Here is a 136,470-nt window from a genome sequence, read left to right as displayed (position 1 = left end):
TCCCCCAGGGAACGAGAGGCAGCAGATCCTCGTTCACTCATGACACCGTTCCAAACTTGTCAGAAGTGGTCACAAAGAGGCCCAGACCCCGACCTCGCCCGCAGCTTGGAGGGTCGCCAGTCTGTGACCAACCACTTTGGTCCTGGCCGGCCTCCATGTTGGGCCTCATGAACGCTTTATACAATGTTCCACCTCAGACCTGTAAAGTCCCTGTGCCTGGCACATAGCTGGAGCCCCATAACTCCTGGTGTGTCCCCAAACCTGCTCCCTCGGGGTTTGCTCAGGCACTCCTCAGAGAGCCCCTGTCCCTAACCACCCTCTTTAAAATAGAAGTCCCTCCCTCATGCTAACCATCCCATAAGTATGTATTTATATGTTTACAAAAACATTTTACAGCAGCCTCAGCCAGGTGTGGTGGCACAGGCCTGTAATCCCAGCATTCTGGGAGCCTGAAGCTGGAAGATCACAAGTTCGATCCTAGCCTGGGTAACTTAGCCATTTAGCAAGACCCTGTCTCAAAATTTTAAAAGAGGGTTGGGGTGGAGCTCAGTGCAAAGGCCCTGTGTTCAATCCTCAGTACCACCAAAGCAAAACAAGAACACCCCCTCCTCCCTGGACAGCACTCCCTGCCACACCCCCCTCCCCCCGGCTGCCTAGTTTGCTCTGCACCAATAGCAGACATACTCCATATTTTATTTATATGATCTCCTCTGTGTCTGCTCCATGAGGTCATCGATTTTTCCTGTTTGTCCCATATTGTATTCCCACAATGTAAATGGGTGCCTGGCACAAAATTAGCATTCAATAAATATTTGTTGAGTGAATAAAAACAGTGAGCGATGGAATGAACAAACTGCTACAGACACCTAGCAATGACGGCTTTACAGATGCTGCTCAACAAGCAGTGGGGTGCTATCCCAGCTAACTCCTCTCAGTTGAGAATATCGTTGAATCAAAATATGCATCTAAACCAGGTGTAGTGGTCCACACCTCTAATCCTAGCCCTTGGGAGGCTGAGGCAGGAGGATCACCTGGCAAATTCAAGGCCAGCCTACATACCAAGACCCTTGTCTCAAAAAAACCAAAAAGAAAATACATCTGATATCCCTGATCTACTGAACATCACACCTTAGCCTCAGCTACCTTAAATATGCTCAGGACACTTACACTGGGCTACAATTAGACAACCATCTATGACAAAGCCATTTTACTATTTTTCACATAAGTTTCTGCATACTGAAGTGGAAGTGAAAGGGCAGAATGGCTGTGCCCGTAGGCTTTCACACCATCAAAACAATAAACGAAGTGGAAGTTGTAAGTCAGGGGCCATCCATATTCCCGAATCACCTGCCTTGGCCTGTATCCTGCCAACCTGCCCCATCGGTTGTTGGTTTCCACTTGATTCATTCTTCACCCCAAGCCCGGTGCCTGACTGGGCTTCCTCCAGCCTTGGCCCTGCCCCTGTGTAGCTTTGTCCACCAATGTACTTCCCCTCAGATGACTGTCAAAATCCTCCCCACCCTCAGCGGCAGGCTCAAATGCCTCTTCCTTGGGCTGCCTGATCCACCATCCGGAAGTCAGTGTCCTGCCTCATGAGAATCTGTAACTCTTCCGCCCTCTCACAGCCTTTGCTGTACAAAATCTTTGCACTTGCACCATGTCTAGATGAAGGGAAGGGAGTACAAAAGGGCCAGCAGGAACTCATTCCTCTCTTGTGTCTGATGTGGTAGACGGTCAATAGATAGTCAAGAGCCCTTAGTGAGGTCAGTTAGGCTGGTTCTGAGAACTTGAGATATGTGCAGATCCTCATTTCCCACTGCCTGCACCTCTGCCCAGCTGCAGCAGGTGCCCCCTGTTCCCTGGGCATGTCCAGGTTCTCCTGAGGCTGTGGACAGTGCCTGGCCCACGCAAGCCCACCACTTCCCCTTCTGCATGTCTCTGTGTGTCTTCCTTCTGTCCTAGGAACTCTCGAGCCTACTTGGAAATACAGCCCAAAGATAGGGAGGGTGGGGGAGGGGGGACGCCATGCTCCAGGGCCTGGGCCCCAGACAATCAGGATGGAGCTTTTGGAAAAGTACTCAACATCCCTGGCTTTGAAAGGGACAATGAGAACATATGTTCCGCCTGGTCTCCCAGAAGGTCCCTCCTGGGATCCAGTCTCTATTATCCCCAATGGAAACTTGCTTCTGGTCTTTGTCCCTCCCTAGCTTATTCCCCATACTTCCTTATTTGTGCTTTCTGGCATTGCTGTCCCAAACACAGGTACTCAAGTCCTGCTTGAGAGGGAGCTATCATCACTGGGTGCTCCTGAAGAAATGGCCATTGGTCTGACAAAGTCCTAAATGTACCCCATTGTGACACACCTTCCCTGGGGTCCAGCAGCACCAGCTCTCTGGTACCAGATATGGGAATGGTGGGGGACAGAGGAGGGGAGAGGAGGGGAAGATCCCTGGGGAATGTGCTTCGACAAAGAACTGGAAGCAAGTACACATGGAGGTTGCCCTAGGTTTGCCTCTGTCCGTTCCAAAATTGTCCCCAAGGAAATGGTTGCAGTGACACAGCACTTAAAACAGGCCCAGTCTCCCTCTCAGATGTGATAGAACACGCAGACATTGACGAAGATGAACCCTACATACCATGCTATGGAGCCACAAAGGACTCACTGGCCTGTGGCTTGCTTTTCTTCATGCTGTACAAGCTCATCAGAGAAGCCATCACGTGTGTACCAAAGCCTATTCCCTCTTCCCACCCAGCCTGAACTAGGTGACACCCTTGGCCTCCTTTGCCCTGGGGTGATCACGACTGCACCCAACTTGTGGGGAGCTAGCAGAACTCGAGTCCACAGATTCCAGGCCTGGCATGGAAACCTCCCCTGGGTGGCCCTCCATGTCTCCACTGCTTGGAAACAAAGGGCTCCATAGCCCTGGCATGGGACATGGCAGAAGGAAAGGTAGCAACAGCTCAAGGCCCCTCTTCACCGCACAGATTTACTGTGAGGACTAACCTTTATTGGGTTAAACTACTGAAATTCCTTGGCTTGTTATAACACCTGATGTTGCACCAACCAATTCAAAAATTGGTGGCCAGGAGTAGAGTACGCTGTGACAAAAACCTACAACACCATGGCCCTCGCCTAGGAGTTGGGTAGTAACTGGTGAGGAAAATAATGTAGGAAACTGGCGAGAAGAAGTGGCAAGACATGTGGTCAACTTTAATAGCAGATATAGCATGCCCAGCAAGACTGTATTTCTAGGCAGAGATTGGAAAGAGTCAGAATAATAACTAGTAATCGCACTGATATAAGTTAAAATAATAAATATCATTTTCTCTTATCAAAAGGAAAAAATGTAGTGGAACAAAATATAGAGTATCATGAGGGAATTCACCTATAGACACTGGCATTGCTGGAGGGAATATAAATTAGCACAAAGACTCTAGAGCTCCCATGGTTTTCTTGTTTTTGGTACCGGGGATCGAACTCAGGTCCTTGCGCTTGCACAGCAGGCAGCAAAACCACTGAGCTAAATCCCTGGTTTTCTAAAGCAAGGGAATCTGCTCTGTATGTGGTTTTGACACAACATTTCTTCCCTTAAGAATTTTTACACAGAAATAATCAAGACTATGAGAAAACTTTAGGTAGAAAGAGGGCTATCACAGAGCGAACTTTGTAAGAACTTGAGAATAAACAAAATCTCACTATAGATTACTATGCCATCATCACTCAAAATTATGTCATCGAGGGATAGTTAGTGGCCAGAAAAATGTTGCTATGGACTGCACGTTAGTGTACCAATCAAATTCATATGCTAGAACCCTAATCTCCAATCTGATGGTTTGGGGAGGTAATTAGGTCATGAGGATGATGTCACCATAAATGAGATTAGTGCTCTTGTGAGGAGATGTGGGAGCCAGCCATGGTGGGATTCACTTCTAATCTTAGCACTCTGGGAGGCTGAGGCAGGAGGATTGAAGGTTTCAACCCAGCCTGGACAACTTTGCAATTTAGCAAGACTATGTCTCAAAGTTCTTTTTAAATTTTTTTTGAAGAGTTGAAGATGTAGCTCAGCATAAAGGCTCTGGGTTCAATCTCCAGTACCACAAAGAAGGGTGGGGATTATCCCTCTGTACACCATGTGTGAATATGGCAAAGCAGAAAGAAGGCCCCTTGTCAGGAGCTAAATCTGCTGATGCCTTGATCTTTGACTGGCAGGACAGTGAGAAATAAATCACTGTTGGTTAAACCACCGAGATTACAGTGTTTTATTATAACAGCCAGAGCTAAGAACCTGGATCTGAGATGTGGGGACCGCTACAGAAAATTCCTAAAAATCAGGACTGGCTTTGGAACTGAGTGATGGGGCCGAGGCTGGATGGAGTTTGTTTTGTTTTAGGTTTTGTTTGCTTGCTTTTTTCCATTCCTGGGCATCAAGCCCAGGGCCTCTGCCCTGAGCTACATCCCAGCTCTTTCTGTTATATTTTATTTTGACACAGAGTCTGGCTAAATTGCTCAGTTGCCCAGACTGGGATCAAACTTTCGAACCTCCCAGAGTGCTGGGATTACAGAAGGGCACCGCCCTACCAAACTGGAGGGGTGGTGAAGTGCATTCCAGAAGCCGGCACTCTCGGGATGGGATTGTTAAGGGCAATTCTCCAGAGGGCTTAGGAAGAAATGGAGAGAAAAAGGAAGCCTCGCTCTTGGCAGACAATACAAAAAGAATCACGAACAGAACGGTGGCAGAAACATGGACAATGCAGGCCATTGTGATGATGGCTCTGGTGGAAATAAGGACTATGTTTAGGAAACTGGAGTTATGAAGCAGCAAGGAACTTGGCTCATGTCCTAGTGCTTTGAGGAAGGTAGAACTTTGTGGAAGGGATAGAATTGATCCTCAGCTGAGGAGGTATCTAAGCAGAATGTCGAGGGGATGTCTTGGTTCCTGTTGATTAATAATAGTAAAATTCAAGAAGACAGAAACTAACTGAAGAAAGAATTGTTGAATGAAACAGAATCAGAATGTAAAGATTTGGAGTTTTCCGCACATCTGTATTTCAAAAGCTGCTGATGGATGTTTGGAAGAGCACGCCAAGCACGGTGTGGACTGACCACTGGTGGGGAGATGGAGGAGAACCACCAGCCCAAGCAACCACCCCCAGCAGAAACAATACCAGTTCTAACTGGAGGGGACAGAGGCAGGCTAGTGTGAAGGAAGCTTGCTGGACTCCTTGGATTTACAAAATGATACCATAGGCAGCTGCAAATATTCATTATTCATCCAGATGAGGGAAGAACAACCCCAAAGGCACCTCAAAGATCATCAGGGCTCTGATTTCAAGAAGGTGGGGACCATCATCTCAGTTTCCGCAAGCCCAATGGCCTCTACCACAGCCATGAGTGTGAATCCCCTGGATGCATGGGGACACCTGGCTGAACTCTGGAGGAGTGAGGGCTACAGGTAGAGCTTCTGGGGAAAGACCACCACCCCAGTGGGTCTGGAAGGCAGGACTCTGCCTCAGTGCATCCAGAAGGAGCAGCCTCCACCCCATTCTAGAAGGTGGGGCAGAGAGCCAAATTCTTGAGCCTTAAGATCCCCCAAATTGGCCCTGTTAGATTTTGTACTTCTGGACCCCAAAACCCCTTTTCCTTCCTCTGTCCTACATCTCCTTCCTTTTGGAGTGGCAATGTCTGTCCCTACCTTGTATTTTAGAAGCACACAATTTGTTTGGTTTCACAGGTTTGCAACTGGAGAGGAAATTTGCCAGGAATGAATCATAACCCCAAGCCTCAGCCATATCTGATTTAGAGGATATCTAGATAAGACTTCAGGTGTCACACAATAGACTGATGGAATGAAGAAAGAATTCTGTGGCTGTTGGGATAGAATGGCTGTATTTTGTATTCAAGGAGGACCCGAATGGAGGGAGGGGGTTGGAGTGTTTGTGTCTCACCAAATCTGTACGTTAAAGACAAAATTCCCAATCCAGTGGTTTCTGAAGGTAGAGTCACTGAAAGGTGAGTAGTTCCTGAGGGTGGAGCCCCATGAATGGGATCAGTGTCCCTGAAAGAAGACCCCCATCTTCCACCAAGAAGGTGGCAATCTACAAACCAAGAAGCTGGCTCACACTGGGAACTCAATCATCTGGAACCTTGATTGTGAACTTTCAGCCTCGGGAGTTGTGAGAAATGAACGTCTGATCTGGCGTTATTTATCTCTGTTTATCAATCTCCATTTCAATAGCCAAATTCAGGGAAAACGTTTCCCTAAAGGTTAGCTTGTTATCGCTGGGTTTAGAATTAAGCTTATTAATATTATCTTATTTAATCCTCTCCCAAACTCCGTGGATTAAGATCTGTTTTCCTCCTCTTTTGCTGCTGAGGAAACCAAAGCTCAGAGATGTTTAGAAATTTGCTCAAATCACACAGCAAGTAAGGAACAGAGCTCAATTCAAATTGTTAGCCTTAAAATCTGTACTTTGCTTTGATTAAAGACATCAGAATAAGTTTTTAACAATGCTAATTATATTCAACATAAAAGACACTATGGATAATCCTTGACTTTTGACAGCATTACGGCTGTATAAAACCATTGCAGGTCAAAAATATTGTAAGTTGAAAATGCATTTAATACACTAACCTGCTTGGCAACGCTGTACACTGTAGAATGCCAGTTGTTTACCCGGGTAATTGCTTGGCTGCCTGTGAGCTGTGGCTTGCTGTGGTGCTGGGCACCATGGGAGAGCAGCACACTTTGGGTCGATAGCCTAGCGAAAGATTAAAGTTCAAAGTATAGTTTCTACTGATTGTGTCTCATTCTCATATCATCGAAAAGTTGGAAAATTGCAAATTGAAGCCTTGTGACTCCGGGACTGTCTGTACTTTATTTGAAATGAGATCCTTCCTGCTTTTCTAAGACTAAAATAACCATTCTTTAGTGAAAAGATTGATATTGTCAATGCCAGGTGCTTGACAGGCAGGGAGGAAGCCAGGAGGGTCAGCAAGGGATGCTCCTGCCTCTGCTCTTGGACAGGTCAGAAGGGGCTGAGAATGGGAGAATGGCCTTGGGGTACCCAGAATAGTATCCCCAGAACACAGCGCGAGCAAGTAAATACGGTAACTTCCAAAAGTAATAAAGCCATAATTCCCTGTGTGTTAAGTGTGAACCAAACATAATGGAAGCCTTCCAAAGCTTCAGTATGGACATGGAGGAAAAAAGAGAAATTTCCAGCAGAGAACGTCACAAACACAAGATGATCAAGGTCAACATCAACAGAGAGAAAGGAAATGAATCGTAAATCACAAGCCCTTGATACGGTGGGATAGAAATGGCACTTTCTTCTGTGGTCTTTCTCCCCCAAATCACAGCCCCGGTATATTTGTGAGAAAAGTGTCGCACAAATCCTCAGAACTGCCAGGGTCACCGAAACATTGTCAAAGCCAAGATGAGCTTCAATAAATCTTTCCTCCTTGCAATTGTCTGTCTTAATTTTTTTAACAGCAATGTTTCTCAAAGATGAATTCTCAGGACTGCAGCCCCTTCATTGGTAAGTATTTACTGAGCACTTGCTATATGCCAGCCACTGGGTTAGATGCTGAGGATACAGCAGTAGACAAAATAGACTCCACCCCTGCTTTTGAATTTCCTAGGGCTGTTGTCATAGCATTAAGTGACGCATGACTATACTGCAAACTGGGCTGGGCGACTTCAAACAGAAATGTATCATCTTACAGTTACAGAGGCCACAAAGTCCACAACAAGGCCTGGAAGCGTCCACTGGGCTTTCTCTGAAAGCTGTAGGGAACCTTTCCTTCCCTCTCATAATATCTGGTGGCAACTCCTTGGGGTGAAGCTACCTAATCCCAATCTCTGCCTTTATTATCACACGGTGTCCTCCTTGTGTGTCTGTGTGTATGGCCATCTTATAAGGACACCAGGCATATTGGGTTAGGGGCCACTCTGCCCCAGGATGGCCTCCACTTGGCTAAAGTTATCTGCCACACCCTATTTCCAAATAAGATCATACTTGGAGGTACTGGGGCTAGGACTTTAGCACATCCTTTTGGGGGAGGGTGCATTTCAATCCACAGCACTGTTCTTATGGCACTTGTTGCCTAGGAAGACACCATAGATTGAAGGCATCATCACATAATGAAAGATGAAAATACCATTTGTAGTAAACGCTGTGATGATGACAAGAATGTAAGGAATTGGAACTGGACCTGAGTTCAGGCTGGAGGAGCAGTCAGGAGAACCGTCTGAGCAGGTGAAGTATGAAGCTGAGACCCTCCTGGCAGGGAGACTGATACACAGGGACCCCCCTGGGCTGAGGAGAAATTTGACATAGAAGACCCTTCACAGAAGGCAGGTGGGGAGAACCTGAGAAAGAGCAGAGTCTCTCTTATGTCACATCAGTAACCTGAATGTCCCCAAACATTGTGTGAGTAGAAAACCCGGTTACTCCCACAGGGGTCTGTCAAAGAAGGAAGGCTGTGAATTATTATCAGGGTCTCTCATTTTTAAAAATTAGTGTATACTTGCAATATATCATAGTTAACATTTATTTGGGGGGGTTAAATGTATATTTTAAAATTTAATTGTGTGTGTGTGTGTGTTTCTGGGCGTGGAACCCAAGGCAAGCCCTCTACCACTGAGCTACACCTCCTAGTATTTAACTTATTGTGTTTAATCTCTTCAGGGACCCTGTCAGGGGAGCCAAGTTTCACTTATATTCTTGCTACTTTGGGATCTGGCAGGGGCTGCCAGTTGTGGCATCTGACAAGGAACATGTGATGGAATCACTTCCGGCTTGGAATGTTGTAGACCATTTACATGGTTTCTGGATTAGTAACATGATTCGTTTGAGCATCTCATTTCAGTAAGTGGCTGGTGGGATCCTGGTGAGTTTTCAGCAAGATGCTGTTCAGTGACCAGACCTCTGAAAGTAGGCTTTTGCATCCACCTACTCCCTCCCAAAACAGAGTCCCAAACTCAGCTCTTCTAAAGGGATTTGAGACTTCCTAAAGCAGCAGACAAAGACTTGAGTGTTCACTTCCGGGTCGAGTTCAGATTACCTCCGACAGCAGTGGGCCACTGTTTGAGGCACTCATTTCCAGCCAGATGTGGGAAGGGGGTGGCTTGTGTGATAGGAAGTGACCCTCCCTCTTCAGGGACAATGTGTCCCACCCCATGCCAGATATCAGTATACCATAGCTCAGCCTCCCAACTTCACCCACTGGCCTCCATTTCCCATGTCATTTGAGGTCAAAGAGATCCAAGCCAACAAAGGTGACTCTGCAGTCCCACAGGAAGCTGAAGCTGTGAGAAGGAGGATGTGCCACCCATGCGGTCCCCGAGGAGCTCTGTGGATAGGGACAGGGCCACTTCCGGGCCAGCATCCAGGTCTGCGGCCGAGGACCAGGTGGTGTTGGCGTTGGCCACCTACCCCTTCCCCATCACATTTTCCAGGAAGAGGTGGTTCGGGATGGGTGGTAGGTGGGGACACTGTCAGCGTGAATGTTGGTTTTTTTGAGCAGAGGCCAATGTATTGTGTTTCAGGGGGGCTGGCAGACTGCCTCTACCAAGGGATGCACACAACAGGATGGCCACCCCAGCCTGCAGCGGATCTGTTGGAACTTTGCAAGGTGGATGGGCAAGGCGGGGTTCTCCTGAGACTCAAGCCTTCTCATTTTCTCCTTCACATTTTGAAGCAAATGATGCGCAAGGACTGATTAGTGAGCCTGATGAGGTAGAAGGGTGCTTTGATTACTATTCTTGCCAGTAATTTCCAGAGGATAGAAGTCAACAGAGTTCATTTCTTTCTGCTGTCCAGGACTCACATTGAGTTCTTCAAGAGGGCATTAATAATGTTGATAAACTTGCAACCAAGGGAACTGAGCAGGGTTGAGTTCCTTACAATTAATTAATCTACTTATTAATTTATTTATACTACCACATGTTTGCTATAAACAATGATTACATAGGGAACTGGTACATATGCATATTGCCTCTTGATTCTTTTTATTTTCTCTTCTCCCCTCACCCACCCATCTCCTCTTTCCCACACCCCTTCCCCATCTCCATAAAGTCTGCCTCCCTTTTCCTATCATGTCTCTTTTATTTTTCTCTTTAAATTATTTATGTTTTGGGTTTCTCATATGAGAGACTATTCCATATTGAAGCCTGTGTGCCTGATTTATTTCACTTAGCATTATGGTCTCAAGACCCATCCATTCTCCTGCAAATGATTCAAATTTATCCTTCCTTATGGATGACTAGCTCTCCACTGTGTGTAAATACCACATTTTCTCTGTCCATTCATCTGCTGATGGGCACATAGGTCAGTTCCTCAATTTAGTGGTTGTGAATTGTGCTGCTATAAACATGAGTGTGCATGAATCACTGTGATATGATGCCTTGACTTCTTTGGGGAAGATACTCAGCAGAGGTTTCCCTTCCTATTTACACAAGAGCTCCCCACTGTGTTACGACTTCTTCCTCCCATCAGCCCAAGAAAACCCAGGAGAACAAAAGTGCGAGGAAATGTCAAAATCCGGAATGGCTGAACTCTGAGCAGCTCTGTGAAGTGTTTTGCAGAATCGGGTCGCTGCAGCTCACAGGTCTTCTTCTTGAGGAGCCAGGTTGCTGTGAGTTGACTGAGCTCACCCCCTTCATGCTACCACAGATCACAGCTCGTTTCCGTTTGGAAAGTTCTATGCTTGGTTCACCCAGAGTAAATTGTAGAGGCCTCTACTGCCACCAGCAGGGTAGCAGCAAACAGAATCAGGCCCAAGGCCATTTGTTAAAAATTTGGGGCTGGTGGTATTTGAAGCTGCACACTCATTTGGGAGACTGAGTGTTCCACAGAGTCAGGGCCCTGGGAGAGATGGGTCATTCCCTGAACACACAACATAGGCAAAGTCTGGAGTTCCATCAGTTGGAATTTCAGAGATTCCTTTATGGAAATGCCAGACTTAGCCAATAAAACTTTGACATTCCATTCGATGGGAATTTCAAATAAAAGATGATAGTATAATGATATCTCAAATACTGCATGGGATGTAATTATGCTCAGATAATATTTGTTCTTTGCACACTGTTGGTGAGAGTGTAAATTAGTACAGCCATTAGAATTTGCTTCAAAAATTTTAAAACTAAAACAACCATATCACTGTACTTTGAAACTGTCCTCTCCAAAATTCATGTTGCAACTCAGTCCCCATTGTGGTGGTATGAAGAAGCAGAACGTGATTAAGTTATCAGAGTTCCACCCTCATGAATGGGATTAGGGTCCTCAGAAAAGGGCTTGAGGGGGTGAGTCTGGTCTCTTCCCTTCTTATGTAACACAGCAACAAGGCATCATCTTTTCATGTACTGCATAAGATTTACATTCCTTGTATGGAGTTGGTACACATACACAGCACATCATTTTTTTCATGCCCTTCTCCTCCCATCCCTCTCCCTTCCTCCATTTCTTGATCTCCTTCCCATTTGAGAAAGATCTCTCTTCCTACTTCCTGTTATCTTTTATTTTGGCTCTTTATTTATATTCTGGATTTCTCATGTAAGAGAAATCATGTATTATGTAAACTTGTGTATCTGATTTATTTCACTTAACATTGTGATCTCAAGGTGTATCCATTTTCCTACAAATGACTCAAGCTTATCTTTCTTTATGGCAAAGTAATACTCAATTGAGTGTAAATACTACATTTTCTTTATTCATTCATCTGTTGATGGACATTATAGGCTGCTTCCAAGATTTAACTATTATGAATAGTGCTCCTATAAAATGAGTATGGATGTATCACTGTAATATGATGTCTTTAACTCTTTGAGGAAGATTCCTAGAAGGGGAATAAGATACTGATTTCCAAAGTGGTTATACAAATTTACATTCCCACTGACTATTCTGGCTTATAACTAGATGTCCCCCCAAAGCCTCATGTGGTCATAGGTGGGGCTTCTCAGAGTGGCTGGATCTAAAATGGTGTGATACTGGGATTAAGTGTGTGATGCTGGGATTAAGGGTGTGTGATTACTAAATTAGTCCACTGATGGGTTTGGAGTCGTTCTGGGAGTGGGTAATGGGAAGGCCCTCCCTGGGTGTGAGTGCCAAAGGCAGGTAGCCTGGATAGACATATAAGGGACAGAATGAGTGCTGTTGTGGACACTTGCTGCTTCTTCACTACTTCGCTGCTTTGCAGCCTTCTGCCTGCCATGAACTGTTTCTCCTCCGCAATGCCCTTCTGCCAGGCCACCTGGCCTTGGAGCCAGACAGCTATGAACTGAAACCTCTACAAACTTTCCTCCTTTAACTTTGGGTGTCAGGTATTATGTCTCAGTAACAAGAAAAGTAACCAAGACACCAACAATGTAGAAAGGTTCTTTTTTTGTCACATCCCCACTGGGATTTGTTATCATTTGATTTCTTGATAGTTGGGGTAAAATGGAATCTCAGTATTGTTTTAATGTGTGTTACTCTAATGGCCAGTGATGTTGAACATTTATTCATGTATTTATTGGCCATTTGTGCTTCTTCTCTGAAGTGGCTATTCATTTCACTTGCACATTTTTTTGACTGGGTCTTTTACTGGGGAGGCTAATATTTTTTAGTTTTTTATATATTCTAGATATTAGTCCTCTGTCTGAGGAATAGCTGGTAAAGCTTTTTCCCATTCTGTAGGGTTTTTTTCACTCTATTGGTCATTTCTTTTGCTGCAGGTCACCATCCTGAAGGCCAACACCAGCCCTCACTAGAGACCAAGTGCTAGCATCTTAGACTTCCAGACTTCCAGTCTCCAGAATAAGAAAATTAATTTTTATTCTTTATAAATTATCCAGTCTCAGATATTTTATTATAGCAGCAGAAATGGACTAAGACATATGTTATTCAACAATCCCCCTGCTAGATAGAATATATATATATATATATATATATATATATATATATATATATATATGTTGACAAGACCTCTGCCTTTCCATATTCCATGTTTCATGTTCCATGTTCATGGCTGCACTACTCACAATAACAAAGATATGGCAACAAACAATGTGTCCATCAGCAGATGAATGGATAAAGAACATGTGGAAATACACAGCATTAAAAAAAGGAGATCCAATTATTTGTGACATCCAGATAAACCTGGAAGAAATTATATTAAGTAAAACAAGTCAGTCACAAAAAGATAAATACAGCATGATCTCATTTATATGTGGAATCAAAAAAAAAAGTCAAACTCATCAAAGCAGAGAGTAGGTGAGTTGTTACCAGGGGCTGGATGTGGGAAGATGTTGGTTGAAAGATACAAAATGTCAGTTAGACAGAAAGGGTAAGTTTCAGAGATTGATTATAGAGATGGTGACGATAGTTAATCACACAGTGCTATGTGCTTGAAAATCACTGAGAGTAGATTTTAGATGATCTCACCTCAAAAACGGCCAATCTGTGAGTAATGCATTTATTATGTTACCTAGCTTGACTTAGCCATTCCACATTTGTTTCAAGACATGATATTACACCATAAACATTCATATATATAATTTCTGTCAACTTAAAACAATTTTTCAAAGTATTTGCTCTTTATCTGAAATTCAAATCCTATATTTTCTTTGACAACCTTACTCCAGGTGCAGGTGCTTCCAGAACCTTCTACAGAAAGCAGAAAGGAAAGGAACCCTCCCTGAGTGCCTTCTCTGTCCACAATCAGCCTTGCAACACTTCTAGGTGCTGCCTGTAAAACAGCATAGTTAGCATATGGGATGAGCTGCACCTTCCATGCTGAGAACCTGAGTGACCAGTTGTCACCTACCTAGCCAAAAGGAAGCTCTTCAAAAAGAAATGCTGCTGTTCTGTGATAATTAAACCTTCACACCCTTTTAGCTCAATGGCAACCTAATGCCTTACTGAGAAGAAGCCGCCTCAGGCCCCACTTTCTAACCAGAGAGCTTCTCTCTTCTTTCCTGCCCTGGGTCCCAGTCCCGGACCTGGCCTTGTGAAGGGCAGATGTGAGCAGCAACCCCCGGGGGCACTTCCTCATTCCTCCCCCAAGATTATTTCCCTGAACCTGTTTGCCTGAGATCTAGGCCAGCGTTTGTTAGAAAAAGCATTTTAGGGCTGGGGATTTAGCTCAGTGGTTCCAGCACCTGCCTTGCAAGTGCAAGGTTCTAAGTTTGATCCCCGCTACCAAAAAAAAAAAAAAAAGAAAGAAAGAAAAAACATTTTACCTTTTGCATTGTGGTGAAATTCACATCACACAAAACCCATCATCTTTAAACATACAATTTGGTGGCATTTAGTACAGTCACAAGATGGTGACTACTGCCACCTCTCTTCAGTTCCACGACATTTTCATCATCCCTAAAGAAAACCCCACAGCCATCAGCTGGGGAGTCCCCCAGGAGTCGCTCTGGTGTCCTGAAGTGTGGAAAGCTCGCCTCACCTGGTGGGGCTGCAGTGAGGGGACCAGGGAAGTGGAGGCCGCACTTGATGTTTGGTCCACGCACAGGGCTGGCTTGCAAGCCTGGATGCACGTATGTCACTGATTTGGAAAACTAAAGACACTGCTCTTGAAGGGTCCAGAGAGATGGATGTGTGCGTGCAGGGTACCCTGTCCACAGAAGAGGAGACACTCTGGGGCAGGGCTTCCAGGGACAGCATGGGAGGTGCCAGTCTGTGCACGCAACTGGCAAGGGGCTATCGGACCATGGACGGTGGTGTGTGGGGTGTCAGCCTCACAGAGCACAGTCTTGGGGAGTCAGGTAAGAGAAGAGGCATCAAACCCTACCCAGTTGGCCTTGAGTTTCGGGGTTCAAAGTGAGCAAATGAATCACTTGGGGAGGTGCTCATCTCTCCCCTTGGCTACTAAAGCACCTTGAGGTTTCCTCCCTTCCTTCACTCCCTTCCTTCCACTCCCTCCTCTCCAGAGGGGCCAGGCCTCCTCATTGTATTTAAGATCTGGTGCAGTGGCCCTTTTGGAGACCACAGCTAATTCCTGCAGTGACTGGCTGGCCACAGCCTTATTTATTATCCTGGTGGCTCCAGCTTCCTGTCTTTGCCGGCTGCTGACAGGGCTCTCCAGCTCACCTCAAAGCCAGAAGCTCCTCAGCTTGGATGGAGCTTGCAGGCAGACCCCCCCTTGTTCAAGGTTTGGGTGTCAGCTGTGGATAAAACTCCTTTTTGCAAAGAATGCATGAGAAGGAGCAAAGCGAGAAGATCTGGGGAGGGACACTTGGAGCTGCTGGGGGGTGGCACAGAGCTGTCACTGAGCAGGCGTATCCTGAGCACTAGCTGGCACCAGGTCCTGGAGAGGAAGATGGGAGTGGTACCGGCTGACCCTTAGGGGCTGTGCCCTTACATTAACTCAGCAAAGTAATGACAGCCCTGATGTTGATGGGAAAATCAGCCTCCCCTACCACCTGCCTAGGGCAGTATCATCCACAACGGGCTTTGGCCTGGGTCTAGGACTTACCTGCCACCCCAGCCATCAAGAGGAGCTGAACTCTCCCCCATAAGCAATCATCACAGGACATAAAGCATTTGTGGTAGCAAGAGCAGAGAAATGGAGAAGCAAATATCTCTATTCCTCTGCTCACCCTGTGCCCACCCCACTTCAGTACTGGGAGACTGATTAGCTGATCTGGTAAACAATTCGGGTAAGTCCAAAAGTAGGAACCAGCTGCGCAGGAAGTAAATGGAAATTCACCTTCGCCTGCCCCTCAGCAGTGGGTGCCCAGATGGCGAAAAGCAGAAGAGGGCAAAGGCCCTTGCCTGGCAAGAGGGGAGCAGAGGGGATTTGCCCCTACTGTCTCTTTTTTAAAACCTGTTTTGTATTAGTCCATGTTTGCAGTACATAATGATTACATTCCGTGTGTGCGGTTGGTACATGGACGCAACACATCTTAGTTCCCCTTTTCCTCCCCTTCACCTCCGTCCCCCTCTGCTCCCTCCACTTCTTGATCCCCTTCCCATTTGAGGAAAGATCTATCTCCCCACTTCCTATTAGTTATTATTTATTTTCCTCTTTATTTATAATTTGGGTTTCTCATATAAGAGAAAACAAGCAACATTTAAGCTTGTGTGTCTGATTTATTTCACTTAAAATTATGGTCTCAAGGTGCCTCCATCTTCCTACAAATGTCTCAAGTTTATCTTTCTTCATAGCAGAGTAGTATTCCCTTGTGTATAAAAATCACATTTTCCTTATCTGTTTATCCACTGATGGACATATGGGCTGCTTCCAAGATTACGAATTGTGCTGCTATAAACATGTGTATGCACGTATCACTGTAATATGATGTCTTTAACTCTTTCTGGAAGATACTTAGAAGAGAATATCTGGGTTAAATGGAATTTCTAGTCTTGTTTTTTTGAGGAATCTCCGTACTCACTTCCACAGCAGTTGTACTAGTTTGCATTCTCTCCAAAAATGTAGAAGGCTTCCTTTTCACCACATCCTCGCCAACATTTGTTATTTGATTTCTCTATGATGGCTATGGTTTCTGATGGAATCTCAGTGTTGTTTTAATTTGTATTTCTCTAATGGCCAGTGATATTGATCATTTCTTCATGGCCATTTGTACTTCTTCTGTGAAGGGTCTATTTATTTCATTTTCCCATTTTTTGACTGGGTCTTTTATTCTGGGGGGAGGTCTAATTTTCTTTAGTTCTCTGTATGTTCTAGATATCAGTCCTCTGTCTGAAGAATAGCAGGCAAAATTTCTTTTCCCATTTTGTAGGTTTTCTTTTTTATTGTTGGTTGATCATTGACAAAGGGGCCAAAAACATACACTGGAAGAAAGATTGCCTCTTTGATAAACAATGCTGGGAAAACTTGCTATCCACATGCAGGAGATTGAATCTAGACTCATATCTCACCATTTAGTTCACTAATATTAAAGTGGATCAATGATCTAAATATTAAAACAGATACACTTCACCTGCTGGAAGATACAACGGGTAAAACTCTTGAAGTCATAGACACAGGCAAGGGCTTTCTGAACAGAACCCCACTTGGACAAGAAATAGAACCAAGAATCAACAAACAAAACCACACCAAATTGAAATGCTTCTGCACTGTAAGAGAAACTGCCACTACTTTCAGGCCAAAGGCTTGCTTTCATCTCAAGATGGTCTACGGAGTTTAGCGGCCTCACAATCCTGTTAGTGTAAGCTCAGTGGCTTTGGGGAGTAACCAGGGAGAGTGATGGGGTAGGGCTAAGGGTGAGGCTTTGGCAGAGGCAGTGGAGGTGGAAGTAATTCATTGAAGACACTGGACTTTGGTGTCCTCTAATCTGAGATGGCCTTCTATGGTCACACAGGTGGTACAGCACCAAACGCTAGGGGGAGCCATTGACATGGAAATGCATTCCCTGGATTCCACACCCTTCTGACCTCCTGGCAGATCACAGCCCACGCTGATTTCTATCACAATCCAGTTCATGGCTTCCTGGAAACTGAGCCTCAGAGTCACCTTCATTCCACCTGCACCGTGTGATCATTCTAGTCTTTAAGCAGGAAGCCTCACGGGGACCAGCAGCTGACCAGGAGAACCTCATTCCTGCAAAGGGAACCGAGATAAGGCTATCATGGGGTGGAAAAGGGAGGAAAACTTCTAAATGGCCTATAAGATATGGAAAATTTATTATCTTAGTTAATAAGTCCTGATGTAGGGTAGATAGAAAGTTAGTCAATTCAGTGGTTCAATAATTTCGATAAAGATTTGAGTTCTTTACAAACTTCTATGACATTTTAATTTAATGGGACATTTGACCCTCTGGCCACCTCCCCTCATGGTCACAAGGTGACAGCTATTGTGCCAGACATTCCACACAAAGCCCACAACATTCTTTGGATGAACAACCCTTTCCATTGTATGTGTGCATGTGCCTGTGTTTTGTCACAGAAAAATAAATGCTTTCCCAGAAGGACCCCCATATAACTGTACAGTTTAAATTCCTAAAACAAAAAGACTAAACACTGATCTTCAAACAAGAAGGTTATTTTCTTCACATGTTCTGTCCAACATACATAAGTCTTTCTGTCTTGTTGCTCTGCCATTCCCTGGAATCATGTACTTGGTTGATATTGGATTACCAGTACCACCTCCCAGTTCACAAAAAGGGGACAATACACGGGGAAAAAACAATTGCCTTTTTAAAAAACAGGCTCTAGAAATTGGACTCATACTTTGTTTTCACATTTCATTGGCCAAAGCCTGGTCATGTGTCCACACCCGGCAAAGAAGGCTAAGAATCAAAATCTGCAATGAAAGCCAGCAAATGAACAGGGGAGGAAATTAGCATTCTATTCCACACCCCCTGAGGGATTTCTGCTCATGTCTCTTTGGCCAGAGTTACTTAACATTACCAGGGTTAACCATTAACTCCATGAGCAATGAGACCGCCATGATTGACTTAGACCAGGATTCTCAACCTCGACTCACTGATACTTTGGACCAGATAATCCTGTGTTGTGGGGGACTGTCCTGTGCACCATGGAATATTTAGCAACATCTCAGGACTCTACGCAACACTCTCTCCTGTTGTGACCACAAATATCTCCAGACATTGCCAAACCACCTTCAGTTAAGAGTCACAACCTTAGGTCAACCAAGATCCTATCTTCTTTGAAACTGACTTGAAAAGTATGGACATGACCCCAGGGGTATTCTTACAGGACTGATAGGGCAATGGCAGCAGGACAGGCAACCAACAATGTCAGCTACAAACAACAGAACAAACATCAAATAATAAATTATCAAATGAAGGCCCTGTCCAATCATGTTTAGTTAGTTAATTTATTCGACATAACTGTTTCAATGTTTAAACTTGTCCACTTGACTGGCTTGGGAGTCACCTAGGGGATTAGTGCAGCACTCTTCTGGGTGCATTTGGGTGCGTCATGGAGGTCTGGCCTTAGGGTTTATATATGGTCCCTGGCCCTGTCCTCTCTGGCACTGTTTCCCTGCTCTGCTTCTTGGTCACCATGAACTAAGCAGCTTTGCCCCACCATCCCCTTCTGCCGTGATGCTTCCTTGGAGCCAGCCCACCATGGACTGAATCCCTGAAACCATGAGCCAAATAAACCTTCCTGCTTGTAAGTTCCAGAAGTCAAGTATTTTGTCTCAACAATAGGAAAGGTGACTAATACACATTAAAAATGTGCCTGGTGCCTAAGTGTCCTAGGCACTGGAAATGTAGTAGCAAAAAAGCAAAATATAAAATTCCCACCCTTTATGGATCGCAAATTTTGCTTGGGGCTCACTAACCATTGAGAGTCAACAGTGCAGAAGGCAGAAGGCAGTAGTGAAACACAGGCATCAGAATTAAACACTCCTGGGACCAAAGTCTGGTTTTTCCACTTTTTAGATACATGACCCCAAGCAAGTGACTTTTAACTCTTTTCTTTTTCTTGACTATGAGATGAAGATAATGAAAACACTCATCTCTCAGGGTTATTCTGTTCTTCCAGAGCCCTCCAGTTGGCTCTCTAGTGGGGTGGAAGGAGGTTTGGAAGGCCACTGTCTACAGAGTATGGGGCCTGGCTCATGTCTGGAGTTGGTTTTTCAGGACCTGAGTCACATAGTGGGCGTTCAATAAGATATTTGCCAAATGAAGAAATGACAAATGCTTCTATATAGTGAGAACAAAATTCTAATGTGCAGAAATGGTTTGTAAACTACAAAGTCCTGTGCAAATGTCAATGAAGTCAGGAACATTGAAGATAGATTATCCTCATGAATGTAATTGATTTTTGGGTAAATTGATACTATCAAGGATTTTTCAAGTGTTTGGAAGCCATTAGGTTTCTTAAGTAGTTTGTTTACTTTTTTTTTTTTAGCAAACTTTTCCCCCCATTGACTGGAAAAATAAACTTGAGACCAACTTATATTCAAAGCCATTAAGGTGTTTTGTTTTATTTTGTTTTGTTTCTGGTACTGGGGATCAAACTTGGGACCTTGTGCTTGTGAGACAGGTGCCGGAACCACTGAGCTAAATCCCTGGCCCAACTCATACTGAAATCATGGCAAATAAGGATGATATCCAAATGGACTCATATGGTTTAAAAATTTTTTTAAGTTATTCTGTTAAGTTCATTAACTTTATCTATAAAAATAGATTTAAATTTGCTTACAACTTCTTTTGGCTGAAAAGGCAGAAACTGAAAGTAATGACAATCTAACAAATTCTAAACACTATTGAACTGAGCAAAATTGGTTGTTCTTCCAATTTACTTCAATTATTTTATCCTAATTATTTTTCTTTTACAGAATCAAGCTGTTTCCATTTAGATAACCACTAGAGTTCAAATGCAAATGTATTTAATATGGATCAAGGGACAATTGAAAAGTTTGAGAGAAAACAGAGACCTGGATTACTGTCACACTCTAGGGGAGGACTTCAGTGATGGTATCACATGCCTCATTTCTGTACGAGGTTTCATTTAAACCTGGAAAAACTAAAAGGTACGGTGTTTGTTGAATGCCTGAGGGCAGAGAGGGAAAAAGCAAAGGTAAACTTTACCGAGAACTAAAGTTGACAGGAAATTGTAAGGTGAGATTTGGCTTGAAAATATAAACTGATTTATCAAGAAGAAAACTATGAAAAGATCAAAGTATTCACTCTCCGTTGCACATTCTGCCATATGACTCAGTGTATGGGATTAAGATAACCAGTACTATATGAAATCTAGAGGAACTTTAAATTTTCCCCTTGCTACTTTGCCTGAAATGTGTGGGTAACTGCCCCACAGTGAATGGAAGGCTCCACTTATAGCTTTGGCCAATTAGCTAGACTCTTGCATGCATGGGTAACTCCATTTCTATTTATACCATATGATCTAATTACATATGTTTTTTCCATTAAAAAGGACTGTGGAAATAAAAAGCATAAATCATAATCATTGAAAGCATTTTTGTGTACTCAAACCAAAGTCAAAGCTAAATCAAGAGTAAAAAGCACAGAAACCAGTGGGTATATTTCAGTTCCTTCGTCATTAAGACAAGTGTTAACACAGTCAGGCATCTGCATCAGGGATTCAACCATCTGTGGGCTCAAAATATTCAGGAAAAACATTGCATCTGTACTGAACAAGTACAGGCCTTTTTCTTACTGTTATTCCTTGAACAATACAGTAGAGCAACTATTTTCATAGCATTTATACTGCATTAGGTATTAGAATGTGATCTAAAGATGACTTAAAGTATACAGGAGATACACATAGATAATATGCAAATACCGTGCCATTTTACATAAGGGATTTGGGCATAAGCAGTTCAGGTATGGGGAGGACCTAGAACCAGTCTCCTCACTGGGGCCCCACATTGGTGAACAACCATATTATCTGGGTTGACCTCAGAGGGTGAGTGAGGAACCACTGTGAATCTTTACGTCGGGACAGAAGTCTTGTCCTGCACATTAAAAGACACACTTGGGATGGGGTCTGTCCAAGCCACAGCCATTCTAGGCAACAGCTTCTGTGGGCGCCTCTTCCCCAACCCCAGCTCTCAGGGACACTGGCAACACTGTCTCTCCCTCCTTTCGCCTGCCCTTCAGGCCGCAGAGTGGTACTGGCTTCCTGCTGTGGGTTCTGTGGTGCTTTCTCCTCCTTATTTTGCACCCAGAAGGCTGCCCAGCCTCTGTAAAACACAGTCCCATTAAACTTCCACCAGGCAAACCCTAATGTATGTTATTTGTTTCCCACAGGGCCCAGCACGCACCCTGTACTATTTCCTCCCACTTCTCCAACAAATTGCCACAAACTTGGGTTTTAAAAATCTACAAGTTTATTGTTTTACAGCTCTGGAGCACAGAAGTTCAACATGATTTTAATTGGGCTGCAGTTAAGGTAAGGGCAGAATTTACTGGGGAGAATCCACTGCCTTTTCCAGCTTCTAGAGGCTTTGTGCGCTCCTTGGCTCATGGCCCCGGCCTCCGTCTCTAAAGCCAGAGATGTCCCAATGCCTTCATCTCTCCTTATAAGCCTCCTTCAGATGAGATAATCCAAGATAATCTCTTCATCTCAACATCCTCAACTTCAGCACATCCACAGATTCCAAGTAAATTGCAGGAATTAGGAAGCACATCTCTGCAAGGCCAAGGAGGACATTTTTTAAAAAATTCTTTTTTTGGTACATTGTAGGTATACAACACAATTACATTTCTCATTGGGAACTGTACCTTTACATAATGCATCTTGGTTCTTATTTTTTCCCCATTCCTAGCCCTCCCTTCACCCCCTCCACCCTTCCCTATTTACAAAGACTTTATTTCCATTTTTTCCATTTCTCATCATTTTTCCTTTCCCTTCTTTCCTTTCCCCTGCCCCTCCCTCTACCCCTACCCCTTTGGACCTTTTCTTCCTATTTTGCATTATCGATTATTCATCCTAATCATTGGTACATTTTAGGTATACAATATAATGACATTCATCATTGGAAATTTGCACCTTTACATAGTCTCTCTTGGTTCTTATTTTTCACCCTTGCCCAGCCTTCCCTTCAACCCCTCCATTCCTCCCTATTTACAAAGATTTTGTTCCTATTTTTCCATTTTCTCATATTAATCCCATTCCCTTCTATCCTTTCCCGTAGCCCTCCCACTTCCTCCCTTTGCCCCTTTTCTTCCTATTTCACATTACCTATTATACATTTTAGTCCTTATTTACACTTTCAGTTTCTCACACCAGAGAAACTATTCGGTATTCCACATGTGTGTCCTATTTATTTCACTTAAGAGTATGGCCTCAATGTGCATCCACTTAGCTATAAATGTCTCTAATTTCTCATTTTTTATGGCTGAGTAGTACTCCATTTTATTAAAAAACCACATTTTCTTTATCCAGTCTCCAGTTGATGGGCATTTGGGCTGTTTCCAAGTTTTAGCTATCACAAACTGGGATGCTATGAACATGGGTGCACATATATCACTGTGGTATGATTCTTTTAATTCTTTGGGGAAGATCCCCAGCAGTGGAACAGCGGGGTCAAATGGGACTTCCAGTCCTAGTTCTTTGAGGTATCTCCATACTGATTTCCACAGTGGTTGCACCAGTCTACACTCCCACCAGCAGTGGAGCAGGGGTCCTCTTTCCCCACAGCCCCGCCAGCATTTGGTATTGGTTCATTTCATGATAGCAGCCATTCTTTCTGGAGTGAGATGGAATCTCAGTGTTGTTTTCATTTGCATCTCTCGAATGACCAGTGATGTTGAACATTTTTTCATGTATTTATTTGCTATTTCTACTTCTTTGTCTGAGAAATGTCTGTTCATTTCAGATGCCCACTTTTGGATTGGGTCTTTAAATTTGGGAGGTCTGATCTTTTTAAGTTCTTTATAGATTCGAGATAGTAGACCTTTGTCTGAGGAAGAGCAGGTGAAGATTTTTTTCCCACATTGTGGGTTGTCTCTTCACCCTGCTGGTGGTTTCTCTTGCTGTGCAGAAGCTTTTTAATAAGAAGAGATCCCACTTGTTGATTGTTTGTGCTAGTTCACAGGCAACTGAGGTTTTGTTCATAAAATGTTTTCCTACACTGATGTCTTCAAGGGTTCTACCTAACCTCTGTTCCAACTGGTTCAGAGTTTCTATTTTAATATTTAGATCTTTAATCCATTTTGATTTTAGTTGAGTGCATGGTGAGAGATATAGGTCTAGTTTTAATCTTTGGCAAGTTGAAGCCCAATTTTTCCAGCACCATTTATTAAAGAGGCTATTTTTCCTCCAGTGAGGATGTTTGGCTCCTTTGTCGAAGATGAGATGGCTGAGTGTGTCTGACATTGTTTCTGCATCTTCGAATCTGTTCCACTGGTCCTGAAGTCTGTTTCTTTGTCAGTACCATGCTGTTTTTATCACAGTAGCTTTGTAGTAGAGTTGCAGGTTGGGGATTGTGATACCCCCTGCCATGTCTCTGTTACCTAGAATTGCTTTTGCTGTTCTGGGTCTCTTCTTGTTCCAAATGAATTTTTGGATTGTTTTCTCAAGGTCTATGAAGTATGCTGCTAGGATCTCAATTGGAATTGCATTAAATCTATATAGCAGTTTTGGAAGTATGGCCATTTTCACTATATTAATCCTTCCTACCCAGGAGCAGGGGATGTCTGTCCATTTTCTGATATCACCTTCAATCTCTCTTTTCAGAGTGCCATAGTTTTCAGAGAAGAGGTCTTTGATTTCTTTTGTTAGGATGATTCCTAGGTATTTCAGTTTTTTGGATGCTATTGTGAAAGGAATTATTTGCCCTATTTCTCTCTCAGTGAGTCTGTCACTGGTGTAAAGGAAAGCTATTGATTTTTGTGTGTTGACCTTGTAACCAGCTACTTGACTGAATTTGGTTATTAAGTCTAGAAGACTTTTGGTGGAGTTCTTGGGGTCTTCTATATAGAGTATCATGTCATCTGCAAATAATGACAATTTGACTTCTTCATTTCCTATCTTTATTCCTTTTATTTCTTTCTCTTGTCTAATTGCCGTGGCTAATGTTTCCAGAACTATATTGAACAAGAGTGGTGATAGTGGACATCCTTGTCTTGATCCTGATTTTAGTGTGAAGGATTTCAGTTTTTGACCATTTAGTATGATATTGACTGTTGGTTTTTCATAGATGGCTTTTATCAGTTTGAGGTAGAGACCATCTATTCCAATTTTATGTAGGGTTTTTTATCATAAATGCATGTTGGATTTTGTCAAATGCTTTTTCTGCATCTATGGAGATAATCATATGGTTTTTGTCCTTGGCTCTGTTGATATAGTGTATTACATTGATTGATTTTCGTATATTGAACCATCCCTGCATCCCTGGGATGAATCCCACTTGATCGGGTGTATGATCTTCTTGATGATCTTCTGCATTCTATTTGCCAGTATCTTATTAAGGATTTTTGCATCTATTTTCATTAGTGAGATTGGCCTATAGTTCTCTTTTTGGTTGGGTCTTTCTCTGCTTTGGAGATCAAGGCAATGCTTGCTTCCAGGAATGAATTTGGGAGTATTGCTTCCCTTTCAATTTCATTGAAGAGTTTAAACAGTAGTGGCAGCAGTTCCTCTCTAAATGTCTTGTAGAATTTAGCAGTGAAGCCATCAGGGTCCAGGCTTTTCTTAGTTGATAAGTTTTTAATTACATTTTCAGTTTCACTGGTTGATATTGAATTGTTCAGAATTTTTAGGTCTTATTCGTTTAACTTCGGTAATTCATCTGTATCTAGGAATCTGTCCATTTCTTCTGTGTTGTCCATCTTATTGGCATATAGGTTCTGGAAGTAGGTATTGATGATTCTCTGGATTTCTGCTGGGTCCATTGTAATTTCACCCTTTTTATTCCTAATTGCATGGATTTGGGCCTTTTCTTTCCTTTTTCTGATAAGGTTGCCTAAGGGTTTGTCAATTTTGTTGATTCTTTCGAAAAACCAACTCTTGGCTTCATTGATTTTTTTTTGTATCATTCTCTTAGTCTCCATTGCACTGATTTCTCCTCTGATCTTTATAATTTCCTCCCTTGTATGAACTCTGGGGTTGTCCTGTTCTTCTTTTTCTAGAAGCTTGAGGTACAGCATCCGGTTGTTTAATTGGGCTCCTTCTGTTTTCCTAATATGCGTATTCACTGCTATGAATTTCCCTTGTAAGACTGTTTTCATTATGTCCCATAGATTCTGCTATGTTGTATTGTCATTGTCATTTAATTGAAGGAACTGTCTGATTTCTTCTTTAATTTCCTCTGTGACCCATTGGTTATTCAGAAGTGTGTTGTTCAATTTCCACATGTTTATGAAATTTTTCCAGTTTGTTTTGCTATGGGTCTCCAATTTCATCGCACTATGGTCTGATAATATACAGGGGATAACTACATTTCCTTCGCACTTACTTAAACAAGTTCTATGTGTGAGTATGTGGTCTATTTTTGAGAATGACCCATGTGCAGCTGAGAAGAATGTGTATTCTGATTTTGTGGGGTGGAAGACTCTGTAAATATCTGTTAAGTTCATTTGTTCAAGAGTTCGATTGAGTTCTAGTATTTCATTACTTATTTTTAGTCTAGTTGATCTATCTATTTGTGACAGTGGCGTGTTGAGGTCCCCCACTACAATTGTATTAGTGCATATATGACTTTTCATGTCCGTTAGTATTTGTTTTATATAGTTGGGTGCACTAGTGTTTGGAGCATAGATATTTATGATTGTCATCTCTTCCTCTTGGATTGTTCCCTTTACAAGGATGTAGTGTCCTTCTTCATCTCTCTTAATCAGTGTTGGTTTGAAATCTACTTGATCTGCAAAGAGGATAGCTACTCCTGGTTTTTTTGGGTTCCTGTCGCATGGAGTATTGTTTTCCACCCTTTAACTTTCAGTCTATGAGTTTCCTTTTGAATTAAGTGTGTTTCTTGTATGCAGCATATTGTTGGATTTTGCTTCTTGACCCATTCTGCCAGTCTATTTTTTTTGATTGGTGAATTGAGACCATTAACGTTGGTGGTTATAACTGAAACGTATTGACTTGTCATTCCCATGACTTTTTCTTTTTGTTCGGTTCTTCCCCTTTACATTTAATTTCTTGTCATGCCGGATGGGTTCATTATGCTTTGCTTCCTGGGGTTGTGATCCTCAATGTCTGTTCCTAGGATATTGTGTAAAATTCTTTGGAGTGCTGGTTTGGTATTCACGAAGTTCCTAAGGTGCTCTTTGGCATGAAAGTATCTTATTTCTCCATCCATTTTGAAAGATAGTTTTGCAGGGTATATCAATCTGGAGGCTGTTTTCTTTTAGGGCTTGGAATATGTCACTCCAAGCTCTTCTTGCCTTGATGGTTTGTGTTGAGAAGTCTGCTGTGATTCTGATGGGCTTTCCTTTGTACGTGATTTGTTTCTTTTCTCTAACTGCTTGTAGAACTTTGTTCTTCTGTTGAGTTTCTGGAATCTTAACAATTATATGCCTATGTGTAGATTTTTTTGATCAAGATTATTTGGTGTCCTATATGGCTCACTTATCTGTATGTCAAGCTCTTTTCCCCTGCTTGGGAAGTTTTCTGCCATTATTTCTGTGAAGAGGTTTTTTTATGTCATCTCCACTCTCTCCTGCTTCTTCATTGACTCCAATCAGTCTTATGTTATTCATCTTTGGATCATCTAGCAGCTGCTGGATTGATTTCTCATGTTCCCTTATAATTTTGAAGCAATTTTTCTTTTCCTGGTCACTAATTGCAATCTTATCTTCTATATCTGAAATTCTGTCCTCACATTGGCTCATTCTGCTGTGTAGACTTTCAATGGAGTTTTTCATGTCCTGGAAATCTATTTGCATCTGTTTTATGGATTCCATTTGTTTCCTATGTTGGGATTCCATCATGTTCCTCAGCTCCTCTCTAGATTTATTAATCATGTCTTGCACTAGGAGCACAATTTCTCCTGTTATCTGAGAAATTATTTCTGATTTCATTTTTTCCAGATCCCCTTTTGTTGCCAGTTCAATGAGTCCAAGTGGTTGAGTATCAGAATGTTCCATCTCATTTCCCTTTGGGGTTGCTGTAGGTGATCTGGAAGTCTGGTTTTGAGACTTATTTACGTGTTTTCTCATTTTGACTGGGGGAGGGGGCTGTTGGCGCCTGCACAGATTGCCTCCTCTGAGCTGGGAGAGGTGGGACTGGGGCAGGGAGCAGTGCTAGGGATGGTGACCCAAAAGCCCTTTCCTATGGGCTGGGAGCAGCGGGAGGGATGATGGCCGGGAAGCCCCTTCCTCTGGACCAGGAGCAGTGGGATGGTGGCTCAGAAGCCCCTACCTCTGGGCCGGGAGCGGCGGGACTCAGTACCGTGGTCTGGTGGTCCGGTGTCCTCTGCATCTTTGTAAGGAGGACATTAATCTGCCGACCATCCCGTCCATCAAGACAAAGCAGCCTTCTGTTTTCCTTCCCAGTGCCCTGTTCCCTTAAATGGAAACTCTCTTAATTTCCACCACCACATCCCGTCACATTTTACCTGTTTCCCATGTCCCACATTCTCTCAGCTCTCACCAGTCAGACAGGTTGATGAGTCCCAAGCACTCCATGGGTCAGAATGGTTTTCTGTGCTACTTCTCTTACACTGTATTTACTTTTAACCAGATCCCTAGTGCCCCAAAGCAGGAAATGCTAATGAGGCTTTCTCGTAGTCAGTGAGGAAACTGTGGGACAGATGTCTTAGAGTCCGTCTCCCTCTCCTTCAGTGCCCAGTATGTGGTGTTTTCTTTTCTAGAGGTTACAAACTTTTTGAGGAACAAGACATTGTCATTGTACAGTTAGTGGTTAGGAGCTTGGACTCCAGATTCAAATCCTGCCTGGTTTAACTCCTTTGACTGCCATTTATTTAGCTGTGTGATCTTGGGCATGCTACTTAACTTCTCCATATTAAAATAAAAGTTAAGACATCCTAAAGTATAGTGATTCAATGAGAATAGAAGTATATTTCTTGTGCACATAATCTAAAGATAAATTTGCAGCCAGCACAATGTGGCTTTGGCCTTGAGCTCAACCAGCAAGCTCATTTAGATGTGTCATTGCTGTTCTCCCTCACTTGTGGTCTTTGCCCTCACCGTCCAACCTGGCTCACTACTGCCCCATTCCCATCCTAGCACGCGGTCAAGGAAAAGATCTGGAAGGCACCATTTCCTGTTAAGGCTGGAACCTTGAAATTGTAGGCATCATTTCTACTCTCATCCAATTGGCCAGAATTTGGTCACATGACCATATCAAACTGCAAGGGAAGCTGGGAAATGTATACTATGTTTAGGCAGCCAGCCACCTCCCCAACTAAAACCCTGGAGCTTCTGTTTCCTAGAGAATGGAAGAGAAAGTGGAAATTAGGGAACAATTAGGAATCTCTGCTTAGTTGTCTCATCTAGAAAATGAGAATGTCATTTTGATGACTGAATGTAATACATAGTGAGGGCTGAGAACTGTGTGTGAGTGTTTGATAATTAGCTTATGATGCTGTACTGTATACCACCCCTCCTCCTTGGGTCCTGATGTCTTTCCCAAGGTAAAGGTAGGCCACGAAAGATCCATGCGCCTTGGAGGCTGACTCCAATGAATGCTGACTGGCTCATGTGGGCCGACCAGGTGGTTTAAAGGTGCAAAGTCAGAGGAAGCCATCTGGCAGCCGTGGAGGGGGCTGACCCACCCAAGTGAACAAATGTGTGGTGTGATGAATGGAATATCTTTATGAACATGGGGCAGGTTTAACCTGAAGAGGAGAACAAGGATGGAGAGAAGGCAAAGGGTGACAGAGAGGAAGAAAGGAAGACCATGGAGGAAAATGAAGGGACAAGCATCATCGTGTGGATTAGGAAAAGACCTCCCATCCTCAAGACAGGTCACTGCAATCTACCTCAAAAGTGTCAACTAGACATGCAAGTCTATACTGACTGTGGTATCAGTGGAGGCCCCTGGAGTTGTTCAGTTGACAATAGCCCTAGTCCTGGAAAAGTCGTACAGAGATCGAGAGATTGACAGGGCAGCATTATTAGGGACTAAGTGAGAAAAGTCACATTGTTAGGAAGTGTGAAGGATTAGGGATTAGAAGTAGGGTGAACGTTATGGACTAATTGTAGCCCTTCCTGATTCATAAAGTGAAACCTCAACCCTAAAGTTGATTACAGTTGGAGACAGGGACTTCTTGAGGTCGTGAAGGCTAAAGAGGTCATAAGTCACGTCCTAATTTGCTGGGATTGGCACCCTCATCAGAAGATGAAGAAGCCGGGCGTGGTTCTGGGTGCCTGTAACCCTAGCACTCTGGAAGGCTGAGGCAGGAGAATCACAAATTTGAGCTCATCCTGGGCAACCTAGCAGCTTAGAGAAACCCTGTCTCAAAATAAAAATGGAAAGGGCTAAGAATGCAGCTCAGTGGGGAAGGACCTGGGTTCAGTCTCCCGTAGGACAGAGAGACACAGAGAGAGAGAGGAGCGAGGGAGAGAACACAGACATCTCCCCCCCAGCACAGCACAGAGTCCTGTGAGGGCACAATAAAAATGTGGCCGCCTACAGCCATGTGGAGAGTCCTGGCCAGAAACTAACCCCAACAGCACCTTGATCATGAACTTTCGGCCCTCAGAACTTGGAGAAAATAACTATCTGTTGTTCAAGCCAACTACTCTGTGGTGTTTAGCTAAGCCAGCACCAGCTAAGTGATTCGTATTAAGTGGGAAAAAGAGAAAATGTCCATCACAGGAGAGAAGGCAGAGAGGAGAGAGGCCCTTTTCTTCCAGGCCAGAATGAGGCCCAGTTTGTTTCTTGACACCAAGCATCTGTGATGAGGGAGTTTCCAGGAATCTGAGACAGGCCAGTGTTTTGGTTGTCCTTATAAGTGAGGCTCTACTGCCACCTGGTGGCAATACAAATTCCTTCCTTCCTTCCTTCCTTCCTTCCTTCCTTCCTTCCTTCCTTCCTTCCTTCCTTCATCATTCATTCACTCAGGAACAGCTCCTGAGTGCATGCTGTGGGAAGTACGGTGCTAGGTAATGAAAACAGAGTCCATGGGCATCAGTTCGCCCTGATGCTGTGCTGAGCTCTGTCCCACATGCTTTTCATACAGAAATGACCTAAGCTTCATTCCACCTTCTGGGAGGAGGAGAAAACTGAGATTCTGAGAAGTTAAATAACTTGCCCACAAGTGGGCAGCTGCCCGGAGAAATTCAGATCTTAACCCAGGGGACATGGTTCCAAAACTCTTTGCAAACCCATTCTTTACCCCCGAGGATCTTGGTTTTCTTTTTACTAAAAGGTAAAAACCATTTTAAAGGAGCAGTGTGAAAAACTAGTGGTGTAAGTTGCCAGCAGATCATTTTTTTCATTATGGATTATTTTTAATTCGCCATTAAGAATTTTTCCCTTCTACTAAAAGAGACCATATTCTGAGCTGGGGATTTAGCTCAGTGGTTCTGCTACCTGCCTCGCAAGCACAAGATCCTGAGTTTGATCTCCGGTACCAAAAAAAAAAAAAAAAGAATCCACCATATTCTGCTGACCCACATCCAGCGGGTTAGGGTGCTGCAGCAGACAGAGAGGGTCTTGGAAAATAGAAAGACTATGTCTTGCAGAGGGGGGGGGGATAAATAGAAGACAGAAAAGGATATGAAATAGAGAAAGAAACTACAGAGCCATATTGTCCAATATAGTAGCCACTAAGCACTACTTAAATTTACTTTTAACAATTAAAACTAGAAATTCCATTTGACCCAGCTATTCCTTTTCTAGGTACCTTCCCAAAAGTTTAAGACATCATATTACAGTGATCCATGCACAGCCATGTTTACAGCAGCATAACTCATAATAGCTAGATCTTGGAAGCAGCCTGTATGTCCATCCACAGATGAATGGATGAAGAAAATGTGATATTTACACAAATGAAATACTATTCTGCCATAAAGAAAGATAAACTTGAGTTGTTTGCAAAAAAATGAGTGTACTTTGAGACCATAGTGTTAAGTGAAATAAGTCAGACATACACATTTAAATATTGTGTGGGTTTTTCTTTATTTCCTTATTTCTTTTTTTCTATTTTTTTCCCATTAAGTTTATTGGTACATTTTAGGTATAAAATACAGTTACATTCATCATTGGGATCTTGTACCTTTACACGAGTATCTTGGTTCTTATTTTTTCCCTTGCCCTGCCCTCCCTTCACCCCCTCCACCCTTCCCTATTTGCAAAGACTTTGTTTCCATTTTTTTCCTTTTCTCATATTTTTCTTTTCCCTTTTATCCTTTCCCCTACCCCTCCCACTTCCCCTGCTCCTTTAGACCTTTTCTTCCTGTTACACAATATCAATTACACATTTTTAAAATTACAATATCAAGATCTAGGAGACATTACCACAGATTTTACAGAATTTAAAAGGATATAGAGGGCTGGGGATTTAGCTCAGCGGTTTTGCCGCCTGCTGCGCAACTGCAAGGACTCAACTTCGATCCCCAGTACCAAAAAAAAAAAAGGATATAGAAAGCATATTACAAAAATCTTTTTTGAAATAAATTTGACAACTTCTAAGAAGTACATTGGAAGACAAATTAATGAAACTAAATCTGGAGGAAATATAAAATGTGAATAGCACCTATTAAAGAAAGTATATTCCTAGCTTGAAAACCTACCTATATGACAACAGCAGGCTCATAAACATTTTAACTGATAAATTATATCAAACAATTAAAGCAGAAAAAAGAACGAACACTTCTCCCCTCATTTTAGGAACTCAACATTGTGCTAATCCTAAAACTGGATAAAGATAATAGAAGAAAAAAGTATGAACATAGATAGGAATTTGTTTAACAAAACAAACTATTAGAAGTCAGATCTGGCAGGATGTAGAAAGTGGTTTTGTTATAGGGATGGCAGTGTTGGTTCAGCATTGGAAGATCCACCCCCAAACGTCATCATTTTAACAGAGGAAAGGAAAAAGCCATATGATCCTGTCACTAGTTGGAGAAAAAGTATTGGACTAAATTCTACAGCTGTTCATGGTAAAAGCTATCAGGAGACTAGAAGCAGAACAGAACCTTCTCAACAGATCAAAGACATGTACTCCATACTTCCAGCGAGAACACCTTATATGAATGGAGAAGATACAATGCTTTCTCCCTGAGGTGGGGAACAAGGGCAGATATGCTTACTCTTTATCTGTCCATTAAACTTTGAAACCTAGGCCCCACCAAAATAGTCTGGCAATAAAATGACACAATTAGGATAGGATTGGCAAGGTAGAAGGAAAATCTTTATATGTAGATGAAATGATCATCTACAGAGAAAATACTAAGAAATCTCTAGGAGCCCCTAGAACTTGTATTTGAATTTAGCAGGATTAGAAAACACAAGGTATATATAAAAATTCAGGTCTATGTATACTTGCTATAAATGAAGAATTGGATATTGAAATTTAAAAGTTATGTAGGAGTACAAAGGAACTAGAAAAGTTAAAAAAAAAAAACAAAAAAACAGTATTGGAAAACGTTTAGTACCTAATTTTAAGACTTCCTCTAAAGCTACAATAATCCAGGCAGTGTTGGTGTAAGGAAAGACATATAGATCATTTGAATAAAACAGAGAATCTAGAAATAGAACCACACATATATGGTCCACTGAGTTTTGAAAGATTATTTAACATTAGCATTTTATAGAATATAAACTCAATTCAAGAGCTGAGGAAGACATAGTGTTTTCAGCATACAGCACTAGAACACCTGCTATCTGTATATAAAAAATTAACCTCAACCCTTTATTTCCACACATGAAAATAACTTGAAGGGATCTATGAACCTAAATATGAAAGGCTAAAAGTATAAAATTTTAAGAAGAAATTATAAGGGAAAATGTTTATGAATTCAGGGTAGGCAAGAACTACCTAGGATACAAAAGACATGATGTATAAAAGAAAGAAATTGATAAATGAGATTCCATCAAAATTTAGAACTTTAAATGACATCATTAAAATGAAAAGTAGTCCTTAAACAGACCATATTGACAATGCATATAACCTATGACCAGAATATATAAAGAACTCTTACAGCTCATTAATAGACAACCCAATTAAAAAGTAGACACAAGAAGATGATAAATAGCCAGTACAGCACAAGGAAAGGTGTGCAACTCTGAAATCAGAAAAATACTAATCAATACAATAACAAGATTGACTTATACCCTTATTAGGGACATGAAGTTAAAAGTTTTAAAAGCCTTGTCATGACTTTTTCTTTTTGTTGGATTCTCCCCCTTTGCATTTAATTTGTCATGCCCAATGGATTCATTCTGCTGGGTTTCCTGGGATTGTGATCCTCATTGTCTTTTCCTAGGGTATTGTCTAAAATTTTTTGGAATGCTGGTTTGGTATTCATGAAGTTCCTGAGGTACTCTTTATCATGAAAGTATCTTATTTCTCCATCAATTTTGAAAGATAGTTTTGCAGGGTACATCAATCTGGGTTGGAGGCTGTTTTCCTTTAGGGCTTGAAATACGTCACTCCAAGCTCTTCTTGCCTTGAGGGTTTGTGTTGAGAAGTCTGCTGTGATTCTGATGGGCTTTCCTTTGTATGTGATTTGTTTCTTTTCTCTCACTGCTTGTAGAATTTTGTTCTTCTGTTGGATTTCTGGAATCCTAACTATTATATGCCTATGTGTAGATTTTTTTTTGATCAAGGCTAGCTGGAGTCCTATATGCCTCACTTATCTGTATGTCAAGTTCTTTTCCCCTCCTTGGGAAGTTTTCTGCCATCACTTCTGTGAACAGTTTTTTTATGTCATCTGCACTGTCTCCTGTTTCTTCATTGACTCCAATCAGTCTTATGTTACTCTTCTTTGCATCATCTAGCAGCTGCTGGATTGATTTCTCATGTTCCTTTACAATTTTAAAGCAATTTTTCTTTTCCTGGTCACTAATTGCAATCTTTTCTTCTGTATCTGAAATTCTATCCTCACATTGGTTCATTCTGCTGCACAGACTTTCGATGGAGTTTTTAATCTCCTGGAAATCTGTTTGCATCTGTTTTATGGATTCCATTTGTTTCCTATGTTGAGATTCCATCATGTTCCTCAGATCTTCTATTTTTTTATCTGTGTCCTCTCTAGATTTATTAATCATGTCTTGCACCATGAGCAAAATCTTTGCTGTTATCTGATTAATCATTTCTGATTTCATTTTTCCCAGATCCTCTTTTGTTGCCAATTCAGAGAGTCCAGGTGGTTGAGTATCAGATTGTTCCATCTCGTTTCCCTTTGGGGTTGCTGTAGGTGATCCAGAAGTCTGTTTTTGAGGCTTGTTTATGTGTCTTCTCATTTCCACGGCAGGGGGGGGTTGCTTCTGGCACCCGCTAGGCTCACCTTCTCTGCCCTAGGAGCATGGGATGGCAGCAGGGGAGCTTCCTTCTGGGTGCTGGGACCGGCTCCATGTGTGGTTTTTCTTATATGAGAAACCCAAATTATAAATAAAGAGGAAATAAACAATAGATAACAGGTAGTAAGGAGAAAGGTCTTTCTCAAATGCGGAGGCGCTCAAGAGATGGAGGGAGGGAAGGGAAAGGGGATGAAAAATAAGATGTGTTTTGAAAGTGTGCCAACTCCACACAAGGAATGTAAACATTATGTACTGCAAGCATGGACTGATAAAAATTTTTACTTTTAACTAGTTCAATTCAATTAAAAATTCAGCTCCTTGATTGCACCAGCTCAAGCCCTCAATAGCCACTTGTGGCTGAGGCTACCATAGCACAAATAGAAAACATTTCCACCATCACTGAAAGTGCTTTGGACAACACTGCTGTTGATTCCTCATCCTGGAGAATGAATCCTCCAAGGCCACTCCAGACCTAGGCACCCAGAGACCACCTGATTCCTGGGATCTGGTTGCCCACAGAGTCAGAGAGGAGGGTGCAGTAATCCCAGAGCAAAATCAATGCTTCCTCTTTTCTCCCTGACTCCTCTCAGGGTCAGGCTGGGAAATGAAGAGGGTCCTTGTTGCCCCATCCACCAAGTCCTGAAGCTGGTCATCGGGTGCTGCTGCTGCCATTTCCAAAGGCCCCCTTAGAGGTGTCCCCTTGGCTGGCGGCTGGAGAAGACGAGGTTAGCTTCTTCTCCCAGACTCTTTGCTCACATCCTTTGCCAGGGCCGATGTTCCAGAAGTTGTCCAGGAGCTGCCTTCACCGTGCACTGTGTTACGTGGGCTTCTCAGTCCCCACCCCCGCCTTTATGAAGTCCTCAAGGTATTGTTTAATAAAAGCACTTTGTTACGATTTTCATGCTTATTTGCTCATCCATTAGTCTCTGATTCTCTGACATTAGTTTTTCTACTTGTGATGAAATGGCAAAGATGGGAGGGTAATAATGGCAAATTTGGCCTGGTAATAACCAGCTGGGAAAATAAAATTTCACTGTAGGCTAGCTGCGAAAGAAAAACTTCCTAAGACACACAGACACGAATACACAGAAGAGGGGAGCACCCAAGTTTAATCCAGCTATTGTTCCAACCCTCTGGGTCACTGCCTTGCTGGGTCTTTGTCCAGTATCTGTCCTTTCCCCTTTAACCCTACCCTTCAACCTGACTAAGGCCCTGGACCACACCTTCAACTAACCAAGCTCATCAGCTTCCTTCCTCTGGGCTTGGTGTTCTTCAGTTAAATTCATTCAACAAATATTTATTGTGTATCCACTGTCTAGTAGGGAGACCCACTGGTAGAATGAAATAGATATGGGTATAGACACATAGATTCATCATGAATATATCTATTGCCTAAAATTCACTGGGCTATAAATGATAGAAATCTCAAACTAGCTTACATCAAGAAGGGAACTTGCTAGTGCATAAAAGACAAGAATATATCTTGAATTTAGGTAGCACATGATCTAGACTAGAGAATTAAACAATGTTGCAATCTCTCTCTCTCTCTCTCTCTCTCTCTCTCTCTCCCCCTCTCTCCCTCTCCCTCTCTCTTTCTGGCTCTTTTCATTTTGGCTTCATTCTCAGGCTGCAGGTGAAGATCAGTGTGCTGCAGCTCCAAGTTCACAGTGAAAACTCACATTCCCCCCTGCTCCGGGACACACTATACTCAGACAGAGGGTCACACAATCACTTTGGAATTGTGGTGGGGCTTGCCCTGAATCAGCATGATTACCTCCAAAGAGCGAGATGGACAGGTGCCTCACAGTACCACTACCAGAGGAGGGAGATGGAAGTGCGTGTTAAAAACATCAGACAAATTAAAGTTCATAATTTATTTGAGTAAAGAATGATTCATGGATTGGGCAGGACTCAGAACCAGAAGGGGCTCCGGGGGCTCCACTCACCACTGAGTTTCTAGAAGCCAAACCCAGATGAAGCCTTTCTTGGGGTCTGTCCTGATCAACTGGCTGCCTGTGATTGGCTGAAAACGTAGTTATTTATCACAAAAATATTTTCCTAGATTAGGTTTTGGTGTTTTTACGTAGTATTAGGTTGCCAGTTTATTACGTAGTAACTCAGAGTGCAGAGAGCCTCCAGTCGATAGCTTCCTGATTATTTAATTTAATAGCAGGTAGGCAGAAATTTGTAGATGTCTCAACAGGATGCGTAGGACATGAGAACACAGCAAATAGGGGCCTCAGTCTGGAAGCAAGTCACAGGAGGCTGTGCAGAAGGTAAATCTGAGTGGGCTCTTGAGAAGCAAGCAAGGGCTGGCTGGGCAGGTAGGAGAAGGGGAGGGCATGGAGGGAGGGGGTCCCAGTGGCCAGATTGGCCTATGGACAGAAAAGAGTGAACTGTGTGTTCCAGGCAAAAAGCCTGATGCAAAGGTAGGCTCTGGAGTTGCAGAAACTGCTTTGAATTGCATCTCAGTTCTTAAACTTACCAGGTGAATAATCTTCGCTGGTTATTTAACCACCCTGTGCCTCAGTTTCCCCATTTGTTAAATGGGAACTATCATAGTACCTACCTCCCAGGGTTTTTATCAAGCTTAGTTGAAATGTGCTAATGTGTTTGAAGAATTTGGAATAGGCCTGGCACATCAGAAGTGCTAAAAAAAAAGCTTGCTAAATAAATAGAATAAAATAAGTATGGATATTGATTAATGCTGTCATGTACCCCAGTTTAAAATAACGAGTGAAAACCAGGCACGATGGTACATTCTTGTAATTCCAGCATTTGGGAAGCTGGAGCAGGAGGATCGCTCAAAGTTGGAGGCCAGCCTGGGCTAAATAGTGAGTTAAAGTTCAGCCTGAACTACATAGCAAGACCCTGTCTCAAAAGAACAAAACATAAATAAATAAATAAATAAATAAATAAATAAAATAATGACTTACAATTATTTGGTGCAGAGTTCTACAAATTTGATTTAAAAGATTGGAACAAAAAGAACAAAATTGTACCTAATGACTATTTATACAGGTAATATCATATATCATACTCCAGGTCCTTCCCATGTATAAACTGCACTCTATACAACATTTTATGGGAGATGTAGTTTCTCTTTCCAGCTTTTGCTTCCTAAGGTCTAACCTTGCAGGCTTTTTTTAGTAAAATGTTGCTCAATTTAGCCCACCCCGTCTCGTTAGACAACAGCCTGACCCACACAATCATGCGGCAGGCGAATTTAACAGAAGGTGCACACAGCCTGCTCAGCTTTGTGTTCGATTTGTGGATGTCAAGCCTGAAATCGGGTCATGGTCTTGCTCTTCCTACTCTGTGTGCTACATTTCCATGATTGTGTTATGTGTGGGGGCCCTGGCCAGATGTCCTCAGCATGCTTTGTGCTCTGGAAGCCCTTCACCCTCCACCCTTAAGTAACTATGGATTTCAAAATGGTCTAAATAAACGGAACCACAGCTCATCCTCCATCTTTCCAGCAGTGGGGAAAGAGAGGAAGTTGTGGTGAAAGAAGTGTGTGTGAGGGCGGGGGGGGGGGTGCAGTGTGATAAAGGATATGGCCTGGGCACACTGTCCGGGTTAGAACCCCAGCTGCTGCCCCAATCCGAGGGACTGGAGAAAAGTACTTATTCTTTGGAGCTTCAGTTTCCTCCTTTATAAAGCAGGTATAATAGCAATATAGCCAAGCCCCAAGAAGTCCCCAGTGATCGCCACCTCCCTATGCTTGTGGCTCTATTCGGTTCCCACCTGTAGGGTCAGAGTGGGTCTGTGTCACCCATGGGACAGTGGTGGTGAGTCACTTTCTGAAGGCTCCATAATGTTAGCTAAAGGCTAGAGCGATAGCTTTACAGCAGTTGCCATTTCCTCTACTTCTAGGGGACGAGAAACCTCAGACTCCCTGTCCTGCTGGCCAGGCCAGGGTAGAGGGGACAGACCCACATAAATAGGCACTTTGTATACAATGTGATGGACTCATTCTCCTCTGCAAATATGCATGGGGTGCTCAAGCAGTATGTCTTAGTCCATTTGGGCTGCTATAACAAATACCATGAATAGGTGGTTTAGAAACACCAGAAATTTATTTCTCCACATCACTGGAAGTATTTTCCCTCTCAGTTACCCATCCAAACTTTACATTTTCAATGAGGGTGGATTTCTAAATCCATAATGAACTCATCATGAAGCAAACATTTAAGTGCAGGCAGAAAATACTAACTGTAGTTTTATTTATGTAGCTAGTCTGCCTCGCAGGCACAACTCCCAAGATATAATCACAACTACATTTTGTCCTTTTACCAGCCCTTCTCAGCTTTTCTCATGAGTTAGTGTTTGCTTGCCCTTGAAGAAAACTTTGTGCAAGTTCATGACTTTTCTGGGCACTCAGGTTATACAAAGTCCTACGAGGTACATTTTGCGAATTGCAGCCCCACTTCAGGAATTGGAATGTAAGCCCAAATGAGTGCTTTCATCAACTCAGAATGCCACAGCACCTGTTCCAAGCTGAAGGACTTGAACAAATTACTTACTTATTAGAGCTTCAGTTTCCTTGGATTAGAGGGCTTAAACAACAGGCCCTGTTTCTCACAGAGATGGGGAGATCAAAGATCAAAGTGTCCACAGATTTACTGTTTGCTGAGTGACCTCTTCCTGTCCAGCAGCAGTTGGCTGCTTTCTTGTTATAGCCTCACAAGACACAGGAAGGACATTCTAGTCTTTTCTCCTCCTCCTCTCTTCTTCTTCTTCCTCTCTCTCTCTCTCTCTCTCTCTCTCTCTCTCTCTCTCTCTCTCTTCCCATCCTGGGAACTGAACCTTGAGAACACTGAGCCACATCCCCAAGTTGCCTGGCCTTGCTATCAGACAGTGTGGTGGCCAGCAGTCCCTTCCAGGATCTTGCTGTCCCGTTCAAACAACTAGGCTGGACAACAGAAGAACATGAAAGTTTAACATTTATTGAAGACTATAAAGGCAAGAAGAGTAAGGGAGAAGGTATGTTCTGAAGAAAGAAAAAAGTGCTCAAAAAGAAGGAAAGAAGGGCTCTGAAAAGAGGAAGTGTTCTAAAGAAACACTTAACTTCTTGAGAACACTCTGAGAGAGCGGTATAAAGAGATAATACAAATTCACCAGGAAGACAAGCCATCCACACCGTCCATTCCCATTATTCCCAGTAGTGACAATCTGCAAACTTGCAGTAAACACTGAGTTAGTGAATCCTGAACCACTGCTCCCAGGAGAAGGAGTTACACTAGTTTCCTGCGAGCCTCTTGTCACATTTTCATCAAGCAATGGATACGTGACCTCGTTTTCTGTGTACTTCTGCTTAAAGACACTTTATGCAACATACAACTGATTCATTAGCGTTGAACTCACTGCAGACGGATTCTAACTCATTCGTGAGCACAGTTTATCCAACACACGTGTGTTCTCCCCAAAGGATACGGCAGCTGTCTTGCACTTAGGGACACGTCTTGGGCTTTCACTTGGGGAAACATTTAAACAGTGAAATCATCCGCAAAAAGCACAAAAATGTGAAAATGCATGACACTAGAGAGCAAAATGATCTTTATTTATAGTAAAAGAGCAGCAACAAGAAGGCAGAGTGTCACTGTGGCTGATCTCAGTGGAGACCCTGTGACCCTGGAGACTCAGTTTTCCTCAGCTCTGCATGTCTGTGAATGACCACAGGAGCTCTTGTGGGTATTGATTGTAGGTAACAAGTTTTAGCAAGTTGGTGAATTTGAAAATACCAAATCCATAAAAAATGAGGACTGGGGCCGGGGATTTAGCTCAGTGGTTCTGCCGCCCGCCTTGCAAGTGCAAGGTCCCAAGTTTGATCCCCGGTACCAGAAAAAAAAGAAAATGAGGACTACTATATATATATGATCAGTACAGTTAAGGATCACATGAGAAAAGAAATGCACTGGGGAGGTGTTTATAAAGAGAGAGGGCAGAGGGCCGGGGATTTAGCTCAGTGGTTCCGGCTCCTGCCTCGAAAGTGCAAGGTCCCGAGTTTGATTCCCGGTACCAAAAAACAAACATACAAAAAAAGGGCAGAGAACAAGGGTGAGAAGTGTGTGGTGAGAGCCTTCTGGGATGGTGGCCCAGAGGGGTCAAGCTGGAAAAGATTCCATCTGTCTGAGACAGAGAAAGCAGTCAGTGGGAGAAAGGGCTGCTCTGGATGGCAAGGGACAGCTGCTTGGAGGGAGAGGAGGCCAGGTCTGGGAGGCATGTGGAAGTGTGTCGCTTGTCTGCAGGGCACAAAGCCTCGGTGAGATAGGAAGTATGAGTTCAATTTTCTTTTCTTGAGCTCTGCTGCACAGTACAGTGACTACAGCTAACAGTTGGTGTGACTTCAATGCTAATGAATCACTGTCATTGGGAAGGCGGATTTCAAATGCTCTCACTATGGAAGATGTCAAGTGTCTGAGGTGACAGATGGGTTGGTCAGCTTGATTTGACCATTCCACATTGTTTTAAAAACTTATGGTATCATTTTTTGCCCTGTACATATGTCCATCTATACTTTGTCAAAACATGAATAAACAGAAAAGGTAAAATAAAGGAAGAAAGATGCGGGTGGGGGGAAGAAAGAAAGAAAAAAAGAGAGAGAACGAAAGAGAGAGAACAAAAGAGAGAAAGAAAGACAGACAGGGAGGCTGAGATGCACCTATAGGAGAAGAGAAAGAATAAGGCAAGAGGCTCTCACACAGATTTGTTCAACTCTTGAATTCCAAGTAAGAGAGGCCTTTTGTGCTGGGTGTGGTGGCACACACCTCTGATCTCAGCTCTGGGGAGCCTGAGGCAGAAGGATCACTGTGAGTTCAAGACCAGCCTGGGCTATAGAGTGAATTCAAGACCAGTCTGAACTACATAGCAAGATCCTGTCTCAAAAAAAAGAAAAAAGAAATAAAAAAGAAGGAAGGGGAGCCTTTTGTAAACAGATGACAAAAGAGTAGTTCCTCATATACCCATTTGTAGATGAGAAGAATATTTAAGAGGAAACCCTTTTAAGTTGGTCCTCACTCATGAAGACATATTTCCTGACAAGCAGAAACAACCTGCTTTGCAGGCAAAACAAGAGAAATTGGGCTCAAAGCCAAGCAATGAGATAGAAATACAGCTTTTGAAAATGAAATCCTGCAGATACTTGTCTAACCTTGTTCATGCTTCCAGTCCTTAGAACAAAAGGTGCAAGTATGCTGAGCAATTACTAGCTACTTAGCAGGAAAACCCTAAGCAAAGCTGGAAACTGAGTTAGAAAAGAACTGGCATTGCCAGCTAGCCCTCAGGTGGACCAAGAAAAGACCTCGGAGCCACAGAGCAGAGAACAAAGTAGAATGAGACAGACTTTCCTCTTTTAACTTCAAAGCAGGCTGCCTACTTGCTTCGTCCAGCTTTCTCTTACTCAAGTTGAGGGTTTGTTGAACTCTAGAAAAACTACAAAAACTACTAGCCCAGTTGCTGCAGTGAATGGCTTTGTGTGGGTGCAGCAGTCACCAAGGAAATTTCCAGACTGTCCAGACTTCAAAGCAGGCCTTCAAAATCTCGCTACAGGAGCTGAGCCTCTGAGGAGCTGAGCCTCTGAGGAGCTGAGCTGTGTGAGCTGCTGCCATTAGCAGCCCCCCTGGGGGGGCCTCTGAGGAGCTGAGCCACTCAAGCACCAGCAGCACCACCCAGGCCTTCACCCCAAACCCCACTTCTGACCTCCAGGCTGCACACACCAGTTCCAAGGGGTCATAAAGCCCATTGCTCTGAGCTCTAGAAGATAGAGAAGAAGTGAACAACAGAGACAGGGCCTCTCTGAGGGTCCTTGATGAAACTTGAAGCCCACTGAAAAAGTGAAGAAAATTTCTGCAATAAAGGCACACCAGACCACCTTACTTGGTAAGTTGGAGGGATCAGCACCTCCCATCAGAACCTGGACTATCTTCGGGGGAAGGGCAGCTGGAACCTGCACTAGAACCTTGCAGAGTTCAACCCTGCAGGAGGACAGAGAGCTCACCTTGGGCCTTGCAACCAGAAATTAGCCTGAATCTCAGGGGACTGTTGCTGGCTTGCTGAGACACATTCACTTAGATCTGCACCCTGCTGCCCACATTGTCTATTGTGAAATCAGAGACATACCCTGAAGGAGGCCCTTTATTTTTTTTTTCCAGTTATTTTTTTCTCTTATTTTTAATTTTTCTTTTTTCTCTTCTTTTTCCTAATTTTTTTCTTCTTTTGTTTCTTTTTACTTTTCTTTCTCCACTCTCATTTTCTCTCCCATCTTGTTCTTCATCTCTCTTCCTTTTTGTTCCTGTTGCTGTCCTAATTTGGATTTCTTTTTTCTTTCTTTTTCTTTTCTTCTCCCTTTTTCCTTCTCTCAATTGTCATTAGTTTTATGGGAAAGTGAATACAGTTTCTAGCTTCCCTATTGCTGTTGGTATGATCTGTTCTTGTCTTTGTTCTTTCATTCTGTCTTTTCCTCTTATCTTCAACAGTTTCCCAGAGTTTGTCTGATCTCCCTGTGTCCTCTGGTCTTACTTCTAAACTTTCCCTATCCTTCTACCTCTCTATCCCTCCCTCCCCAACTCCTTCTAAACCCGCATCCTGAAGTAAAGTTGCTATATTGAAGAGTTTATTCACTATAAACATATTTTGGGCTCATCCTCAACTTTGATTTAATTCACATGGTTAAAGGTGATAGATTAATAGCTACCACAAATTGTCATTCTCTAAGCTGTGCTTGATGTTACTGTTGTTGCTGATTGTATCACTTGGGCAAAGGTGTTGTGATTGATCTAATCAGTTGTCCTTCCTGGTATACTGAAAACAAGATTGCCTAAGAGTCATTAGAAACTCAAAACCTAAAGACCCGCTATATCTGAAAGACACCTCTGAGAAGCAATCATTCTGTAAGGGTTCTAAATACAAGCAACAAAGATACTTACAATAAGCAATATTGAAGTATCAACCCAGGGATTAAACCAAAATCAGTACCAGCAACAAAAATAGAAATGAGAGGACACCTAAACAAGGCACAAACCCAGACATCCAGCTCACCAAAGGCAAATTCTGGGGGAAACAAGGAAAAATCTAATAATCAACCACCTACACACCCTGAAGTGAGAGCACAGGAAGTAACAAAACAGATAATGAGGATCTAGAAAAATTCAAAACAGAAATAATTTCCCAAATAACTACAGAGATGGTGAGCAGAATGAAAGACATGATTAGAGACTCTAGAACAGAAACAGATAAAAAAAAATAGATGAGCTCAGGACCACGATGGAAGCCATGAATGCCCAGCATAGGAAAGAAATGGAAACCATGAAACAGATTCAAAATGATATCCAGGAGATTAAAAACTCTATTGAAAGTATTCACAGCAGAATGAGCCAATGTGAAGACAGAATATCAGTTTTAGAATACAGGATTGTATTCAGTGACTATGAAAAGTGAGATTTCTTTAAAATGGTAAGGGACCATGAGAAGAAGTCGATCCAGCAGCTCCTAGATGATGCAAAGAAGAATAACATAAGACTGATAAAAAGCAGGAAAAAGTACAAATGACATAAAAAAACTATTCACAGAATTAATGACAGAAAACTTCCCAAACAGAGCAAAAGAATTTGACATACAGAGAAGTTAGTCTTATAGGTCTCCAAACTGCCATGATAAAAAAAAAATCTACACCTAGACATATAATGATTAAGATCCCAGAAATCCGACAGAAGAATAAAATACTATAAACAGTTAGAGAAAAGAAACAAATCACATACAAAGGAAAGCCCATCAGAATCACAGCAGACTTCTCAACACAAACCCTCAAATCAAGGAGAGCCTGGAGTGAGGTATTTCAAGCCCTAAAAGAAAACAACCTCCAACCTAAATTGATGTATCCTGAAAAATTATCTTTTAAAATTGATGGGGAAATAAGATACTTCCATGACAAACAACACCTGAGAATATCAAACTAGCATTCCAAACGATTCTAAACAATATTCTAGAAAAAGACAATGAAGTTCACAACTCCATGAGGGCCAACAGCACACATCCACCAGCCAAGGCAAGATTAAAGAGAGAAGGGGAAAAATAAAAAATAAAAGTGCCAAAAATAGGAAAATAACAAAACAAGGACAAGTCAATACATATCAGTTATAACCATCAATGTTAATGGCCTCAATTCACCAATCAAAAGAAATAGACTGGCAGAATGGATTAAGAAGCAGAATCCAACAAAATGCTGTATACAAGAAACAACACCTAATTAAAAAAGAAATTCACCAACTGAAAGTAAAAGGGTGGAAAACTGTTCTCCATGAGACAGGAGCCCTGATAAAAGCAGGGGTAGCTATCTTATTTGCAGACAAAGTAGATTTCAAACCAAAACTAATTAAGAAAAACAAAGAAGGTCACTACATCCTTGTAAAGGGAACAATGCAAAAGGAAGAAATAACAATCATAAGTGTAAAGGGAACAATGCAAGAGGAAGAGATGACAATCACAAATATGTATGCATCAAATACTAATGCCTCCAACTACACGAAACAAATATTAATGGACATGAAAAACCAAAGAATCACTAATACAATTGTAGTGGGGGACCTCAATACCCCACTGTCACAAATAGACAGATCATCTAGACAAAAAATCAACAATGAAATACTAGAACTGAACCAAGCCTTTGAACAAATGGACTTAATAGATGTTTACAGTGTGTTCCTCCCCACAAAATCAGAATACACATTCTTTTCAGATGCACATGGGTCATTCTCCAAAATAGACCACATGCTAGCTCATAGGATATGTCTAAGTAAAATGCAAAGGAATTGAAGTTATCCCCTGTTATTATCAGACCATAGTGCAATTAAACTGGAGATCAATAGCATAAGAAACCACAAGAACTCCACAAATACAAGGAAATTGAATAACACTCTCCTGAACAACCAATGGGTCACAGAGGAAATTAAAGAAGAAATTAGACAGTTTCTACAATTAAATGATAATGCCAATACAACATAGAGGAATCTATGGGACACAATGAAAGCATTTTTACTAGGGAAATTCATAGCAATGAATCCCCATACTAGGAAAACAGAATGAGCTCAAATAAACAGCCTAATGCTGATCTTCAAGCTCCTAGAAAAAGAAGAGCAAGACAAACCTAAAGGTCATACAAGGGAGGAAATTACAAACATCAGAACAGAAATCAGTGCAATGTAGACTAACAGAATGATACAAAAAGTCAATGAATTGAAGAGTTGGTTTTTTGAAAGAATAAATAAAATCAATAAACCTTTAGCCAACTTTATCAAAAAAAAGGAAAGAAAAGGCTCAAATCCATGCAATTAGGAATAAAAAAGGTGAAGTTACCACATATCCAGCAGAAATCCAGTGGATTATCAATACCTACTTCAAGAACCTGTACTCTAATAAAATGGAAACCACAGAAAAAATGGACAGATTCTTACATACATATGAATTACCAAAATTGAAAGAAGATTTAAAAAATTCTAAACATCCCAATTACAATCAGTGAAATGGAAAACGTAATTAAAAATTTACAAACCAAGAAAAGACCAGGTCCTGATGGCTTCACTGCTGAATTCTACAAGACATTTAGAGAAGAACTATTGCCACTACTCTTTAAACTCTTCAATGAAATTGAAAGGGAAGTAATACTCCCAAATTCATTCCTGGAAGCAAGTGTTACTTTGATTCCAAAAGCAGAGAAAGACCCACCCCAAAAAAGAGAACTACAGGCCAATCTCCCTAATGAATATGATGCAAAAATCCTCAACAAGATACTGCTAAACAGAATACAGAGGATCATCAAGAAGATCATACACCCTGACCAAGTGGGATTCATCCCAGGGATGCAAGGATGGTTCCACATATGTAAATCAATAAATGTAATACACTATATTAACAGAACCAAGGGCAAAAACCATATGATCATCTCAATAGATGCAGAAGAAGCATTCGACAAAATCCAACACCCATTCATGATAAAAACCTTACAGAAAATTGGAATAGATGGTCTTTATCCCAACCTGATAAAGGCTATCTATGAAAAGCCAACAGCCAACATCATACTGATGGTCAAAAACTGAAAACCTTCAAACTAAAATCAAGAACAAGACGAGGATGTCCACTATCATCACTCCTGTTCAATATAGTTCTGGAAACATTAGCCACAGCAATTAGACAAGAGAAAGAAATAAAAGGAATAAAAATAGAAAAGAAAGAAGTTAAACTGTTGTTATTTCCTGATGATATGATACTCTACATAGAAGACCCAAAAAAACTCCACCAAAAGACTTTTAGACTTAATTGACAGATTCAGTAGAGTAGCTGGATACAAGGTCAACACTCAAAAGTCAATAGCCTTCTTGTACACGAATGACAGACTCACTGAGAGAGACATTAGGGAAACAATTCCTTTCACAATAGCATCCAAAAAAATGAAATATCTAGGAATCAATCTAACGAAGGAAGCAAAAGACCTCTACATTGAAAACTACAGCACTGAAAAAAGAGATCAAAGAGGATATAAGAAAATGGAAAGACTGATCCTGAGGATCAGTGGAATAGATTAGAAGTTACAGAAACAACTACAGACATACTCAGTTACCTCATCTTTTACAAAGGAACCAACCATCCTCACTGGAGGAAAGATAGCCTCTTTAATAAATGGTGTTTGAAAAACTGGATTTCAATCTGCCAAAGATTAAAACTAGACTCATGTCTTTCACTATGCACTAAACTAAAATCAAAGTGGATTAAAGCTCTAAATATTAAAACAGAAACACTAAACTTGCTGGAAGATAAATTAGGTAGAACTGTCAAAGACATTGGCATAGGAAAAGATTTTATGAACAAATCCCCAGTAGCACAGCAACTAGGACAAAGAATCAACAACTGGAATCTCATCTTATTCAAAAGCTTCTGCACTGCAAGAGAAACCACCAACAGAGCTTACAGACAACCTACAATGTGGGAAAAAAGTTCTACCAGCTGTTCCTCAGACAAAGGTCTACTATCTAGAATATATAAAGAACTCAAAAAAATCAGACCCCCCAAATATAAAGACCCAATTCAAAAATGGGTATCTGAAATGAACAGACATTTCTCAGACAATGAAGTAAAAGCAGCAAATAAACATATGAAAAAATGTTCAATATCACTGGTCATTTGAGAGACACAGATGAAAACAACACTGAGATTCCACCTCACCCAGAAAGAATGGCTGCTATTAAGAAATCAACCAATAACAAATGCTGGCAGGGTTGTGGGGAGAAAGGAACCCTTCTTCATTGTTGGTGGGAGTGTAGACTGGTGCAACCACTGTGGAAATCAATATGGAGATACCTCAAAAAACTAGGATTAGAGGACCCATTTGACCTAGTTATTCCTCTGCTGGGTATCTTCCCAAAAGACTTAAAAGAATCATACCACAGTGATATATGTGCACCCATGTTCATAGCGGGACAGTTTGTAATAGCTAAAACTTGGAAACAGCCCAATTTCCCATCAACTCGAGACTAGATAGAGAAGATGTGGGGTTTTTTTTTATAAAATGGAGTACTACTCAGCCATAAAGAATGAGAAACTAGAGACATTTATAGCTAAATGTATGCACATTGAGGCCATACTCTTAGATAAAATAAATAGTATACACATGTGTAAATACTGAATAGTTTCTCTGGTGTGAAAAACTAAAAGTGTAAATAAGGATCAAAATGTATAATTGATATTGTGAAATAGGAAGAAAAGGTCTAAAGGAGTAGGGGAAGTAGGAGGGGTGGGGGAAAGGAAAGAAGAGAAAAGAAAAAATATTAGAAAAGGAAAAAAATGGAAACAAAGTCTTTGTAAATAGGGAAGGGTGGGGAGTGAAGGGAGGGCAGGGGAAGGGGAAAAAAATAAGAACCAAGATACATCATGTAAAGGCACAAGATTCCAATGATGAATGTAATTGTATTGTATACCTAAAATGTACCAATAAACTTAATGAAAAAAAATCTGGTTACAATCTGTTCACCATCAGATATGCCTTAGAAGGTCCACAGCAGCACTATTTATAAAACCCAGAACCAGAAGTGACCCAAATAACCACCCATTGTAGAACAGATAAAGAAACTGTGGTATATTCATACATGGAATATTATACCGCAGTGAATATGCACAGGCTAGAGCCACACACAGCAATATGGAAGAATTCCACCAACATAATGCTGAGCTAAGGAGCCAAGCCTGAGAGAACACACTTTATGTTTCCGTGTAGATGAAGAAAATATAAATAGCACAAGTCAAAGTCATGTGCAAACCCTAGGCAGTGGTTACCCTCAGGAAGTAGGATTTATATAGACTGGAAGGATCTTAAGGGGAGTATCTAGTGGAGCAGTGGGAAGGTTGTTCTCTAATCTGGATGCTCCTGCACTGGTGTGCTCAATTTATAAATTCCAGTGAGTGATACACACTAATGATCTGTGCATGTTTATAAGTGGGCAGTGCTATAGTTTGACGTTCCCCTCAAATATTCATGTGCTGGAAACAGAATCTTCAAATTCATGTGTTAATTGTATTTAGAAGTGCAACACTAAATTTGGGAGAAAATTAGGATTAGATGAGATCGTGAAGGTGAAGCCCCAGGATGGCACTAGTGGTTATTATTTTATATGTATAACTTTATTATCATTCTAAACACTCACATATACAAAAATTAAAATTATTCAAAGAAAAGCAATGCAAGGGGAAAAAACTATAATAATATTCAAATATAATAGAACTCAACCAAAGCAAAATTGAAAAGTACTTAAACATTTTTCCATATAATTAAAAAAAAAATCTCAAGCATTAACAAGACATCAGAGGATGTGATTTGTTTTAGAAAGATTTTCAAAACTAATATTGGACTTCACTAGGCTCTACGGTCCGCAGAGTCAGGAAGTTCAAGATGGCCGCCGCGGAGCCCCAGGCCCTGTGGGAGCAGCCGGAGATGGAAGATGCTGATAATTCTGAAAAAAGTGTAAATGAAGAAAATAGAGAAGTATCAGAAGACCAGTCCCAAAATAAACATAGTCGTCACAAAAAAAGAAACATAAACACAGAAGTAAACACAAGAAACATAAACATTCCTCAGAAGAAGACAAGGATAAAAAACATAAACATAAGCATAAACATAAGAAACACAAAAGAAAAGAAATGATTGATGCTTCTGACAAAGAAGGTATGTCTCCCGCAAAAAGAGCTAAACTTGATGCTTTGGCTTTGCTAGAAGACTTGGAGAAGCAGAGGGCCTTGATTAAAGTCGAGCTCGATAACGAGCTCATGGACGGCAAGGTCCAATCTGGGATGGGACTCATTTTACAAGGTTATGAATCTGGCTCTGAAGAAGAAGGGGAGATTCATGAAAAGGTAAGAAATGGAAATAGGTCTGGTACCAGATCCTCCAGTACAAAGGGGAAACTCGAAGTTGTGGACAATAAAAATAGTATAAACAAACGAAGTAAAAGCAGATCCAAAGAACGGACTAGACATAGGTTGGATAAAAAGAAAAGTAAGGGAGGTATTGAAACAGTTAAAGAGAAAACAACTAGGAGCAAGTCAAAGGAGAGGAAGAAGTCCAAAAATCCATCCAAAAGAAGCAATTCCTAAGACCAAGCAAGAAAATCAAAGTCCCCTATCCTTAGGAGGCGATCTCAGGAGAAAATTGGCAAGGCCAGATCTCCTACTGATGAGAAGGTTAAAATTGAAGATAAAAGTAAGACAAAAGATAGGGAAAAAATCCCCAATTATAAATGAAAGTAGAAGTCGAGATCGAGGTAAAAAAAAATCTAGATCCCCGGTTGACCTACAAGGTAAATCCAGAGACAGAAGATCGCAGTCCAAAGAGAGAAAATCCAAAAGGTCCGAAGTTGATAAAAAATAAAAAGCCTATTAAGTCTCCCTCTAAGGATGCTTCCTCTGGGAAGGAAAACAGGTCACCCAGTAGAAGACCTGGTCGTAGCCCTAAGAGAAGGAGTCTGTCTCCTAAACAACGTGGTAAGTCAAGGAAGAGTAGATCTCCACTCTTGAATGAGAGAAGACCTAAGCAGAGCAAATCACCTTCTCGAACTCTGTCTCCGGGTAGAAGAGCCAAGAGCCGATCTTTAGAAAGAAAACGTAGAGAGCCAGAGAGGAGAGGACTTTCTTCTCCAAGAACACGCCCTCGAGATGACCTCCTCAGCAGACGGGAGCTGTCCAAGGACGCCATCCCCGTCAGCAGGTGGTCTCCCACGAGAAGGAGCAGCCGGTCTCCCATCAGAAGGCGCTCTCGCTCTCCGCTCAGGCGCAGCAGGTCCCCCCGGAGGAGAAGCAGGTCCCCCCGGAGAAGAGACAGAGGCCGCAGGAGGAGGTCATGCTTGCGAAGGAGGTCTCAGTCACGGGGAGGTCGCAGGCGAAGGAGCAGAAGCAAAGTAAAGGAAGACAGATTCAAAGGGAGTCTTTCAGAAGGGATGAAAGCTGAGCAAGAGTCTTCATCTGATGATAACCTCAAGGATTTTGATGTAGAGGAAGAGGATGAAGAAGCACTAATAGAACAGAGAAGAATACAGAGGCAAGCCATTGTTCAGAAATATAAGTACCTGGCTGAAGACAGCAATATGTCTGTGCCATTGGGACCCAGCAGCCCCCAGCGCAGTACTCGAACACCAATCACCCTCTCCAGACGATGTCCTGGAGCGGGTGCCCGCCGACGTCAGAGTATGAGCGGGAAAACGTTGACACGTTTGAGGCCTCAGTAAAAGCCAAGCATAATCTCATGACAGTTGAACAGAATAATGGTTCATCTCAGAAGAAGCTGTTGGCACCTGATATGTTTACAAAATCTGATGATATGTTTGCTGCGTATTTTGATAGTGCTCGTCTTCCGGCTGCTAGCATTGGAAAAAATTTCAAAGAGAATCCCAACCTCAGAGATAACTGGACTGATGCAGAAGGCTATTACCGTGTGAACATAGGTGAAGTCCTCGATAAGCGTTACAATGTGTATGGCTACACTTGGCAAGGTGTATTCAGCAATGTTGTGCGAGCCAGAGATGATGCACGAGCCAACCAAGAAGTGGCTGTGAAGATCATCAGGAATAATGAGCTCATGCAAAAGACTGGTTTAAAAGAACTGGAGTTCTTGAAAAAACTTAATGATGCTGATCCTGATGACAAATTCCATTGTCTGCGCCTCTTCAGACACTTTTATCACAAGCAACATCTCTGTCTTGTATTTGAGCCTCTCAGTATGAATTTATGAAAGGTATTAAAAAAATATGGCAAAGATGTTGGCCTTCATATTAAAGCTGTAAGATCATACAGCCAGCAGTTGTTCCTGGCATTGAAACTCCTGAAAAGATGCAACATCCTGCACGCAGATATCAAGCCAGCCAATATCCTGGTTAATGAATCAAAAACGATTTTAAAGCTCTGTGATGTTGGGTCAGCCTCACACGTTGCGGATAATGACATAACACCTTACCTTGTCAGTAGATTTTATTGGGCGCCTGAGATCATTATAGGTAAAAGCTATATGGTGTAGATATGTGGTCTGTAGGGTGTACCTTGTATGAGCTCTATACTGGAAAAATTTTGTTTCCTGGTAAAACCAATAACCACATGTTGAAGCTTGCCATGGATCTCAAAGGAAAGATGCCAAATAAGATGATTCAGAAAGGTCTATTTAAAGATCAGCATTTTGATCAAAATCTCAACTTCATGTACATAGAAGGTGATAAAGTAACAGAGAGGGAGAAAGTTACTGTCATGAGCACCACTAATCCAACTAAGGACCTATTGGCTGACTTGACTGGATGCCAGCAACTTCCTGAAGACCAATGTAAAAAAGTACACCAGCTAAAGGACTTGTTGGACCAGATCCTAATGTTGGACCCAGCTAAATGAATTCGCATCAACCAGGCCCTACAGCATGCATTCATCCAGGAAAAAATTTAAATGAGATGAAGAAACCCCAAGGGTTTGAGTAATTAAATACAAAGACTGAAGAAATTTCACAGCAGTTTATTATTAATGTATATAAACTTATAAATATTTCTCCAGCAAATTTGAGGAAGCATGACATATTTGAATTAACACCAAGGGTGATATTTCTTTTAGAAATGTTAGTTAATCTGTTTTGTGTCTTATGTGAAGTTTCACTGTAGAACTGTTTCAATTGCCAAGACTGCACATAATTACAGTGCTAATGTACATGGTTGCAGTTCACATAAAGGACAAAAGCATCTGTTATAAAATGAGTAGTAATACCAGGTGGTTGATTCATTTTTAGCAGACTTGGCTTCATTTTGGTCTTCAGATGAAATGGCCAGCATAAATGCTGTTTATATTCACGTTTTCCTAGGTACGTGTGTGCAGGCCGCAGCAGCATGCCCTAGGTGTAGTCAGTGCCAAAGGGGGCCTGTTCCTTCTTGAGCCTGCCTGCAGGGATGTCTCCTCTTTTAAAGCAGGTTGTGTACAACATTCAATACACTGAAGGTAAGCTACCATCAACATCACTGGTGTTTTAAGATGTTCTTTTATTGGAATAATTGACAAATGAGAGATATTAGCTTTGTGGCAGAATTCCCTGCATGTGTGATAACTGATCTTGTTTTATTTTTTGGCATCACAACTGTGGCATAGTTACAATTTCTGTTCTGTTCATCACATTTAAAATTTGAAAAGTATGCACTTGATGGATAGAGCGCCTTCAGTGTACTGTTTCTTATTAACTTTACTTTTTTAAAATCAACTTGCTATAGACTTTATACATTTTGTGAAATACAGTTCCTAGTGACATAGAAACAATGCATAGTTTTCATTTACTAATTACAAATGTTGAGGCCTAATTCTGAAAGTCCTCATATTTAAGGTTAGATAGACAACATAATGAAATTTTTAACTATTTGTATGTCATTTTGAAAGTGTACTGCTTTATGGTAACAATGTTTTTCATTTGTTCATTGTTTTCATTATTTGTGATCATGTTGTCTTTCAATACAGACATAAACCTTCCACTCTTGAACAAAGCAGCTGCTTTTTAAAAGTGGTAATTGCTTCTTTACCTTTTATTTCTTTTGTAAATGAAGCTTTAAGAATGTGACCTTAAAGTGTTGTCTATTGCATAAAACAGTTGACACTCACTTATTGTAAAGTGAAGATTGTTCTACTGCATGTGAAGTGGGCCATGCAGATTTCTGTATGTTCTCAGTATGCATCATTAGATAATAAAGTCTTTTGTGAACAAGGAAAAAAAAAACCCAAAAAACAAAAAACTAATATAGAACAAATAGTGGTCTGGAAAAAAATTCTAATTGCTAGTAGACTCCAATAGGCCAATTTTTTTTTAATTTAAATTTCAATACAGTCATGTGACACGTGATGAAAATATAACCTGAGAAATATGTTATTAGGCAATTTCATCTGTGTATATAGCAAATTATCACACAGAGTGCCAACTTCTAAGTGCAAACTGAAAAGGTATACGTCAGTCATCTGTGATGGCCCCTTGATACTATCCAAGTATGCAGTTAAACATGAGATACAGGAGGCTACCCCTGGCATAGCAGCACACTGATTTACATAAACTCTTTTATATAAGCAGGATTATGCTCTAAAGGATGAAAAGCACAGCATGTTATAAGTACCTAAAATAGTAACAGTCATTTATCACACTATCAAGTACTGTGGACTGTACATAGTTGTATGTGGTTCTTCTGGAAACATTCCCTTCTCTCCTTTGATCTCAGTAACTCTTCCTTCCCAATCCACTGATGAGCTGCAGCCTAGTCTCTATCTACATATCTTCCTATGGTTTTAAACACAATCTATATATGGATTCTTTCCAGATTCCAGCCTGTAACCTGATTCTCCTTCCCCTCCTGCCGCCCCTACCCCTTTGGACCTTTTCTTCATATTTCAAACTATCCATTATTTGTTTTAATCATCTTAATCCTTATTTACACTTTCAGTTTCTCACACTAGAGAAACTATTCGGTATTTACACATGTGTGTCCTATTTATTTCACTTAAGAGGATAGCCTCAATATGCATCCATTTAGCTATAAATGTCTCTAGTTTCTCATTCTTTATGACTGAGTAGTACTCCATTTTATAAAAAAAAACCACATCTTCTTTATCCAGTTTCCAGTTGATAGGCACTTGGGCTGTTTCCAAGCTTTAGCTATTACAAACTGTGTTGCTATAAACATGGGTGAGCATATACCACTGTGGTATGATTCTTTTAATTCTTTTGGGAAGATACCCAGCAGGGGAATAGCTGGGTCAAATGGGACCTCTAAGCCTAGTTCTTTGAGGTGTCTCTATATTGATTTCCACAGTGGTTGCACCAGTCTGCACTCCCACCAACAATGGAGAAGGGCTCCTTTCTCCCCACACCCCTGCCAGCATTTGTTATGGGATGATTTCTGTATAACAGCCATTCTTTCTGAGGTGAGGTGCTCCAGCTCAGGATGGCAGGGTATCTATCTGTCCTGCCTCAGACCTGGGAGAGTCAGACCTATGTAGAAGGGGACACAGATGACAACTGGCTCTCCAGAGCCTGCCAGCTGTCAGCATGGACATGGGCCTGGCAGGGGTGTGCAGCAGAGACCACAGATGCTGTTTTATGAAACTGGTAGAACTTTGTCTTATGCTCCTTTCATTTCTGGCCTTCCCAGTTGCCTGAACCTTCTCTTGACAAGAAGAACAGACCGGAGATGTGAATATTAATATAAGATTCTACCACAAGGCTGCAGAAGCAAGAACAGATTAGAACAAAGATGGAAAAATGGGTTAGAGTTGCCTCAACTGTTTCTTAAGCTGAACACGAGAAAGATAGCTGAAAGAGTTTCTTCCATTTTCTCACCCGTTGGAGGGAGGGGGTGAAGGGAGTCACTTCTACGTTGTTCCTTTAGAGAAAGAGTCTATAGACTGCAGCCAAGACTGGAAGGAGGCAAGGCCCAAGGGGACACAGTCAGGGAAGAGGGTGAGGGAGGACACAAAGGCTCAAGGAAGAGGAGGAGGCAGAGTCCCCCGGCAACTGGAGTTCAGCACGACTGACACGTGGCATGGGGAGACTCCCAAAATGGGGGCCGCAGCACTAGGTGGGGCCTGACAGAAACATGAAGTAAACAGGAACCCACAGAGGGTTGCTTCCGGTTTCATTTATGGCTCCTGGTTCTAGCAACATTTTTCTTCATATCAATAAATAATTGTTTAATAGGAAACTTACATCAGACTCCCAAAGACTGTAACAGTTGTTCTTGAAATTTCTACTTCTTCCTCTGTTCCTCAGCCCCCTCACTTCTCTCCCACAAGCGAATGATATAGTGAGTTTCTTGAGACTCTTTCCAGAAATATTTTACGTAGGTATGGGCAAATTTTTAATATGTTCTTTTCCTGCCTTTTACACAAAACAGCACATCATCTGTAATCAAAATTTTCTCATGGTGTCCGACCACACGGCTCACTTAACTTTTCCAACCATTTACCCTGACTCTAGCCATGTTTCAGTCTAGCACGTGGATTCTACCTCCTCACTGTCCTTCGAGGCCCCAGTGTCCCCTACTTCCACAGCCTGTAGACTGTCCTGGCTAAATCACTCCAGGCAGCCACAAGTGACTGCAGAAAATTCACACAGTAGTGCTGGCGTGGCTCACTTTGAATCAAGACCAAGACCCTCCAGTGGACCCTGAGAGGTACCTGCCACCAAATGAATCCCTCCAGTCTTCCTTTCTCCTCAATGACTACCTCATACCTCCTCCTCTGGAGCCTTCAAAGCCTCATTTTTCCCCAACTTCATTGCCCACTAATGACTGTTTCTTACTTCTCAGACTCAACTGAAACAATCAGAAGAGGACATCCATGAATGGATGCTTCTCAACTCTCTACCTACCCATGCATATCTGTGCCACCTACTGCCCCATTGGTAACTACCCGTGTCCTAGTTAAGGGCTTCCTCACTCATGGTCTGCTGTTGGAGGTGAGCCCCCTCCATATCAACCTAAGCGTCCTATCCCATCTGCACTGCAGTACTCTCAGTAGCCAACAAACATTTCATTTCTTCCACTTTAATAAAAAATCTCTCTTGATCTTACTTTTCTCTCTAGCCTATGAAAGGGACCTGTGAGTCCCTTTCTCTAGCAAAACTATTCAAAGGAGTAATCTTTGTGTACTCTGACTTTAATTCATGTCTCTTCCCATTCTTCTCAAATCTACTTCAAGTAAATTGTCCTCGCCCCTGTGTCTCCACCATCCATAAAGCTGTTCTTGTTGGGGCTGCTAGTGACCTTCAAGTCACTGAACCCAGTGGACAATACCTGGCCCTCATCTTGTTAACCAACCGCAGCAAAGAGCAGTTGATCGTTTCTTCCTCCTTGAAACTTTCTTTTCTTCTGAGACACACAATCCTTGATTTTCCTTCCACCTCAGGGATCTTTCTTTCTCCGTCTCCATGGCTAGTTCCCCTTCTTCTCCCTGTTCCATCTGTGTGCTGGGCTCCTGCTTTTCCTTTGGCTGCCATACTCTTCTATCTGACTGTTTATTCAACATCTCCCTCGGATGATGGACAGGCACCGCAAACTTACTACGTAAAAGACTGAACTTCCCAGCTTATTCCTTCCCACCCTGATCCACTTCTCCCAGAATCTCCCCATCTCAGCCAATCAAACCTCACTCTTCTAGTTTTTCAGGCCAAAAGTCGTGGCATCCCTTCGGGTCCTAGCCACCATCCTCTCTCCCCTCAGAGCTACAACAGTCCCTACAGTAATTCCCAGCAAAGCTCTTCAAATGGAAAATACTTCGGTGTACACCTTCTAAAGCAACAAGGAAAGAGGGTAGTAGGAGAGATACACTTAAAAATCGATTTTCTTTCTTCTTGTCCAGGCCTTCAACACATATCCCCCTTCAATGTGACTTCCATGCTGTGAGAGAGAAATCTTTCTAAAAGGTGATGGAAGAAAATTTCTGAGATGTCCTAAATTTAACTCTGAAGGTTGGAGGCAGAGTAGAAGGATGGATAAGGGAAGTTAATCGCTTAACACCTATTGCCCTAAACTGCTAAAAACACTGTCCCACTTACTTGAAAACATGTTAAAACCTAAATTCAAGGCCTCTGGCAGCTGAGCCTGTTTGCACATTTCCTGGACTATTAACTCCAGCCAACCCAGAAGTAATAAATACTCCTCCTATGGACTGCCCTCCTGTCCCCAAACTTTCTCCTCTTACATCTTTTTGCCCCTCTTATCTACAGCCAGGGTAAGTGTAGTGTAACAACTCATGCTTTCCTTTTCCGATTTTTCATTATAAAAATGTCCTTGGCACTCAGACCTAGTGGGTGTTCTTCTAGCTGCTATCTAGCTTTTATGCTGGGAATGTGGAACTGGTCCCAGGACCTGGTCCTTTCCTTCTTAGGGTCTTGGATCGCTCAATATACCCATCTGTTTCCAAGCCTCAGCCTGAAGAGTTTTGCTTTAACAAGGGGCTGGGGATTTAGCTCAGTGGTTTCGCCACCTGCTGCACAAGCACAAGGACCAGAGTTTGATTCCCAGTACCAAAAAAAAAAAAAAACAAGGGCAAGTCCTAGTCATCGTGGTGACATCTTATGGCGCAGGGTCCTAAGCGCCTTTCTGTGGTGTATGGGGCTCTGTCAACCCAAACCCCTGCCTGCCCCTTCAGGTCCCCTCCCAAGCCTACCCCACATGATCTCAGGTCATGAACTACCTGGAGTTCTCGGATGAGGAAGTTCTAGGCAGAATCTGAAGACAAGGAGGAGGAACAAAATGTCTGCGGAGAGAGAACATGCTCATAGAAGGAAGTACACTTGTAAGATTAGGGGCTGTGAAGGGGCAGGTAGGAAGTTGGGTTCAGCCAGAGGATGGAGTGCTTCAGGGATGATCGAAGGACAGAAAACGAAGAAGGAACAAAACCCTGAAGGGCCCGGTGGCCATGGAAAGGGTGGTATCATTGTCATTAGCAATCATAAATATGACTGTGGACCAACATGTAGAATGACATTAGATTTCCACCTGGGGGTTTATATTGCTTGGGCAATATGAGACTAACTTTTCATTTTAATATAATTTTCAGACTTAAATCCTGAAAGCATACAAATACACTATGTATTATCACAGACTATTAACAACAGATTATTTTTTAAATTTTGCTAAAGCTTTCTTCTAAGAAAAGCACTAAATCCATCTTTTAAATCTTGGATTATATGCCAAAAATTCTATGTTGAAAATGGGCCCCAAATCAAGAGGTAGAAAAACATTACTGCAGACATTGGTGAGACCTAGAAGGACTCTAAGCCAGCCCATTAGATGCCTAAATTAGAAAAAATATTTTCTGGATAACAAAGAGAAGAAAGCAAGCTCCATCCGGGGACATCTGTCAGACCTGTATAATCATCCACAGTAAAGTGGTGGGGAGCTGATAAGCCAGGGCGAATGCACAAAACTGGAAAACACACCCACTTGAGACCAGGGGTCAGTAAAGTCTGAGTTCCCTGTGAATGACAGAAAATCTGGGACAACACAGTCTTAAACAAAAGAGAACTTTATTTCTCTCAAGTAAAAGAAATCCAGAGCAATGCACATGGGGGTTCCATGACCTCCAGAAACCTGGCTATTCCTATGTCACGCTCCTCCTGTCTTTCCAGCTCCTGTGGCTCCAAACTCCTGATACAATATGGCAGTTAGAGCTCTATCCATCAACTCTATATTTCAGGTAACAAACTAGAGAAAGAGTTGTTGTTTTTTTAAGTTCCTGTTAAAGACACTGTTTGGAAGTCATAATAATTCTGCTTATATCCCATTGGTCAGGACTTACCTGCATGTTATAAATGCAAAACTGGAAGGGAAATGTAATCTTTTTCTGGGCAACCATGTGTCCAACTGAGAGACTTTTATTACTAAGGATGAAAAAAGAAATAAATATTGGTGGACAACTAAAGATCTTTGTGAAACCAGATGTAAAACCTGGAGAGGAAAGAAAAGACATATTATTAACTAGCAGAATTTTGCACTCCCAGAATTGTTCTCCCCAAATGCATCTCTGCTTCTAGTCCCATGCCATGATTCCTCCGATGTCCCCTGCCTACTCCCCATTTCCCATTCTTGATCCTACCACCTTCCTACTAAAATACCACTCATAATTTAAGGCCCAGCTGCTACGCTATATCATCCATGAAGTTATTCCTGACCCTCCCCACAGGGAAAGATCTTTCCCACTGGAACTCTGTGGACAGTGTCCCTTGGGCTTTCATCTGGACACCATGCCGTCTCAGTCATTGGTACAGATGGGTCCTGGCATGTAAGTTAGCCAACATGTAGGAGAGACCCTTCTCCACCTCTTTTCCAGGAAGCACTGTGTAGAGGAATGCACTTAGTATCAGTAATATCTGCAAAATACAATGACTACTTAAAGAAAGGAAAGGTCTATGTGAAGGAAGGAGGAAAGAATGCGTTTATACTCTTTTAAGGGAATTATTAGTGCCTCAAGTGAAATTTCCTGTAAATGCACCTCAGAAAATATGATCTTTGCTGATGTTGCAATCCCTTTTTAGAAGCCTAATTTGGCACGATCTGCTTTGCTGAGCAAACACTAGTTATTTTTCATTTGTCAGCTCTTCCTAAAAGCTCTTAACAAAACAAGGAAAAAGAAATGATTCAAATGAAAGCCAACAGAAATACTAATGCTAGCTAACATATAACAGTGCTCATTCTGTGCCAAGCATATGGCTAAACACTTCACATTCACCATCTCATTCATCTTTCAACAACCCTATGAGGCACAGGCACTTCAGTTATCCTGAAGGGATGGAAGGACCGAGGAAGTTTTTCAGGTAAACAGCAAGGCTGGAATACTTTGTGTTCATATGGATCTATGAATAAGTGTCACTTCTTTTCGTAAAGCTTTAGATCATCTTTTTCATTGTTAAGAGGCCCCTGTGGCAGATAGACACTGACATTTCTCTTATTTTATAGACACAACAAAAACTCTCATTTTTAAAACCATTCCAAATTCACTGTTGGATATAAATTCATTCCAATTATCTGTCAATTGCTAACTTAGTACACCGTACAATTAGGGATCAGTGATATCTTAGGAGGCAATTCCTATTTAGTGTTTTAGTTACTTTCCTTGTCACTGGGACCAAATACCTAACACTTGCAACTTAAAGGAGGAGATGTTTATTTTGGCTCACAGTTTTTGCCCATAGTCTGCTGGCTCCAAGGCAGGAAGACATGGCAGAGGGCCGTGCCAGAGGAAAGCTGCCTATGAGGGCATGAGGCTCTTGGGGGACATCTAGATTAACACTACTGTATAATTATCTTTTGATAAAGCTATGAGTCTATTGAGGAATTTATCTGTAGCTGTCTGTGGATACTTTTTTCCCTTGTGTTGTTGAAGATCAAACCTAGGACCTCACACATGCTAGGCAAGTGCTCTACCACTGAGCTACACCTCCAGCCCCGGGATAACTTTTCTTGAAAACAAGTGCCACAAATCTTGGAAGCTCCTGGTAGTCAATAACGGAAATTTCAATATCAACATACATTAAGACAATCTATCTTTTCTCTATGCTCAGTAAGAAAGATAATTTGTGTATTGTTTTATTAAATTAATTGTACCAGATTTGTCTTCCTAGCTTTGATGACCTCAAAAATATTTGCAAATATTGATCATGTCATAGATTCTTAGGTCCTATGAAATTAGGATTTATGCATGTAAAGTATTGGGTTTCCTAATTTGGATTATTTTCCCCTCTTTAGCTTGCAGAAGCCACTACAGGGATACCCAGATGGAGACCACTGTTTTCTGTTGGTGGAGCCAAATGTCATTGTTAGATCACTTTTGATAGAGAATTGGACTGTGCAAGCCTGTAATCCATCCGCTCTTCCTCACACTTCTTAAATCTTCTTTAGAAACGCCTTATCTAAACATGTTAGTTTCTCGCATCCCTCAAAATTAAAAACCACTTTCTCAACTGGCTTCCTCTTTAGCTAACCCTCTGATGATGGCCACACATCCTGACAGGCCTTCTGTTCCCCTTCCCTTCTCTCATTGTTCAATCCACCACTCTCTGGCTTCCACCTTCCACCAAGCCATAAAAGTGCAGAAAACTGGGGTCTTCCTTATCCCATCACACCCCCAAAAGCCAAAGGAAATTTTCCATTTCTTATTTTGATGACACCCTCCCCCCAGGCTGCATTTGACAACGTTGGATGGCTTTCTAATCTATTTCACAGGAATCCCTTCCTTTGTTTTTAAAAATTAAATTCGGGTGTTTGCTCAGCTCCCAACTCGTTCTCACTGCTCTTCCCTGTACAGTCTTCTTGGGTTGAGCTCACCATCATCACAAGTTCATCCACCACATTACGGGACTTTCTCATATTTAACTGGCATTTCCTCAGAACTGTGGACTTAAATCCAAGTTATTCATGGACATCTCCCTCCCGATTTCCCATAGGTTCTCAAACTCCATGCATTCAAAATAGAACTTAGCATCTTCTCTATAAATCTATCCTCTTCATGTGGTCCACTCTACTTAATGATTACCCAGCCACTGAAACCAAAAACCTGAGCTTCACCTTAGGTTCCTCCCAATCCTAAGAGGTAAAACCACCTAGCTCGTAAGTGTGCATCCACCCACTCCTCCCGTATCCTTACATCGTCTGAAACTGTGTAACATGAATCTGACATGCATAACACTATGTCTCTGCTTAAGAATCTTCAACGTGTCCCCCGTTCAACCATTCAGGATTAAAGGCTCAGATGTTTAAGGTTCTTTGTAAACCGTCCTCTAATATCTCTAGTTTCAAACTGGGGGCTAAAGGCAATATATTCTTCAATCTCCTCTTATTTTCTTAGGGAAGGACCCCAGAACTGAGCTAATCATAGTATTCTAAATGGGAATATCGGCTTATTGTTTTAGATCTCCGGGGACTGGAAATACCCACAATAAACACTAAAATGGACAAAAATGAGCTCGCTTGTATTGGTTTTCCAATAAAAGCCGCAAACAGGAGAAAAAAAAAAAAAAAAAAGGACTTGTCTGTGCCTCCCCGTCGGGGAATCGAACCCCGGTCTCCCGCGTGACAGGCGGGGATACTCACCACTATACTAACGAGGAGCTGCACAAATGACACACTTCCGTTAGACCTTTTATCCTATTCAACGCTGTCCCGCTCTTTCTACACCATCAATCGTTCTGGTACCTTGTTGCCATCGCAATTTCCACCGAAGTTACTGGAACTAACGTGGAAGTGTTTGTTTCGTCTCCTCGCTCCACGTCTCACCCCTCACCCCTCCCTCTAACCGTGACCCACTCTCTCCAGGGTCAGAGATCCCCTTCCCCAGTAACCCCACCCCGAACTCCCAGGTGGCCTAGCGCGCCCTCTCGCGCTGCATCACGGGACTAGTCGTTTCGTCCCCGGCGCCACCCACGTTCCTCTGACTCCGAGGAACTCGCTTTCCCGGAGCGCACCGCGAAACCTCCTCACACGCAACCCCTCTCCCCTGCTCCAGGCTCTAGCTCTGTCGGAATCTGACCGTCACTGTACGGGTGCAGATCGGCGTGTGGCGAGCCTCCCAGAACCATGCCAGAGGTCTTGGATACCTGTTCTCTAGCTTCCCCGGCTTCCGTCTGCGGGACCAAGCACCTGCAGCTGCGATGTAACGTGGACTTCACTCGCAGGGTGCTGACCGGGACCGCCGCGCTCACCATCCAGTCTCGGCAGGACAATCTGCGCAGCCTGGTACGGAAGCGCCGATCCCTTGCTGCTTCTCCCTGGCCACACCTTCACACCCGCGGCCCCAGGACCCCCGCTGCTCCCTTGAGGTTCCCGCCCAGCCCCCGGCCACGTCCTGCGCCCCCTCCCAGCCTCCTCTCGTTCAGCATCTCCTTCCTCAGCCCACTTGTCCCTAGTGGCCCGTCTTCACCCCGATTTGTGCCTCAGCACCCCTACCTGTCGTGTGATGCAGAATGCCCCCCGCCTCTCCCGCAAGACCCCCTCCTCCGTTCCTGGGTCCGTTGCCGCGCCCCGTCCCCCTCTTCACGGCTCATCTTTGCCAACCCCACCGCACACACATGCGCCCGCGATCTGTCTTCCCAGCACTGACTCCCCGCGCGGCCTCCCCATTTGCGCGGCCTGCAGCCCAGGACCCCCTCCTCAGGCCTCACATCACTCGACCCTCTTTCTTATACAACTCACATCCCTTATGCCCTTTTTTTGGGTACCGGGGATCGAACGCGGGACCTTGCGCTTGCGAAGCCCATATGCCCTTGATCCCTATCCCCACTCTTCCCTCCCAGACACCTTCACGCCCACTCGCCACCGATTGCTCTGTTCTTGGAGAGCTCCCTGTTATGGTCCCTAAGGTCAGGATTTCCAGCCCTAGCCCCTTCTCTTTGCCTTGCTTTGAATCTTCCAGTCTCTGCTTTCTGTTTCTCTTCGGGGTTCTTCGTGCCTTAGCTGCTTATCACCCTTATTTTCTAGTGATTTAAGGACAGGTGGGAGATTCAGGCTAAGGATGACGGTTTATTAAGCATTCAGAGGTGAGAGTAATTACTGCAATTCCTAGAAAATATGTACTTCTGTAAACTGTCTATTAGAATAAAGAGACGTTTAGATTCATAGAGTATTACTCAGTGATTTCATTTGTACCATATAACCTGTATTGAGTGTTCTTGCACATACTGTGTTTGGGACTGTACCTTTCATCTGAAAAGTTTCGCAAAGCAGTGAGTTAGAAATAAGGAGGTGAGTAAAGCCAGCCATATTCAACCTCCGTGCTAGAGTAGAATGGATGATACAGTGTATTCTGCAGTGTTGTAAAACACAGTAATAAGCAGTCAGATCAGATGCTGAGGAGGAAATTAGTGGATCAAGTAATTGGGCAGAAGTATAAGTATAGATAAAAAACTGGATTTTTGCCTCTTTTTCCTGCTGATGGATCTCTAGTTTGAGTTCATTAATATGAATTAATAAAGCACTTAACTTTCTTACTTTTTTGTATTGATGTGTAATCACCAAAAGTACTATAAGGAAGTAAAATAAAAGCATTATCAACATGAAAATAACCATTTCCCTGTATGTTGCACTTTGGTCTTGAAGTAGCAAGCTGTCTTTTATTGTAGTTCAGCTTTACCCCACCAAGGCTGAAGTTAAGTCCCATTTCAATGAATTCTCTCCTTTCATTAAAAGAAAATGAATTTTACTAGCTTGTCACTGCTTAATGTGACTGCCCTCTGTTTCATAAAAATAAAAAGCTTATGCTCTGAGAGTAAGCATGAGTCAGGAGCTTAAATTTTGAAAAGATTAGCACCTCTAAAAGCTTGCCTATTGTTTTTATATTCCCTAAAGCTAGAGAAAAGTTGGATTTTTAAATTACAATTTCTGGTTTGGCTTGTCTGTTTAGTAAGTTAATAGGAGTTATAATGTTAAATTTGTACAAGGAAGATTGTTTATAATTGTTTGCTTGTTTATGTCAGTAATCTGAAACCAGGAGCTTCCTCTTACTTGTTTATATTTATTTGAAGTTAGCTTGTTTTCCCCACTAGATTAGGGACTCTTGAAGGTAGGGACTGTATTTCATATTTCTTTTTATCTCACATTCCTAGTGCAGATTTGGGCATGCAAAGACTCAAAAGTCTGACTCAAGGATGCATTCAATTAGAAAGCAACAGTTAAACTTGACATGGGCTACATTTAGAATAGTGCTAACTGTATCTCAGAAGTGAGTGACATCACACCACACCAAGGTAAGACAGAAGGCCTGTGCCAGTGCCGGCTGAGGAGACAGCATTTCTTCTCTTTCACGGAGTCCATGATATTGGGAAATGCCAAATAGCTTGTAAGAGTACTAATTCCCAGCTTTCTATAGTCCTTCCAAGTTTCGGTTTTACACTGTTTGGTATTCAGAATACTATATTATAACTTTCAAGCATTTCTTTTATTAAAACAAGATGTTCCTCGGGTGGCCCAGGGAGGGCTTGCTGTCATGGCCAAGGTCTCACACTAATAAGTAGCAGAAGCCAGGGAGTGAACCTGGGTCTTCACTAAGTTAATGGCTGAAGTGAGAATCACATCAAGGTGTTACTTTGGATTGGGTTTTAACAGATAAGCCTGAGGGTATTGGTTTTGTTTCTCGATCATAGCAATTTATAGATAACAAGTAGAAACCATAGAGACATAATAATGAGGCATAAAGCTTTGTTCACTTTGTTACAGAGGAATTTGACACTACTTAAAATAGCCTGCAGTGTAATAAGTTAAAAATAATTAAGGAATTTGGAGGAAGAGAGAATGAAGAGGAGAAACAAGACACTATATAAACCCAATGCACCTAAGAGTTGGGCCTCAAAGTTGACATAGAACTTCCTAGCAGCCATGCGAAAGGAAATCAGTTATACACTTCACGGTAACTGACAGCTGCTCTGAAATACAAGCCTTTTAAAAAAAATTTTTGGTGTGTTGTTCAAAAAGGAGACTGAGAAATATAGTAAGCTATATCTGTATGTAGGGCTATTTCTTAACACTATATGTCAGCATCTTCATCTTGTACGTAGTTGGTGCTCAACAGATATTTGTTGAAAGTACTAATTCTAATTTGTCAATTATCTGACTTCCTTTATTTCACTTACTACAGTTTTGACTAATTGTTTAATAACATTTACCAGAGAAATTTGGAGGGGAATGTCTCATGTAATTTGGAAGTGAAGATTAGGCTTAGGATTTGACATACAGAGAAAAATTACATTTTCTGTTTTCTTTTGGCCCAAACTTGCCTCATGCATTAATAGACATCAGCTGTGTCTCAGGTCCTGTGCTAAACCCTGGGAATGGGAAATTTAAGGAACAATCTCTATTTAAGTACCCTTGGTCTAGGAGAGAAAATAAATCACTATACTACCATACAAGAAGCACCTTGGGAGACTGCAGGGTCAACCACTATAAATACAGGGCATATGAGCAAAGTTTCACAAAAAAGTCATTACTATAACCAGTTTTTCTGATTCAGAACAGATCTGAAAACTTTAAGCAATACAGAAAAGACACTATGTTCCCCTGGGAAATGACCCAGTCAGTTCATCTTGATGGTTATAAGGTCTGTATAAGCGTGGGTTATTATAAACATAGATATTCAAACTCTATTATTAAATTAGATATCCAGACACAGGTACTAGAGTATGAAAGGACAAAGGAGTAACTATTATTTTTAAGATATAAACTATGTATTCCAGATCTCTGACTATAGGAAGATAAGCCAGGTCTAGTTAGAGATAGCTAAAAGAGAAAGCAGTCTGAAAGAAATAATTCCCTATTAGGAGGGAAACAAATGATACTCCACAAATTTAGCTACTCTTAAAAAGAAAAACAAGAAAGAGAAAAGAGGGCAGGGAAGTTAGCTCAGTGGCACTGCACCTGCACAAGGTTCTACGTTCGGTCCCTGGTACCAAAAAATTTTTTTAAAAAGATAAAAAAATTAAATCGGGATGGAAATTTCTTCCCAGACAAAAATTGTTGACACTCCAGAGGTGGCAATCATGTTTAGTGATCACCCTTCTGACTGTCGTAGGTAACTAACATAAGAGAGGAGACTGGGAAATGGCTGTTTCTGGGCATTCTAATTCCTAGTGCTTTTCTAATCCAAAAATGGGCAGAGGGTGGTGGTACCAGAAATAGAGGGATGAGATATCAAGGAATTCTGACTGCTCAGGGTCTGATTTATGGTACTGGGATAAAGAAAGAAAAGAAAATATGAAGACAGTGTGAAGAATAATACCTTCTAATGGATTGTGTGGGATTGAGAAGATTGTGAATTATTTCAGTGTTTCAAGCCTTAGGTACGTTGAGGAGTTTCAGTAACAGAATTAAGAAGCAGGAGAGAGCTGATTTAGGGCAGATAATGGTGGCTTCATTGTTAGACACCTATTAAATATGAGGTGGTATAGTACTTCCTGTGGAAATGTTAAGCAGGCAATTACAGATGTCCAGCTGACATTGTGTGCAGGGCATACAACTATAGAAATAGACAGGTGGTCATCTGCACAGAGATATTAGTTGAAGGCTAGTAAGTAAAAATAATGAGTAAAAGCTAGGGAGTGAAGAATATGATAAGAAATTCAAAGGACCAAGGCTAGACAATAGGGTTTTATCCATATTCAGGAATTAGAAAGGAGAAAGAGGAGGAGGAGGAGGAGGAGGAGGAGGAGGAGGAGGAGGAGGAGGAGGAGGAGAAGGAGGAGAAGGAGGAGAAGGAGGAGAAGGAAGCTGCCAAATACAAGAACCACTTGTGTGTAAAGGCAGAGAAGCCAAGGATGGAGTTTCAGCCAAGTGACATTGTCCACAGAGCTATGAGTAGGTGTTTGGAGAGGTCACGGTGTTTGGATAGAAAAGATCTTGTGGCCCAAAGGGACCAGCCCTTCATAACAAGGAGCTAGAAGCCAGATTGAAGAGGGAGGGGAGAAGAGTGACCGATGAGGAAGAGGGAGCAACCACAGGTTGCCCCTGCAGTTTAAGAAAGGAAGGAAGGGTCATTTGAATACTTAGAATAACATGGGAGACTTGTTTAGGTTGTCTGGAAACAGTGTGGTGGCACGGGAAGGTTGAAGCTTCTAGAACAGATTAGCTGAGGGGTAATGGAAGGGTCTGGTTCCTAAGCTCAGGATTACTGTGATGCAAACTGCTGGGATTCTTGATGCCCCTCTTGTATCCCATGTACACAGTCTGCTTATTTGCCTAACAAGTACCAAGTGTTTTCATTTTTAGATGTATGAAGTACACTATATGAGTGTACTATATATGAAAGTACACAATAGGAGTTGGACTATATAAATTCTAAGAAACATAGGGGAAGATATATTAAACAGTTTGAGTAAAAAAACCCCAACAAGATATAGGCAAAGTTTTTTGTAACAGAGAAGTTAAGTTTTAGGAGAGAGAATTAAAAACATTTTAATTTAGATTGACTTTTAGTTGGAGCCCAAAATTTGTGTGACTATCCCAGAATTATCTAACAGTATAAATGAAAATCTTAGAACCCTCAAATTTTCAGGATGTGTAGGGCTTTGAGTAACAAGCCCTGGAATAACTTCTGCCTCTTTTAATTCTTGTAATTCCTCTATTTTATTCTCTCTAAGCAACTAGTTCTGTAATCATTATAATTAACCTATATCTAATACTAATTTTTTTCTGATGTGTAAACTGTTTTTATTATTATTTAAAAATTTTATTTCAGGTTTTGGATACAAAAGACCTTACAATAGAAAAAGTAGTGATCAATGGACAAGAAGTCAAATACAGTCTTGGAGAAAGACAAAGTTACAAAGGATCTCCATTGGAAATCTCTCTTCCTATTGCTCTGAGCAAGTATGAATGCTATCATCTAATGTCTTGAATAGCCGAATAATGGGAAAATATATTTTAAAGTAATTTAGACATCTTTCCTTTTCTGTTCGTGTATATGTAGTAATTGGCATATTATACCTACTAGTCTGTTCAGATTTAAGTTGATAATGAAAATTGTGTTTTTAAAATACTAAGTAAATATTGCCTAAAACACCAGGGTAGTGGTAGAGCACTTGCCTGGCATGCATGAGGCCCTGTGTTTGAGCCCTAGCACCACAAAATAAACAAAAAGCCAGATGTGGTGTGAATGTATTTAATTCCAGCACTTGGCGGGGGGGTGGGGGTGGAGGGGTGGGGCATGAGGATGGTAAATTTAAGGACAGCCCGCACTGCACAGTGAGTTCAGCCTGGACTACATTGTGAGTCCCTGTCTCAAAAAACAAGCACTCAAAAAAAAAGAAAGAAAGGACCAGGGATTTAGCTCAGTGGTGCCACCTGCCTCACAAGGTGGTCACAAGCACAAGGTCCCAAGTTTGATCCCTGGTACCAAAAAAACCTCCCAAAACAACCATTCAAGAATAGGACTTGGGGTAACTGACTTTAGTTACTCATAATCTCACTGGTATGTGGAGTGATGATGGGGCGTGTCATTACAAGGAGACATTTCAGGATAACCTGGGAAGCCTTTACAAGCTGTACACGCTTCACCTTTGCCACAGAGGCCAGCTGTCATGATCAAAGGGTAGTAATAATAATAACACCAAGCACAGCATCGTTAACTGTTAACTGTGTACCAGTCTTGCTATAAGTGCTTCAGGTGGGTGCATTCATTAGTCCTGGTAGTATGATCTGCACTCTACAGATGCAGAAAGGGAATCTCAGCTAAAGAAAGTAACTTATTCAAGAAAATAGTGGCCATAATTTCCATAAAGGGAGCATACCTCACCCCCTGGTACATTTAGGAAGGGAGAGGGGATGAAAACTTTTGGCCCAGAACAAGAGTGATCTGCCCCTACTTTCTAGTGGCCAGGGTTTTCATGCCTTCCTTCACCTTCAGTAAAGAAAAAGGAAACCCCAAGGCAGAACTTGGAGGGAGGACATCATTAACTCCATTTTACAGGTGAAGAAATCTGCCCCTACCCAGCAGTGGGGAGTCAGGATTCAAACCCTAGCAGGTCTCCTGATCATTAAAACTCTTACTTGTTCCTCATTATTAGTGCTTCTCAAACTAGCTGTGGTAAAGGGCCCGTTTTGTTTTCTCTAGTCTGTCATAGACTGGTATTTTTGTAAAATGCAATACACATGAATTATTAGGAAGAAGACATTAAATACAGGCACACCATTTTTTATTATTAGATGCAGTGGTTATAAAACTTACTCTGCAAGTTTCTAAGTACTTCCTGTTGATTTCTTGACTTACCATGTCACGGATCATAACAGTTTGGAGATCAGCACTGCTTTGTATCACACCCTAGCTCCTACCACTGTGGTCGTTGGAGTTCCGAACTCACTTCCTTCACACCCCCACTTTGTCAAGAACTAAATGATATCACACATGCAAACTCTTGGACGCACTGTCGGTACCAACTAGTAGTAGTTCCTATGACATCTTCATTAGGGTTAGCACAGTAGAGCAAAGAGGACCCACCGGGTGGCATTCAGGTAGGACAGCAAGAAGCAGAGTTACCCCGGGAGACCGCAGCATCCCTAGAGCTTCCTTTCTGTCATTAATGAGACTTCATTTGATACTATTTTTAGTATTCACCTCATATATTATGAATTTAAATTTTAGTTAAATGGAATTATGTTCTACTAATGTGTTTTCTTTGTTTCATACAGAAATCAAGAGGTTGTTATAGAAATTTCTTTTGAGACATCTCCAAAATCTTCTGCTCTTCAGTGGCTCACTCCTGAACAGACTTCTGGGAAGGAGCACCCCTATCTCTTTAGTCAGTGCCAGGTAAAAACAGTGCCAGAATGGCTCATTGTACAGAAAACTCCCGGCACTCACAGCTTCAGGAAGCAAGATGGACAGCAGTCTTGTGGCTGTGTGGGCCTTAGCTAATACAGTGTTTTATTTTCTGTTATATAAACAACATATATTTTCATGTATATCTCTTGCTATTGACATTCATGTACTTTTAGAAATAAGCTTCCTTTTGTTTGAAAATAATCTACCTAAATTGGAATCTAGGTCTTATTTATATTTACATCCCCAGGACCTAGCTATAAAACTCAATAAATGGTCATAGGATACTATGAAAAATTAGTGAAACAAAAATAATTACAAAAATGCTAACAGTTAAGTGGAAAGTGAAAGATCAAATTTCTGACTCTAGACATCATTGCTCAGAGATAATCCACGTTGAGTATGGAGTATTGCCTTTCCAGACTTCTCTTGTACATTTACAAGTGTTTATATTCAATGCACCTCTAAAATATGATTTAAACTACTTTTGTTTGCTATTTTCACACTAAGGATAAATAACCATACAATTAGAGACAATCTGTCACAACGATAAGTATCAAATTCTTTTCTGAAAGAAAGAAACCTAATTCTGTTAATAATCAAATAACTTATTATTAAAATTAATGGAACTCATTAAACATTTATTGTATTCCCAGGCATCGTTTTAGATTTTAATTATCTTAGCGTTCCTTTATGATAGGTATCATGTTAGGCTCAAATTTGAATTAAAGAGTATAACAAAGCTTGAGTTAGACACGTTTACTTTGTATGGCTGCTTAAAATATCTTTTTAATCTAGGAAACCTTATTTGAATAATCCAGAACAGATAAAATGTTTTGGGCACAAATGTACTAATTATGTGCTCTCTTATATCTTAGTCATATCTGATTTTTAGTCAGTATTTCTCATAGACTGCCCATAAGCCAAAGTTATCCAGAAATGCAGTATTAGTGAGTCACAGGAATGTAAATTGTGAATATATTACTTCATTTCTTGTAAAAGTGTTTGAAATGCAGGAAAGAGAGTGTACTAACTTAAGAATTTACTGCAGGTGACAGGAAACATGTAGATGTGATTTTTGTTTAATGAATTTGCTTATAGTAATTCTCTATATATATTTACTTAGAGTTTGTTCTTATCCAGCGAGGTACACAAAAGAAGCCCTTTGGCATTGCCAAGCCACCATAAGGAACTCTAGAGGCTTTGGAACTCAGTTTGGGAGAGAGAATCAGGTGGTTCTTCTAGTCTTACCCCTTCTAGAGGTCATCTGGGAGCCCACGCGTCTAGATCTGGTGAGATCTGGTGTGGGGTTTTAAGGAAGTCTAGGATTTTTAACAGCTTTAGAGAGGAATGTTAGTATCAGTATTCCTCTAAGCCCGGTGGACTATTTCAGTGAAGCTGGGGTTCCTTTGCTTGATTTGTAAACAGATCAGCTTATGGAATTGTAGGTTCTCTGGCTATTCTTGGTGGAAGCAGTGTTTAGGCAGGACTCGTGTGGAGGTGGAGAAACACTTTACATATTAGAAGAATGAATGTGTCTACAGGGTACTGAGAGATGCTGTTCTTTCTCCCTCCTTTTCTTTTTACTTTCAGAGTTGGCTGTAAGATTGAACTGTCAGGGTAATAGGGGCATTTCTCAAGCTATTTTCCTCTGAACACTGGCATCCCATTAGTTGTAGATAGCTAACCAGTCGGAAATGGGTTTTGTGTTAAGATAAGTGCGGGCAATCAAAGAGGTTTCTTTGTTGTAAGTCTTTTTAGAGCCTGTAGGAGGCCAGTGTTCCCAGTGACTCCGAGACAGTAGTGTAGTGTTCTGTGGTTCTCACATTTATACCGCTGTTCTGCTCGTGATTCCGAAGAACTTTGCTCTGGGCATTACTGTTAGGCTACTTACATGTTCGTGCATTTTTAAAAACTGAATACAGACTTTTCTGAGTTCCGTTCCTGGATCTAGGTCGATGAATGAGTGGTCTTTTAGATGAGGAGGTGTACACAGTATGTCCATTACAGTACTGTAGTTTGCTTCCTACTTGAGCTGAAATGTCAGGGTTGACCATAGACTCAAGGGGAAAATCTGATGTTTTTATCCACAAATCTATTTTTGCTACTTTAAGAGATCCCAAGAGATGAGAGACCAATTTTTATTTTTATTTTTAAAAAGAACATGTCTAAGAACAGTGCTGTAATTTTAATGATTCCTTAACGACCGAATTTATGAGGAAGGGAAGTACAGTAGCTATTTCTTTTTGCTTTCTCCCCTCCCAGGCCATCCACTGCAGAGCAGTTCTCCCTTGCCAGGACACTCCTTCTGTGAAATTAACCTACACTGCAGAGGTAAATGTCACAAATTGTTCACTGAATTAAATGATACATAAGTGTGGCGTAAGGTAAGCAGAGATGATAATCGATTTGAGCTGGATGTATTTTACCTAATCAAAGCCTATCTGAAATATATTTTTAAAAGGCTGTAAGGGCCGGGGATTTAGCTCAGTGGTTCCGGCACCTGCCTCGAAAGCTCAAGGTCCCGAGTTCGATCCCCAGTACCAAAAAAAAAAAAAAAAAACAACGCTGTGGACCTCATTCTCAATCTCAGCTTAAAGGGCAGTTTTAAATGTTGTAAGTGTGAAAAAGGGAAATGGACACCCTTCTCATTTTTAAAATGGAATTCGGAAATCTGGATCTAAAGATAAGAATTTAGTCCCCCTTTTTTTTAACTTTTAAAAATTGACATTTGCAGGATTAAAGTTCTATAAAGGCATGCTGTAGCCATAAAATATCTGCCTAGGAATCCTAAAAGGCATATAATGCAGACTGGTCTGTATACATTTCCAACCTGCCGGGCTTTTAGGGGAAAAATGGACTATAATAAACACATAAACACCATCCAGGAGGCCAGACAGGTTTAGACCAAGCTAACAAAATGAGGACCGACCTATATTTATGAAGGCTTCTAGATTCCCAGATCATTCCACAACCCAACCACATCTAGTGAAGTGCAGTAGACTATTACAGTTAGAGCCACGAAACCCTGGGGTTCTGGACTTTTTATCACTTAATAATTGTGTGACCTTGGCCAGCCCTTACAAGTCCACATCCTCAATTTCCTCATTTGCATATTACTCACTACCTATTACAGTTGTCTCATATCACAGTTGTCGCATTACCTAAGTGAAAGAGAATGAAGCCAAATTATTTCCTGAATACTGATTGTTGTAGCACTGGTTCAAGAGCCTCCTAATTCTCTGTCTAGTGCAGTAATGGTGTGCAGAAACAGCATGGAGATTGAGCAGGTACTGGAAAGCATGCTTACTAGATCATTGATCCAGGAGAGTCCTTTATGCTGGCATTGTTTAGAAATAAACCTTTCAGAGTCATACACATAGAAGTGACCCTGTGGTTTCCCCTAAAAGGATCTTTTCGATGCAGATTTATAGAGAAAATTATCTTGTAGTTTTTGTCAATAAATATTAGTTTTTTTGTAGTTTTTGTCAATAAATACTAGTTTTCCACATTTACTACCCTTAAATGTTCTATTTATAATTCCAAGTCTTGTGTTTTAAATATAAAATTGTCCAAAACTGTATACTCTGTTCTACGAGAAGTGTAGCATTTGTTTTGGAGGTATGAAGGGGAGCAGAGCTGGTGGCTGCCCTTGTGGGCATTTATGTTATTTAAAGAAGCCAGTTTTATATATTGCTAATTCTGTTTACAAAACTGACATTTGCATACTTTTGAGTACATGGTTTATTATATAGATAGCCAAGAAGAGGGAAAGATTGTGTGGTTTAAGATACATAGAGTCTTTTATTTATGACTAGAGGCAACTTTCCTTCTTGCTTAGGTGTCTGTCCCTAAAGAACTGGTAGCACTCATGAGTGCTATTCGTGATGGAGAAGCATCTGACCCAGAAGATCCAAGCAAGAAAATATACAAATTCAACCAAAAAGTAAGATCATAGCATTTAGATTTTTGTTTTCATGGATGGTGAACTGCAGATACCTTTTACAAATCTAGAGAGCAAAATGACTTTAAATATTGCAAAGTTTTAGAAAGCAGCTTTTCTGATTTGTTTTCTTCACGTCGTGTGTGTGTGTGTGTGTGTGTGTGTGTGTGTGTGTTTGTGTGTCCTTTTTATTCCACTTACAGAGGGCTGGGGATCTAACTCAGTGGTTCCACCACCTGCCTCACAAGCGCAAGGACCCAAGTTCGATCTCCAGTACCAAAAAAAAAAAAAAACAGATTATTCCACTTGCATAGAGTTTGTATAGAAGAAAGAGGTTGCTGCATAGGCTTAGCAGGAAGGGCCCTGATTCCATTTTCCCCCATTCCAGTAAGTAGCAGGTGTCCTGGTCTTTTAAGCCATTACATTTTTGCCTGCTCTGGATCTACCATATGGGAATGTGGCTACGTAGAGTGCTTATAAATGGAAGAGGTACTTAGACCTGGAAAGTACTCTGTTACTCTCCTGTAAGTTAAAATTGCTACATACCCGGTTATTGGGTATGTATCTTTTTTTTTTTTTGTACCGGGGATTGAACTCCGGACCTTGCGCTTGCAAGGCAGGTGTGTGGTGCCACTGAGCTACATCCCCGGCTGGGCGTGTATCTTTGATCTTCAGCAAACAAAATGTCCCTGTGTGTGTGTGTGTGTGTGTGTGTGTGCATTCACACATGTTGTGTATACAGTTTTGTTGATCTAACAGTAGAGAATTTTGCTTCCACTGTAGCCTCTGAGATTCTAATCTCCTGTAACTTTGGCATCCACTTACTATTGCTTCAAAATATAAAGAAATTTTTTAAATAAAAAGGTTTTAAAAGTTAAGAGGAAAAAAATAAGGGAAAAGTACAGTTGTGTTCTTATAGTTACATTTTGAGAAATGCTTAAAATGTCCCTTTAGACTCTATGTACCTTTGGTTTTCACATGTCAGGTTTTAAATTCCTTTCTTGTAGAATAAAAGGGTACCAGATGTTTGGAAAAGTTCTGCATCACAATTTTGAACTGTTTGACCCCTTAAAATAGGAACTATTTGAGAAGTGCAAAAGGAAAGCAATTCATATTAATGTTTGGAGATTTGAAAGCGAATATTCTTAATTTCAAATATGAATTGTCTGACCCTGTACCATTCTGAAACATTAATGTAAGCATGTGATGTGTGTGTTTGTCTCCTTCAGGTGCCAATACCCTGCTACCTGATTGCTTTAGTTGTTGGAGCTTTAGAAAGCAGGTGAGCTTTTTTTTTTTTTTTTTTTTTTTTGGTACTGGGGATCGAACTCGGGTCCTTGCACTTGTGAGGCAAGCGGCCGAACCACTGAGCTAAATCCCCGGCTCTAAAGCAAGTGCGCCTTTGAACAAATGTTGAGATTTGTGAAAATGTCAAACTTTAGGCATCTTAAACCTCTGTTGGGACTAAATGATATATTATTTGTGCCGTTTTTAAGATATCAAGCTGGCAGCTCTAGAAAAACTCAAATCTAATTGTAAAAACGTAATTGAAAAATCTTTACCACTTGTCCCTTTCATTTCCCAAGTATTGCAAATGAGCATGCTCTCACCTTTAGTTTAATGCTAATGGATTTTACTAAATGAGTCACTTCTCATAATCTCCATTTCCTTATCCTTGAAAGTATAAAATCTGCTTTTTCTATCTTATAGGGTGGTTATATGAAACAAATGATATAAAATATACTAAAGCACTTCGAAGCCTATAAATGGTACAGAAATGTATTATATTTTGTTTTACCAATAGCTAAAGTGTCCTTCCTTTTTATTTTTTATTTGCTTTTTTTTCTAAACAATTGAAAATTAAGAATGTCTTGATAGTAATCACATTTTTCAAAGTGCTAGAAGTGTGAACATGATAGAGCAGTCAGGACACATAGTCTCAGCCTCCATCTCCTGTAGTTATTCGCTGAATCCTTGGGCCACACACTGCCTCTGTGCATTTCATTTCCTTCACCTGGAAAACAGAAATAATATTGATATACCCCAAAGGATTTTTGTGAGGAATAACAGACCTACCATGCATGAAGCCCCTGGCTTATCGGAGGCACTCAATAAATGATAGTTGTAATCATGGTCACTGTAGCTCACAATTATAAGTTCTAATTATGTGCTAACTGTACCACATTTATCTCATTGTATCCTCAGACATGTGGAATAGAAATAACCATTGTTCCTATTTTACCAAGAAGAAACTGATGCTCATGAGTTTTAGAAACTCTCACATTCACACAGCTTGGAAATGTCAGAGTCAGGACCCAAACCTAGGTGGAGCATAGACCCCTGCTGTCCAGTAACCAGTTACACTAACTGGGTACCTGAGGCTGTTGAGTATTTGAAATGCAACTCATGGAAATTGAACTATGTTGTATATGAGTGTAAAATATATGCTAGATTTCTAAAAGCCATATAAAAATGTAAAATGCCTCCTTAGTACTTTTTATATTGATTGCATGTTCAAATGATAATATTTTGGGTCTTTTGGGTTAAATAAACATTATTAAGATTAATTTGCTTCTTTTCCTTTTTAAAAAAATATGGCTTAGGGGCCGGGGATTTAGCTCAGTGGTTTCGCCGCCTGCTGTGCAAGCGCAAGAACCTGAGTTCGATCCCCAGTACCAAAAAAAAAAAATTTATGGCTTCTAGACAATAGTTTGCATGTATGGCTCTTACTAAACTCATACTGGTTAATTCTGTTACCTCTGCCACTTGTAGTGTGGTCTGCAGGCCAGTAGCTTTGGCATTCCCTGGGAGTTGCAACAATACACATTCTTAGGCCCTATTCCAAACCTGCTGAATCCAAATTTGCATTTTAATGAGCTCCGGGAAGATTTGCATGCGCACAAAAGTTGAGCAGCACTATTCCAGAGACTGCCACCTCTGGTACAGAAATGATAGCAAAGCCTTTGTGGGGGGGTTGATGTTGCATAAAAATGTTGTAATGAAATTTAGATGAAAAAGATGTTTTTGAGTTCTAGCTCTATACATAGTACTATGTCTCTTCTCTGTTGTCTTTTTTAATTGACACCTTTAAGTGTGCAGTTCCATGCTGTTAAGTGTATTCACATCGCTGTAAAACATCTCCAGAACTTCTTCATCTTGCAGAACTGAAACTCTGTGCCCATTAAACGGCTCCTCTTTCCCCTCTCCCCCAGCCTGTGGTAACTACCATCCTACTTCCTGTTCCTATGAATTCGAGTACTTTAAATATCTCCTACAAGTAGAATCATACAGTATTTGTCTTTTTGTAACCCGCTTCTCTCCTATAGCATAATGTACTCAAAAGTTTATCCACACTGCAGCATGTGACAGGATTTGCTTTCTTTTCTATGGGTTTCTTATAGAAGAAGAGTGTCCAACTTTTAAATGTATAATTTAAAGAAGTTTGTTTATATCCCTGTTCTGAGATAGTCTCTTAGGAGCTGAACTGGGTGGGGTTAACACCACAGCTATGGTTGTGGGGTTAGGAGAGAAAACCAGATCCCTGTTGATCTCACCAGAGCCAGAAAGGTTCTATGGGAGGCTCTTCCATAGAGAGCTGCGTGTCTGTCGCTGCATGTACAACAGCAGGTCTGTATGTCTGACAGGCATTTCAACTCATCCCTTCCCCGTATAAGTCCCGTTCCACTTTGTAAGAGTCTGTGTAGTCTGCAAGTCTGCAAGTCCCTCCTAAAATCAGATGGATCATTTGCCTTGAATTTCTTTTCCATTAAGCTTTGTAATTTTGCAGAAAAATTGGCCCAAGAACTTTGGTGTGGTCTGAGAAAGAGCAAGTGGAAAAATCTGCTTACGAATTTTCCGAGGTTAGTTATATAGTTATCCTTTTAAATAATTGTGGTAGACAGTAAATTAAATTGAGTGTGACATGAGGGTTTTAAACGTGGTAAAAGAATCAAGTATATTTTATTATATGTGAGTTTTTGTTGCTACATTCCTTTTATCATTTTCTTTAAAATAAGAATCATTAACTTGTAAACTTCATATGAAGTAATTTATACTTTGAAGGAACTGCTTTGATATTAATTCAAACCCACAAATATATATGCATTCATTTTTCAGACTGAATCTATGCTTAAAATTGCAGAGGACCTGGGCGGCCCTTACGTGTGGGGGCAGTATGACCTACTGGTCCTGCCCCCCTCCTTCCCGTACGGCGGCATGGAGAACCCGTGCCTCACTTTTGTAACTCCTACTCTGTTGGTAAGTGCAAACTTCTCATCCTCCGAAGCCAGGATCTCAAAAATAACCCCAAGTAGGAAGAACCTTAGACTCCTAGTAATATTTTTACAAAGATTTCCCCTTCTTTATATAATCGTTGCTTTAGTTATTGCTATTGTGGTTACCAAAATTTCATTTTTCAAAGGGATAGTGATTTGGCCCTTTTAGGAATAAGAATATTACGTCCAGGGTATTTGGAGATGTTAGAGTAGGGGTGCTGTATGGCAACAATCCACTGATTAATTGTGTAGGCACGTGAAGAAGCCACGTCATTTATACTTGGCATACGGGTACTAGTACAATAAAGAAAAACTTAGGTCAACATGTGTGTAACAGGATTGAGTCCATAGTATATTCCTGTATTTGATATGCCTTGTTAGCTACTTCAAATGATTAGCAGCCATGAATAATGGGTTAGCAGCTAAGTAAATAAAATGAAGTACATCATAGGACACCTAGAACACTGTAAACTCTTCTTAAATATATGCAGGTAATAAGAAGAGAAAGAAGGTGATGGGTGAATAAGAGCAGATTATTAAATAGAAGTAGGAGAAATGTTTCCTGGAAGTTGATTAGAGATAAGTATATTGGCCTTCCTAGTGTTAGAAAAATTTGCTAGGATCAGAGAAATAAAGAATGGTGCCATGTTTCAGACCTGAATTTTTATTTTTCCCTCAATACACGTCTTTTTTGAACTCTTTAAAGTGCCGTAGGAAAAATACAGTGACAATCAAAGCCAGAATACTAACTGGAGGAAGGCAGTTTTTAGATGTTCCCTGCAATTTGATTACTGAAATAATAAGATTTTTCTCACTCTCTCTTTTCATAGGCAGGTGACAAGTCACTGTCCAATGTAAGTTAAAATTTCTTACAGTCTTGGTCTCAAGAAGTATTAAGTAACTGATTTTAAAATATCCGTTTATCGTTATGTTGAAGACGTAGTTATAAAAGATAAATGAGGATTATTGTAAGTTAGCATTATTATGTTAACATTTAGATTTCAAAGACTTGAGAAAAATTTATGATTTGAGCTCTTTGTATGCTTATGAAATATTTGTAATGCAGTAATGTATCCATTTAATTTAATACTTTCTTTTTTCTGATTATTTGAACTATGTCATACTTTTTTGGTCTCTGGTATTATTTTCCTAAATTGAATAATTCCCTGAATAAATTTTTAAAATAACTGAGTAACGAGGAGTTGAAAGAACAAAGGTGGTTAAATAATGTATTCTTTAAAGTTTAGGTAATCAATTTTATGACTAATCGCTTAGCACTGTTTCCTTTAGGTTATTGCACATGAAATATCTCATAGTTGGACAGGAAATCTAGTGACCAACAAAACTTGGGATCACTTTTGGTAAGATTTTTTGAAATTGTTTGTTCTTGTTACTGGTTGCTATCTTTCCCCGCCTCCCACCAGTCTTGGGTTGTTTTCTGTGCATATCTTGCTTTTCTCTGTTACCACCCCTTTGGTAGGCAGGGATTTCTTTTTAATTCTGTAACATTTGTCACAGTGTTAAATATAGCGTAGGTGTTCAGTTTATGCTTGTTATTTAGTTCCTGGTGCAGACACGTTTTTATCAGTGCATGTTTGCGCATTCATGGTGGAGATTTAATACATGGATGTAACACATCTTAATTCTTTTTACGTCCCCTTCCCCTCCCCTCCCTGTATCTCTTGGTTCCTTTTCCATTTGCAAAAGACCTGTCTCCCTGTTTCCTGTTTATTTCTACTTTGGCTTTCTCATGTAAGAGAAACCATACCCATTTGACACAGACACGAGGAACAGAACCGTGGCGAACTTGGTTCTGCTGCCATTTGCCGGGCCGGGCTGAGCCAGGCTGGGCTTTGAGTGACTGCCTGGGAACCACATAGGCTGCTGCAAAGACTACTATCCTGCAGCTTTCCAACTGTTGCCTTCCAGGAGAGACACAAGAGAAAATAGCGTGTTCATTAACCTGCCTTTTTCTCTCAACTGTGACAGGGCTTTAATTTTTGAAAAAAAATTTTTCAGGTTAAATGAAGGACATACTGTATATTTGGAACGCCACATTTGTGGACGATTGTTTGGTGAAAAATTCAGACATTTTCATGCTCTGGGAGGATGGGGAGAACTACAGAATACGGTAAATAAATTGAGCTTTTCAAAACCATCATCCAAAGCTGTATAGTTGTTTAAAAATTTAGTTTGGAAAGTAAGGAAAGTCCTGTTTACAGATGTGGAAAGGGAAGCAGTTGATACAGTATTGTTGTTAGGTGACTTTCATGACCTGGCCTGAATCGGGAGCTGTGGGATCTCATTGAGTCTCTCCTATTAATACAGCTAAGCTATGTTTGATTTTATTTAGTATATTTATGTCGTTTTTAGGAGCTGTCCCTGAAAGCTGAATTTGCTGATGAGACACTGAATCACTTTTCTAGTCTTTGATAGGAGTAAAGCCTGTTATTGGACAGGAAATATTAGGACTGCATAAAAAGCCATTCTCTCTCTTTTCCTTCTTTTTTTCCCGAGTACTAGAGGTTGAACCCAGGGCTCTTACACCGAGAGCTACATCCCCAGATTTTTAAACTTTGAAATGGGGTCTCTTTCTCTCTCTAAGTTGCCCAAGCTGAGCTTGAACATGAGATCCTCTGCCTCACCCTTCCAGAGTGCAAACATCCATTCTTTAATTAGACTTCCACAAGTTATGACAACATATGATAGCATTACCCATCTGTCGATGTAAACAAATTGTTGGCATGGTAATGTCTTCATATATGAACATTCATCTTACTTCATGTCATGCAGATAAAAACTTTCGGGGAGACGCATCCTTTCACCAAACTCGTGGTGGACCTGACGGATGTAGACCCTGATGTAGCCTATTCCTCAGTACCCTATGAGAAGGGCTTTGCTTTACTCTTTCACCTCGAACAACTCCTTGGGGGACCGGGTAAGCTGTTGCTATTTTCTGATTTTTTTTTTTCTTTTTGAGGTAATATGAAGAATAGAGAAGAATTGTGTGAATTGTTGTTCTGCTTCATTTTATATTCCAATTCATTCTGTTAGACAATTCTGTATCATTTTCTAATGTTTCTAAAACTTGAATAATGAGTTCCATATAATATTGCTTGACTTAAGAAAAAAACAAAAACAAAAAAACTTCAGTACTACTTGAAGAATTAGGAGCCAGGGATGTCAAGCTCAAGGTCCCAAGTTTGATCCCCAGTACCAAAAAAAAAGAATTAGGATGATAATATATACTCATTGAGAAAAGGCTGTGTGGAGCAAACATTTATAAGAGTAACAAGTAAGTGTCCATGAAGTTACCAAGCAGCAAATCACATAGTAAAACTACCACGAATTTTTTTTCCCCCTTCTTCAGTTTCACGCATAGAGTTGTTCTTACTGTAGATCTTAGCAACCATACCATGTGACGTTTTTTTTTTCTTTCCTTATTAAGTTGAGAATGTTAAGCTTTTCACTTAAAGGAACCACTTTCTGGCTTCTCTTTGGCATACTTCAGTTGCCTGCATTGCTGCTTTTGTGTTTTGGGGCCACTGGTACATAAAACCAGAGATACTGTAATCATACACAGGCACCATGGTAACCGTGATGGTCAGTCTGGAGAGAGAGAGAGACCACATTCAGATAGCTTTTATTATGACATTTTTATAATTGCTCGTTTATTATTAAGTATTGTTAATCTCTTGCTAAGCCTTATAAATTAAATTTTTACAAGTGTGTATGTGTAGGAAAAACTGTAATGCTGTATATTAGAGTTTGGCACTATCCATTGATCTCAGACAACTACTGAGGATCTTAGAACATGTCCCCTGTGGATAAGAAGATTCTACCATAGTATATATTCTGCATCAGTTTTTTATTGTTTTCTTCAACATTTCACATCCTATGTGACTTATGTCAGTCCATAGAAATCCATCACACTTTTAATGCCGTCAATATTTCACTGTGTGCCTCCTTTTTTGAATACTTTCTCTCTCAAAGTTCTCAGTCTTTGAGTGTTCTGAGTGTTCAATGCCAGTCACAAAAAATAGGTCAAATAATTACCTTTCTGTGAATTGACATCTTTCTCTTTCTTTCTTTTTAAATTTTTTACTCATAGAGGTTTTCCTAGGATTCTTAAAGGCTTATGTTGAGAAATTTTCCTACAAGAGCGTAACCACTGATGACTGGAAGAATTTCCTGTATTCCCACTTTAAAGATAAGGTTGAGTTTTTAAAGTTTTCTTACCTTTCATGTTCAATGTGTTTTTATCTATTGACTCTATTAGGATAACAGAAATTACTTGTGTTTAACAGTAGTATTGGTTTCGGATTTACTTTAAACTCAATTTTTCTATTTCAGTTATTTAACAGAATAGTAATGATGATTATAAATTTATTTTAGAAAGGAGACTTGGATGAGGTGATATGTATTAATTGGCTAGATTTAATCATTCCATATTGTATACATGCATTAAAACCTCACATTGTACTCCATAAATGTACACAATGACAATCTGACAATTAAAAATAACATTAATTTTAAAAAGAAAAGAGACTTGGAAATTACCTTAGGGCTGGGGGATGTAGCTCAGTGGTGCTGCGCCTCCCTTGCATGTGCAAAGTCCTGAGTTCGATCCCTGGTACAGGGAATGAAAAAAAAGAAAAGAAATTACCTTGACCTGGCAGAGAGAAAATTGTAGATTTGAGGATGTAAATGTTTTAGGGCCTTTTTTCTCTACAGAAAAGGTCATTCGGTGTATTCTCACTGTGCGCAGGTTGATATTCTCAACCAGGTGGATTGGAACACCTGGCTCTACTCTCCTGGGCTGCCTCCCGTCAAACCCAAGTAAGTACTTAGCTGCTAGTGTGCTCTCTCGTTCTTTTAAATCCTAAAGCACCCCAAAATAGCTGCCTTCTTTTGACTGTTATTATTAGTGATTTGGACCTTATCCCTGAGACCAAAAGAATGATTTCCATGATTTATGAAAACGAATGTTCAATTCATTACCAGTAGTTATTGAGTCCCTCTTTCTGCACAAAGATAGTCAGATACTGAGAATGTTATTGTTCCTTCCTTAAAACTTTTGCATTCAGTAAAGTAACATTTTGAGCCAGGTGTGGTGGCATGTGCCTGTAGTCCCATTTACATATTCGGGAGGCCTGGCAGGAAGAGCACTTGTACCCAAAAGTTAGAGACCAGCCTGGGCAACATAGCAAGATTCTGTCTCAAAAAGAAAAAGCTTTTTTTTTTCCTCTTGGTACTGGGAATTGAACCCATGGCCTTTTCATTGAGCTATATATCCCCAGCCTTTTATTTTTAATTTTGACACAGGGTCTTCCAAAATTGCCCAGGCTATGTTCAAGCTTGCAGTCCTCCTGCCTCAGCCTTCCAAAGTGCTGGGATTACAGGTGTGCACCACCACCCTGGGCTAAGAAAAAGCATAAGTATTGCGGTAATCATCACAACAGTGTGATAAATTATTATCTTCATTTCCAGAGGAAGCATATTAGGTTGAGCTAGATAAAGTGTCTTTTCCAAGGTTTCCTATCTTGTAAGTGGTAAGGGTTGAGCTTCAAGCCCTGACAGTCATACCCTTCAGTGTGCTGCCTTTTATTTTATTTTATTTCTTTTTTTTTTTTTTGGTACCGGGGATCAAACTCAGGTCCTTGCGCTTGCGCAGCAGGTGGTGAAACCACTGAGCTAAATCTCCGGCCCAGTATGCTGCCTTTTAAAGAGCAGAGCTTCCCCAAATCAAGGTTCTGAATGCTCTCTGGTCCTTATGAATCCCGGGAGGATTTGGCATCTGCTTCTTGTTGCTTCCCTTTGGATCACTGAAACAGCTTACCAGCTGCTCTTACACCAAACAGCCCCTTGTAACTGATGTACGGGGCAGCAGCAGAGAATGAGGTAGAAAAAAAGATGTTGTGATTTCTTTGTGCAGCACCTGAGTGGCCAGGCTTGGAAGAGTTTGGTCAAGAAGATATTGAGAGCTGTGGCCCGGAAGAGGCGGGGTCAGAGCCCGAGTTAGCCACGCGGTCCTGGGGGTTGTAAACCACGGTGGGGTCAGGAGCTCAGATGTTAGGGAAACGTGATTTCAACGGTATTGTCTCACATTTTGTTTTGGTAACAGGCAGATGGCACAGATTATCAAGAAACTTATTTACTGTCTAAAAAGAAATCACCAAAATAATGCTTTTATATTTTTCTAGCACTTCATAGTTTAAGAAGTCCCACTGTGTACATGATCCCTTTAATTCTTAACCACAACCTTACCAGAGATAATGAGGGCCTGAGGTAATGCAGGAGCAGTGAGAATAGCAAGAAGGAACTGAGAGGCAGAATCTGTTGGTAACTGACTGACCACAGTGGGCAAAGAAGGAATTGAAACGACTGGGCGAATATGTATAAAGACTTCGTCCACTCCATTGCACATTTATTGAGTGGCAGCTTCTAATGATGATTGAGGAACCCATAGAGCAAATACAGAGGTATCACGTAATTATAGTGCCATGGAAATATTTTTTAAAATATCTATTAAATGCTACGGGTGAGGAAACTATAGATGTGGACATCAACCCAGCAGTAAATAAGAAAGAGGAATAAAAAAGAGGAAGTAAAGTTTAGAACCCTAGTGGATCCCCACCTGGGAGCTAGTGTGGAGGTCAGTCCATTGTTAAGGAGGCTGTAGCAGGGAGTAGTTTAAAAGTGGTGGAGTGGTCAGCAATGTAGTGTGCTGTACAGTTACAGGGGGTGAGGGGATCTGAGACGCAAAACATGGAACTTAAGGCTAAGACTCTTCTGAGACTAATTTCAGTGGTCTGCTTGGAGCAAAAGATAGTTGCAGAAAGCTAAGGAGTAAGTAAGCCTTTGACCATTGATGTGAAATTAAAGAAATATGGCCGAAAAATGAGTGCTTAGAAGGCTTTTCTCTGGTATTGCTGCTAAGGGATCGATTTGGGGCCTCTGTTCATTCCAGATCCCTAAAGGTTGCTTCTGGGAGAACCCGGAATCATTCATATGTCCAGGGACCCTAAAGAGATTCTTTAAAAACTGCACACCACAGAAAATACTTTGATCCTTTTCAGCATGGAAGGTTGGCTTCTAAGTCCTCCAGTTTTCATAGCATTCTCATTTTTTATACATATTTAAGTATTTCCACCCCCGCCACCACTCAGGTTCAGTCTCACATCTCCCCTTCCTCCTGGAAGAGTGCTCTGGCCTCCAAGTTACATACTTGCATCCTTCTGTCCCTCTCCCCCATTCTCCAGACAAAGCTAAAGCAGACCTTCGGAAGGCCAGATGGATCACGCCTGCCCCTGCTTAGCCGTCTTCACTGGCATCCCACTGGTCTTGGACAGGGCCATGTCCTTTAATGCAGGAGTCCCCAGTCCCCAGGCCACAGCCTGGTACCCATCCATGGCCTGTTAGAGTCCAGGCCACACGGCAGGAGGTGAGCAGTGGGTAAGCAAGTGAAGCTTCATCTGTATTCACAGCTGCTCCCCACTGCTCATCTTACAGCCTGGGCTCTGCCTCCTGTCAGGTGTTAGATTCTCATAGGAGCACGAACGCTACTGTGAACTATGTAGATGGGGGATCTCAGTGCTCCTTCAAATCTTCTCAAAACTATCCCTGCCCCTTCGTCCCACTCTCCTCTGTGAAAACATTGTCTTCCACAAGACCAGTCCCTGGTGCCAAAAAGGTTGGGGATGCTGCTTTGATGGGCACTACAAGGATCCTGATGCTGCTTCCTGTACTTCAGTGGGACTGGCAGTTTTGAGGTCTCTTAAACTCTTCACACTTCTCTGTACCTAAACATATTCTCTCCTCTGGGTCACAGTCTCAGCTCAAGAACCATTTCCTCATGGAAGCATTTCTTGACCTCTGACCAGGTCAGATCTCCTGTTCAGGAGTTTTCGATGCTGTGTGTCAGCTTCATATTGGGGACCACACTTGTAACTTTACATTACTCCATGTAACTGAAAATCTTTTGCTGCGCTACAGTATAAGCACCCTGCAAACAAGTCTCAAATCTGGTTTTCCACATGACTTTTCTTAGACTTTACTGTAAATAGGGTTGCTTCTTTTCCCTGGGCTCATCCTTAACTTTTAATTACACTGTGAAGGAAGTTTCAGGACACTGAGCAACTTATCAGCCAAAGGTTTCTCACTGTCCTGTTGTTGAAATCAGTGCTGAGTAATATCCCAGCAGACGGGCAGTCACGGCCGTCTGATCCCAGTTGTTCTGGAGGCAGACACACGACGTCCACAGACCGACCACCTCCTGAAGAGAGACCGGCTGCTGCCTCAGAGGAGGGAGGTGTGTTGAGCCCTCTCCACTCCCCTGAAGAGCAAACAAGGAGCCCAGTTACAACTCTGTTGCAAGCAGGTTCAGTGATGACTTCACATCAAAACTACTTCGCTTAGGCCCTGGGGGAGAGGTGCCTTTTTATCCTCTAGTATAGATGTTTCACAGCACACATGTCTGACTTGTGGACAAAGGAACGATTCACAAGTTTGCACACATTACATTCTCTTCCATTGTTGCAACGTGCGCCATTTATTTTCTGAGTTGAGAACAGGCACCTGTTGGTACAACGTGCTTTGCTTAATAATTACAATGTGTTAATCCCACATTTTTCTGAAAAGAAAGGACTCACACAATGATTTTGGACCATCAGAGTCCAGCATCTAGACCAGTGCCTGTTTCCTAGCAGGTGCTTGCAGATTTGTTGGATGATGAAATAGCTTGAACAACACAAAGTCAAATCCGTGCTCCTCCTGTTGACTTGGATGCCTAGAACTCTTCCTGCCAGTGAGCACCGAGGGTGTTCGCTGGATTCCAGTGGCTTTGTCACATGTCGAGCATGTGACCAAGTTGTGCTGAGACACCTTGCCATTCTCTCGGAAGGACGGTCGGGAGTGTCAATGTCGGTGTGTCCACCTGGACTAGTAATTAAATGAGGCCAGTAGTAACTAATGAGGCAAAACATTTCCTGTTTGTCATTTTGGAGTTCTTTATCTTTATTTAAAAGATCTTTGAAATTTAAGTGTGTATGGTAGCTTTAAATCTACATTTATGCAAAAGCATCTGCATGTTTATAAAACTTAATCTTTAATATTTTCTGTCTTTGCAGTTATGATATGACTCTGACCAACGCTTGCGTTGCCTTGAGTCAAAGATGGATTACTGTGAGTATTAACTGCAGTTTTTGCCTCCTTTTCAAATTGTGTTTATTCCTATAGAGAGTACTCTCAATCGTAAACAGTTATATTCAGAAAGGCTCTTTGAATATACAGTTTACTAGCTTAGCTGATACTGTCTCTACCCTCAGTGTATAAAATAAAGTTTCATGGGAAGGAAAATCAGTGGTGTTAATTCTGGCTTGGGGGGGTTGTTTTTTGGGGGAGGGGGTTGCTTCTTTTCAACTCTTAGAAAAGGTATGCAAAAATACTTGGAGTTTACTTCTTTTCATTAAAAATTTGTAAGATACTATTTCAAATATAACAATTAGATGTGCCAGGTAAATCTAAAACAGTCTTTGACAACTGCTAATGCCAATCGCTAGCACTGGGAAGAATTGAGAGACTTTGTCTTGTTGTTAACTGTTCATTTCTATGAAACTTCCTAAAGAGTCTCTCTCTTTCCCTCTTTTCACACACACGCACATGCACATTTCAAACATAATTCTCAGAGAAACCAGAGTGAGGATGTGCCCTGGATAATTCTTTAATAGGAAATAAGAGAAAATTCAGCAGTAATTCTATACCAGTTAGTTGCAAAAAATTCTGATGCTGCTGCTTGAAATTTGTTTTGAATGTTTTACTCAACCAGCATTTCTCGGCAGTGTTGTGACCCAAGTGATCCAAGGTATAGAGAGAGACTCACCTTTGGAGTGGCTATAGTTTAATTAAAGAAAGCAGATTTATACATGCATTAGTGTAATGCTAAGCAGGAAGTGATCAGCAGCCTGAGAAGGATGTAGAAGGGGTCACAGAAGGTCAACAGAAGAAGCCATTCTTGCTGCCGTGGGGAGCTGGACAGGAAGTTCCAGCTGGGCCTGCGGGCGGTGAGGGTGTGGCTGAGGTGGAGGGGGCATTCTGAGTGGAAGGGACAGTGTTTAAACAAAGGTCTTTATTAAAAGCCACAACAAAACAGTACTACTTACAGAAATTTCTTTTTTTTCCCTCTTTTCGGCACTCCTCTTCCATCCGTTCACCTGTTCTTTGTTAAGATTTCATAGTGGCTGACATAAACTCATCAGGGAATGCATTCGGCCAACTGCTCAGGGCGAACAGGTGGAAGTGGAGACACAGGTCTTGGGGCACAGCCCACCCCTGCAGGTGTCCACACCCCTGGATGTCAGGCAGTTTACTTCACAGAGGGGACAGGGACTGTTGGTTTCTCCAGGGAGTCTGGTTTTACTGCAGCGTATTTAATAAAGCTTTTGCTGTATTTATTTATTCTGTTTCCCTGAGAGCAAAAATTGTCTTAATTCCCCTCTGTATCCCCAGATCTGTCCATGTTAACTTACTGTTGGATGAATACATGAATCAGTAGAGTGAAAATAATTGGGAAGATAAACTCGTCAGGCTAAAGAATTTAACATATGATCTGCAGGCAGCAGTGGGCATTTGAAAGGTTTTTGCATTGTAAATGAAATGACCAGAATTGTGCATTGGAACCATTAATCTGGCAGCATAGTTTTGAGGATTGGTGAAGATGAACTGCCTGGCTGTGTTATTTGTGCACCTTAACTGTGGATACTTTGCCTGGAGTGGTACTGAATTCTGATTGAGGAGTGGTTTAATTATGTGCTCTTTCTAAATAATTTAGACGGGCTTAATGATTTCTATCCAAGGAGTAATCTGGTAACACATCTTACCTCAGGTAGTGCCTTGCTCTTCTACCTGTATCTGGAACATTTTTTAGTGTGTGTGTGTGTGTGTGTGTGTGTGTGTGTGTGTAGTCCACAAGTGTGTCATGGAAAAAAGGAAGAGGGATATTTGAGAAACAGCATTTCTTAACAGTGTGAGTGTGTTAACATATTCTGTTTTAATTTGAAAAATACATTCTGGCTTGCCCGGTGCTAAATAAAACTCTGTTGATTTCTGCTCACCTATCCCTTCAGGCCTCACAGCCAAGATGGGTAATTATAAATCATCTGGCATCAGCAGGAGCTGGCAGTGTTGGGAACAGTGAGGGCCTGGTGATCCCTAGTGCTCTCTTCTATTTATGTACTTTCTCATTTGTTTTTCTTAAATATTAAAGAAATGCAATAGAATATATAATAGAAAAGACATTGATAAGGTATAAAACAATCAACTGGAAAACAGTGCCTATGTACCCTATCACAATCCTAAAAATACAGCCTTGCCAGACCATTAGGTGACCCACTGCCCAATCTACCTGCCTGATCATCAGTGTAAGCTTTATCCTGAATATTTATTTTGATTTGTCATTCTCTTGTTGTGTTTTTATCAATACTAATATACGCTTAATAAATGATTCAGATTTGCTTACCTGTAATCGAAGAATGAGACACAGCTAAATATCGTATTTCAGAGAAGTTCTAAAGGGGAAGAAAGTTGAGATAATCAAGAGAATTCTGAAGGGAAAGTATAAAGTAAATATTTTTTAAAAGTATGTATACATTAAATTTTCTCTAAGGATATACAGGAACTGTTATTACTGCTTACTGAGAAATAGGACTTAGGGAACAAAGCAAAGGAATTTTTCATTGTCTTATTTGATTTTTTAAAACATTTGTGTGCATTTCTTTTAAATTTAAAAGAAACCTCAGCCAGGCACGGTGGTGCATGCCTGTGTCCCAGCTACTTGGGAGGCTGAAGCAGGAGGATTGCAAGTTTGAGACCAGTTTGGGCAATATAGCCAGAGCCCATCTTAGAAAAGACAAATTTTAAACCTCTAGTTCAAAGACGTTAAAATAAGTTTTTAAAGATTTTAAGTACTTACTTGATAAGCTTTAATTAATATTCCTTAATTCTATTCTAGAAACTTTTGGCCGTGAATCCTAATTTTAAAAGTACAGACCTAGTTAGCTTTTTCTTAGATGATTTCCAGGATGAAAGGTAAAAAAAGAATGTGTGAAGATGGAGTGAAACATCACTTTGAAGACTTACTAGTCCTTTAGAGTGATATTAAAAAGAATATGTAATCTGATCCTTTACATTTTTTAATTTGGCTATAAATTAGTTGCATGTTTTGTGTGATACTTCTTTGCTTTGGAAATCTCTGTATCTGAAATGATACAAAGGATGTGGGGGGGCTGTTTTTTACTGTCATCTTCACTATTAATAGTCTACTTTTTCAATCGTCTACTTGTTCTTATGTAACATAGATTTTAGGAATCATCAGCAGTAACTTAGTCTCAGGATTATATAAGTAGCTCAGGCTTAAATTTATTTCATATGATGTTCACCCATGTATTTCTTTATTTTTACTTTTATGTAAAAATACCATTAAATTATACATGGATGGAAATAACCAGGTAACATTTATTTTAGGCCAAAGAAGAGGACTTAAATACATTCAATGCCACAGACCTGAAAGATCTCTCTTCTCATCAAATAAACGAGTTTTTAGCCCAGGTGCTCCAGGAAGTAAGTACCAGCCAGAAACTAGAAACTAAAACATTAATGAATGCACAGCATGTACTTTGTACCCATCTGGGAAAAAAATGCTAACATGGACACTCGTAGAAAAAAATAATTTTTACATTTCTTTTTATTTAAAAGAAAGCATTTATTGAATGCCTACTCTGTTTAATATTGTGTTAAATATAAAAATATATAAGGAACGGACCTTGTTATGAAAAAGCTTATAATCTAGTAGGCAGGCGAATTTACATAAAATTTAGCTGGGAAACGTGTTTTAGGAATCATTTGGAAAACTTAGTGAAGGCACCCTTCAAGGGAGGGCTTTTGGAGGTGTGGGACTTGAGTCCGTGAGTGCAGGGCGGCAGGATCCCAGCTGAAGGAGCAGTGGGCTGTGTGAGGAGCTTGACAGAGCCAACCCTAGGAAGGTTGCTTAGACCAGACGTGTTGTTCAGCCAGGAAGTTTAGGTTTTCTTCTGATCAGCAGGAAAGGATTGAAAATTCTGAACAGGCAAGTCATTTGATAAAATGGCAGGTCATGAACTCCAGTGCTGAGAAGACTGTGCAGTTGGTGAAGTTCTTTGGGTGACATGCGGGAGTGAGCCATTGAGGAAGGAGAGGCCAGGCCAGATGCGAGAGAGATTGCACAGGACAAATCCACAGGCTTGTGACCCACCGGATTTGGGGATGAGCAGGAAGGAGTACAAGCAGATTCTGAAGAGAAGCCCAGGTTTGAAAAAATACAGGAACCCAGAAGGAGGTACATTTGGAGAGGGAATCATGGCTGGGCCTTGCATATTACATTAAAGGAGCTCCTCAGACAAGGCCCTCAAGGTGGGTGGAGAAGATCTGAGACAGATTCATGCAGAAATGAAGAACTGGATTTGAGGCAGTCAGGGGCCCTGTCACAGTAAGAAAGAATCAGCTCAGTGCCTCGGGTCATCACAGTTTCATAATTTTCTGTAACCTGGCTGTGTGGCCTAGGACCAGGAAGACAGAAACCTGGAGTGACTCAGGAAGGATGGGGAAAAGCTTGGGGAGAGTCAGAGAGGCCCAGAGGTGCCCTTAGCCAGGTTGTGTAGCAAAGTGGACTTGTACCAACAGTGAATGAGTTTGGATAGCCCAGCAGTCAACAAGAGCAGTGGTTAGTGAGTGTGGAGTGGCTGTCCTTATGGCAAGGAGATAGAGGACAGTTCCTGTCTACCTAGTGGCGCCTCTGCCTGTCCTCCATGGGCACCCCAAACTGCCTGTCCAAACTGAACTCATCACCTCTCTGTCCCTTACCCAGACTTGTTCCCCTTTTAGTGTGGGTTGACATAAGCACAGGAGGTTCATGAACACCCTGAAATGATAGAAGGCTGTCTTCAGGGCAGATCTATCCACAACGGGTCCATAGCAGTCATCAGATCCTCAAAGGGGTCTATAATATAATACAATGGTGCCAAACCTATGGCAGGCATGTTGTTTTTCTCTTAAGACAAAAGATGTTAAATATAAGAGTTGTTTTTCCTAAACTAAAACCTCAGTATTCAGGTTTAATTGCAGAGGTGGCACTTTGCAATAAATAAGTGGGTTTTGGGTTGCAGTTTGGGCCCTCATCCCTAAAAGATTCGCCATCACTGATATAAAAGATCAGAAACTACTATTTTGTAAGGATACTGATAATTTAAAAGTGAGTTCAGAGCACCGCCCCTGGGTGCCGAGGAGCTGAGGAACTGAGCTGCATGGGCCACCAGTAGCACTGCCCCCAGGCACCAAGCAGCTGAGCTGCATGGGCTGCCAGTAGCACCACCAGCTTACACACCCCTCCACCCCCCACCCCACCCCACCCACGAGCCGAGGAGCTGAACTGCCCAGGCTGCCCTCACCACCGCCCCAGGATGCCAAGAGGCCAGGAGCTGAGCTTCAAGGGCCACCAGTAGCACTGCCCCCGCACACACACCAAGGAGCCAGGCAGGGACACACACACACACACACACTGGCACCCACACTCTGGCTGCTGGGCTGCGCCAGTAACTGGATCCACAGCGCAGGGATGCAGGGGGTCATAAGGGCCACTGTCCTGAGCTCCAGAAGATAGAGCAGAAGTGAGCAACAGAAAGAGGGCCTCTCTCAGGCTCCTTGATGAAAATTGAAGCCCCCTGGAAAGGTGAAGAAAATATCTTCAATAAAGGCACACAAGACCACCATATTTGGTAAGTTGGAGGGATCCACACCTCCCATCAGAACCTGGACTCTCTTCAGGGGAAGGGCAGCTGGAACCTGCAGTAGAACCTTGCAGAGTTCAACCCAGCAGGAGGTCAGGGAGCTCAACTTGGAACTTGCAGCCAGAAATCTGCCTGAATCTCGGCACAGCTGCTGGCTTGCTGAGACTCATTGACTCAGATCTGCACACTGCTGCCCACATTGTCTATTGTGACAGCAGAGACATACCCTGAAGGAGGCCCTTTATTTTTATTTTTTATTTTCAAAGTTATTTTTCTCTCTTATTTTTAATTTTTCTTTTTTTTTCAAATTTTTTTCCTCTCTCCCTCTCTCTCACTTTCTCTCTTTCCTACCTTATTCTTCATCTCTCTCCTTTTTTGTCCCTATTCCTGTCCTAATTTGGATTTTTTTCTTTTTCTTTTCTTCTCTCTTTTTCCTTCTCTCAATTGTCATTAGTTTTAAAGGAAAGTGAATACAGTTTCTAGCTTCCCTATTGCTCTTGGTTTGTTCTGTTCTTGTCTTTGTTCTTTCATTCTGTCTTTTCCTCTTATCTTCAACAGTTTCCTAGAGTTTGCCTGATCTTCCTATGTCCTCTGGCCTCACTTCTAACCTTTCCCTATCCTACCTATCTATCCCTCCCTCCCTAACTCCTAAGTCCCCATCCTGAAGGGTAAAGTTGCTATATTGAAGAGTTTATTCACTATACACATATTTTGGGCTGGTCCTCAACTTTGATTTAATTCACACGGTTAAAGGTGATAGGTTAATAGCTACCACAAATTGTCATTCTCTAAGCTGTGCATGATGCTATTGTTGTTGCTGATTATATCACTTGGGCAAAGGTGTTGTGATTGATCTAATCAGTTGTCCTTCCTGGTATACTGAAAACAAGATTGCCTAAGAGTCATTAGAGACTCAAAACCTAAAGACCAGCTATATCTGGAAGACACCTCTGAGAAGCAATCATTCTGTAAGGGTTCTAAATACAAGCAACAAAGATACTTACAATAAGCAATATTGAAGTATCAACCCAGGAATTAAACCAAAATCAGCACCAAAAACAAAAATAGAAATGAGGATACACCTAAACAAAGGCACAAACCCAGACATCCAGCTCACCAAAGGCAAAATCTGGGGGAAACGAGGTGGAAAAATCTGATAATCAACCACCTGGACACCCTGAACTGATAGCTAGGAAGTAAAACAGATGAATGAGGCTCTAGAAAAATTCAAAATGGAAATAATTTCCCAGATAACTACAGAGATGGTGAACAGAATGAAAGACATGGTTAGAGACTCAAGGCAGAAACAGATGAAAATAGATGACCTCAGACCATGTTGGAAGCCATGAATCCCCAGCATAGGAAAGAAATGGAAACCATGAAACAGATTCAAACAGATATCCAGGAGATTAGAAACTCTATTGAAAGTATTCACAGCAGAATGAGCCAATGTGAAGACAGAATATCCGATGTAGAAGATAGGATTATAGTCAGTGTCCATGAAAAGAGAGATTTCTTAAAAATAGTAAGGGACCATGAGAAATCAATCCAGGAGCTCCTAGACAATGCAAAGAAGAATAATATAAGACAGATAGGAATCCAGGAAAAAGGAGAAAATACAAATGACTTGAAAAAACTGTTCACAGAATTAATGACAGGAAACTTCCCTAACAGAGCAAAGGAATTTAACTTACAGATAAGTGAGGCATATAGGACTCTTAACTAGCCATGATCAAAAAAAATTTATACCTAGACATATAAAAAGATCCCAGAAACCCAACAGAAGAACAAAATACTACAAGCAGTTAGAGAAAAGAAACAAATCACATACAAAGGAAAGCCCATCTGAATCAGCAGACTTTTCAACATAAACCCTCAAGTCAAGGAGAGCCTGGAGTGAGGTATTTCAAAAGAAAACAAAAGAGGTATTTTAAAAGAAAACAAATTCCAACCTAGACTGATGTATCCTACAAAACTATCTTTCAAAATTGATAGGGAAATAAGATACTTCCATGGCAAAGAACACCTGAGAAACTTCATGAATACCAAACCAGCACTCAAAAAAATTCTAAATATCTTAGAAAAAGACAGTGAAGGTCACAACTCCATGAGGCCCAACAGAGTAAATCCACCAGGCAAAGCAAGAAATTAAATGGAGAGGGGGGAAAAATAAAAAATAAAAGCCAACAACAAGAAAATAACATGACATGGGTAAGTCAGTACCTATGAGTTATAACATCAATGTTAATGGCTTCAATTCACCAATCAAAAGAAATAGATTGGCAGAATGGAGTAAGAAGCAGAATCCAACAATATGCTGTATACAAGAAACAATACCTAATTAAAAAAGAAATTCACCGACTGAAAGTAAAAGGGTGGAAAACTGTTCTCCATGAGACAGGAGCCCCGAAAAAAGCAGGGCTAGCTATCTTATTTGCAGACAAAGTAGATTTCAAACTAAAACTAATTAAGAAAGACAAGGTTACCACATCCTTGTAAAGGGAACAATACAAGAGGAAGAGATGGCAGTCATATATGCACCAAATACTAATGCCCCCAACTATACAAAACAAATATTAATGGACATGAAAAACCACATAAGCATTAATACAGTGGTAATGGGGGACCTCAATACCTCCTGTCACAAATGAATCATCTAGACAAAAAATCAACAATGCAATTCTAGAACTGAACCAAGCTTTTGAGCAAATGGACTTAATACATGTCTACAGAGTGTTCCACGCCACAAAACCAGAATATACATTCTTTTCAGCTGCACATGGGTCATTCTCCAAAATAGACCACATGTTAGCTCATAGGACATGTCTAAGTAAATGCAAAGGAACTGAAGTTATCCCCTGTATATTATGAGACCATAGTGCAATTAAACTGGAGATCAATAACATAAGAAACCATAAGAACTCCACAAACACATGAAAATTGAATAACACTCTCCTGAACAACCACTGGGTCACAGAGGAAATTAAAAAAGAAGTCAGACCGTTTTTTACAATTAAATGATAATGCTAATACAACATACAAGAATTATGGGACACAGTGAAAGCATTTTTACTAGGGAAATTCATAGCAGTGAATCCCCATACTAGGAAAACAAAGTGAGCTCAAATAAACAGCCTAATGCTGAACCTTAAGCTCCTAGAAAAAGAAGAGCAAGACAAACCTAAAGCTCATACAAGGGAGGAAATTACAAAGATCAGAACAGAAATTAATGCAATGGAGACTAAGGAAACGATACAAAAAACTCAATAAATCAAAAGATTGGTGTTTTGAAAGGATAAATAAAATCAATAAACTCTTAGCCAACTTTATCAAAAGAAGAAAAGGCTAAAATCCATGCAATTAGAAACAAAAAAGGTGAAGTCAAAACAAATCCAGCAGAAATCCAGTGAATCATCAATACCTACTTTGAGAACCTGTACTCTAATAAAATGAAAAGTACAGAAAAAAATGGACAGATTCCTAGATATATACTACCATAGTTGAACAAAAAAGATATAAAAATTCTAAACACCCCAATTACAATCAGTGAAATGGAAAACATATTTAAAAATTTACCAACCAAGAAAAGCCCAGGTCCTGATGGCTTCACTGCTGAATTCTACAGGACATTTAGAGAAGAACTATTGCCAGTACTCTTTAAACTCTTCAATTAAATTGAAAGGGAAACAATACTTCCAAATTCATCCCTGGAAGCAAATGTTACTTTGATTCCAAAAGCAGAGAAAGACCCACCCAAAAAAGAGAACTACAGGCCAGTCTCCCTAATGAACATAAATGGAAACATCCTCAATAAAAAAAAAAGAAAAGAAAAGAAAAAAAATCCTCAATAAGATATTGCCAAACAGAATACAGAGGGTCATCAAGAAGATCATACACCCTGACCAAGTTGGATTTATCCCAGGGATGCAAGAATGGTTCAACATACGTAAATCAATAAATGCAATACACTATATTAACAGAGCCAAGGACAACCATATGATCATCTCAATAGATGCAGAAAAACCATTTGACAAAATTCAACACCCATTCATGATAAAAAAAACCCTACAGAAAATTGGAATAGATGGTCTTTATCTCAGCCTGGCTATCTATGAAAAACCAACAGCCTTTGATCCCTGATACCAAAAAAAAAAAGAAAGAAAAACCAACCGCCAGCATCATACTAAATGGTCAAAAACTGAAATCCTTCATGCTAAAAATCAGGAACAAGACCAGGATATCCACTATCACCACTCCTGTTCAATATATTTCTGGAAACATTAGCCACAGCAATTAGACAAGAGAAAGAAATAAAAGGAATAAAGATAGGAAAGGAAGAAGTTAAAACTGGCATTATTTGCTAATGATATGATATAATCTACATAGAAGACCCAAAAAAATTCTGCCAAAAGACTTCTAGATTTACTTTACAGATTTAGTAGAGTAGCTGGATACAAGGTCAACACTCAAAAATCAATAGCCTTCTTGTACACAAATAACAGACTCACTGAGAGAGAAATTAGGGAAACAGGCCCAGGGATTTAGCTCAGTGGTTTTGCTGCCTGCTTTGTAAGCGCAAGGACCTGAGTTTGCTCCCCAGTACCAAAAAAAAAAAAAAAAAGAAAAGAAAATGGAAAGAGATCCCCTGTTCCTGCATGGGAGGAACCAACATAGTGAAAATGGCCATACTTCCAAAACTGCTATACAGATTCAATGCAATCTGCATTGAAATCCCAACAGTATATTTCACAGAACTAGAGAAAACAATCCAAAAATTCATTTGGAACCAGAAGAAACCTAGAACACAAAAGCAGTTCTAGGCAACAGAGACATGATCGGGTATAACAATTCCCAACTGGAAACTATACTACAAAGCCACTGTGATAAAAAGTGCATGGTACTGGCAAAGAATAGACCCAAGGATCAGAGGAATAGATTGAAAGATGCAGAAACAACTCCAGACATACTCAGCTACCTCGTCTTTGACAAAGGAGCCAACCGTCCTCACTGGAGGAAAGATACCCTCTTTAAGAAATGGTGTTGGAAAAATTGGATTTCAGCCTGCCAAAGATTAAAATTAGACCCTCATCTTTTACCATGCACTAAACTAAAATCAAAGTGGATTAAAGATCTAAATATTAAAACAAATACTAAACTTGCTGGAAGATAAGTTAGATAGAACTCTCAAAGACATTGGCATAGGAAAAAACTTTATGAATAAATCCTCAGTAGCATAGGAACTAGCACAAAGAATCAACAACTGGGATCTCATCTCATTCAAAAGCTTCTGCACTGCAAGAGAAACCACCAACAGAGCTAACAGACAGCCTACAATGTGGGAACAAATTTTTACCAGCTGTTCCTCAGACAAAGGTCTACTATCTAGAATATATAAAGATCTCAAAAAAATAGACCCCCCAAATATAAAGACCCAATTCAAAAATGGGCATCTGAAATGAACAGACATTTCTCAGACAAAGAAGTAAAAGCAGCAAATAAATATATGAAAAAATGTTCAACATCATTGGTCATTCGCGAGATGCAGATGAAAACAACACTGAGATTCCACCTCCCCCCAGAAAGAATGGCTGCTATCAAGAAATCAACCAGTAACAAATGCTGGCAGGGCTGTGGAGAGAAATGAACCCTTCTTCCTTGTTGGTGGGAGTGCAGACTGGTGCAACCACTGTGGAAATCAATATGAAGATACCTCAAAAAACTAGGTTTCAAGGTCCCATTTGACCCAGCTATTCCCCTGCTGGGTATCTTCCCAAAAGAATTAAAAGAATCATACCACAGTGATATTATGCACACCCATGGTTATAGCGGGACAGTTTATAATAGCTAAAACTTGGAAACAACCCAAGTGCCCATCAACTGGAGACTGGATAAAGATGTGGGTTTTTTTTTTTTTTATAAAATGGAGCACTATTCAGCCATACAGAATGAAAACCTAGAGGCATTTATAATTAAATGGATGCATATTGAAGCCATACTCAAGTGAAATAAATAGGACACACATGTGTAAATACCGAATAGTTTCTCTGGTGTGAGAAGCTAAAGGTGTAAATAACATTCAAAATGTATAATTGATAATGTGAAATAGGAAGAAAAGGTCTAAAGGAGTAGTGGAAGTGGGAGGTGTGGGGGAAAGGAAAGAAGGGAAAAGAAAAGATAGAACAGCATAAAATGGAAATAAAGTCTTTGTAAATAGGGAAGGGTGGAGGGAGGGCAGGGGAATGGGGAAATAATAAGAACCAAGGTACACCATGTAAATGTTCAAAATCCCAATGATGAATGTAACTATTGTATACCTAAAATGTACCAATAAACTTAATGCAAAATAAAATAAAAGTGAATGCAGAGGAAATACACAAAGATAAAGCTGGGAGCAGTTGGTGAGGAAAAAATTAAGGAAGTATAATTTTATCTGGAGACGGGAATAAATTTAGGCTGTATGAGAGGAAGGGAAGGAGTTGAGAGACTATGGAAAGGGTCTTGAAGGTAATATTTTTACTAAAAATTCTGAGAATATTTCTTATTTAACTCACTTAGGTACCTCACAATAAATTCCCTGTGCTCATCGGATACAACATCCTTATCCAAAATAAGTTTGCACAAAATTTACTTTCTTCTATTTTTATCGAACTTGCTTCTATATCATAAAATACTCAGTATTTTAATCTGGCTAAAGACTTTCTCTCCAGCTCCTTTCTTCCAAGGAATCCTGTTGAAATGATACATTATACTTATTTATTTTGCTCTTAGGCACCTCTTCCATTGGGGCACATAAAGCGAATGCAAGAGGTGTACAACTTCAATGCCATTAACAATTCTGAAATACGATTCAGGTACACCATTTTAACTTGTCTCTGTGGAAGAAAGTAGAACCCTTGTTTAAAAGGTGGAGAAAGGGAAAGCGGTGTCTAAGACCTCCATGGGTCTTGAGAAATCTTTGTCATCTGTTTAAATAATTAGAGTGTTATTTAAGGGATACGTAGTTGCAATGTCTGTAAGATGTTATCATTAATCTTTTTGTTAGACTTTATTCTAAGCTGCTCTTGCCTTAAAAAAAAAAAAAAATAGAACAAAGGATTCAGTAGTAAATAGGCCGAAATAGTCATCAGCCAAATTGACTCTGAAGTGGCAGTAGTCAGAAACATTTGGTTCTATGTCAGCTTTCTTTTTTTTGGTACACAGGGATCGAACTCAGGTCCTTCCGCTTGAGAGGCAGGCGGTGGAACCACTGGGCTAAATCCCCGGCCCAGCTTTCTTAATTAAGATTTGAAGTTTAATTCCTCCAGAAATTGCATTTATAAGGTCCATGAGCACCTCTGTAGTCCAAACTTTTTTTTTTTCTGCACCGGGGATCAAAGTCAGGTCCTTGCGCTTGCGCAGCAGGCTGCGAAACCACTGAGCTAAATCCCCGGCCCATAATCCAAACTTTTTAAAACATGCTACCTTCTCGCACAGTCATCTCCCAGAACCATATTATATATGGATTTGAGATTCTCAGAGTAAAGACAGAAAGTGCTGTGTGATATGGCTGTAATAGGATTATTCGTCTTTGACAGTAATATTCAGATGGGCTTGTTATTTCCTTTTCCTTCCTGCTCCTCTTCTTCCCCACAACCCCTGAAAATCCTCCTTTCAGATGGTTACGGCTTTGCATTCAATCGAAGTGGGAGGAAGCGATTCCTTTGGCTCTAAAAATGGCAACTGAACAAGGGAGAATGAAGTTCACACGACCTTTATTCAAGTAAGTCTTAGTCAAACTATGCTTCCTATTTATACAAGGAATGGGAAGAAAAATCTAAAACATTTTTTTATTGCTAAGATACTTTGTAAAAAAGTTTTAAATTTATTAAAGCTTATTATTGATATAGGAGGAATTCATATTTCTGAATATGTAAAGTCGGGATAATTTTATTAGCTTTTTAAGAAGTATTGTATATGGATTACCTATTACTGTCAAACAGGGTTAGACGCTAATGAGAAGAAAATAAAACAAAGTCATATAAACCAAAGGATTTTAAAAAGAATTAAGAGATATTGGTGAGTAGGAATAGGCAAGAAAAAGAATCTAAAACTAAATTCAAAGAGAAATGAGCAAATTAAACAAAACTTTTTGATTCAAATGTTGCTAAGAAGTAGAAAAGTAGGTTGCTTGAAATATAGTAAAGGAATGCTTGGTAAAAGGGGGAAAGTTATATTTTGGCAGCTAGATAAGATTGAAGAATATCTCCATGGAATTGAGACTATGCGTTTGTTTTATAGTCTGAAAAAATACAGTCATGATATAAATATCCATGATTAATGTATTTGCTTTTCATTTACTTCACTGGCATTATAAAATTTGGCAATACAAGTCATGTCTAGTTTTTAAAATATAGCCACAAAATTTTTAAGTAAAGTGTTTCAAAGTATACTTTATATACTTTCCATGATTGAAACCTGTCAAGCTTTGAATTGAGTAAAGTACATTTTAAACAGGTTTTAAACAAGAATATACCTTTTTAGGAAAAAATAAATATTTCTTCCTTGTGATTTACAGATAGCTATATTCGAAATGATCGATCCTGTATTTTCTATGGTCATTCCAATTTATGTACCATCTTTATGATTTTACAATGGTTAGTATTTTTACTCTGTGTTGAAGTTTTCAGAAGTTCTTTTTATGAATTTCTATTTTTACACTCTTAAAGTTTTGATTAAAAATATAAACTTTAATAAGGAACTTTTCAAAAAGACAGAAGTCTTTGGTGTGGTCTTACACAAGGCGGATGTAGCCAGCCAGTAAGAGGATAGCGCTCAAACCCCAGTCCTCCCGTGCTGCTTGGTAAACAGCCACTGTCCCGGCCCCTCCGGCCCCTCCCGGGACCCCTCCCCACCTGTCTGTGACCGAGTGTGTGAGGGCCAATCAGTATGTGACACAGAGGTTAGCACAGGTCCTCTGATTGCTGGGACCTGTGCTTTGTTGGGAGACACTTCGCTTTCACCCCTGCAGTCATCTTTAACCTTGGGTGTTGACTTGTGTTCCTGTTCTCCCTCCACCTCCATCTCCATTTCTCTTTCTCCTGTGACTGTCTCCCCGCACCGCCCTGTCTTTCCTTTTATATTGGCAGGGACCTGGCCGCCTTCGACAGATCCCATGACCAAGCCGTCCAAACCTACCAAGGGCACAAGGCCAGCATGCATCCTGTGACCGCAATGCTCGTGGGGAAGGATTTAAAGGTGGACTAAGGACCTGCCATGTGCCGATTTCAGAAATTTCTTTTTTAAATTTAATGAAGAAATATAAAACTTCAACTTACATTGTAATTAAAAAGATGTCTTTTCAGTTTTGTTTTTTTTACTGTCAGTGATTTTTCTGAATTTTGCAACTTTTTTTTTAAACTGGTGGTATACTCTTTGAAAAGTAAATTGTAGTGAACTTATATCTTTTGATTTACAGGTTTAAATTTTTTAAATTTGTTTTTTCCCACCATGGTCATGAACTGTGTCAACATATTCTTTACCTGAATTTTTTTGAAGTTCTTTCACTTGAATCTGTTGCAACCCAAAGACTCAGCATGGTGAGGGTTTGAGTCTTAAATAGCCTCGCAAATGCACACTGGATTGGACTTGCTCCCCACCACCTGGGGGACACAGGTGGACCCCCTCACCAACACGCGTAAACTCCAAGCAGGACCCCTGCTCCCCAGCCCCGGTGCCATCCTGCTGATCCAGTGGACTTGTCCCGGGCTCCTCTGTCCAGGCATCAGATGGCTGCCCTCGGGATCAGCTCCTCCATTGGCCCCTTTGAGTAGTCACCTGATGTGCTGATGACCCTGCTGCCATACTCAGACATGCTTTGCCCCCCACAGCACGCAGCATATAGAATCATGCCCTGAAACAGTGGGACTCTTGAAGCAAAGGCAAGAATGACCAAGCACGCCCATGAGTGCAGCGTAGTGCCCCAGGGTACCTACATCAGCAAGCAGTTTGAGAACCATTGCTGTATTAGTTAGTATTCTTTGATCACCTGCAACAGCAACACAAGTGACTGATTATTTGGCGGGGGAGGGGGCGTACCCCATGGACAGAAGGGGCCTGCAGAGGCACCAGGTCTTCTGTCTCCACTCTGTGTCTCTAGTCCACATTGTACAGTCTGGATACCTCCAACCCTGCTGTTACAAATGGTTCCTTCCACAAGGGGACATCGTCTCAGTGCCAAATTCACAGACCCTGAGACTGACCCCGGTCAGGTCCACCCCTGGCCAAATATCCTCTAGCCATGAGGAATGTTACCTTAGAGAATAATCCACCCAAAAATGCTGATGCAGTGGCGAAAGTCTGAAAATGGTTAGGAATGGACACCCAGAGGATGGATGGACCCATCCCTGGAGTCCTGAGAATTCTCCCTTGTCCCACTGTCTCTCACAATTGTGTCCTGTTGGAAACTGGCCTGCACTGCAGTGTGATTGGGTTAAGTCTCTGCTCTCATTTGCCCCATTGCATGGAATACCAGAGGAGGGAGCGAATCCCAGTGTAGAATCACATTGTAAGTGGTCAGACCTCAGCAAATCCATGCACCCCAATCATGCTTTGTAAGGCTGCTTCTGCCCTATCAGCTTCCAAGACAAATGAAGCTGCCGTTTCCTGGCACCGACCAGTGATGCTGAAAGTGAACTGAGGCAAAGGGGGAAGAGAGGTGTGGAGGATGCCATGGAGAAGGCAGAGGGCGCTGAAGACAAACCTATCCTGGGAGAGGGTTTCCTGAGGCTGGCTCAGTGGGTGCCCCCTCCCCCCCGGCTCAGTGCAACTAATAAGCATGTGCTGTGTCTGAGCCAGCTCAGATACCCACACGCTTACTGGATGAGCAAAGATAGATTTTAGGTAGCACTGAAAAAAAGAGGTACATGGGTATGCTAAAGCAGCTGAAGGTCACTGAGCCCAAGCAAAGAAAGTTGAGACGTGTTGGAAAAAGAATAAGTCTGCTTCACAGTGCCCAGGGCCTGAGATTAGAGTCCTTAAACCACCAGGAGTGGGGGCTGTGTCATCTTGGAATTATTCAGAAGTCGAGGACTTCCAATCCTCACTGGGGATAACAGGACCTCTTAGCTTAAATCTGCATCCATCGCTGGACAGCACCATGAAGGCAAAGGATGTCTCATTTATTTCACGCCCAGCACCTCACATAGAGCTTTTTATACCTACATAGCAGGTGTTCAAGAAATGTTTGTTGAATGCATAAATGAAATGAATGGAGGAGCCAGGGAGAAGGTGGGTCACAGCCAAGGGCTTCCGCTTTCCCGTAGATACAGGGGATCAGGCCAGCCTCTGAGATCAGACAGCTGGATGTTGAGGGTGAAGGCTGTGGAACCCACTGACGTGCAGGGTGCATCCCAGGGCAGAACCATGAGTCTGTAGGGCCACAGGACATCTGCCTGCCTTGGTGAACAGAGATGGTTCGGCATCAGTGCATGGGCTCAAGTGTAGGCATGGAGTTAGGGCTGCAAAGGACTTTGCTCCTGTTTGGGCAAGGCTGGTCCAGGTGAGCAACTGGAATGAGCTTCCTAGGAAGTAAAGGAGGAAGCAAGAAGGGCAGAGATGATGGAGGGAAGAGCTGGAAGGCTGGAAGTTCCAGTCAGGAGTGAGATGTCAAAATTTAGGATGACTCATCGAATTCAGGCAATGATAATTCCAAGGTGTGGGCAAAGTGGGTGGCTGAAGGGCAGTTTGCAGTTAGACTAGGACGCTATCTTAGGAGAGACGGGGTGTGGACATGGAGATAATGGGAGAAGCTGAGTCACTTTCTGATGAAGTCTGTGGTAATGGAAACAGACAATTCAGGGTTTTCTACTGCAATAAACCCTTACCCGGGCCGGGGATTTAGCTCAGTGGTTCCACCGCCTGCCTCACAAGTGGAAGGACCCAAGTTTGATCCCCATACCAAAAAAAAATAAAATAAAAATGATGATTTAAAATAAATAAATAAACAAACCCTTACCCGCTGAATTCTCCTAAAGCGCTGCTTCATTAAAGCAGTGCACATCTTTCTTCAACTCCTTTTTCATCCAATTCAGAGTTCTTCCACACTCGCGGTAATGACTTGGGTGCACGGAGCAGTTAATCCCTGGTAAAGAAGCGTAATTGGCTTGGTGTGGAGTGAGAGTTGCCCTTGGAACCTTACCCAAAGTGACTCCATCTAGTAGTGCACACCCTACACCAGCCATGCAGGGGCCCCCAGTGGCCAGCAGGTGCTGACGTGCCAGGCTGTGCCATAACAAGGTCACCCAGCATTGCCATGGGCAGCGCCTGCTGAGACCAGCAGCGCTCCCTGATGAGGCTGGGATGGGAGCAGAGTACACACAACTTTCCCCAAGCCCCTTCTTGCTCTCAATCCTGCTTTTGCTGTTTTAATCAGTGATCTGGAAAACCCACAAGCCTAGCACAGGGGTGGGCAACTTTGATAGTGCCACAACTCACAAGTCAAGTTATTTGCTCTGTCAGTAACCCCTAATCCACTCACTCACCAACTAGACTTGTCCAAGTGTTCTTTTGACTGTCAACCTCCTCTTAGTTTGGAGGCAGCTGTTTCTTTTATGTCTCTCTGGTAAATTTGCATAATTAGGAATATCCAGGTGCCAGGAAGGAAGAACATTCATAGAGCTGTAGAGGTAATACACAGTATTAAAGTCCAGGTCTTCTACAACATTTCCACCATCCACATGCTGATCCCAGGCCTTTCCATGTATGAACTCACTTTATCCTCCCGAGAACCCTTCAGAGTAGATACTATTATCCTCATGTTATAGACAAGGAAAATAAGGCCCAGAAAAGTCAAGTAACTTTCCCAGAAGCCAGACGGGTAGGAAAGGGCAGAGCCGGGATCTGAGCCCAAATTGCTGCACAGAGCAGTTAACCCCTTTGCCTCTGAGTGGGAGTAACTCACTTCACCCAGGGCAGAAAGTATGGGCCCTGAGCGGCAGTGGTTATCCAGTGGCTGACCTTCAGCTGTGAAAATGACCGCTGGCCTTTGAGGTCTTCCCTATGGAGCAAGAGTGTCAGAAGACTTACCTGTGACGGGGAGTCGTTGCTCAATGTGTGTTTGCGGAACAAACGAATGAGTGGAGATTGCCACACTGCTGGGTGTCTCGCTTGGCCATCAGAGTGAGTTTTACAGTTGAGAAATTCCAGACAGCCAGGAACCTGCTGTTCATAAGATACCCTCAGTGGAGGAGAATGCAGACAGGGAGAAACGGAGGGCCCTGACCAGAGGGGTGGATCACAGACAGACAGACAGACACTCACTGGCCTGCGCCCCTTCTGTTTCTTACTCAGCTACAAAAAGCCAAACACCAGGAGCCGACAATAAATATCTGTCCAAGGCGTGAATGAGTAAAGGCACGGGAAGGGGGAAGGGGTGTGTTCTGAGAGGCCATCCTCGCCGACCACACCTCTCTGGTTCCCGCAGGATAAAAACTCCCCCGTGACTGTCCGGGAGGAGCCCGCAGGCCTGTCGCAGAGCAGAGCCATGCCCAGGTACACGGTGCACGTGCGCGGGGAATGGCTGGCCGTGCCCTGCCAGGGCGCGCAGCTCACTGTGGGCTGGCTGGGCCGCGAGGCCGTGCGGCGCTACATGAAGAACAAACCGGACAATGGTGGCTTCGCCTCAGTGGATGACGTATGCTTCCTTGTGCGCCGGTGCAAGGGCCTGGGCTTGCTGGACAACGAGGACTTGCTGGAGGTGGCCCTGGAGAACAATGAGTTTGTGGAAGTGGGTGAGTGGCTGCAGGGGAGGTGGACGAACTGGTGGGCATTTAAGCTTTGTCCTAACAGTCCTGGAAGGGGGCTCTATTGTCACCTGCATTCAGGAACAAGGAGGAGAACAGTCACATTTGTTGAGCTCTTGCTCTGAGCCAAAGCTCTGGGGTGAGATTCTTGCCCAACCCAGGAGACTGGGAGCCTTCTCCTCCACCTTTGACAGCCAGCAGTGACTCAGAGAAGCATAACTTGCAGACAGCTAGTAAGCAAAAAAGCCTAGACTCAAACCCATGTCTGCAGGTCTGAGTCCCTTAGCAGTTACTGAATCGTCTTGAAGGTCCTTTTGCCCTTTGATAGACCTCACCAGATGAGAAGCCAGCAAGCAGCACAGAAGCGTCAGGATCCAGATCTCAAAGATCACACAGCCAGGGTGGGGGGCGAGGTGGCCTCCATCCTGAGCTTCCATGTAAACCCCAGTGTCAGGATCTCTGCCTCTCTCTCTCCCGTGTGAAGATGCTAAGACTACTGTAGGCAGGGAAAGTCGTTTTCTATCAAATACATGGACAGGCAATTCATGGCCCTTTCTTGACTTCGGAGCAGCCCAAACGTGGCTCTGTGCTGATTGCTAAGGGCTCTCGCCCACCTGCTTGTTTCAGTCATAGAAGGCGATGCAATGTCCCCCGACTTCATTCCCTCCCAACCAGAAGGGGTTTACCTGTATCCTTTCCTTCAGGCCCTTTGGTCACCCCTGGGGGCTGGGGGTTTTCCACACTACCCAATATTTTCCTTTACCTGGCTTCAGATACAGCAAATACCGGGAGCCTGAAAAGGTAAGCTGCAAACCACTTCCTTTTCCTTTGAGAAAAAGCAAGTCCCCGTGTAAGGAGGATGTGAAGGTCTACATAAACATGATGTAAATCAGGCTGCATAACCACGCATCAGGACAGGCTTTTCAGTTCTGTGCAGCAGGGTTAGGAAGCCAGGAAAGGCACTGCGCCTCTGCATTTCTAACTTTCCTTGCCTAACCTCCTGTAAGAAAGCTGTCTTTTTAATTAGCACATTAATGTTTCACGGCAGTAGTCAAATCTCTGAAGTGTCAAAATGGGATTCTGCTTAACTGTAGAACTATTAAGTTGTTCACACTGACTGAGATCCCTTCCTTTTGCAAAGTATATCGATTTAGACGGGGACAGCCTAACTACGGAAGATTTGGTCAGCTTGGGGAAAGGACACTACAAAATAAAGGTATGGGGGAAGGGAAGAATTTGTGGACATTTCTGCTGGACATGGAAGTCATTAACATACACGGTTCTGACCAACATTTTCCCAGCTCACTCCCGTGGCTGAGCAAAAGGTACAACGATCCAGGGAAGTCATAAACAAGATCATAGAGGAAAAAACAGGTATCTTTTTCCTTTCTGTTCTAAATGTCTTTCTATAGACAAAAAAAATCCCTCTTGCATCTAATTGCACAATGTGTTTTCTATTCTAGTTGTTTACGGCATTACTACGGGTTTTGGAAAATTTGCCAGAACCGTAATTCCTGTCAATAAGCTACAGTAAGTTTGAAAACCATGTATGTTCATATTCCACCTTCCTTATCTTTGAGATTTTTTTTTTCCAACAAGGAAAATCGCTGGTATTTCCCCTACTTAACAGATGAGCAAGGTGAGGCATGGGGCAACTTGCATACAACCTGGTAGTGAAAACACAGGCAGGTTTGTTTCTTCCACTGCATCTGCCACGGATCTGTTCTTCCTTCATCTTTCCAGTGGAGGAAAGGTTTCTACCTCAAGGTATCTAAGAGAGTTTTTAACCTTTCTCTTCCAGGGAACTTCAAGTGAACTTAGTTCGTTCCCATTCTTCAGGTAAATCATTCAAAGCGCTGGGTGCCTCCTGGCTCCTGTTTGAGTAGATGAATAAAGGTCACAGTGCAGTGTGACCCATCGGCACAGCCAGGAGCAGCTAGTGTGTCCCCAGCACATTCCAAAGGCCGGTGCTGCGGCAGGGGAAGGGGGCAGATGGCTTTTTTCTGCTGAACCTCAGAAAGGGATTGGGCCAAGCAGAGGGACGGCCTGGGAGGTACTGCAGACGGAGTGGTGTATTCAAGGGAGAGAACAAAGGCAGGAGCTTGGGGAATGAGTCAGGATGGGCCACGGGAGTGGGGAAGTCTGTCCAGACTCAGCACCCCTCAAGATGAAAGAACCTCTAAAGGGGCTCAGGAGGTTGGGGGCCCCTGAAGCATGGCCAGGAAAGGAATGGGGCTCTATCTTTGCTGGGAAGCTGATGCTTTGAGAGGCAAGACAAGCGTGGGAGAGCCACACAGCCAGCGGCAGAACATGGAGAGGATCCTGAGCTGAAGAGTGAAGGATTTGAGTGAGGGATGGAGGCCACTGGGAGGTGGGAAAGGGTTTGCTTTTCCTGGAGTAAATGCCAGTGTTGCTTTGCAGGTGTTGGGAAACCATTCAGTCCTGAAAGGTGTCGGATGCTCTTGGCACTAAGGATCAATGTCTTAGCCAAAGGATACAGTGGCATTTCCCTGGAGACCCTCAAACAAGTTATTGAAATATTTAATGGTAAGGCAGTGAAGCCCTGGACCGAACTTCTGTGGAGGCAGGGCATGTCCTGCAGGGTAGACATGATTGGCTGACTGCATGCTGAAGGGTGGCTGAGATAAGAAGATGAGTGGAAAGTGGGTCTGGCAAGGCAGAGGATAGCTAGGTAGAGAGAGGGAACTAAAGGGGCAGAGACAGTCCTGTGAATTATAACCATCCTATGGCACCCTTTGCCTAGCATTTGACAGCTATAAGTCTAGAATGAAACTGGGTGTGGTGCCACAAGCTGATAATCCCAACACCTGGGTGGCTGAGACAGGGGGATTGCAAGTTTGAGGCAAGTCCGTACTATAGAGCAAGACCCTATCTGAAAAAATAATAATAATAAAAATCAAACAAGCCCTTTAAGTCTGTACTAGACAGAACCATTGATTCAGTGCTGTCCATGCGATTACAAAAGTTGCATCAAATCATGTGGAGACCATAATGATTCCAGGTGATGCCCACCCCAAAGACCACTTCACTAATCCCAGTGGGCTGCTGGGAATCTGAAATCAGAATTCTCCCCAGGTGGTGGACCAGCTACATTTGCACACTGAGATCCAACCACCTGCGAGGGCGGAACACAAATGTGGCCAATGACTCAATTAATCATGAAGCTATTGCAGTAGCAGCACATTATGCAGCTCACGCAGCTGTGGCACTTCCTTTTTTGATGGGAGATGGGATTTGCAATGCTTGGGGAGCACAGTCTCTTCTCACAGATAAAGATAAACCTAGGTCAGTGGGAACCAAGTGCTCCATGAGGGAAAGGAGTAGGAGGAGCAGCAAACCTGTGTAGTCACACAGAGCAGACCCCATGCTCGGGCTTCTATACTGGGGCACATGTTACTCATAGATACCAGATGCCAAGCAGGGAAGGGCAATGTGGATGCCCGATCTACAGTGTAGCCCTATTTTGATTATTTGGGGGGAATTTCTCATAAAACAGTACATGCTCATTTATAAGTGGTGATGGGGCAGCAGACTGGAAGACTGGCAAAAAAGAAAGAGACTCAGTTGCCTATGACTTTACCAGCATGAGGAACCCGTGTTAATATATTAGGATACCATAACTTCTGGTACATGCCATGCGAGTGTTTTAAGGTAGACATTCGTGTGTTTCCAAACACTCTCCAATAGCTTTTGATGGCTACATACCATTTGGTCGCATGAATGTCCCTTAATTCCATATTTAGATCACTTCTAACTTTTTATTCTTATACACAAGGCTGTAATGAGCAACACCTAATTCCTATCATGTCTTTGAGACACGTTGCTAGAACTTCTAAAAGTGGAATTAGTAGATCAGATTAGCACATGCACCTTTTGAAGGCTTCTCTATGGGGGTGGGATGGCCTTCTGCCTTCCCTGCTTGCCTCTTCTTTCCTTCTTGTCCACCTTCCACCCTAGCCCTTTCTTTCTGTAGCAGCTCAGCTGGGTCGCTTAAGCGTTTACTGGACTTGAGGAATTGTCTTTGCCTGGGTATTTATGCATAAATTGATCCCAGTTGTAGGTGATGTGGTCCTCACTGGCAACGCAAGGATAACGGTGACATCACTGGTGCCTGCTTCTCCCACAGCCTCCTGCTTGCCCTATGTCCCAGAGAAAGGAACTGTTGGTGCCAGTGGAGACCTTGCCCCACTCTCTCATCTTGCTCTTGGGCTAATTGGAGAAGGGAAGATGTGGTCTCCAAAGAGTGGCTGGGCAGAAGCCAAATACGTAAGACTTTTATAACAGCATCTGTCCACTGTGGACGCCGGGGACTCTAGCATGCTTTCTGTCACTTAGCTTTATAACAGTTCAGTGAGGAAGCCACTGTGACCCTTACATGAGTGATGAGACAGCTCAACCTTGGAAGTCAAACTAGGCAGGGCTGTTACCTTCCTTACTTGACTGTCAGTTCCCTAGATTTGGGGGACACCTTGGTGAAAAGATACAGTTGCTAGTGTTAATCTAGGAATTTATTCTGCACCACAACACTTCCAATGTCCATTGGTCACACCTTGTCACAATTGTATGTAGGAGTTGGATCATAGTTCTTACTATGTACTCTGGAAAGCAGTTTCTACTTTTCCCCTAGCTCTCTCCCTGGTAGATTATCAGAAAAGCCTGTTTTCCATAAAGCTTTATTGCTTTCTTCATCTATCTCCAAATTCCATCAGAGCAGCCCAAAGCATCATTTTAAGTGTCACCTCTGACCAGTTTCTGGGAGGTCCTGCAACAGTAAGTAAAAGGGGCAGAGGGCCAAGGAGGAGGAACAGATTAAGAGAGTAGATTATTCTTTGGAGGACACTGGTTCCAGATCATCTTTCTTCTGTGCCACCTCTTCTTGATTATTTCTCTATGGACAATGTTTCTCCAACCACCTTCACAAAGCTGTCAGCCTGACTTCCTAAACAGCCATCCAAAGATGTTCTGGTTAAAATCTGTAATGCTTCCCACTATCCTTATGATGAAGTCTAGAGGTAACGTGACTTCAGCGGTCTGTTCTGTCCCATGATCCCCTCATCCCTCCTACCCACATTCTCTACCACTGAGACCAGAGGTTGCCTGCAGCTGGAACACGCTGGGTACTAGGCAGAGGGCCCGCACAAGTGCCTTCCTCTCCTCCCCAGCTGCCTCATTCCCATTTCTCCTTTCAAAGAGTCCCCTCGAAGCTGCTCTGTTGGCCCTTTTCTCTACCTCCCCGCAAGCCTCTTTGTGCCTGCATTTGCTGCTCTCCTAGCAGCTTATGAGGTTATTTCCCACTCTCCCCCCCATACTTCCTACACCCTCAAGCACCCAGCATACTATTGCTCTCATTGCTCCTGAGCTTGTGTCTCTCTACTTTTCCTACTCTTAGGCCTAGCCCAACAGCCCGAAGACAGTCTGGCATGCAATGGGTGTTCAGATCTTCCTGTGAAATAGATCTCTTTAAGTGGTACTGGCTCTGTCTTTCTCTGGCTTTAACTTCTGCCTTCATCCCTACACGGACCTTAACTCAGTGACTTCTTTTACTTCTTTTATTTCAGGGGAAAACTATTCTTCTCCTTTCCTCAAGGATCCTGTCTCCATCTGGTAGAGAGGATTCCACAATCCTCTCTTCATTGCTGTGCACACATTTCCTGCCCACAGCCTGCTCTGAGGTTCTGCCAGTGTTTAGAGAAAGCAGAAATAAAGGCAGAGGAGCTTTTAGGTCAAGCTCTGGAGACAGAGCACATGGACAGAGAGGGAGGAGCCCAGCCTTAGCCTAGAGCAGGTGTGTCTGCAAGCAGCAATAAAACAGGTAGCGACTGAATGCAAACAACCGACAGAGCAAGAAACCAATATTGATTGTGTAGACACTGTTTAAGCACAAAAATTATTTGGAAGATCAGTTTGCTTTTAGACTAAAAATCAGAACTAGAGACTACAGTAGCGAACATGAACAGAACCAACTCATTTACGTCTAATCTTTTGCAAGATGGACTTTGGGGCATAAAGATCTTTTATTGGATTCCATACAAAATCAGTAACAGACTAGTATTTCATTTGATGCCCTTTTCATTCTTTAAATCTCTCTATAGGTCCTGCAAGCCCATGGACTGAAACCAGTTGTTTTGAAACCAAAAGAGGTAAAGAGATTGAAGGAAAACTTGTTCATATTAACAAGTCTTTCTCTAGGCACTATACTTTATATCAATCTTTATATAATCGCTATATCAATCACACTAGTTCCTTAAAGCAAACACAACTTACATGTCGGTTGAAAGTTGCTCCCTGAAGAAAGGACCCTCCTATGAGCCTTCAAACAATTCTTCAGGCCACAAATTTTGGGGATTCTTGTAGGGAATTAAACTTCAAATCTAGTTCTCCAAGGATCCCTGGGAGATCCTCTAAGCCAAATTAAGAATTGTTTTTGGATACCTTATCTACCACTGTAGGACATTAAGAAGAAATGTGACATAATAAAGTGCTAACAATCGTATGTGCAGTCCCTGCCCCAGTGCTACACGCCTGCCTTGAGAAGGGGACATCCTACAATAGTCTGTTTGCCAGATTTGTGCTGATGATTTCACATCTAGTAGCTAAATAAGCATCACTGCCCTGCACTTTAGAAAACACAGATAAACAGTTCTGCTGACGGGCTAATGTTTCTCTTACAAAAGCAAAAAGTGTGAAAACCACTTGTAAGGAGGTTTTCTAAAACAGAGCTGGGAACTCTTCTCTCCTTCCCCAAAGGGTTTGGCGCTCATCAATGGGACGCAGATGATCACGTCGCTGGGCTGTGAAGCTGTAGAGAGAGCCAGTGCTATCGCCCGGCAGGCTGACATCGTGGCAGCCCTGACCCTTGAGGTGCTGAAGGGCACCACCAAAGCCTTCGATACTGGTCAGCAGGGTTCTTCCCTTCAGTCGTGCATTCAGCCAGAGCCTGCAGGGAAGCTGGTTGAGGTCTTTAGACACTGGAGTGGTGGGGTTGGGTGGTCAGGAAGGTGGAGAAAACCCAGGTGCCCATGGCAGACCTAGGACTGCCAGAGCCTCCTCCAAGTTCTCCTCCACATTCCATCGTTGCAATGACCATGTCTTATAGACACTGACTTGGAGAGTTAGGTGACTGCCCCAGATCACCCAGTGTGTCAAACTAAGTGTTTCAGGAATCTGCTTGCAAGACTTTAAAACTAGAGCTGGATTAAGATCAGCGCTGATTAGAAAATTGAAGGAGGAAAATTGTAGAACTATAGGAGTAGCTGATGTAGAACGGAGTGAATTTCTGACTACATTAAGAAGTAGGACTGTCTAAGAGTGACTTGGCTAATAAGTTAGTTCACTGCTCCAGTTCCCTGCTATCACTGAGCCAGTTCTTCTTAGGGTGAGCCCAGTGTCCCGAGTTCAATTCCAAGGAGCTCAATGCATAGTTTATACTCAGTTATTTAAAGTAGGAAGAATTAAGTCCATAAGGATGGTTTCACTTTGGGAATTAAGTTTCTGATTCTGCACAGTGAGTGAGGACCTGTGGAGCTTTTGAGGGCCGTGCCAGCACCTTGAGTATTTCCCTGCAGTATCAGAACTACACAGACCTTTTCCCTTCCTGAATTCCAGACATTCACGCTGTTCGTCCTCATCGTGGGCAAATTGAAGTTGCTTTTCGATTTCGGTCACTCTTGGACTCCGATCACCACCCATCAGAAATAGCAGGTCTGACGTGTGTGTGAGTGAGCCTTTTTGGTTCTGTATTCCGTGGGAAGAAGTGATAATTTGCTCCTCTCTCCCCTCTACTCCCAGAGAGTCACAGGTTTTGTGATCGTGTTCAGGACGCATACACCTTGCGCTGCTGTCCCCAGGTAAAATAAAAAAGCCAACGCAGGTTCTTTTGTTTCCATAAGTTCAAGGGAAAGAAATAGAAAAAGAGGAATGTGTTAAGAAATCATATCATGGCCAATTATAATCCAAATTTTCTTTACTACCTTCATTGAAAATTATGTATGTCGTGCTTTCATTTCTCCAACTATAAACTTTCTACTCTATATGCTGAAATGTTTTCTTTTGAACTGCTTTGATTAAGCTCTTTTCAGAGTCCAATAGACAACTCACCATGTTCATTTGGTGCAGCAGCTACGTGCTGTTGAGTTTCACTGTTTCTCCCTGCACTAGAAAATTCCCTATTCCTGAGTTTAACCTATCTACCTTTTATAATCAGGCATATAATCAAGGGTAAATTCTTATAAATGATGCTGTGTGACTTGAATTTAAAAATTCAGGTGATCAGGGTTGATATTAGGCTTCTTGCATTGCAGATGTAGAATTCATTTGCATGAGGCAATTGAGAAGAGGCATTTTAAAAACCAGGACCAGCTCGTGCCAGGTTCCAACCTAGGGTGTGATACAGAGTCCTCCTCATTTCCTTTTATTCAGCAAGTTCTTTACTAGCTAGCTGATTAAACAATAGGTCAACAATATCTCTAAGAGGCTGCGGAATGTAGCTCAGTGGTAGAGCCCTTGCCTAGCATGTGTGAGGCGCTGGGTTCTATCCCCAGGACCAGGAAAAGAAAAGTCTGTGAGAAAGAATTGTCAGATTAATTGTATTGAACAATATGTCCTGGCTTATGACCTCCCTGTCATTCTAAGGGTGAGAGCCGACTCTGTGTGACAGGTACCACGATCAGTGTCTTCCATATGTCAAATCGTTACATTTTCCCAACTGTGAGACAGGTACTTTCTCCTGATTTGCAGTTGGGAAGTGAGGCTGAGAGTTAAGTGGCTTCCACAAGATCACAGTTAGATCCTTATGTTTCTTGGCTTCTGAGGGAAGCTAGACAGCAGGCAAGGCTATAAAGCATGTGACAGACCTTAGGCTTGCTGCAAGGTGGCTGCCCTCCTCATGTGCATCCTGACTACGCATGTCCTAATGTGGTCCCTTATGCTTCACCAACGACCTCTTCGATAGTACGCTCCAAGTGACCTCTGTGAGTCATGTCTAAGAGTTTGTCTACATTGTCTTAGATTCTTCTCACAAGCTGTTAGGTAAGGTCCATTGTCTGTTTTCTGGGTCTGTTTCTGTTTCAACTATAAACTTCAGTAACTTGCCCACTTTCTACCCCTAACCCTCTGTGTCTGGAGTTGACATCCTTTCTCTCCTACACCATGCTATTTTGTATAGATTACTCTAATGTGAATGCACATCGTAATTGGTTTGTTCTGATTTCAGTGAGAACCCAAAGGATTCATCAGAGTTATCTTCATATTCTAAATGAGCCAAGCATAATTTTCATGGTTGTAACTGCAAAGCACTTTCCAGGGAACGATTGAAGATGTTATAAGAATATTGGGCCGGGGATTTAGCTCAGTGGTTCCACCGCCTGCCTTGCAAGTGCAGGGACCCGAGTTCAATCCCCGGTACCAAAAAAAAAAAAAAAAAAAAAAAAAAGAATATTGGCACCCTTAATGGAATCAGTCAGTCACGTGTCTTACTTTGGCTGTATTGTAGGTCCACGGTGTGGTGAATGATACAATAGCATTTGTGAAAGGCATCATTACCACAGAACTGAACAGTGCAACAGATAATCCTGTATCCTTTGAATGTCCACTAATCTTCAGTTATAGATCTCCACCTGGTAATTTTAGGATCCACCTAAGTAATCACTGTGCGGCACATCTGGGTTCTGCTTTGCCATTCCATAGGTAAATGCATTAGTACCTGAGGTTCAGAGGTTAAGTGACTTTCTCCAGGCCAGAGATGGAAAGTGGCAGACCCAGGCCTAAGGTTCCGAGTCTAACATGTTGTACTTTCAAAACTGACCCACGAGAGATAAAGGGAGAAATTTCCAGCCCTGGCCCCAAAGTCCATTGCTGAGGTTGGTAATAGAAGGATGAAGTCCCACATCACAAACATGGTTTCAGAGACTCGCTGGCTTGGCCTCCCAGTGTGCAGGCCTCGCTGGTTCTATGGATGCCAGATGCACTAACAGAAGGCAGTGTTCAAACCCTTACCAGAGCATGAGTTTTTATTTCTAAGTGGACTTCGGTCCAGCCCGCTGTTCCCATAGCTGCCCAAAGAATTGTAAGAATGCTTCCATTTCTCGAGGATGGAGTTCTTTTCTCCTTAATGGGGCCCTTCTCCCAGAGCCCTGTGGTTTTTCTGATGGCCTAGTTCCCTAGAGTGTGGGTGATCAGTCAGGGAACAGTGTTCAGAGTTCAACGCTGCCTTTGGGGGCAGCCAAACCCCTTAGCAATCTCTTTTTCTCATTGCACACCTGCCTTTGTTCTCTGCTAGAGAAAGTGCTGAGTTGGTGCAGCCCGGATTAACAGGGGTTGCACAACACCTGTGTCATCTTTCTTACAAGATGCTTTAAGTGTGTCTTCCCTGACAAGCCTGCCCTAGTCAGTGTTTTATGTTCCCTCACAGTTAACCCAAACCCACACTAACTAGTCTTCAGGACATGGATAGTAGTTTTCATGAATATTACATAATCTCACTTCATGTATCCATTCTTTCATGGAAGGGGAGTGGTGTCTATTGTACACTTACATAATTTAGACCTTAAAGGGTATCTTATAGAGTAAAAAATACCTTTAAATTACTAGTTATCAGAGACAGGAACAATTCCCTACAAAATTTTCCTCCTACCACTTGCCTCAGCAAGAATTTCAGCCCAAAGTCCTTTACTTTCTCATGAAAGGCTCTTAATTATAGATGAACTTGCAATAGGCTAATATTTAGGAGTTCTCCTACAGTACTGATCTACCTGAAAAAAATATGTTTCTTAGTTGTATACTGCAGATATAAAGCACCTATTGCACAATGCTGGATAGTAGAAGAGTTAAGGTTTAATTGCTATACTCCAGTAGCAAATAGATTTGGAATAACTAAGTGACAAGAGAACACACTTAAGTTCTAAACTGATGCAGAGATTAACTGCTACACAGACTCAGAGACTGGAGAGGAGACCAAGGCCTGTGGTTGGGGTAGGTTCAAGGACAAGAGTAGAAGAGATGGTAATGGGGCCATGGTTAGACGTGCAGAAAGAGGCATGCCAGGCTTACTAGGCTGGCGTAACACATGCGTCTCCAACACTCTGAAAATCCAAACCTTTACAGTGAGTCATCCGTGGGAGCTTGGTTCCAAGACCCCTCTGTGGATACCAAACTCTGCAGATGCTCAAGTCCTTTCTATCAAATGGCATCGTATTTGCAGATGACCCATGTACATCCCCATATATTCTAAGTCATCTCTAGATTACTTCTAATACCCAGCATAATACAAATACTATGGAAATAGTTGTTAAACTGCATTGTTAGGGTATTATGACAAACAAAAAAGTCCATGCATTTTCATTACTGACACAGTTTTTACCCCTGAATATTTTCAGCCTGAGATTGGTTGAATTCACAGATACTAAGTCAGTGGATGCAGAGGGCTGATGGTATTCTTTAGCCTCATGGGCAAAAACAGCTTTTTAGAACCAGGAAGAAGGATCTGCTATGGTCCCTCCCTGAATGGCTGCTGGTTTTAGGAGAGTATCATTGATTGGCAGTGTCTCTGAGAGTAAGGCTATTTAGTGAGTTTAAATTTTCCTCCCATTTAAATGGATTTGTGAGGACGGTCAACAGCTATCTGTTGGCAAAGGCTACCATGGGATCACCAAGTACAGAGTTTGGAAAATATCACAGCACTGACTGCTGAAGACATTTCAGAGGTTACTCAGCAGCAAAGTCCTCCCTTCAAGGGACTCTTCTATGGAGCACAAGTTCACAGTCCTGCTGAAGAAATAAAATTTGCTTTCAAATAGGCATCTTGGTTTTTGCTCTTAGTTTCAGCCTACAAACTTTCTCAGTGCTGATAGTAATCACCACACTAGCACAGTTTTGGTGTGTGGGAATCTCTAATCTCAAGAGGAAGCACAATTTCATGCTCTCCGCGTCTTTGCCCCGACTGGGTGTACAGTATTTACCTTTAATGTGTTTTTTATTGTTTTGCTTTTGTGCTCCTTTATGTCAACAACTGGTTGTAGAAAGACCTGTCTCTTTCCCTTTACCCCACATTTGTACAAAGCTGCCTCTTCAATGTTAAACATAAGCCGCTGGGACCTGAGTTATATCTGAAGCGATCCACAAATGTTCTGTTCAACCTTAACCTGTTTTGAAAGATGGTCTTTGCCAGTAGGGGAGAGACAATTTCTGGAGGAAACTTCCATGGTGAATACCCAGCCAAAGTAAGCTTTTAAAAATTGCTCCTGGCCCTGAACACATTTTCCAGTACAGGCCGACTGAATGGAGACGTTCTTGCAGGCTCTGGACTATTTGGCTATTGGCATCCACGAACTTGCTGCGATTAGCGAGAGAAGAATCGAAAGGCTCTGTAATCCCTCCCTCAGTGAACTGCCCGCCTTTCTGGTGGCGGAAGGTGGCCTGAACTCTGGGTTCATGATAGCCCACTGTACAGCTGCAGCCCTCGGTAAGACACGGCCCCTCCCGGGACTCAAGCTCACTGTCCAAGGGCCTTTGGATGAAAGCATCCAATTTGGCCTTTGAATGAGATCTCACTCTTACCCCCTTTGTTTCCAGCCTCACTTAGTGCCAATGTAGCAGAGCGACTCCTTTCGCATCTTTAGAAAAAACATATGTAAAATGGTATGTGATGAAATATGATAATATGATCATGAGGACGTAAATGGACAATCTCTTTATGGGAAGCAATTTGGCATGGCATAGGAGCTTCAGTTTTACAGTTTTTCTCCAAACTGAATTTGAAAAGTATCAAAAGGAGAAAAGAAAAGATGCTTATACTTAAGAATGAATCTTAAACCAGCCTGAATGATTAAACTCTGGGGACATTCTGTCAGCTATGCCGACCCCTCCAGGAGCTAAAGATATTAATGCAGCATACAAAATGCTTCCAAGAAACAATATCCCCTCTAAGAAAGCTGAACCTCAATGTAGTTGAGTCCTTACTCCGACATGTAAGGGACAGACAGAAGTAGCACAACAGAGCAGGCCTGGCACAAAGCAAGTGCTAAGGGTCCCACTTGTACTGACACACTCACCACAACAATACCACGAGAGAGGTTGATTATTATTATTTCCATTTTGCAGATGTATATCTGGAGGCCTGAGGAGTCCAGTAATTTGCCCGATGTTGCTCAACCAGTCAAATGTAGAGGAAAATTCAAACCCAGGCATTTTAGTTCCCAAACCCGCATTCTCACTTCAGGGAATGAGGATCTCATTTTAATCAATATTTAATCCTAAAATACGGCTGCCCCATTTACCAAAAAAAACCTACAGGACACTCAGTTAAGTTTGATTTATTTGGGACATACTTACACTCAAAGATTATTTGTGTCTTATGTGAAATCCAACTGTATCCTGTATTTTCTCTAGTTATCCTTCTCCGAAAGGCAAGAATTAACCCAGAAGGTGGTTAATTCAGAGCACAGAGCCAGGGTCTGAACTCCAGCTCTCCCCTTGACTAGTGGGGTCACGTCAAGTCTCTTAATCTTGCTGATCCTCAATTTACCTCCACCTAAAATGAGGAGGATAAGCTTACCCAGTGGGGCTGTTTTTAGGATTAAATCAGTTAATATATATAAAGCATTGGGGCTGTGCCTAGTAAATCATGAGCCCTAAATAATTACCAGTTCCCAGTAATATTCCTCCTAAGACCTTCCTCACCCAAGCCTTTCACTAAAACTCAACACAGACAACAAACAGCTGCTGAATTCACCTTCATCCCTGATGCTGTGTGGGTCTTCCATCTGCTCATTTGTTTATTAAAATATCTCTTTGACAGACAGAGACTTCTCACGGTAATGTGGTAGGAGAGGAACGGAAATTGATTGCTAAAGAACATTACAGACATTGAGAAGGCTGGTTTGAATGAGTTTAGCTTCCCAAGCTGCCCATTGAAGTTATTAAGCTTGGCTTAGTAATGAAAATGGTGTTTCACTTTTTGTAAATTATCTTTCCAAACAAAGATCACCAGAAGATGCTTGTCAGGAAAGCTCTCAGTTTAGAGTCTCAGGACTTGTAGTGGCAGAACTTGGAAAATCCTGAGCAAACTCAGATTTAAACCTGAGTCCTTGCAGGAGAGGACAGAACTGAAGCCATTCTCAAGATCGATTGAAGAGGAGAAAAGATTTTGCGTTTGATCCATTATGACTTCTGAAGCTGGGGAGAGAAGGTCCTCGGTAGAGTAGTCCACAGACCACAGTACGATGTCACTTGGGAGCTTGTTAGGCTGCAGGGTCTCAGGCCCCGCCCTAAACTCAGTATTTGTGTTCAAGCACGGTCCTGGAGACATTGCTATGCCCAATCAAGTTTGGAGGCCCTGGTACAGGAGTCCTTTAACTCCCCGGGGCTGTCTCTGGTTGCTTAAACTCCGAATGCCTACTTCTTTCACGCTGAACGGCCTGCACTACTGCATTTTAAGCAAGGTCTGCAGGCCCAGCCTCTACCTGTAAACTTCTCACTTGCTTCCTTTTCCTTGTACCAAAGTAAACTTGTACCTTGTACAACCTTGTTTGGGTTTTGGTGACCAAGAGGTCGTGGACAGGGTCTTCCAGGCCAAGCAGAATTTTGTTTCTCCTCTCTGTCTCTCTCTCTCTCTCTCTCTCTCTCTCTCTGTAGTGGGGATTGAACTCAGAGCCTTTGCACTGAGCTACATTTCTAGCCATCCATTTATTTATTTATATTTATTTTAAATTTTGAGACATTGTCTCACTAAGTCACTACGTTGCCCAGACTGGGCTCGAAATTGGGGCCCACCACACTTGGTTACTGTGGAGACGTAGGGAAAGCCACATGACACTTGGGCAGTTCATCCACAGAGCAGCACTGCCTAAGTAGCTCTGGTCTCTTGCAGTTTCTGAGAGCAAAGCCCTGTGCCACCCCTCGTCTGTGGACTCACTCTCCACCAGCGCCGCCACAGAGGACCACGTCTCCATGGGTGGGTGGGCAGCCAGGAAGGCCCTCAGGGTCATCGAGCACGCGGAGCATGGTAAGGCTGGAGACTGGGGGTGGCAGGGCAGGTGGTTCTCAAAGTGGGGTCCCACAGGCAGCGTCAGCCCAACCTGGAAACTCATTAGAAATGCAGATTCTCGGGCTCCTCCCAGGCCTGCGGGTCAGATCCTCCGGGGAGCAGAGGGGAGCAAGCTGTGTTTGAAGGGTCCCCCAGATGATTCTGACGCTCCCTGGGGATTACAAACCAAGCAGCTGTGCAGAGAGAAGCTGGTTCCTGGGCAGCCTTTTGTTTTTAATGAGACTTTTTAAGGCATATACAAAAGTGGAGAGAACAGCACCATGAAACTTCATGCACCTCCCTGATTCAGCAGCACAGTTACTTCACTTTTTCTTTCTCTTTTTCCAAATTATTTTTAAGTAAATCCCAGTGTCCTACCATTTTATTCCTACAAACTTTCTCTTTTAAATATGAATGCTTTCTTCTCTACCAATGAAGCCATTATCACATCCAACAAAATTCAACAATATGTCTGGTATCACCACCAAATATATATTCAAATTCCCTGGTTACAGAATCTCAACATCATTACAGTGAATTTGTGGAAATCAGAGTTCAGGACCACATTTTAATTTTGGTTGTCATGATTTTGAGCTTCTTTTGGCCTAAGATAGTTCTTTGTCTGTTTTTGTTGTTGTTGCTTTGTTTTGGTTTGGTTTTTGTTTTCCCTCATGCTTTTGACTAATTGAAAAATCAGGTTAGTTTTCCCATAGCAAGACTGGACATTCTAGATTTACCTGTTAGCTTCCCTGTGCTGTCACTTTTTTTTTTTTTTTTTTTTTTTGGTACTGGGGATCAAACTCAGGACCTTGCTCTTGCGAGGCAGGCGGCAGAGCCACTGAGCTAAATCCCTGGGCCTGTGGTGTCACTTTTATCTTGATCTTTGTCCCAGGAAATTGACCCTAAAGATTTTTATTTTATTTTATTTGGTTTTTTGAGACAGGGTGTCACTATGTAGTTCAAGCTAGCCTTGAACTCACTATATAGCCCAGGCTGGCCATGAACTTGTAGCAATCCTCCTGCCTCAGCCTCTCAAGTGCTGGATTTATGGGCATGTGCCACCACACCCAGTAACCATAAAGATTTGATAAGATTTAGGTCCAACCTGTTTGACAAAGATGCTTCATAGGGAGAGGTTTATTAGGGCCACCCCCTCTCTACCTTACTTGCAATTTTTTTTTTAATGAAAATCACCTTCCTTGAGACAGCCTCTCAATTCCTAAGTTTATACAGCAATATTGCATAAGTACTACTGGATAACAAGAGCATCACTGCTTTAAAATAAATATGAGGGCTGAGTGTTCTTTTTTTTGGCTTCAGTTATTTTGAGATATAGTTCGTACATCTTCATGCTTTTTTTTGTTTGGTTTTGGTACCGGGAGTCGAACTCAGGTCCTCGCACTTGCAAGGCAGGTGGCAGAACCACTGAGCTAAATCCTCGGCCCATAGTTCATACATCTTACCATCCACCCATTTAGTGCACAGTTTGGTGATGTTAGCTGCAGTCACCAAGTGACCAACACCACAGTCAATTATAGAACATTTTCATCAGCCTCCAAAGAACCCCAAACATCACGTTCCTATTCTTTCTGTTCTCCCCAGTCTTAGGCAAACACCGATGTACTTTCTGTCTCTATGGATATGTCTGTTAGGGCATTTCATGTCAATGAAGTTGGCTAATAAGTCCTCTTTTGTGACCAGCTCCTTTCATTTAGCACGTTTTTAAGGTTCACTTCTGCTGTAGCATGTGTCACTACTTCATCCTTCTTTGTGGCCAAATGACATTCTGTTGTGGGAATCAACTGCGTTTTGTGTGTCCTTTCATCGGCTGAAGGGTAGTTGGTGGCCTCCGCCTTTTAGCTGATGTAAATAATGCTGTGGTGACGCGTACAGTTTGTGTGTGGTCATAGGTCTTCACTTCTGTGGAGTGGAACTGATGGGTCATATGATGACTACCTTCCTCCCTTTTGAGGAACTGCTAGACAATTTTCCGAAGTAGCCACACCATACTGCCTTCCCACCAGCACTGTCTGAGGGAGCCAATTGTTTGACAATGTCACCAGCGCTTGTTATCAACTACTGTGTGTTCCAAATGTCCCCGCATGGACATGGCCCTCTGGTCAAAAGCTTAAAGACTCGTCTTCATCTGTCCTCATGTCCTCTGTCCAGGTCATCTTCCACAGACACCAAATCAATCCTGTCAGTCCCTGGTTAATCTTGTTTCCACTACTGTTTCTCTCTAGTCATTCATACAACAAAACACACGAGCCTTTGCAGACAAAATGTAGACCACACCATTCCCCTTGTTGAAAAGTGCCAGTTCCTTCCCAGTGCTCCACACAAAGTCAGCCCTCTTGGCCTGTGAAGCCCCACATGATCCGGCCTCTTCGCTCCATCCTGTTCTCTCCCTGGAACCATGGTGATACCCTTGTACCTGCCAATGAGCACATCCTTACCTCTGCGCCTTTCTGGACCCTCTGCCTGCAGCTCTGTCCCCAAGGACTTCTTGTGGTTCCCTTCCTCATTCCAACGAGGTAGCTGCCCATCCTTCATCCAGATGCCTTTCCTGATAGCCTCAGCTAAAGGACCAAATGGTTTTCTTTTCCCTTTTATTGTGTTTTCTAATAGCACCTAGTACCTCAGATACTTAGGCTTGTTTGTCTCTCCCAGTGAAACTCATGCTTCACTGGGCAGGGACCTTGTCTCTCCTTGTCACCTCCCTGCAAGAGCCTGGGACACCTAGAATAGGGTTTGGTATAGACTTGGTGTTCAAATGTTTGCATGACAACAAACTTGGCACTAGAGGTCCAAATTGTAGATCTAGCTCATCAGGATTTTTAAAAATTAATTTTATTGGTACATTTAAGGTATACAATATAATGACATTCATCATTAGAAATTTGCACCTTTACATAACCCATCTTGATTCTTATTTTTTCCCCATTCCACTGCCCTCCCTTCAACCCCTCCACCTCTCCCTATCTACAAAGACTTTGTTTCCATTTTTTCATTTTCTCATATTAATTCCATTCCCTTCTTTCTTTTCCCTTACCCTTCCCACTTCCCCTTCCCCTTTGCTCCTTTTCCTCCTATTTCACATTATCTGTTGTACCTTTTAGTCCTTATTTACACTCTCAGTTTCTCACACTAGAGAAACTATTCGGTATTTACACGTGTCCTATTTATTTCACTTAAGAGTATTGCTTCAATATGCATCCACTTAGCTATAAATATCTCTAGTTTTTTGTTCTTTATGGCTGAGTAATACTCCTTTTTTTAAAGATTAATACTCCATTTTATTAAAAAAAACCCCACGTTTTCTTTATCCAGTCTAGCTCATCAGATTTTGTTTTTTCTTCCTTTTATATCAGGGAAGTGCAGTTAACAAAAAGAAAAAGAAATTAGCAATTTGTATTATAGGGATGTTCATCACTTAAGTTTGTTTTGATTACAGATATTTAGCAAACACCTCTAACTCTTGGAATCCAGTAGCACTGAATATAAAGAATGAGATAAGAACCTGCTTATTACAACACCTAGTGATTAATCATTATACAGGAAACTAGTGTGGGAGCAGAGAGAGAGCACGCACCCACCACCTGTGAATTAAGCAGTGAATGAGGTGTGTCTGCCTTCTGCCCTTTTGGAAATTAAAGTCTACACAGAGGCCAACACTGGGTACCAACTTGGCAACCCTTTAAACACCTGAGAAAATTCTAACTGAAGAACAGAGGTGCAGGGAGATACAACTTGATCTGACCTAGTATAAAGAACTAAACCTGATCTAGTATAAAAGGAGCAGAAAAATCTTCTCCAAACTTAAGAGCTAAACAACATATAGGGCTAATGTGTGTGTGTGTGTGTGTGTGTGTGTGTGTGTGTGTGTGTACAGTAGTAGTTTTGCAAGGGAAAGGAGGAGTATATGCACAAAATAAATTGTTTCTGGATGCATTGAGATGGTAACAATTACAGGATATTCAGGTACAGAGGCCAAAGCTCAGGAAAGAACTGAGATTAATGATGAAGGTCAATGCTCTCTGCGGTATGGTAGCGGAAGGCTACTAGAGGTAAGAAAGAAGAATACCAGGAGCAGAACCTTGTGGGACAGTTGCCCTGGGGAACTGAATGTACCTGAATTGCAAGGGCTGGCTGGAGGAAGGAGGAACCCTTTTCAAAGAGTGAGGTGGCAGAGATTGGGAGGGAGGGAGGGAGTTCGAGGTTAATGCAAGCAGTCTTTTCCTAATGACAAGAACGCAGGTGTACATTAGCCTCAGAGACAAATGAACAGAGTTCAAATTTTAAATCCTTGAGAATGTATTTGCAATATATCTAAGTAGTACTGTTATTTATTTGCTCGGGATAGATTTAATTCATGTAAATTATACTCTGTTAAGATGAAGAAAATAATATATGAAACTAGAAGGTATTTCCATGACTTTTCAGACTCTTTCAGTACTTTAAATATTTTTGGAGGTTTGAAGGTGGTTATCAGGCCAAAGGATATCCGCTTATTTCAAAATAAATGAGAAGCGTATAAGAAGCATCCAGCTAAATTAAGATACGTTGACCTCCTTGAATTTTTACCCATAGAAGGGCATAGTTTTTATGTCCTCGTTGATGGCTCTAGGTAGAACTGCTGACTATGGCTAGCAGAATGTTGCAGAAGCGGTGGCAAGGTTTTGCTGACGTGTTTCATATTAATCTTGTGAAAGTTCTCCCCAGTTTTTCCTGTTTTGGCATTACCTGTGAGACAGCCCCTTTCTGAGGCAGCACCATATCACTAACACTTGCTGAACATTTACTGTGGGCACTCAGTCTCGCAACCCATTTGATCTGCAGAGTACCCCTATCAGGTGGGTACTACTGTCACACGGTACAGATCGGGAAACCAAGGCAAAAGTTAAGTAATGTGTGCAAAGTTACACCTCCTTCAGTCCCAGTGCCAGGATTTAACTCCACGAGTTGCCACCTTAACCACTTCCCGTGACACAAAGTCAACCAACAGGCTCTGCTTTATGATTCCGTGTGAAGGATTGCTGAACGTGTGCTCTTGTGGGAGTTATCTTTAAATGAAGCCTTTGTGAATTGAGGGTGTGTGTCAGATCTTTGTAATACCTGTGAAGCTGGGGCTTAGGCAATGAAGTTGCTAATTTGGCAATATACCATTACTTATTCCAATCATCTAAGTCGCTTTAGATGAAAAAAGTCTCTTACCCAGCAACTGTCCACTCAACTTCTTTGATCGAAAAGATCACCTGTTTTCGATTCCCACCTCCACGTAAATTTCAAGTTGTTTTATGTCATGCTACTCACTTGGCTTGAAATGTCCAGCACAAACCTTCATCTCAGGTTTGAGGGAGCCAGTTAAATGAGCAGTGACTGCCGGGAACTAATTCCATAATGTCCATCTCAAGCCTTTAAATTGAAGACTCCCAAGTCTGCTAAAAACTGACATTCTAGAAATAAATACCTTGCCAACTTCAAGTTTTGCCATAAAACAATCTTTACACTTTGTCTCAACTAAAATGTATTATTCAATGTGCCATACTTTGCAATACACTTTAAATATTGAAATCTGCATTTCTCTATATTTGATATGGCCTAAAGAAGGAGTTTATGAGGAGTTTTTATAGAAATATAATTCAGGGGCCAGGGATTTAGCTCAGTGGTTCTGCCACCTGCCTTGCAATTGCAAGGACCCGAGCGAGCACAAGGACCCGAGCGAGCACAAGGACCCAAGTTCGATCCCTGGTACCAAAAAAAAAAAAAAGAAAAAAAGAAATATAATTCAAGATTAAGCCCTCTGGATTCCATTATTTGCCAGGAAAAGTAGCTTAGAAGCTTAAAGTTGATCAGATCATTTGAGTGGTTAACCCAAATGGAGTATTAAAAACATTTGACTTTTTGTCTTTCAATTTATGAAACAAATTACAAACTCCACTTAGTACAGAAAGGTCACAATGGGATGGGATGAATAATCCACTGTGGACTTAAGAAAAAGTTTACGTCTTCTAATTTAGTATCCATACTTCATTCCTGTGGACTTGGAAACTGAGAAATAAAAGATCTCGGTGAAAGGAAAACATATTTAATGGAGCTGGGCTCCACATCAGGGTTGGGCATTTGTTCTGACTTCCTCTCCTCTCCAAACCGGGCTAACAAACCTTGGTGGAGGATGTGAACAGGAGAAATGATAAATTCTGCAGATGTAGCCAAAAGGCTAGCTTCCTGAGGAGCTTGCTAATCTGTCCAGGTAAAAGTCTCAATTCTCCCCTTCTCACCAGTAAATATACAGCAGAGGGTTTTAAAAAAAACAGGCCTACAATGATCATTGATACCAAGGCGATTTTATTTGACCAATAGACGGAGACTCAGTTGTCTGTTAGTGGACTAGTAATGGCTGTCAACTTCAGCTGATTTCTATTCCTCAAGCGTGAAGTCACATGCTAATCAGTCATCATCTCGATATTTTTGCTCTAGTGCTGGCCATCGAGCTCCTTGCAGCCTGCCAGGGCATAGAGTTTCTACGCCCCCTGAAAACAACCACTCCGCTGGAGAAGGTCTATGACCTGGTGCGCTCTGTTGTGAGGTAAAGTCAGCAGGTCCCTGAAAGTTACACCACTTCAAACTGTGAACCTTGGCAGTGCTCAGTGTTTGGCTGATGGGCTAATATGCTCTCTCCGTAGGCCCTGGATAAAAGACCGTTTCATGGCCCCGGACATCGAGGCAGCACACAGGTTGCTCCTTGAGCAGAAGGCAAGCTGGCTACCAGACTATTTCTTAGTTTGTGGTTGCTATGGGAAAGCAAAGTGGGAGGGAGTGGAGAAAGCTTGTCTTATTCTATTATTTCCTGACTTTCTTGGGAGTGAACATGAAAGGACAGAGACAACTTGCAAGGGCACTGCAAAGCCGTCTGATAATCCTACAAGGATCCCGTGTTGCACTCATTGACTACCTGAGGCTTAGAAGCCGAAATGAATTTTAAGGGAGTTTTGGAACAGATATTTATGGAGAGAAAATGAGATGAAAGGACCGTCGATCTTGGCTCCTCAAAAAGCCCTATTTTGTTCAAAAGAACTTTTTATTCTGATAATGTTAGCACAGGTAAGGTCCAATGGCTGCATAGCCCTGGATAGACAATAAAGTCTAGGCTGTTACTTCAAAGGCTTTGAGCCTGTCTCCTGCTCTGATGTGGCCCTGCCCTTGTCTTGCTGGGTAAAATATGCCTTTACTGCTTATTTCTCTGGTTATGTTAACCATAGACTTAGCTGATTGATATAGATGTCTAGTGTGCTGAGTTCTCTCTCTCTCTCTCTCTCTCTCTCTGCTTTTAGCCTTTTGATTTGTAAATATCACATTGCCTAGAACAGTGATGGTGAAATTTTAAGAGATGAGTACCCAAACTGCAATCCAAACCCAATTATTCATCACAAAGTCCCAACTCTGCCATTAAACCTGAATCCTGAGGTTTTAGTTCAGCAAAAGCAACTCATACACTGACATCTTTTGTCTTAAAAGAGAAACGACACCCCTTCCATAGGTTTGCCACCACCGTCCTACAATCACTTGTTTTCCCCAGAACAGTTGCTCTTTTCCTCTTTGACCATCACACCTATCATTTCTAAGCACAGCCTATGCTCTTAGAAGGAAAGCCTGCTACCTGCTACCAACTTTGTAATGGTAGAAGGGTGTGTGGGGACCTAGCTGTTGAAAGAATACATTTTTTAAGGTCATCGAGGAGGAAAGGCTCCTTGGCTCTCCATGGTAATCAGAGAAAAAACATCTGCAAACCAAAAACAGGGCTCTAATTTGAAAAAATGTTATGCTTAAAGAGAATATGTAGGTGGACAGAAGTAAAGACAAAAACAGGATCTGAGGTTTGCTTCTCAAATTTGAACCCCCATGTGAATCTCCTGGTCATGCTGTGAAAGTGCAGATTTGGATTCAGTAGGTCCAGTGCAGGCTCTGAGATGCTGCCTAGTCCCAGTGATGCTGATGGGGCTGAGACCCAACTATACTTGAGAAGCAAAATTCAAAGGCATGGAGCACCTGTGACACGGAAATAGAGCCATGGAGAAATCCAGTAAAGTGCTTTTTGTCATTCAAGGATTGATTTAGAAAAACAGTCAACTCATACCCATTAGCAACTATCCTTAACTCCTTCCATGCTGAACTTTCTAGTTTCTGTTTGTTGTTTGCTTGCTTGTTTTGTTTCAGAAGATGAGGCAGTTTAAGCTTTTAGTACTTTGTAATTTTAAAGCTCTTAATGAAACCTACAACTAATTGACACAAACCAATGTGTCAAATGCCTCAAAATAAAAGCAAGCAAACACCCACTCTGTTTCTACTCAGGTATAGAGGATATTTTGCCTTGGGATGAAGTTGATGTTTACTAGCATACAGAAACAATGTTGTCAATGTTTTAACTTTGTCCTGTCCTTGTCTCTCAGGTTTGGGATGTAGCTTCACCTTACATTGAAAAATACAGAATGGAGCATATTCCAGAGTCAAGGCCTCAGTCTCCAACTGCCTTTTCACTGCTATCTCTGCACCAGAAATCCTCCAAACTTCCAGAGACCGAGGAACTGTAATGGGCTTTGTCATAGGTTAGAGCAGATGGCATTCAGCTGAACAGAGAGCAGTTCTGTGCTGAAGGAGGGAGCTGGGAACTTGTTCCCCTAAGCCTGACTTGGTTAGGATGGTAGCAATAGTATAGTTGCTCAACCTAGCACAGTGTTCTTGTTCCTGTAGTTTGAGATGCACTGGGTGTTTTGGGTTATAGGAGTTTTCTTTCTTTCTTAACAATATCAGCATAGCCATAATTACATGGGTCTGTTTTTTAACTCTTAGCATTAGATGAACTCAAATTTGGAAACAGATTGATAGCATTCTTCTCCAAAAAATTAGATTTTATGAACATTTTTTTAAAAATTTGCTTTAAGAAGCTCCTCACCAGTTGACTTTCTTTGGCTGATTGTACTATGCCATAATATGGCAAATGTTCCTCAGTGTGCATTCATAAATAATCATTCTAAGTCACGGTTGTTCTGAAGCTACTCTTTCTTCTATTAGTTGAATCACAGTAAAGAACAGTCAATAGGGGCCAGGGATTTAGCTCAGTGGCTTTGCTGCCTGCTGCGCAAGCACAAGGAACCGAGTTCGATCTCTGGTACCCGCCCCCCAAAAAAAGAATAGTCAATGGGTCTTAAGCCATTAAATACAGAGGTGTTAACACGGACAAGAAGTTTTATGTAGAAAGGAGTACGGAATGAATATAAAGGTTTTGCTATCTGGGTGGTCCTCGAACTGTGTCTTTCATACTTATCAATATCACTGCACACATTGCCTAAGTGTTTAATGATAGCTCAAGTCACAGTTTGGAGTTCGTATTTATCACTTCCTGTGTGTTAGTACTCAAATTGCATGTTTATGGAAACCCTACTAAACAGCCTCATGTCACAGATAAGCGATCTGTGGGTTCTGACCAGCTCCCTCCCTGCAATGGTAATCATTAAAATGAGCCCTGTTGACACAAGTCAGACAGACCTGAGGAATATTGCCCAATCTGTGTTTTCTCGCAAGAAGATAAAGGACCCTCTGGGAAGGCTTCGTGTCATTGGCCAGGGGAAGAACGGGTTGGATGACCCCGTGGCTCCCCAGGGCCGAGATGTATGACTTTGCACCTATGTGTGCAGTGGTGTGTGAAGCACCCCAAGCACTCTCATGGCAGCTGGCCAAGCAAAGGACAGACTCACGTGCCAGCTTGCCGAGCTGAGGACAGTGGTGGTGGACCCCACACTGTTTCACGGCAGGGTCGTCACTCTTAGTTGTACTTTGTCCACAAGAAAGTTGGGGACCCAAGTAAAATCTTTTGGTTCAGGAAGCAAAACATGTGCCGAGGAACTTGCTCACCTACAGGCTGTTTTTGGTGCTATTCTTTGCTAGAATGGGAACTAGGCCACAGTTGACTCATCCTCATACCTGAGCTGCAGTTGAGCCAGTGACCCAGCACCAATGGCTGCTCTTCACTCCAGTGTGGGAAGGGCTGGATTCCTACCCATGCCCAAGGTCCTTCAGGGTACAGTGACCCTTGATATGGCTCTGGTAGAAATTGACATCACCTGACTTCTAGAGAATTCCACAGCAAATATGGAATAAACTGTTTTCAATGGTCTCACTCTCATTTTGAGATTTTGGGGGGAAGATACTGATTATACAGCATGTATATGGGAACTTGTTTTGGTACTAGTGAAAATCAAAAGTGAGGTGTGGCAAAAGCTTTCATGGAGGCCTAGGAAGAAAAAGGAGGTGGGGAATGGACCTCCGCTTGAAAAGCTAAAGGGGATCCAGCCTTGAAAAGATCAGACTGGCCTGATCTTTTGTTTGTTTTTTGACACTGGGATTGAACCTGGGAACCTGTACTGAGCTACTTCTCCAGCCCTTTTTTTACTTTTTATTTAGTGGTAGGGTCTCACCAAGTTGCTAAATTGCCCAGGCTAAGCTTAAACTGGCAGTCCTCCTGCCTCAGCCTCCTGAGTGCTGAGATTACAGGCGTGTGTCTCTACACCTGGCTCAGAGTAGTTTTCATGGCACCACTGAGGTGGGCTAGGAGCCAAGAATTTTTTTATTGGGTGATGAGTTTGGCATTTTTGGAGGTGTTCTGCTTATGTTTTATTGGATCTATTCCTAGGACAAGACTTGGACCAGGGGCTTTGTCCTTGGGGACATAATAGCAGCCTCACCCCCCTGCTGCTGTAGTGTACATGGTCCCCGAGATAAGAGGAGAGTGTGTTCCACATATTGTGAGCAAGGGAGCATAGGTGGAAGGACCCCCACACCTCTAGTGGGTAACAGATCATGGATCAGGGCCCGAGAATCCCCCACCTCCTGTTCCATGAGGTACTTATCCTATTTCACTGGGAATCCAATCCAGGGCATGGTACAGGCTAACCATGTGCTCTATCACAGGCTGTATCCCAGGTTCAGCTCTTAGACTTGTGTGACAGAATTTAACACCACGTAAGAAAAAGGCTGTTCTACTTGTAGTTAATCATGATTCTGGAAGATTCAAGGAACAAATACTAACACATTTTGAAAAATGTGATGAGCCCAGTGCACTTTCTTCCTCTTCCCACTGAGTAGTGGCAAAGGAGCGGGAGGAATCAGGATCCTCTCCCCCACAGGCTCACCTGGGCTTCTTCTCCTCCCGGGGAAGCTAGGGAGCGTGAGCCCCAAAACACAAGGACTTTTCCAGCTTCTGCTGTGTCATTTTCACTGATGGCCTAGTGGCTAAAGCAAGTCACCTGCCAAGCCACTCAACAAGCCCGGAGTCAGTTTGGGAGAGTGATACTCAAGTGATATTCATGGATTGTGATTGGGCATGATTCATGGCTGTTCTCTAACAATCTACCACATATATAAAATCTAGCAGAGGGCCGGGGATTTAGCTCAGTGGTTTTGCCACCTGCTGCGCAAGCACAAGGACCCGAGTTTGATCCCCGGTACCAAAATAAATAAATAAATAAATAATAAATAAAATCTAGCAGACACAGCTGGGTGCGGTGGTGCACACCTGTAATCTCAGCACTCAGGAGGCTGAGGCAGGAGGATCACCACAAGTTTGAGCCCAGCCTGGGCTATATAAGGAGATCCTGTCTCTAAAACAAAAAGAGGGCTGGGATGTAGCTCAGTAGTTCCACCACCTGCCTCACAAGCGCACGGTCCTGAGTTCAATCCCCAGTACCAATAAATAAATAAACAAATAAATCAAAAAGAAAAAAATCCAATGAATATGTAAAAGAGATACTTTTCATGCCACTCTAACCATGTCTTATTTCTGGGTCTGATCACTAGATTAATATCTTTTTATTAATCAAGATATCATACTTACCATTATCATTTTGCCTTTCAGGTTACTTTTGCGAAAGGTATTCATTAATTAAGTGTAAATATTGAATGAGAAATGGAAAAAAATGGAAACAAAGTCTTTGCCAATAGAGAAGGGTGGAGGGGGAGAAGGGAGGGCAGGGGAAGGGGAAAAAAAATAAGAACCAAGATACTCATGTAAAGATACAAGATCCCAATGATGAATGTAACTATTTTATACCTAAAATTTACCAATAAACTAAATGGAAAAAAGTGTAAATATTGAAAATACACCCCAAAAAACAAGAAGAAAAGTTGGAAGACATTTGTTCAGCTCGGGAGATAGACTTGATTAGTCTAAAAATGCCCTATGCCCTTTGCTGAGTCTTTAGTTCAAGAAAGGGCTGGAGTGTGATTTAGGTTATGAAACCAAGGAGATTTATTGGAAGCTTCTGAGAAAATGTTTTTTCTCACAAGAGCCACAGGAAGTCATCCTTCTCCCCTTCCTGCTTGATCTAAATGATAGACACTGAGAGCTATGGCCCTCAGCAGACAGCCAGACCCAGGGCATGGCAGGATGGCAGAGCAGAGAGAGGGAGGGATGTGGGTGTGCCACATCATTGAGCTTTGGGATCAACCAATCCAGAAACCTGCCTTGCCTCTAAATTTCCAGTGGTGAGCTTAAAAACTTCCTTATTGTTAAGCCAATTTTGGCCAAAGTTTTGCTATTTGTAGCCATTGGCCTCCTACTTAACACACCCAGTGCGTGAGGGGCTGCTGTGGATCAACATCACATGCAACCCTGTGTTCAAGGACTTATTGTCTAGCTGGGGACATACTATGGCAACTGCTGTTCCAAATGTTATCAAGGAGGCCTCGAGAGAAAGGGCTGAGTGGAGCTTTGTGGGGTGGGAGTCAGAGAGAGACAAGGAAAAAAGGAGAAATGCAAGCTAAGTGTCAATGTATGGCACACATGTCAGGAAATCCCTTGTGTGTTTGGTCAGATTCAAATAAATGGGAAATCAAATGGCTGTGGTCCTTGAACTCAGAGTTTATAGTCTAGGCAGTGGGCCAGATGGGAAAACAAATAATAGGAATGTGGACTAGTTACCACGGGAAAGCTGGGAAGTAATCAGGGGCCAAAACAAGGACAGCATAACTCATGTTCAGTGGGGAAGCAAAACTCTACCAGCATAGAAGACCTCTGAGATCTTGAGCATGCATGAAAAGGGACAGAGCACTGTGGCTCAATGGTAGTTTCCACCATCCGGTACCAGGTGCCCCTTGCCTACAGTAGTTTCAGTAGAACCACTTGAAAAACATGTGGCTTCATATTTTGGAATACATTCCCATCACCAAAAAAAAAAAATCTCTTCAAGAGGCTGGCATTGGCTTTATTCTTCAACTACTTTCTATTAGAAAGACCAAGATGTTCATGCTTAAAGAAAAACTGGCAAAAATAATATAAATGATAAAGTTAGTATGTTTCAGCACAGTGTTATTCTTTTGAGATCAAGCTTTGAATACTATCTGGCATAGATTTCATTTATTAAATGTCCGTGTCCCTGCTTTAATTGGATTGTAAATTTTCTGA

General features: G+C 41.9%; 3 protein-coding genes, 1 long non-coding RNA gene, 1 other non-coding gene and 1 pseudogene across 15 annotated transcripts in view; 3 read left to right on the top strand and 3 right to left on the bottom strand.

The window, feature by feature from the left end:
• LOC147823588 (uncharacterized) overlaps nt 1-6,866 on the bottom strand; it is a 20,531-nt gene extending 13,665 nt beyond the window's left edge. Inside the window, exon 1 of the long non-coding RNA XR_015443552.1 lies at nt 6,633-6,866. This is a non-coding gene — a long non-coding RNA (uncharacterized LOC147823588). The remainder of the gene's footprint in view (nt 1-6,632) is intronic.
• Nucleotides 6,867-49,750: 42,884 nt separating this feature from the next.
• On the top strand, nt 49,751-52,993 carry LOC101698450 (serine/threonine-protein kinase PRP4 homolog pseudogene; annotated as a pseudogene).
• Nucleotides 52,994-62,899: 9,906 nt separating this feature from the next.
• Nucleotides 62,900-62,971, bottom strand: Trnad-guc (transfer RNA aspartic acid (anticodon GUC)). The gene has a single exon. It is a non-coding gene; the product is annotated as a tRNA-Asp (tRNA).
• A 346-nt stretch (nt 62,972-63,317) lies between these two features.
• On the top strand, nt 63,318-103,533 carry Lta4h (leukotriene A4 hydrolase). 2 transcript variants are annotated; one of them, XM_087192618.1, is made up of 19 exons: nt 63,320-63,596; nt 69,082-69,212; nt 71,031-71,151; nt 73,426-73,494; nt 75,002-75,106; nt 76,333-76,385; nt 78,891-78,963; nt 79,220-79,360; nt 80,208-80,231; nt 80,668-80,738; nt 81,397-81,508; nt 82,171-82,315; nt 83,489-83,592; nt 84,146-84,216; nt 88,506-88,560; nt 91,897-91,992; nt 100,962-101,044; nt 101,848-101,952; nt 103,319-103,533. In XM_087192618.1, exons 1-19 carry the CDS (start codon nt 63,438-63,440, stop codon nt 103,434-103,436), a joined length of 1,836 nt encoding a protein of 611 aa, XP_087048744.1. In that variant the 5' UTR covers nt 63,320-63,437; the 3' UTR covers nt 103,437-103,533. The 2 variants fall into 2 exon arrangements, with proteins under 2 accessions (XP_087048745.1, XP_087048744.1); XM_087192619.1 differs by lacking the exon at nt 100,962-101,044 and having other exon boundaries at nt 63,318-63,596.
• LOC106009409 (uncharacterized) lies at nt 75,807-107,401 on the bottom strand. Of its 7 annotated transcripts, none has more exons than XR_015443550.1 (6): nt 107,256-107,401; nt 106,712-106,847; nt 106,186-106,311; nt 89,538-90,941; nt 83,938-84,007; nt 81,397-82,986 (listed from the first exon to the last, which is right to left on the bottom strand). XR_015443550.1 is itself a non-coding variant. In XM_087192623.1 (4 exons), the coding sequence occupies exons 1-4, from the start codon at nt 106,228-106,230 to the stop codon at nt 82,848-82,850; spliced, it is 303 nt and encodes a 100-aa protein (XP_087048749.1). In that variant the 5' UTR covers nt 106,231-106,311; the 3' UTR covers nt 81,397-82,847. The 7 variants fall into 7 exon arrangements, 1 of the variants encoding a protein (XP_087048749.1); XR_002395002.2 differs by having other exon boundaries at nt 83,938-89,650; nt 90,893-90,941; XR_015443547.1 differs by lacking the exons at nt 106,712-106,847; nt 107,256-107,401 and adding an exon at nt 75,807-77,117 and having other exon boundaries at nt 82,793-82,986; nt 90,893-90,941.
• A 16-nt stretch (nt 107,402-107,417) lies between these two features.
• On the top strand, nt 107,418-132,554 carry Hal (histidine ammonia-lyase). 4 transcript variants are annotated; one of them, XM_004844908.4, is made up of 21 exons: nt 107,418-107,576; nt 107,653-107,959; nt 108,599-108,659; nt 108,745-108,772; nt 109,113-109,187; nt 109,273-109,345; nt 109,435-109,501; nt 109,773-109,810; nt 110,393-110,518; nt 112,119-112,258; nt 114,085-114,132; nt 114,740-114,887; nt 115,598-115,693; nt 115,781-115,839; nt 117,483-117,563; nt 120,142-120,207; nt 120,284-120,449; nt 122,856-122,990; nt 129,492-129,600; nt 129,698-129,767; nt 131,462-132,554. In XM_004844908.4, exons 2-21 carry the CDS (start codon nt 107,713-107,715, stop codon nt 131,600-131,602), a joined length of 1,974 nt encoding a protein of 657 aa, XP_004844965.1. In that variant the 5' UTR covers nt 107,418-107,576; nt 107,653-107,712; the 3' UTR covers nt 131,603-132,554. The 4 variants fall into 4 exon arrangements, with proteins under 4 accessions (XP_004844965.1, XP_004844964.1, XP_004844966.1 ...); XM_004844907.4 differs by having other exon boundaries at nt 107,422-107,566; XM_004844909.4 differs by lacking the exon at nt 107,418-107,576 and having other exon boundaries at nt 107,786-107,959; nt 108,543-108,659.
• Nucleotides 132,555-136,470: the final 3,916 nt, after the last annotated feature.

This window comes from Heterocephalus glaber, unplaced genomic scaffold, assembly GCF_053883595.1.
Source record: "Heterocephalus glaber isolate CG9 unplaced genomic scaffold, H.glaber_assembly_v1.0 deba00001572, whole genome shotgun sequence".
Taxonomy (NCBI): Eukaryota; Metazoa; Chordata; class Mammalia; order Rodentia; family Bathyergidae; genus Heterocephalus; species Heterocephalus glaber.
The sequence above is the reverse complement of the archived record's forward strand: the minus strand, read 5'-3'. Positions and strand labels throughout refer to the sequence as shown.

Bases quoted from the DNA above. Each gene is read 5' to 3' on its own strand.
- Hal (XM_004844908.4), top strand. From the start codon at position 107,713: ATGCCCAGGTACACGGTGCACGTGCGCGGGGAATGGCTGGCCGTGCCC. The intron at 109,188-109,272 runs GTATGGGGGAAG...ACATTTTCCCAG, and splicing joins AAGGACACTACAAAATAAAG to CTCACTCCCGTGGCTGAGCA. The intron at 129,768-131,461 runs GCAAGCTGGCTA...CTTGTCTCTCAG, and splicing joins GGTTGCTCCTTGAGCAGAAG to GTTTGGGATGTAGCTTCACC.
- LOC106009409 (XM_087192623.1), bottom strand. From the start codon at position 106,230: ATGTGCACTGCTTTAATGAAGCAGCGCTTTAGGAGAATTCAGCGG. The intron at 90,942-106,185 runs GTAAGGGTTTGT...CTTCCCCTTTAG, and splicing joins GCTTTAGGAGAATTCAGCGG to AACTTCTCTGAAATACGATA. The intron at 84,008-90,892 runs GTAAGCAAATCT...TCCCTGTACCAG, and splicing joins GTCTCATTCTTCGATTACAG to GGATCGAACTCAGGACTTTG.
- Lta4h (XM_087192618.1), top strand. From the start codon at position 63,438: ATGCCAGAGGTCTTGGATACCTGTTCTCTAGCTTCCCCGGCTTCCGTC. The intron at 73,495-75,001 runs GTAAATGTCACA...CTTCTTGCTTAG, and splicing joins AATTAACCTACACTGCAGAG to GTGTCTGTCCCTAAAGAACT. The intron at 84,217-88,505 runs GTAAGTACTTAG...CTGTCTTTGCAG, and splicing joins CTGCCTCCCGTCAAACCCAA to TTATGATATGACTCTGACCA.